General features: G+C 53.3%; 7 protein-coding genes across 21 annotated transcripts in view; 4 read left to right on the forward strand and 3 right to left on the reverse strand.

Moving 5' to 3' along the window:
* The first annotated feature begins 2,048 nt into the window (after positions 1-2,048).
* On the forward strand, positions 2,049-20,018 carry SP2 (Sp2 transcription factor). 3 transcript variants are annotated; one of them, XM_032791408.2, is made up of 8 exons: positions 2,054-2,140; positions 6,194-6,356; positions 11,130-11,206; positions 11,725-12,678; positions 13,307-13,607; positions 17,810-17,984; positions 18,108-18,301; positions 18,769-20,018. In XM_032791408.2, the coding sequence occupies exons 3-8, from the start codon at positions 11,144-11,146 to the stop codon at positions 18,867-18,869; spliced, it is 1,788 nt and encodes a 595-aa protein (XP_032647299.1). In that variant the 5' UTR covers positions 2,054-2,140; positions 6,194-6,356; positions 11,130-11,143; the 3' UTR covers positions 18,870-20,018. The 3 variants fall into 3 exon arrangements, with proteins under 3 accessions (XP_032647301.1, XP_032647299.1, XP_032647300.1); XM_032791409.2 differs by lacking the exon at positions 2,054-2,140 and adding an exon at positions 5,131-6,044; XM_032791410.2 differs by lacking the exon at positions 6,194-6,356 and having other exon boundaries at positions 2,049-2,140.
* CDK5RAP3 (CDK5 regulatory subunit associated protein 3) lies at positions 3,103-73,141 on the forward strand. Of its 3 annotated transcripts, none has more exons than XM_075059791.1 (14): positions 3,103-3,109; positions 62,942-62,987; positions 63,741-63,872; positions 64,385-64,485; positions 65,124-65,172; positions 65,764-65,942; positions 67,342-67,478; positions 68,341-68,485; positions 69,352-69,480; positions 69,883-69,967; positions 70,747-70,835; positions 71,763-71,968; positions 72,207-72,378; positions 72,913-73,141. In XM_075059791.1, the coding sequence occupies exons 1-14, from the start codon at positions 3,104-3,106 to the stop codon at positions 72,976-72,978; spliced, it is 1,542 nt and encodes a 513-aa protein (XP_074915892.1). In that variant the 5' UTR covers position 3,103; the 3' UTR covers positions 72,979-73,141. The 3 variants fall into 3 exon arrangements, with proteins under 3 accessions (XP_074915892.1, XP_074915893.1, XP_032647310.2); XM_075059792.1 differs by lacking the exon at positions 3,103-3,109 and adding an exon at positions 42,730-42,833; XM_032791419.2 differs by lacking the exon at positions 3,103-3,109 and adding an exon at positions 61,061-61,143.
* Positions 21,363-31,584, reverse strand: LOC116831425 (uncharacterized). Of its 6 annotated transcripts, none has more exons than XM_075059789.1 (7): positions 31,485-31,584; positions 29,619-29,902; positions 26,848-27,518; positions 26,103-26,173; positions 25,271-25,516; positions 23,838-24,068; positions 21,363-22,461 (listed from the first exon to the last, which is right to left on the reverse strand). In XM_075059789.1, exons 2-7 carry the CDS (start codon positions 29,831-29,833, stop codon positions 22,414-22,416), a joined length of 1,482 nt encoding a protein of 493 aa, XP_074915890.1. In that variant the 5' UTR covers positions 29,834-29,902; positions 31,485-31,584; the 3' UTR covers positions 21,363-22,413. The 6 variants fall into 6 exon arrangements, with proteins under 6 accessions (XP_074915890.1, XP_074915886.1, XP_074915887.1 ...); XM_075059785.1 differs by having other exon boundaries at positions 23,822-24,068; positions 31,485-31,565; XM_075059786.1 differs by having other exon boundaries at positions 23,822-24,068; positions 29,619-29,899; positions 31,485-31,539.
* On the forward strand, positions 33,759-38,440 carry PNPO (pyridoxamine 5'-phosphate oxidase). The gene is made up of 6 exons (XM_032791417.2): positions 33,759-33,913; positions 34,429-34,528; positions 35,176-35,229; positions 36,297-36,425; positions 36,652-36,722; positions 37,376-38,440. The coding sequence occupies exons 1-6, from the start codon at positions 33,840-33,842 to the stop codon at positions 37,539-37,541; spliced, it is 594 nt and encodes a 197-aa protein (XP_032647308.1). The 5' UTR covers positions 33,759-33,839; the 3' UTR covers positions 37,542-38,440.
* Positions 43,596-52,737, reverse strand: PRR15L (proline rich 15 like). Its single transcript, XM_032791418.2, has 2 exons — positions 51,340-52,737; positions 43,596-46,062 (listed from the first exon to the last, which is right to left on the reverse strand). The coding sequence occupies exon 2, from the start codon at positions 46,023-46,025 to the stop codon at positions 45,714-45,716; it is 312 nt and encodes a 103-aa protein (XP_032647309.1). The 5' UTR covers positions 46,026-46,062; positions 51,340-52,737; the 3' UTR covers positions 43,596-45,713.
* Positions 73,142-105,862: 32,721 nt separating the features above from the next.
* COPZ2 (COPI coat complex subunit zeta 2) lies at positions 105,863-121,969 on the reverse strand. 5 transcript variants are annotated; one of them, XR_004375191.2, is made up of 11 exons: positions 121,818-121,969; positions 118,429-118,503; positions 116,223-116,304; positions 115,435-115,526; positions 115,006-115,061; positions 114,192-114,269; positions 113,279-113,330; positions 113,168-113,193; positions 109,953-109,991; positions 108,793-108,881; positions 105,863-107,387 (listed from the first exon to the last, which is right to left on the reverse strand). XR_004375191.2 is itself a non-coding variant. In XM_032791422.2 (10 exons), exons 1-10 carry the CDS (start codon positions 121,935-121,937, stop codon positions 107,345-107,347), a joined length of 657 nt encoding a protein of 218 aa, XP_032647313.1. In that variant the 5' UTR covers positions 121,938-121,969; the 3' UTR covers positions 105,863-107,344. The 5 variants fall into 5 exon arrangements, 3 of the variants coding, with proteins under 3 accessions (XP_032647313.1, XP_032647312.1, XP_032647314.1); XR_004375192.2 differs by lacking the exon at positions 113,168-113,193 and having other exon boundaries at positions 121,818-121,968; XM_032791422.2 differs by lacking the exon at positions 108,793-108,881 and having other exon boundaries at positions 118,429-118,497.
* Positions 121,970-131,554: 9,585 nt separating this feature from the next.
* Positions 131,555-137,182, forward strand: part of NFE2L1 (NFE2 like bZIP transcription factor 1) — an 18,311-nt gene continuing 12,683 nt past the window's right edge. Inside the window, exons 1-3 of one of the 2 annotated variants that reach the window (XM_032791424.2) lie at positions 131,555-131,676; positions 133,899-134,112; positions 134,454-134,965. In XM_032791424.2, coding sequence (XP_032647315.1) covers positions 134,456-134,965 — 510 coding nt within the window. In that variant the 5' untranslated portion in view covers positions 131,555-131,676; positions 133,899-134,112; positions 134,454-134,455. The remainder of the gene's footprint in view (positions 131,677-133,898; positions 134,113-134,453; positions 134,966-137,182) is intronic. The other variant, XM_075059783.1, reaches the window with a different exon arrangement.

Raw genomic sequence — 137,182 nt, forward strand, 5'->3', positions numbered from 1 at the left:
ACTTTGTATTCTGTGCTGTAATTGAAATCAATATATTTGAAAATGTAGAAAACACCCAAAAATACTTAAATAAATGGTATTCTATTATTAACAGCATGATTAACCGTGATTAATTTTTTAAATCCTGTGATTATTTTTTTGATCACTTGACAGCCCTAATTATTAACCTATAATCATTATATTTGATTTGTGTGATATCCAAAGGCATGCAAGGTGCTTCAGACAGATTGTATTTTGAGGTCAGGCCATCCAATGGGCTAGATTGTACCTTTAGTGAATTGTATTGGCCCCTATGTTTTCTTTAAATTGTTGTAAGAATGCCCAGAGCAATCAAATGGGCCCTTATTATTATAAAGAGAAAGGAAGAAAGAGAGAACAAATGCATGGAATATGTTTTTCCTGTGTTTTCAAACTCTGGCCAAACCATTTGGTTGGCAAATATCACTCTGCCACATAGGACAGAGTGAGTACTGCAGGAGCCCTGAGAACTGATTTGCAAATTCAGAAGCATTTGATGCCCCCTGGAGTTTCAGAATGACCTTTTTAGCCAGCTTCAGCAGAAATCAGCTTTCAAGAGCCTTCCCCGTGTCTTGCTAGATTCCACACAAGGGATGATGGTAAATCAGGTCTAGCTGCATGTAAACAGTAGCCTCTGTCTGTACTCTGATTTCAAAGTGGTAGCTCTGTTAGTCTGTATCAGTAAAAAGAACAAGGAGTACTTATGCCCATGCCACACTGGGAGCTGCTGGATTCTTAGCATTTGTGAAAATCTGGCTCTTGTTTAGGTGCCTAAACAGGAGTTAAGTATCAGGGGGTAGCCATGTTAGTCTATATCCACAAAAACAACAAGGAGCCCGGTGGCATCTTAAAGATGCATGGGGCATCTGAAGAAATGAGGTTTTTTACCCACAAAAGCTTATGCCCAAATAAATCTGTTAGTCTTTAAAGTGCCACCGGACTCCTCCTTGCCTTTAAATAGGAGTTGAGCTCTTTTGAAAATCTGTTTCCAGTCTTGCGTGCTGAACATTTGGCCTCAAGAATAGAGCCAGGAACAAGGCAAAGGATTCTAAAAATCAGAGCTCTAGCATTTAAACTGCATGTTCCCTTAACCTCCTTTTCCTTGCCTGCTTGCTCTTCGATTGTGAATTCCTGGCAGCAAGGACAGCACATGAGTATTTGGATAGCCCCTAGCAGTGTAGTGTCTGATACAATTCATAATAATATGTAAAAGGAATTTATTAGGTATTAATATGTAACTTCCTTCATCACACACGATTCCACAGCACTTTCCATACAGGAAGGCAATGAAATGCAACTACCCCTAGAGTGGAACAGGACAGCTGATCAGATCAGTTTCCAAAAAAAGTGGCTGTTGATTGATATGTCTCTGATGTTGCAGAGGTGCTGAGCTCCCACAAGGACAGTTAGTCATTGGGAGCTCGGGAGCTCAGCACCACTGACTCTCCAGAGCTGGGCACCAAACAGCTGCTGCCAATTTGGAACAAGTTATGTCTACAGGGAGACCTAGAGGCCCAGCACTGAAGTGCAACCACCTCTGAAGTGGAACAGCTGTCACTGTTACTAACCTTCCAGAATTCACAGCCCAGCTGATTTAGAAGAACCAATAGGAGGGTGAGTTGGACCTATTATTTTTTTTGATTGGCTATTATACTTATCAATCATAGTCTGTAGCGACCAATCGCATAACTCTACCGAAACAAATCCCGCCTATTTTTAGTCTACTCCCCCTCCATTAACTTGTCAATCAATTACTAGTGGGCGATAGTTTGGTTTCCCATCTATAGGTAAGCCGCACCGTCAATCAGATATCGATCTTTCTATTGGTCGACCAGATCCGTCTGTCATTCTGGAATCAGCCTCCCATTGGTGCAGCCGGCTCTCCATCATTGGGTTCGATTGATCGGCGGAGACGCCAATCAGGCGTTAGTGGCTCTGGATTGGTTAGTGCAAGTGTATCACTGATCCCATTGGCCAGGAAACTTGCTGGTCGGGTGGAGATTGGCCGTAAGGCCATCGAGGGGGCGGGACCTTCAGGGCGGTGCCCGGGCGGCCGAGGAGGAGGAAGATGGCGCCGTGAGGGGGTCGGAGCTGCCGCCGCCGCCGCCTCCGCTCCAGCCGGGTCTGTGCACTTCGCTCACCCCTGCCCAGGTGCGTGCGGCATGTCCCGGGAGCCCCGACCCCGGGCCTGCGACATGGGGGCAGGTTAGCGCGCTGGAGGGGCTGGCCCGGCCCCGGCAGCGGGGTAGGGACGGCGCGCGTGACCTGGTGACGGGGTCGACCTCGAAGGGCGCTGGGCCTGCTCCGCCCTTCTCCGGGCGACGGCGGGCTGGGCGCTTTCCGGGCCCGGAGGAGGCGGACGGGCGGATAACCCGCTTCCCCGGGGCCCGGCAGCTCTTGGTGTCGCCGGAGTCTGGACTTGCATGGGCCCCGGTGATTGGGGCGGGCAGTGGGAGGGAGGGTTGCAGGGCCCCTGTGCATAGTGGCGCCAGGGATGGGCAGGGGGAGGGAGGTTTGCGTGGGCCCCCGGTGCATTGGAGGCGGCGGGGATGGGCAGGGGGGAGGGAGGTTTGCTAGTTCCCCGGTGCATTGGGGGGCGCCAGGGATGGGCAGGGGGGAGGGAGGTTTGCTAGTTCCCCGGTGCATTGGGGGGCGCCAGGGATGGGCAGGGGGGAGGGAGGTTTGCATGGTCCCCCGGTGCATTGGGGGGCGCCAGGGATGGGCAGGGGGGAGGGAGGTTTGCTAATTCCCTGGTGCATTGGAGGCGGCGGGGATGGGCAGAGGCGAGGGAGGTTTGCACGGTCTCCCAGTGTATTGGGGCAGGCATGGTGGGGACCAGGGGTGGCAGGGAGGAGGGAGGTTTGCATGGTCCCCCGGTGCATTGGGGCAGGCGTTGTGGGGACCAGGGGTGGGCAGGGAGGTTTGCATGGTCCCCCGATGCATTGGGCTGAACAGTGGAGGGGTACTAGGGATGGGCAGGGAGACTTTTGTGGGGTTCTCTGGTGCATTGGGGACACTGGGATACGGAGCTTTGTGTAATTCTTGGTGCATTGGGATAGGGTGAGGGACACTGGGGTTGAGGGGCATGGAGGTTTGCATGGTCCCAAGTGCATTGAGGTGGGTGTGGAGGGCACTTTGTGTGGTATCTTGGGGAAGGGGATGAGTAGGCTACCCGGGGATGGGAATGGTGCATGGAGGGGATTAACTGGGTATCTGCTTCCCTACAGCACATAGGGTATGGTGGAGTGAAACTGACAGGGTTAGCAGGGGTGTGTGGGGATGCAGAGATTCTTGGTCCCTGGGTGCTTGGAGCTGGAGAACCTCACCGGCATGGGATGCTTTGGGAGCCACAGGGTGCAGCAGGACTGTTGCTGGTGGAAGTCTCTGCAGGGCCTGATCAGCCTCTCATTCCCTGATGCTGCTGGAGCCCCAAGGGCTCCATGTAACGTGTTGTTTACTATCAAGCAGTTAAAATATCCACTCCCTCCATATGTCTCCTACTGTCTGTTATAGGAAGGCTGTGAAGTACGGGTTTAGAGACCAGAGTCTGGGACCAAGTGACTCAAAACAATATCTTGGGGTTAGGACTATGTTAAGTCTAAATTATAAGAGTGTGAGCGCCCTGGGAGCCAGTCATCTTTGTAACATGACATATATATATATAAGCACCAGTAGCCACCTGTAGTACTTTGTCCACGTTTGCACTCCCAGTGTTACAGTGGTATGAAGCTGAAATGGTGAGGGATTTCCCCAAAAAGTCTACTGAGGACAAAGCCATACAGCAGACTCTGGTGTAGCAAAGTAAATTGTAAGCTTTGTGCTGTCTCAGTGCAGCCTGATGTGCTGGTTGCAAATCTGGTTTTAGTGAAAAATTTCTTCTTTGAGGGAAAAGACAGCGTTAAAGAATCAGAATTGATGATGAAGAATTGATTGATGAAGAAACTCCAGAGCTAACACATTGAAGTTTTGGTGCTAGAGCGATCACTCAGGTTAAACATCATATCTTAAAAACAGTTTGCCTTAGTGATAAATACTTAAGAATATTAAAGGGGTGCTGTTAAGTTGAAATTGACACATTTAAATTTTTTTTGTTAGAGATCACCCTTTGAATTCCTGAAAATAAATTTTATATAAATACAATTTTCAGTTCCCTTGTGGATGTATATAAGGGTCTTATTACTTATTCTTCAGTGCCAATTATACTAATTTATATCTAGCAATAAGAAGGTGCACATTTTACAGGGAGGATAATTAACCACTTGAGCAGCTTATCTGTGGATGCAATTGAGTTTCTATCACTTCAGATTTTTAATAAATCAGGATTGGATTCTCTCTCTCAGATGTAGGCCAACCAGAAGTTATGGCTTGATGCAGAAACAATTTGGTGAAATTCTCTGGTCTGCGTTGTGCAGGGGATCGGACTAAATGATCACAGTGGTCTCTTATGGCCTTAAAATCATAACTCTTGTTTTTCCTTTGCCAGCTGCCTCTATATCAATGCTTCTCAACCTTTCCAGAGTATTGTACCCGTTTCTAGAGTCTGATTTGTCTTGAGTTATCCCCCCCCCCCCCCAAGTTTCATCTCACTTAAAAACTACTTATTTACAAAATCAGACATAAAAATGCAAAAGTGTCATAGCACACTAGTACTGAAAAATTGCTGACTTTCTAATTTTTGCCATATAATTATAAAATGAGTTTAAATATAAAATGATACTTACATTTCAGGGTGTAGTATATAGAGCAGTATAAACAAGTCATTGTATGACATTTTAGTTTGTACTGACTTCGCGAGTGCTTTCATGTAGCCTGTTGTAAAACTAGGCAAATATCTAGATAAGTTGATGTACCCCTTGGAAGATCTCTGCATACCTCCAGGAGTATGTGTACCCTGATTGAGAGCCACTGCTCCACAGGGTAACCGTGAAAGCAACTAAACACACAGTGCTTGCCAATCCACAGGGTAAACATACTGAAAAAATAAATTTTCTGTAACTTCTTTTAAGCTGTGCCTACACTGAAAATGCTACGACAGCACAACTGCAGTGGTGCTGCTGTAGCGCTTCAGTGTAAATGCTCGCTACAGCACTCGTGTTGCTGTAGATAATCCACCTGCTCAAAAGGCAGTAGCTTGATTGACAGAAGAATTCTTCTGTTGACCTAGTGCTGTCTACGCTGGGGGTTAAGTCGGCTTATTACGTCTCCCAGGGATGTATGTGTTTCATCACAAGCTAATAAGAATGATCATACTGGGTCAGACCATAGGTCTGTCTAATCATCTCAAACAATTTTACTAAGATCCATTTTTTCCTCCATTAGCCTTAAATTTTGGACCTAATCTATCTGGGAGTCCTATAAAATGTGGAACCAGAGCTCTGCTCACCTACCCAATGTGCATCCCCAAGCATCTTGTTGACACTAAACAAATAATAAATAACCATTGTGAAGAATGAGAATAAAAACAAAACTCTCTCAGCTGACTTTTATGGTTTTAGTAATTATTTTTAAGTTTCCTGAATCTGCTGTCTGACTGCAGTAAACATATATTTCTAATTCTCTGCTGTAGCCACATATACAAAGACTGCTTTTGGTTAGGTGGCTGTTCCTTTGTGTTCTTATTTCCAGTGTAGTTTCTTTCATACATGAGCTCCAGCCATGCAATGTGATCCATATGAGTGGGAAGGATGGTTCAGTGGTTAGGGTGCCAGCCTAGAAATTGAGAAATGTGGGATTAAGTCCCTGCTCCATTACAGACTAGCAACCTTGGGCAAATCACTTGGCCTCGCTGTGCCTCAGTTTCCCATATGTAAAATGAGGACAATGCGTTCCTACCTCACGGGAGTGTTATAAAACTAAATCCATTAAAGACTGTGAGGCCCTTGGATCCCACAGTAATGTAGATAGATAGACCTTTTACACGTATGCAGTCTTCATATCGGTGTAGGAGTCTGCCTGCGTAGACCAGACTGCAGGACTTGGAGACATGTTCTGCCGCTTGTGATACTGAGTATTGATAGGTGTCTTATGTCAGTATTTGCATAGGCTCTTTATACTGAGAAGGAAGTTGTAGATACAAAGGAAAAATTCCTGATGGCAGAGCCTCAATGAAAGGGGCTAATTATCATTAGGAAAAAAAAACAAACCCAAACCACTCTTCCCTTTCTATCTTTTGTAGAATGTTGAAGATAATGGCAGAGTTTCAAAAAATTAAGTCTTGTGACAAGTGAAGGAGTCGCCTCTCAGAAAACCTACCAATCGTGCTGGTGTGAATGTTCCAGCTGGCTTCTAACAGGCGTTACTACTGGCTGGAAATGGGTTCTCATTGGCTGGCGCGATTGGTAAGTTTTCTTGTTCTTGTTCTACAGCTTGATTGCTCAGATTGCAGTCCTGTGGAGTTTTTAAATGCATCCTGAACTAATGAAGAGAGCTGTTTAGCCTGCAGGCTTAAAGACTTGGTACCTAGACAGTTAGCCAGTACGCACATATCCCTGTTTGTGTATCCTAGGGCAGGAACAAGTCCTAATTGTATTTGCTCAAATAACCTGATAAAAGAAACAACCAGCAGTTTTCAGGGTATCTTTCTTTCATCATCCTCTCAGAAGGCAAGTGAGTAGGAGAACATCAGATGGTGTGATGTTCAGACTGGACTTACCTGGTGATATATTTTTTTTGCACACAAGCGCGCCTGTGGCAAGCAGAGAGCCGAAGTACAGTGGGAATCGGGTAGACAGAGCACTCTTTGACAGGTTCAAGGGGTGTTCTGTTCCCTTCGGCACTTGACTGTAGTTGTGGGTTTACAGAAGGGCAAAGTGACTCTGAATTGTTCAGTGACTTCTTGGTGAATGAGTGTGTAGTTCACAGCAAACTGCTGTTAGATGATAGGTGGTGATTGTTTGCCAAGGAGGAACTTCTCCTGCCTCTCATAAAGGTCTGTAGCCCAGAAGACGACAGGCTTGGATACATTTACTCTGGTAAATTCTGGTTCTGTCCCCAAATCTAAACTGGACGGAGAGGTGGGCTCCTGGAAGTTGTGTTTAAGTAGCCCATTGGTCTTACCATGCTGTAACTGGATTTGCACTCTGCTGCCTTTCAAAATGTCAAACTGTCACCAGGGGACGTTGGGAGGAAATGATTGGGTGACAGATTAACATGGGGTTCAGACAGCAAACACAGAGAGATGACTTCTCTCTCCACATTTATCCTCCTAACTGATTTATAAAGGTTAATGACACCCCCCCCCCCATCCTTAATGTGTTTCATTTTTTGGCCTGGCTTAATGTCATTCGTGTGCCATCCAAGAAGTTAATCCATAGCAGTTCCTGCTTCTGCTGAAAGGGAGGGTGCAGTCATTTAGGTTGGGCAGGAGTTCAAGCCCCTGGTTTTCTGGGAAGAATGTGTCCTTTTATCACAGGCCAGCTAGCTGGGCACAAACATCTGATGCTTCAGTGGTGGAGAGGTTACCACAGTGAATGAGCGAGAGTGGCTTGAAGGAATGGATGCCCTTCTATCAGAACTGGTGCAAATAATTTCCATCTGATGATGTCCCAGGCTCTGGGAATCTCTAAACTGACTCAGTGAGGATTTATGCGCTTGGCCATGGCGGGATGTGAAAGAGCCTTTGTGTAGCTTTGGGAGAAGTCTGGAGTCTCTCCTTTCTCCGCATTGAACTGTCTGCTTTTGGGAAGTGGACTCCTTGGTGACTTGGATTGGAGCCTGCTAGCTCAGTTTTCTTGCTACTCTCTGTTTGGGGAAAGATTCAGCATTGCTTACAGAGAAGTTTTCTGTCTCTGCTGACCAACAATAGTCAGTAACCTGCAGGGCAGTCAAAACAGTGAACAGGGGAATGAGAGCATAGGACATGGACGGTACTAAGTGTTCTGGGTTTAATTGCATCTGAAATAGATAAATAGCCTTTGTCCTCGCCCTGAGCTGCATTAAGCTCAGATGACTGGCTCCTGTGTTCAGTAAAGTGTAGAGAGACACTGATTCCTAGAGTTACTCCTTAAACTGATATAACATACTGTGCTGCTTGATTTGATTAATTCACTAGGTCTCTCTATCGACCTACCTGTAAGAAATATTGATGTAATTCAGGTATATTTACTGTTTATTATTTATATCATGGTAGCCTGTAGGAGCCGCAGTCACTGACCGTGGCCCTATGGTGCTAGGTACTGTACAGACACAGAACAAACAGGATCCTGCCCCAAACAGCTTGTGATCTAAAGATAAGACGTGAGACAACAGGTGGATACCGACACATGGAGGAGCATAAGGAAACAATAAGACAGTACTGGTTAGCACACCAGCTGCCTAACCGTTGTCAAGTTTTTTAGAGGCATCATGGCCCAGAAGAGTTTGAAAGAGGTCATGGGGGTGGCTTCGCAGATGGTTACAGAGATTCTGCTTCCATACGTGAGAGGCCGTGTGGAAGAAAGTGCTATTAAGCACTATTCAAGAGCCACCCACCTCGTCTGAATCACTGGAGATGTAGTCAAATCTTCTTGTACCTGGTGGTAAATAGCCCCAGGGTTCACACTCCTGGCACTTCAAGACTGTATTCCTTTCCTCCCATCTTTTCACAGGCTGATGCAGACTCAGCTGTTGTGTGCCATGTGTCTCCTACTGTATAGAGACTGTGCCTGCCATTCTGTTTCTCTCCCATTGTGGTATCTTCCCTCTCACTGTTGTTAGGGTGTTGGGTGCTGTTCTTGGGTGGTGTGGATACTTTGGCAGCTGAAGCTGGAGAGCTAAGCTGCAGTACAACCTGCCTACCCATTCTGAGATCATCCCAAGCTTTACTGTGAGGACCCGTCTAATTGTAAATGGGCTCCTTTTGCTCATAGCAGTAAAGCGAAGTAAACTAGAACTAAACACTTCCTCTCCCTATTAGCTAAGTCTTGGCTTCTCCATGTCATGAGTGGATCACTTTTCTTGGACTTCAGCATTTGCCTTCTGCTTATGGGGAGGCCAGGTCTTCACTAGGGGAAAAAAGGTGGTTTTGCATCATGTGTTAGTGTGCTAGCGTGGACTAGGCAATTGTTGTTTTTACAAGTGTTCGCTAGTCGAGGTAAACCCTAGACCCTCCCCACGTTCATCTTGACACTCGTGAAACTACAGACTGCCTTGTCCACACTGGGATCTTACCATGTGCAAAACCAACCTTTTTCCTAGTGTGGATGCAGCGTTTGGTTGGGGCGAGTGTACTGACAGTGTTTCTGACAGTGGGTGCCAGACCTTTAGGTCTAGGATTACCCCTCCCTTTATCTCTCTAAGATGTGACAGTGGCTGCGAACATCCATGTTCCTCAAATGTCCATAACTCCCCATTTCAAATTGGTACCCTGCCAGTGATTATAACGCAGAGAGTCCGGGCTTAGAAAAGCTCCCACTTTTAGGTAAATATTATCAAGCTATTGAGCCATACCAAGATAGTTAGGTGGGATGACCGGGTAATTTACCAAAGGAAATATCATGGATGCAATGTCTTTCTACTCCAGGACAAAAGACACCGCAAGTTCTAAGGATTTAGGAGGGTCTTTCCCTGGCTTCACTGTAATTAAGCCTGTAAAAAAACCAATCCTTTCTGCTGTGCTTATTGCAATCTTTCTTATTCCCTGCTGTCTCGCTGGAGTGCGCAGAGTGAGTGTTAGGGCTGAGAAGTTGAGAACTTGCCCACTCCTGTCAGAAGGATGTTCAGTGGAGAAGCACAAGTATTTCCATTAAGTGCTAACAGTATTAACCTTTTCACTGCTGACGGTTATACTGGAAACCTCCAGCAAGTGCTGTACCTGTAAGGTTCTGATGCTGTGTAACAGGAATATAGTATCTAATCAGAGTACGCCAATAATTGAGATGGTTGCTACTGCAGTCTCTGCTTCCATCTGCTAAGTGTATCAGGCAAGCTCTTTTCTTACTATGTCTCCACCTGGTGTAGCCTCATCCTTGACCTGAACGCTTCTCTCTTCCCATTAAGTTGCCTATTTCAAACTCCGTGTACTCCACTGTCTAGCTTTAGCTCTGATGAAATCATCCACCATGTTTTCTTGTCCTTTCGTTTTGAGTACTGCAGCTATATGTCCTCCCTGTCCATCTGCACATTCGCATTTTCCTTTGCACTGCCAGCAGGGGACCTCCAGCAGAGGGTTATCCCAAAATTGCATAATGATTTATCCACATTCTGCACCAATAACACACCAAAGTAATCACAGCACTGACTGTGTTTCCAACCCAAAACAGCATTAAAACTTTACCCTGATAGAAAACGTCAGGTATATCTACACTGCAAAAAAACACCACGGCAGTGAGTCTCAGAGCCGGGGTCTACAGCCTCAGGTTCACACTGTGGCACTGAAAATAGTTCTGTAGGCCATTTGGACTCCGAAGCCCAGGGAGTGGGGTGGGCTTCAGCACCTGAGCTCCAGCCCAAGGCAGAATGTCTACGTGGCTGTTTTTAGTTCCAGAGCACAAGCCTGAGTCTATAGACCCAGGCTCGGCGATGCCTTGCCACAGGGTTTTTTGGGCAGTGTAGACATTCCCTTGGAAGCAAACAGAAGGTAGCATGGACTTGCAGACAGAGTACTGGACTGGGAGTCAAACCAGAGGATCTACTCTTCTTTCTGCTGCGTGGCCTGGGGCAAGTCTCTGGGCCTCTGTTTCCCCTCCCACCCTTTATCTGGTCTGTGTAGATTGAAAGCTCTTCAGGGCAGGGACCGTCTGTCTCTTCCTCTGTGTTTGTACAGCACCCAGCACAGCAGGGCCTCGAGGTGCTGCTAAGACACAAATAACTAATCGAGGGATCCAGCCATTTCCCTCTGCTGTTTGCTGCCCGTGGTGACATAATGGTCCCTTCTACAGTTAGCAACAATCTATGCAAAGGTTGAAATAACAAATTGCGGAATGATAAAATCCCACTTCACATTAAGGCGCACGCTACCAGTAACTGAGCCATTTGTTAGGTCAGCGCTGATGATTTCGGAGGGCGAGATCAGTTCAGAGGACTGAAGTGCTGTGTGATTCCTCAGGGGGTGGAGTGATGCCGAAGGGAGAGAACTATGCTCCTTGTTGTCACCATTCGCCTTACTCCTCCCTCTGCCTCTTTCCTTCCTGCAGATCAAGAGGACAGCATGGCCGCCACTGCAGCAGTGAGTCCTAGTGAATACCTGCAGCCTGCTGCCTCCACAGCACAGGTGAGAGGGAGATTGCCTGGCTCTTTACTGTGGCATTGAGTGCTCCGGGACACACCCCACTCACAGCTGTGTCATGTGCTAGTGGCTGCCTTGCTGCACTCCCAAGGGATCCACATCTTCTGCAGAGCTTCCTCCCCTGTCTCTGTAGAGGCTGGTGCTGTTGATTCGAAAGGAAGGGTCGCCTTGTAAAACCCAGGACCGGAAGCCAGGTCTTCCTAGTTGTGCCGCCAAGTCACTTTGTGGCCTTGGAGAAGTCCCTTCCCTTCTGTGTGTCTCATTTTCCCCATTTGCTTAATGGGTCTAGTAACACCATCCTGTCTCCAAAGGGGGATGTGGGGGTACATGTACGAAAAGTGCTTTGAGATCAAAGGCGCTAGTGATGGGTAATGAAGATTCTGACAGCTGTACAGAAACCTTAGACGCTTGCTTTGTGTTTACATCACCTCTGAAACTGATCTCCTGCGTCAGCTGAACCCACTCGACTCGACCTCTTCTCTCATTCCTGTCTCCTCCTCTAGGACTCTCAGCCCTCTCCACTTGCCCTGCTTGCAGCGACATGTAGCAAAATCGGTCCTCCTGCCGTGGAAGCCGCCGTCACTCCTCCAGCCCCGCCTCAGCCCACACCTCGAAAACTTGTCCCCATCAAACCCGCACCAGTTCCTCTGGGTTCCAGTAAAAACAGCTTTGGGATCTTGTCGTCGAAAGGGAACCTCTTTCAGATCCAGGGGTCTCAGCTTGGGACATCCTATCCCGGGGGGCAGCTGGTCTTTGCCATTCAGAATCCAACCATGATCAACAAAGGGGCCCGCTCGTCTACGAACATCCAGTACCAGACTGTCCCACAGATTCAAGCATCAGGGGGGCAAACCATACAAGTTCAGCAGAACCTTGCCAACCAGATTCAGATTATTCCCGGCACTAACCAAGCGATCATTACCCCCTCCTCTTCCACACACAAGCCTGTGCCAATCAAGCCGGCTCCCGCGCACAAGGCCGGGACATCATCTGTGCAGAGTGCAAGCAATGTCGTCAAGCTGAGCAGCGGCAGCAATGTAACGCTCACCCTGCCGGTTAATAACCTGGTGAATGCTGCTGAGCCCGGCGCTCAGGCTCAGATCATAACCGAGAGCCCGTCAAAGCCCTGTAAAAAGACTAGAAAGAAAGCCATGTCACCAGCCCAGACGACAGCCATGGCGGTGGCTGAGCAAGTAGAAACGGTGTTGATAGAGACTACGGCAGATAACATCATCCAGGCAGGAAATAACCTGCTGATAGTGCAGAGTCCTGGCTCAGGCCAGCCAGCGGTGGTGCAGCAGGTCCAGGTGGTCCAACCCAAGCAAGAGCAGCAGGTGGTACAGATTCCCCAGCAGGCCCTGAGAGTGGTCCAGGCGGCCTCTGCTACGCTCCCTACCGTCCCCCAGAAGTCCTCTCAAAACTTTCAGATCCAGGCAGCTGAGCCAACTCCTACCCAGGTACCAGGTCCTTAACCCTTTCTGGTGGGTACATCTGTGTCTGGGAGATCCACCAGGGATCCCTGACTCAGTGCGTGGTGCATAAGGAAAGGCAGAGTGACCTGGGGGTACTGCATGAGACAGGAATCTCTTTGCAGGCAGGGTTTGTGTTTAGAAATGCCTGGGCAACTTCTCCTTTCAAGCTGCGTATTGCAAGCCCAGATTTCCATGTTATGCAAGCACAGTGGTTTGCTGTCTCGCGAGGGAGGTGGAAGGCTTATTTACGTCTGTTGTACAGAGAGGGGTTGATGTCACTGGTGTGTGGCAAGTAGCCACCTTCCTGTGTGACGGAAGCTTTTCTTGTGATGGATCCTTGCAGGACTTGCCTTATCTTTACTTGACTGATCATGACTAGGTGGAGAGATCCAGGGCCGTCCTGATGCTGGGAAGGCACAGAAAACTCCTCTAGCAGGCTGGTCGTAGTGTGTTAATTACATTTAATTCCTTGTGAATTGCGGGCTTACTATGGCCTTGGGTGTCCTGGACCTGAAGCCCATCATTCCGATCCTGTGGGTCACACCTGGCCGTATTTGTGCTCTTGCTAAGCGACAGCTGGTCTGATTCCTTTCCTGTTTCCTTCTTCCTTCAGGTCTACTTCAAAACACCTTCAGGGGAGCTGCAGACCGTGCTGCTTCAGGAAGCCCCGGCTGTGACGGTGGCCCCTTCTCCCACCTCGTGCAGCAGCCCCGTGTCCCGCAGCTCCCAAGCAGGCGGAAGCTGCAAAAAGCCAGCCGCACGCAAAGAGCGCACCCTGCCAAAGATCGCCCCTGCCGGAGGCATTATCAGCTTGAACGCGGCTCAGCTGGCAGCTGCAGCCCAGGCAATGCAGACCATCAACATTAACGGTGTCCAAGTCCAAGGAGTACCTGTCACCATCACCAACACCGGAGGTGGGATATGCATTGTTACACACTGGTTCTAGGGATCTGACACTGGGTAGGGGGAGAAGGAACTATCTGAGCTCCCAAAGCCTTAATGTTCTGGAGGCCAGGAACTTCCTAGCTGGCAGTGTAGATTTCAGTTGGATTCCCCCTCTTAAGCCAAGCCCTGGTGCCCATAATAGAGTATTGCAGGGTGTTAACTGCCCTACAATTCTGTAGCCCCTTTCATCCCAAAAGATCCCACATAGCATCTCTGCAGTCCTAGGGAGGCCTCTGCAGCCCTAGGGAGGCCTCTCCAGGCCCTTCCTGGGAAAGCATTGCCTGTTAGATCAGCTGTGCTGAGCTCCAGCTGGGGCTGCATCACTTGGAAGTAACAGAGGAGGAGAAGGACCTCAGAGTATTGGTTGATCACAGAATGACTCTGAGCCGCCAATGTGATATGGCTGTTTAAAAAAAGCTAACGCAGTCTTGGGATGCATCAGGCGAGGTATTTCCAGTAGAGATAAGGAGGTGTTAGCACCATTATACAAGGCACTGGTGAGACACCATCTGGAATACTGTGTGCAGTTCTGGTCTCCCATGTTTAAGAAGGATGAATTCAAACTGGAACAGGTACAGAGAAGGGCCACTTTTGGATGATCTGAGGAATGGAAAACCTATTTTATGAAAGGAGACTCAAAGAGCTTGGCTTGTTTAGCCTAACGAAAAGAAGGCTGAGGGGGGATATGATTGCTCTCTATAAATATATCAGAGGGATAAATACCAGCGAGAGAGAGGAATTATTTAAGCTCAGTACCAATGTGGACACAAGAACAAATAGATATAAACTGGCCATCAGGAAGTTTAGACTTGAAATTAGATGAAAGTTTCTAACCATCAGAGGAGTGAAGTTCTGGAACAGCCTTCCAAGGGGAGCAGTAGGGGCAAAAGCATATCTGGCGCCAAACTAAGCTTGAAAAATTTATGGAGGGACGTTATGATGGGATAGCCTAATTTGGCAATTAATTGATCTTTGACTATTAGAGGTAAATATGGCCCAATGGCCTGTGATGGGATTAGATGGGGTGGGATCTGATTACTATAGAGAATTCATTCCTGGATGTCTGGCTGTGAGTCTTGCCCACGTGCTCAGGGTTTAGCTGATCGCATATTTGGGGTCGGGAAGGAATTTTCTTCAGAGCAGATTGGCAGAGGCCTGGGGTTTTTGCCTTCCTCTGCAGCATGGGGCGCGGGTCACTTGCTGGAGGATTCTCTGCACCCTGAAGTCTTTAAACCACAATTTGAGGACTTCAATAGCTCAGGTTAGGGGTTTGTTACAGGAGTGGGTGGGTGAGATTCTGTGGCCTGCGTTGTGCAGGTCAGACTAGACGATCATAACGGTTCCTTCTGACCTTAAAGTCTACGATTCTAACGGGGTTCACAGCCTCTCTGAGCTACAACGTTAATTAATGAATACAGAGATTGATAGTCACGCCTGTCTGAGGGCTAAGACTTGCTCTATTTAGTCCTGAACCAATCTCCCAAAAGTCCTGGTAGATGTAGGGACCAGTGAGTTTTAAGGTCACCTACTTACCAGACCACCCCAAGACTAGAGGTAGATGGTTTGGAGAGCTGGAATTCCTGCTTCATCCTAGTCTATCCCTGTCAGGTGATACCATCCCTCCATCTGATTTCCTTCTTGATTCTTTTGCCTTTCAACTCTCTGTTATTTAAGCAGCAGCTATTTAAAACAAAACCATTAGTGCTGGAACCCAGTGACTGATACCACCCAAAAGTTTGGAATCCCAGCTTCCAAGCAGAGTAAAGCCTTTATCTCTTATCTCTGGCACAGGGGTTCTCTCTCAAACTTCTGACAACAAAATTACTACATGCCCCCGGGGGAAGTAGGGGGCTGGAGACCGAGACCCACCATCCTGGGTGGGGTTGGAATTCGGCCTTAAGCTTAAGTCCTGGGCCCCAGCAAGTCTAACGATGACCCCATTAAAATGGGGTTGCAACCTACTTTGGGGTCCTGACCCACAGTTTGAGAACTACTGCTCTAGCAGGTGGTGAGTTATTCCCTGCCACAGTCACATGGGGAAGGCTATTGTGAAGGTGCTTCCAGTAGTCAGACCACTACAGATGCTTTCAGGATCTCTAAAATTTTCCAAGCATTGGTCCCGGACTAGCGATTAGAAAGAAATCCAATGAATTCTGAGTGGCTGTGCGTCCTGAGCCATGGCAGTTCCTGCTGGAAAATATCTATTTTCATAATGCCCTTGCTGTTCAGTTCTGGACACAGCCATGTGTCCCCTTCTTAGGGTAAGTGGCTTTCCTACTATGCCAGAGAAAATATCAAAACCACAGCTGCATCCTGCATTTGTGCAAGCTGGAGGTAATGGTGAGTCTTAGGCCTGGTCTACGCTGCGGGAGGGGAAATTGATCTAAGTTGTGCAACTTCAGCTATGTGAATAACATTGCTGAAGTCGACGTACTTAGATCAACTTACCGCGGTGAGTCAACTGCTGCCGCTTCCCCGTCGACTCCGCCTGCGCCTCTTGCGGGGGTGGAGTACAGGAGTAGATGGGAGAGTGCTCGGGGATCGATTTATCGCATCTAGACTAGACATGATAAATTGATTCCCGCTGTATCGATCGCTATCTGGCAGGTAGTGTCGCCAAGTCCCCAGATCTCTTTGGCAATAGAGAGGTTGCAAATACTGCGCTGCATTCCACTCCTCCCGTTCCAAGGTGGCATGGCAGACATGGACGCTTCCTTTCATAGCTGACTTCAGAGAATCATTGCCTACATCTGCCCCCACCCAACATGGTAGATCAACCCATTGCTCTCAGTGGCAGGTTTTTGCATTCCAGAGATCAGATGGGAGGCTTTTGCTGCAGGAAACATCAGGAGAGGAAGTTCTGTGTGGAGAAAGGCAATCTGCTTTCGGATCCAGAAAGACATGCCAGAGGGCTTCTTTCTCAGCAGGAAGTGGGAAGATTCCCAGATGGATTTTTAAGTTGGAAGCTGTTCTTCCTCTCTTGGCTAAACCAAAGCAGTGTAAAATATGGAACAGTTGCTAAGTGAGTTGCCATGATTCATGGCTTGCACACAAATCTGTCCTGAAACGAGCAAATAAATGAATCAGTACTGGCAGATATTCACCCTGTCAGCATCATCCATCGTGGTGTAGTAGTTTCACAGTAAATTACCAGCCTCCAGCATAGTGTAGATGGCTGAAGAGGCTAGTCCTGAGATGATAATGGGACCTTCCACCTCAGGGGTTGCAAGTTCAGATCCAGCCCAGGCTCTGCAGGACCTGCTGGCTGTTCCATATGTGAGATGAGTTGATGGGTGTCTCGGCCCATTTTCCACAGAGACATCTCCACTCCCCAGTTGGCGCTTATTGGCCACTTGCTTGGAGGGCCCCCATGGTGAAGCCAAGTACTGTGGAAGCTGAGCTGCCCTCTCAGCTGCAGAGGAAGGATCCCTGCAGAGCAGTCTTGAGGCATGCTGGAGGGAAAGAGTGCCCTGTCAATGCTGTATCTGCTCAGTAACTACAGGGCTTTGGTCTGAAGAGGCGCTGAGCTGACCTTTCTCAGCAGCACTGAAGGATGTTGGATTTCCATCATCCAGGGGCCCTGGGAGGATCAATTCCACTCACTGACATTGACACCAGTTTTTTTCTTTCCAGCCCCCGGTGTGGCCCAGGCTCCCGCGTCCCTGAAGCCAGAGCTGGGAGCTGGCCCCTCAGGGTGCCAGGTAAGTCCCGTTTTTTTTGTAAATATATTGCACGTTTTTTCAAAGTTTCTTTTTTGTTTCCTGTTCCGATCATTCCCCACCCCGAAGAGTTAAACTGAAAACTTTGAAAAACCGCACAGTATATTCAGAAAAAAGGGACTTACCTTCCCTTTAAAGGGCCAGCACCATGGCGGGGGTGGGTCCAGGGCCTTTGAGACACTGCATGCTGGGGTGGCACAGAGGAGAAAGGAATTGCTGAGTAGGGACTGGTCACATTATTGGAGCTGGTTCCTTTCCCTTTGCCAGGCCTCCCTTGTAAGGAGTTGATCTGCTTAGGCAGCTGGACGGTTACCTGCATGAGGAGTATGGGAAAAGAGGGGTGTACAGCACCATCAGCGAGAGGGCTGCATCTCCCCTTGGAGTTGGGGGTCCCCAAGGGGGACGCTGAGCAGCAGCCTTAATACCCTTCTCCCTCTGCTTCTCATCCGCAGGCCAGCAGCAGCTGACGGTCCAAAACGTGTCTGGCAACAACCTGACCATCAGCGGCCTGAGCCCCACCCAGATCCAGCTGCAGATGGAGCAGGCGCTGTCCGGGGAGATCCAGCCTGGGGAGAAGAGGCGGCGTATGGCGTGCACCTGCCCCAACTGCAAGGACGGGGAGAAAAGGTGAGCGGGCAGATGGGGTGGGACAGGCGATGGGTCAGGTGGGGGAGACACACAGTGCCAGCCAACTTTGCCCACCTCCACGACAGCAAGAGTAACGGTTGCGATGGCTTCCTGTCCCTCCAGGTCAGGGGAACAGGGGAAGAAGAAGCACATCTGCCACATCCCTGAGTGCGGCAAGACTTTCCGCAAGACCTCGCTGCTGCGGGCCCACGTCCGCCTGCACACGGGCGAGCGCCCGTTTGTCTGCAACTGGGTCTTCTGCGGGAAGAGGTTCACACGCAGCGACGAGCTGCAGCGGCACGCCCGGACGCACACAGGTCTGTTGCCCGGCGCCCCTGCTCCCCATCTCCCATGTCCTGCCAGGATGTTTTGCATGTAGTCGGGAGGAGAGTCCTGCCACGTCTTGGAGCTGGTCTTGTGGGACTGTCTTCCCCTCTCCCCTGCTTCTGCTTTGCCAGTAACCCCAGAGCATGCTGCCGCCTTGCCCACCGAGGAGATGGGGAGGGGGGCTCCAGAACCTATGGGGTCTCTGCTGCCTTCGCGTCACCCCAACCGCAGCTTGGCACAGATCTGTCATCTCCCTGCAGGGGGAGGGACAGCGTTTTAGCTGTGCACATGGGGAGCTGGGCGGGAAGGGGACCATGCATCGGTGCTTTCCACCTTCCCGGCATGAGGGTTGCAACACACGCCCTTCCAAGCTGGAGCGATCGAGACTTGGGTGCTTGGCTGCAGCAGCGAGCGCCGGCCTCTGGCGCATTGAACGTTGCTCTTGTTTCCCTGGCAGGTGATAAGCGTTTTGAGTGTGCGCAGTGCCAAAAGCGCTTCATGAGAAGTGACCACCTGACGAAGCACTATAAAACCCACCTGGTCACCAAGAACTTGTAGGATTAGCGGCAGCCAGACGGGGGCCGCCAGCTGGCCCTCTAAGCACTGGCTAAGCCCCGCACTGTCATGGACAGTCCCCGGCAAGGGTACGGCGTAGGGGTTGGGCAGCCAGCCAGCCTGGGAATCCGCAGCCGTAGTCGCGCTCCTGGCTTTGATCCCCTCCCAGAGGTGTCCGCATGGGGAGAGGAGTCGTTGCTGAGCTTCCTTCGTTGGAAGTCATCCACCTTCCAGCACAATCCTTGGGAATCCAGCTCCTTCCTCTGCAGAGCACGTCAGAGTCGGACATTGATTGCATGGGCCGGGACGAAGGAGAAGCTCTTATTTCCAAAGGAAAATGCTGACATGGGTGCGAGTGGCAGCCCCTCCTCGCTGCGCCGCAGGCTGGGGGGACTGAACAAGCAGGGCCGTGTGTAAACGGCACAAGGATGCCAGCGAAACTTTCTCACGGTGGGCCCCCTCCTCCTCCCTGCGCTTGTGAAGCTTTGACACAGCAGGGGGCAGCACTCCACAGACAGCCCACCCGACGCTGTGCGGCACATTCCTACTTTATATTTAAAATCTATAAATATCTATAAATATCTCTATATAAACTCCTTTGGAAGGTCTTTTTTTCTATGGAAATTGTTGCCTTACGCTCCCAGCTCCCGAGTATGAACACTGTGTATTGTGAGTGCTTGTTTTTTTTATTTAATTGTGCCTGGTTAATAATCTCCCCTCCCAATCCTTTTCCCTCCAAAGTTCTTTTCCAATAACGAATTGAAGAGGTTTTTTTCTCTCCACTGATTTATTTTTCCTTTTCATTTCCCAGTGACATGGCGTTTCCTTTTGAATCTTGGATCTTTAAATCCTCTTTTGCCCATAATGCCCCCCCCCACCTCCCTGCAGCCCATCACTGTGTATATTGTATCATAGACTATATTGCTTCCGTGTTTACTACATGTTTCAAAAACATATGGCTTGTTATTTTTGAGCTTTTAAATTAAAAAAAAAAATCCACTTTATTTTTTAGGTGTAACTGCTTGAGGTATGTTTTATGAATTAAGTGACAGATCTGTTATTCTTTATTAACGATGTAACTGGCTGGCTGGTGCAGAGTCAGCCAAGAGTTTTTTCTTGCTAAATAAATTTAGTCGCCAGAGGCAAACCCAGCATGGGAAGCAAAGGATCCTTTGTCTCGTAAGCATGACGCCTGGTAAAAGAGACCAGCTTTTGAGGAGAGGTGAGAAGATTAGTTGGGGGGTGACCAGGTCAGTTGTTTAGACACAGCACTAAGAGACCCGCTGAGATTTCAACCCCGTCCACTGGAGCCACCTACGTTCTCTCTGCCCGAAGAAGCTGACAGTCTACCTAGACAAAGCAAAGGCTGGGAGGAGAAAGATCAACACACAGAGGGGAAGTGACCTGATCAGGGTCAGTGGCAGAGCTGAGAATGGAACCCAGGTGTCCTGAATCCCAGGCCAATGCCCCGCCCACCAGACCACACTGTTATTTGCATTAAGGCCCCATTGTGCTAGGAGCTGTATTGTTAGAATAAGAGACAGTCCTTGTTGCAAAGAGCTTTACAGTTGCTGCCCACTGGCTTTCATCTTTTGGAGTAGCTCTTTAATCCTTCCAAGCTTCACCCAAAAAAGGATCCTGTCGGTGCACTCAGGCCAGACCTCAGAACCGTCTGAGTCCTTCCCTGGATGGGGCGACACAAGCTTTACCCTCTAACCTGCCTGACCTTGGGAAATAAACTGCTGGTTCCCCCCAGACGAGTGTCCATGTCGAGATGAACCACCATTGCCATAATCCCCCTTGGGGGCATTCTCAACCAAAAGTCAGATGGAGGGGGCTGGTCCCTTTAAAACCCCTTCTCCAGGGCTGGGGCACTATTGGGGAAGCCCTTGTGCTGTCCCTGCTCTGGGTACCCAAAGGCCTTCAATCAAGCCCTGTTCACCAGCACTGGGCAGGAAAAAGTACAGCCAATGACTTTCAAAAGCTGCCCGGTTACCTGGAGGGCGGGAGAAATTGCTCAGGAACTGGAGTTGTTGGAAAATGTCCCCTTACCTCCATCCCTCCCCCTCCACACACACAGTTGCCCCTGCTGTGCTCTGTTAACATCTCCTGGAAGCGAGAGAAGGATCTTCTTAAAGGAGGCAGCATCATTGTCAGCTCATCCTCGGGAATGGGAAGGTGGGAATTGCTCCATTCTGAGCCTGCCAGATGAGGCCAGTAAGTGCACCAAACTGGCCACTTTGAATTCTTGTTCCGAGAGGCCTTCAGCCTGGATCATGGCTTGGGGGGTCGGTAAGAAACAGTTCAGCGTCTGGGACAGGAGGGAAGGAACTACGGTTAAAATTACCCAATCTGTTTTGGCTGTGTCTACTGTAGGCCGCTAAGCGTCCCAAGATGCTACTTTTAACCTCTATAACAACCCTAGAGACTCTAAATTCCACCATGCCCTGCCCCCCAGCATGGGGAAGCAGTAAGGAGAAACAACTGAGCCTGCACTGTTACATTCCAGCCTTTATTAGGGAAGTCGGGAGAAGGATTATTTTATTTACAAGAAAGAGTATTTATGGGAACTTTCTTTACAGGGGGGAAAAAATGTCCCGCCCCCAGTTAAATTCTTACACCTACAGCGAGCAGAGAAATTGTCAGTTGAGCCACGCCATGAGTCTTCGCATGAGAGCAGACCTTGCTAGATGGGAGGGAGACTGAATCCCCCCCGCCACCAACTCCAAAGACTTAAGGCTCTGGGTTTATCTACAGGCTCAGCTGGTAAACAGTCTGGTAAGAACTGTTTCAAAGCAGAAGTTCCCCTGCTCTAGCCAGAGGGTCAAGTGCCGTGACTGCAGCTTGGGCCCCGTTCCACTGCTGGCACTGTCCCTCTTCCAGTCTGATGCGCTGGGAGAAGCGGTTGCCCAGAGGCGAGGGAGAGGGCTGCAGCATTAATGTTCAGTGTCGCGGAGCTGGGATTCCAGAATGGAGCTGACAAGTTTTGAAAGAGGACAGATTTCCCATGGGTGAGTGCAGCATCCTCGGTGGGATCAGCCCTCCCTCCTCAGGGACTCGTTAGAACAGAACGTCAGAACTATGGTGGCAGTACGCACCTGCCAGCTCTCTTCTCCCCCAGGCACGGCAGATCCCAGACTCTTCATTCAAAGGCGTAAGTCACCCTTCCCCAGGAATGCACGCTCCGAGGTCTGCATGCTAGGACTGACTGCCCCAGGATGGCCACACAGCAGGTGCTTCAGGCCCCACAGGGCACGTACTAGGTGCATGAGAGCTCAAGCTGCACCACTGCTGCCCCTGTAAAGTCTGCCAGGAGGGGCGCGTTATCTCCACCATGCTAACCCTCAAAGCAGCTGTATGGGAGGGGACCTGGGCTGCCAGCACCCGAGTGTCTGTTGGAGTGGGGGCGACGACAGATCCTCTGAGGAGCGTTTTCGGAGCTGGTTCGCCGTTGGACATTTGGGAGGCCCCGGCCCAGGCGCCGTCTACTCCATCTTGATGATCATTTTCTTGACCGCCCTCCGGGAGGTGCCACACTTGCTGTTGATCACGGCGTTGAAGTTGCAGCTCTTGCCGCACACTTTGGTGACGTACTCTGGAGGAGGGTGGGGAGGACAGAAAAGTGGAGCACAAAAACAGAGTCGTCCTGGCTTTTTATGAATCCACTGAGATGAATCCTGCCAGATCCCATCATGCAAAACCCCTAAGACCCTGCAGCATATGGGACCAAGACAAGGACAGCAGGCTCACATCCCAGAGGGGCTACTAACTTGCTGTGCGGCCTGGGGCATCACCCATCTAATCTGATCTTGCATTTAGCACGGCGGTCTCTTCACCCTCTGTGTCTGAATCTTTTGCTGCCAAACTGGGTGGTAATCCCTACATCATAGGAACTGCGCAAGGGCAGCTGATTAACTAGATCAGAAATGCTAATGAGTTGAAGGCTTGTAAACCGCAGGGGGACGTGACTGGGGATCTGGGCTGCCTTGGCTTGTGAGTGCCCAATCTGAAACCCCTTGACGGGGTTTTTAGAAAGCACTTAGCACCGGCACTCTGAAAATCAGGACCCTTTAAGGTGCCACGCGTGGACCCTTTCTGGAAACCTTGGCCTGCATCTGCTGTTAGAATTGTTACAGCGTCTCCGCCTGTCCAACCCAGGTGCACAGCTTGGGGTATTAAAGCTAACCCTCTCTTTCTAACCACTAATGCTGGGTGGTTACGTTTTGGAATTCGCTGGGCCGGGCCCAATGGCTCTTTTGGCAGTAACAATGCTGCTGTGTTTGGGGGTCATGCACTATGGCAGAAGGGGGAGTTGTACCAGCACAGATGAGGGTACGGATAAAATATATTCCCAAATAGCAGATTGGACGGTTCGAGGGGCTGGGAATGGGCTCTGAGCTTTTCTTTAAGTCCCCAATTCAAATCAAGCCTGGCTTGCCAGGGACTGAAAATCACCATCTCCCTGGGGCGGTGCATGGTCAAAGTGAAAGGAGTGGGGCGGCTTGGTCCTCTTGCCAGTAGACAGCTAGTCCCGATCCCCAGCAGCCGTCACCACCCCGGCACTAACTGGCCAGCTCTGGCAGTCTCAGCAAGGGAGCTGAGAACTGAACCGGGCATGCAGACGGGAGAGGCTGCCCGAGGAAAATCCCAAGCAGGCCTCAGCCCCGTTGGCTTTGCTGTGGGATGGACGCTTGAAGTGCCCCTGCTGGTGCTATCCGCTGGCTCTGTGGATTCAGTCTCAGGCAGTCCGACTTTGCACCAAACAGAACCCCCCCTGCTGGGCATGGACAGTGGAGGAGGTGAGCAGAAGGAACCTGTCGGCCAGGATCAAACAGCGTCATCCTGTCCCTTCTGCGGGAGATCGACACAATGTGCGCTCTCCACCCTCTGCGTCATCGGGAGCCCCAGCCTCGCCCCATCTCTCTCCACAAAGCCCCCTGCCCACCCCCCCCTACCTTTGATAGCATTTACCACTGCGACCGGTAGGCGGATGGGTTTCTCCATGGTCGTGTTGTTATGGGCGATGCGCTGGCCGGTGGCCGAAGACCTGGCGAGCATCTCCCGGGAGAAGAAGTAATCCAGCAGGCGCCTGGTCATCAGCTTGGGCTTGTCGGTAGAAACCTGCGAGAGGTCGTCTAGCTGGTGGTGGGTGATGTAGACCCCTGAGTTGGGGATCAGCTCCAGCTTGGGCCTCCCATTCTCCTATGGCAAAGGGAGAGAAACCCCTTGTCTTTCTGCCCTTTGTGGGTGCCTGGAGTCTGGGGAGATTCAGGCAGACCCCACCATGCAGGCTAAACAAGCGACAGACAATGGGCTAACCCCCGCTGTCCTCTCTCAGGCCCAATCCCATTGATCTCAGCCCTCATTTTACAGATGGGGAAAGTGAGGCACTGAAAGGCTGTGTAACTTGCCTTGGCTCACACAGCACGTAACTGGCAGAGCTGGGAATATAACCCAGGAGTCCTGACTCATCTCCTGCTCCAACCACTAGACTACACTCCATCCTACAGCCAGGATTAGAACCCAGGATTCTTGCCCCCTGCTCTAGTCACTCGACTTCACTCCTGCCTTTCAGCAAGGGCCTACTTTAAAATAGGGCAGGAAGGTGTTTGTCTGAGAGCAGCGGCCACATGCAGCGCTACAAGTTGAGTCCTGCCTATCACTCCAGATACTATAGGGCAAACCTGCACCCTGTTGGTCTTGGGAGAGATGCCAGAGCTTGAATAACACCCCCGGAGCCAGCAATAGGAGTCTCCTCTCTCGCTCAGCCAGGAGAGGCTTAATGCTCCATTTCCGCAGTCCTCAGGAATCCAGGCACCTTTTAAGGCTGGAGCAGCTGCCTGTTTGGGCTTGGTTCTTCTGCCTAGCGCAGCTGGGGGGGGCAAGTGCAGGCCCAGGGAATCACAGAAGCCTGAGCTTGGCATGCGCTGGCTGATCAGTAAAAGGAAGAACCGAGGTGCGTCTGTTGCTGATTTAGGAACACCCTGTCACAGCCATTTCCCCAATCCGTTCAGAGTCTGCCTGGGCCCCTCTTAAGAGAGCTGGAAGTGGTATAGGTGGGGCAGGATATCTGACTATGGAGCCTTTGATCCAAACAAAGAGGGAGGGGATCTCAGACCAGGGCCCGGTCAGCTTCCCTAGGGACACTGGGAAGTAGCCGTGGTCCCTCCACGTTCAGCCTCTGCCCGGACAAGTGTGGGACCGAGGTGTCCACCTGTCCTGCTGGAAGGGTAGGGATGGTTCTGGCTCCAAGGAGAAAAGATAATGCTCAATCCTCCCACTCCCCCTGAGGAGTATGTGCCATCCCCTATTATGGCTACTGCCCTCCTGGGGTCCCATCAGGCAGCATCCCCAGGCATTCAATGAGCAACAGGCAACATAGGAGCCGATCACAGAATACCCACCTCCACGGGTGATGCCCACACCGGGGTGCCATCGGGCAGCGTATCTTGTATGTTCTCCTCCCATAAGCAGGTGGCGTCGCTGAGCGTAACGGGGCTTCCCGAGCCGTCCTCTGTGCTCAGCCAGGGTGGGAAGCCGCTTGGGACCCCAGCTCGCATCCTCCAGACCGGGGGGCTTTTTGAGACTTCAGCTAGGGTGCACCTCTGCTCCCCCACCGTGGGAGAGGTGAATGACTGGAGGCTATTGGCCTGCAATAGGAGCGAATGCGTGGGGATGCCACAGACAGGGATGTGTGGTGAAAAAACTGAGTGATAAATGAGCTTCCCTTTCCTGCCTCCACTCCTCCCTGCTTCCCAGGAGGGGATAGGCCCTCCGTAAGCTCTGGCCCAACCTGCTTTCAGTTCTCGGCTCCTCAACACCAGAAAGAAACTGGAGAGTGTTCAGAGAAGAGCAGGGTCCTGGCTGGAGAAACTGAGCTAAATCGGTGAGGCTTGGCTAAACAGGAGGACGTGATCAGAGGCTATGGAGGGAGGAAACACCAAGGGGGTGCTCAGGAGACTCGGCTTGCCCCTGCAATGATACAACAGGGTTTAACTGGGATATGGGGGCGGGGGGTGAAGAATGACAGCAGAGGGTGTGGGATCCCCCCACTGCCTGGAATAGTTAAAATTACACTGAGCCAACCCTTAGAAAATGTTCTCCAGGGCCATTAGGCTGGGCAGATGGGGTTTCTTCCTCTCCAGCCTCTCTGATTTGTATGCTCCCAGGGAAGCCTTTTGCCTCCAAGGTGCTGGTAGCTACCGCTCGGACAAAGGGAGGCACTGGGGCACCCACCTGCAATGCTGCGTTGCTCTCCAGCAGCCCCACCAGGCCTTTCAGGAACTGGATGTTGCTCTCGTTGATGTCTGGAGGGAGACAACATGCACAGAGACAGAGCTGAGCATCGCAGAGGAATTCCATCCCTGGCCAGGCCTCAGGCAGAGCTGGGGCACACGCGAGTCCCAGACATGTACAAAGAACGGGTCCTTCCCTAGCCACCGTGCTCCTCACCTTGTGCCCACTTGCCCATAGCTCATACAGGTGTGTGTCCCTTTGATCCCAGCCTAGGAGCCTCTCTACAGAGCTGGCGTCCGTGCAGCTGCCCAGATGGCTGGCCGTGCTCTCTCTAGACAGCGCTGCTAGAGTTCCAGCCACCACACTCGAGCTGGAGGCAGGACCCCATGGAACCCCCAGCCAGGCAAGGGGAGGCCAGAGTCTGCTGCCAAGCCCAGGTTGTCTCACATGGGTATTCCCAGCTCTAATCTAGGGACATGGGGTTTGCCCAGCCAGATCACACCATTGGTCCATCAGGCTGAGCTGCTGCCTCCAGCTGGGGCCCAGGCTTGACACTTCGGGAAAACATGATGCCCCCACTGCACATGCTCTGATGCCTCTAGCTAGCTGGGCACCGGATTAAGGGGGGAATGGAGAGACCGGCTGAGGCCTTGGAGCCCGAGAGCAGGTTAACGCCATCGGAGCTGGTATAGCTGCAAACTGCCTCCACGATACTAAGGCAGGAAAAGAAGGAGGATTCGGTTACCAACACCGCTGGTTCCGGACCCCAGCACGGTCCTGCCCACCGATGCCCCTGCCCCGTTCCTGCTGGAGAGGAGGTCGTTCTGCTCCTCTAGGTTCCGGAGCTGGCTCTTCAGCTGCTGATTCTCCAGCTCCAACTCCTTGATCCTCCTCTCCTGCCACATGGCGGCCTCTTCCCGAGAGGCGAGGAGATTCCGCAGCTCGGACATCTGCAGCTCCAGCTCCTTGACCAGCTCAGCATATAGACCCGTCACCTTGCTCACTCGGCTGCTAATGCTGCTGCCTCCTGAGAGAACTCGGCTACTCCATGGGCAGCCGTCCTCGAGTCCGTTATTCAGGGATGGAGACTCCAGCTGCTCTGTGCTGGGCCTGTAGAGCACTGACGCCCCAGAATGCGCGGCTCTGGGATTGTCCAAAGTCCTGGTGTGTGGCAGCCCGTCCTGAGGACGTCTCCTGTGGAGATCCAGGCTACTGCTCTGAAGGACATGTCCAAAGGGGGACAGGCCCTGGGGCTGTGGCCCGCTCAGCACACGGGGGAAGTGAGAGACAAGGCTGGGACTGGCCTGGGGTCCGTTGGAGAGCCTGGGTCTCTTCCGGTTCTTGATCTCCTCTTCCACGCACAGCAGAGAGTGGCTGAGCCTCCCAAGGCTGCTCAGGGCTCCGTGAGGTTGGGTGCTGGAAGCAGACAAAAGCCAAGAAGAAGCGAATATAATTAAATCACATATTTCCAGCCTTTACTGTCTCCAAATACCGTACAAACCGTGTGTATGCACATACAGCAATCAGATCACCCACCAGTGAAATGCAGCCACTTCTGGGGTGGTATGTGGCAGCTGTTTAACAGCAATTTATGGGAGGAAGTGAAGGAGAATGTTATATCCACTTGATACTCCAGGGGGAATTTCTGGAGGTAGATTGGAACTGTTGGAACTCCACCACTGGGCAGCCTACTGGGGCTAATTCTTGGGAAAAGTTCCAGAGGATCTTTAATGGCCACAAGCCTTCAGGATTGTGGCTTTCAGTGTAATTCAAAAGACAGTATATTCAAAGCCCCTCTGATTTCAGTGAGCATTGCAGGGGCTTCCCACTTCAGCAACTCAAACCCAAATTGCTGCTAAGCACCTCCTGGCATGCTGCCGAATCACCAGCACTGGGGTGGTCTGTGGAAGTCTCCTGGACAAAGACTAGGCTCTGCTTAGCTTGTGAGATCAGACAGGTCCTAGTGACAAAGAGAGCTCTTCCATTCCCCGCTCCCCCCCGCACCCCATAGCTAACGCTATTGTATTCACTCTATCTAGGGCAGGGGTCGGCAACCTTTCAGAAGTGGTGTGCCAAGTCTTCATTTATTCATTCTAATTTAAGGTTTCGTGTGCCAGTAATACACGTTAATGTTTTTAGAAGGTCTCTTTCTATAAGTCTATAATATAGAACTAAACTATTGTTGTATGTAAAGTAAATAAGGTTTTAAAATGTTTAAGAAGCTTAATTTAAAATTAAATTAAAATGCAGAGGCCCCGGGACTGGTGGGCAGGACCCAGGTAGTGAGTGTGCCACTGAAAATCAGCTTGTGTGCCACCTTCGGCACCCGTGCCATAAGTTGCCTACCCCTGATCTAGGGACTTAGATGGCCCTCCCCATTGCAGCATCAGAGCACCTCACCCTTATTAATGGACTCAGATTCCAAGGCCAGAAGGGATCATTGTGATCATCTAGTCTGACCTCCTGTACACCACAGGCCAGAGAACTCCCCCAAACAATTCCCAGGGCAGATCTTCTAGAACAACGCATCCTATCTTGTTTTAACATTGCCAGTGATGGAGACTCCACCATGACCGTTGGTAAATTATTCTAATGGTTAATGATCCTCACTATTAAAAATTTACACCTTAATTCCAGTCCGAATGGGTCTAGCTTCATGGGAGCGTGTTAGACCTTTCTCCGCTAGATTGAAGAGCTCGTTATTAAATATCTGTTCCCCATGTAGGTACTTACAGATCAAATCACCCCTTAACCCTCTCTTTGTTCAACTCAACAGATTGAGCTCTTTGAGTCTATCACTACAATACGTTTTCTAATCCTTTCCTCCTACTTGTGGCTCTTCTCTGACCCATCTCCAATTCACCTTCAGTTGTGGACACCAGAACTGGACTGTATCCTCAATGCACACCTGGGATATGGGGGAACTATTATCCCATATCGCACGTTACGGGCAGGGAATTAAGGCATGGGATGGAATAAACATCCTAGAGAGTCTGCAGCAGAGATGGGTGTAGAACCCAAGTCCAGCAGCCTATCTGCTATGTTCACACGCGGTTCTGAATTGTAGCTGCTGCTTCTGGGGCTCTGCAGAGTCATTCCCTAGGAATTGGGACCTAATAAGTGGGACCAGAGGGCTACAGGGAATGGGAGCTGGTGCCTTTTCCCTGTCAGGGACTGTTCAAATCCAGCCCAGTGACTGCCAGCTGTTACCATCAGTTGGCTGTTCAAGGGATTGTAAGAAACAAGTTTGAGGGTCACAATCCAATTCCTGTTGGGCTGGTGTCCCATAATAGCAGCAACCATTAAAGCGGGAGGTGTCAAGGAGGGGAAGTAGCTTGTCCAAGGTCACCCATCAAGCCAGGAATCAAACCCAGGTCTGCTGAATTCCAGTCCAGTGCTCTAACCTCTAAGCCACCTTCTGCAAAAAGTCACTTCAGGCCCCCACTGCTGTGCCTTCTCACCAGTTCTCAGTGGGTCCAGCTGGGTGAATCTGTTGTGGCATGCCCCCCCTCATACCTGGTACATTCTGGGGGGGCGTGTCCTCGGGACTCCTGGAGCTCCAGCTCCTGGGGCTGCTGGAAGTCAGGGCTGCAGAGAACAGCACCTTCCAGCCCAGGCTCAGGCAGTTTGTACAGTGGGTGATCGTCTGGCTGCTTGCCATCTCCCATCCCTTGCTCCATGGCCTGGAGGTGGCTCTGCAGAGCCTGCAGGTCAGTGACACCACCAGACATTGGCTCTCATAGTCACATCTTCCAGCCCCAATGAAACATAGTGGAGGAGAGGGAGGAAAACTCAACCTGCTGAAGAGAGAAAGGGGAGAGAGATGGGAAGAGACACCAGCAGGAAAAAAGAAATGGAAAAGGATTGTATACAAATACCAGTTTTGATCTGACACTGTCCTAACACCCTCACCACTGGTCCAGTTCATCCAATCCCCAACTTCTACCCCTCAGCACTCACACACACATTCTCTTGGTTTAGGATTAGTTTAGCTTTCTAGCCTTCTCTCTGATTAGCCCCATCACCCTCTCCTCTGATCTGGTTCCCTCATCTCCCTCCCATCTCTCTGATGCACATGTCTGGCTCCTTGTCCCACATGTGATTCCCCAAACCCTCTCTAAAAACAGCCCTTTGCCTATTTTGACACCTGTTTCTCCCTCATCCTGTTCCTGTCTGGCCCTGCACTGCTCTCTGTTCCCTTCTCCTCCTCCTCCCTTACTACCCCTGTTCTGATCACCCACTTTGGTCCCTCTTTGCCCTCTGTCTGGCCTCCTCCCTTTCTTGTAATCTCATAGAATCACAGGACTGGAAGGGACCTCGAGAGGTCATCCAGTCCAGTCCCCTGCACTCCAGGCAGGACTAAGTATTATCTAGATCATCCCTGACAGGTGTCTGTCCAACCTGCTCTTCAAAATCCCCAATGATGGAGATTCCACAACCTCCTCAGGCAATTTATTCCAGTGCTTAACCACCCTGACAGGAAGTTTTTCCTAATGTCCAACCTAAACCTCCCTTGCTGCAATTTAAGCCCATTGCTTCTTGTCCTGTCCCCAGAGGCCAAGAAGAACATTTTTTCTCCCTCCTCCTTGTAACAACCCTTCATGTACTTGAACCTGTCTAGTCCTAGTCTGTCTCTTTTCCGCTCTTTTCCCTCTTTCCTTTCCTTGTCCTCTGTTTGATTTCCCCCCACTTATGACATCTGTAGATCCCATTCCTCTTCTCCTGCCCTGACTGGACCACTTGTCTCCTGCCTGGAGCCTTGTCTGTCCCCCCCTTCCTCCTCCATTCTCTCTTTTCCCCACATTTCCCCTTCCTTTGCTCCTGTCTGTCCCCCCTTCCTCCTCCCTCTGTTTCCCCACATGTCCCTGCTGCCCCCTTCCCTCCTTGCTCCTGTTGTCCCCCCTTCCTCCTCCTGTTTCCCACATGTCCCTGTCTGCCCCCTTCCCTCTATTTCCCACATGTCCCTGTCTGCCCCTTCCCTCTGTCTATTTCCCCACATGTTCCCCTGTCTGCCCCCTTTCCCTCCTTGCTCCTGTCTGATCCCCTTCCTCTCCTGTTTCCCCACATGTCCCCTGTCGTGCCCCTTCCCTCTGTCTATTCCCCCATGTCACATAGATCTTGCCCCTTCCCGTCTGTTCTGTTCCCCCACATGTCCCCTGTCTGCCCCCTTCCCTCTGTCTTTCCCCCACATGTCCCTGTCTTGCCCCTTCCCTCTGTCTATTCCCCCACATGTCCCCTGTCTGCCCCCTTCCCTCCTTGCTCCTGTCTGTTTCCTCCCCACGTCCCTTCCCTCTGTTTCCTCCATGTGCCCCTGTTATGGACCCTCCTTTGTTCCCCCACCCCGTTATCCACCCCCCCTTTCGCTCCCGCGGGACGCTGTACCTTTAACAGCCCTCCATGTGCCCGTTACAGCCCTGACACCATTTCCTGGTCCCCAGTCCCGCCCCTGCCGCTTTCCCGACTGGCTGAAGTCTGGCCCTGTTTTCCCGTTCTGATTGGAGGCCAGGGATCGGTCCCTATTGGGTGCTGGGACAGGGCGGAGCTGAAATTGCACCCGCCCCGGACGTGTGGCGTCCTGCCCCGAAGGCGTCGGGGTCTTCTCGCGCGCGCGCGCGGTGGGGGCGGGCTATGATGGCGTTACGCGGCGCGGGAGGGGGGACTGTGCGTTTGGGGCTCGACTCGGCTCCCGTCCCTGCAGGTGCTGGCGCCGGCTTGCAGCCATGGACCTGGGCCCTGAGGGGAAAGCTACCGGGGGACGAGAGGTGAGAGGGTCGGGGGAGGGCTACTGGGAGGGGGAGGGGTCCAGGGGAGGGGCTACTGGGAGCGGTGCGGGGGGAGGGGTCCAGAGAGGAGACTGGAGGGGGGCGTCCTGGGGGAGGATCCAGGTGCGGGGCTTATGGGGGAGTCCTGGGGGGAGGGTCCAGGTGGCGGGGGGCTATGGGGAGGGTCCCTGGGGGGAGGAGTCCAGGTGGCGGGGCGCTACAGGGAGGGTCGGGGGGGGCTTGGTGGTGGAGGGGCACGTGGGAGCGTTCTAGAGGGAGAGGGGACTTGAGGAGGGGTGGTCCCGATGGGGGAAGGGCTCAAAGAGGGAGGAGAAGGGGCGAGCAGGAAAGAGAGATCAGAAATCTCTACCCCTCCTCCCCCCCAAAGGTAGGGTGGACATCACCCCTCCCCCACAGGTGCCCGACCTGGCAGGTGAGTCGGTCTTTACTCTGTGGCCCCTTGAGGCATGGTGCCCCCTCCCCTAGACACTCCCCCAGATCCTGCCCTGCTCTTATCCAAAGGCTGGGTGGGGGGGGTCATGGTGGGGATCACAGAAAAGCTCTGTTAGGACCCTGTTCATCTCTAGGGGGCCAGGGTGGGTTCCTTGCTCACAGCCAACCCGCGACACTCGTCCATCAGGGGACAGCGCAGAGACCAGCAGTACAGCGGAGCTCAAAGAATGACATGAGTTCCTGGAGCACAAGTCCATCAATGGCTATTAGCCAAGATGGTTAGGGACGCAGCCCCATGCTCTGATTGTCCCTGACCTCTGTTTGCCAGAAGCTGGGATTGTATGATGGGATGGATCACTTGAGAATTATCTGTTCTGTTCATTCCCTCTGGAGCACGTGGCATTGGCCAGTGTTGGAAGACAGGACACTGGCCTAGATGGACCATTGATATGACCCAGTCTGGCTGTTCATATGTTACCCACAAGGCTGTGCCTGGCTTTAATAGCCCACTCTTCAGTCTAAGGACTTGGCTGCATGAGAGAGTTATAGCAGTATAAGATAAAGTATGAATTTAGATTGTAGCTGTACTGGTATAACCCCGATGTGGACACTCTTATTCTGGTATGAGAGGGCCTTTTGACAAGTTAGCTTATGCCCATTGGGAAGGGTTGAAGTTAAACCAAAAAATCCCCCCATTTATTCCAGAATAAATAGGTCCACGTTTGAAGCTACACCAGTATAATTATATCAGTATCAGGGCTTCAGAGCAGAGCTGGACCACGGAGCAGCTCTCGAGCAGTGGAGCTGCAGGTTTTTTTCCTGGAGTTAGAGCGGAGCTGGAGCACAGCTCCAAAGCCCTGATCAGTTTACCGGGTAAAACTTTCCCATGTAGACAAACCCTAAGCCTCTGAGCATGTTAAAACAAGTGGATTAATCCTCATAACCACCTATTAGTATTTAGGTCCCTCATCTTAATTTACAGGGGAAACTGAGGAACAGAGAGGCAACAAGAGGGTAAGGTCATGCAGAGCTTGGACTAAAATCCAGGTCTCCTGACTCCCAGGCCCATGATTTAAGCTTCAAGACCAGCCTTTCCATTACTCAGCATGGGACAAGACAGCAGCTTTGCAGAGCTCAGCAGACCTAAAAAAAATCAACAAGCAGTGAATGAAATAAAAAACCAGGGAGTGTTCTCCAGTGGCTAGAACAGGGAGATGGGCAGGGTCAGGACTTTAGGTTCTGTTTTGACTGTCATTGGCTCATTGCATGACTTTAAGCAATCAGAGATAATCAGAGACCATTCAGCGGGCCAGGAGTTGTGACGCTAAAGTCACGTGGGCTGGTTCCTGCAGCTACAGGGTTAGCAGGATTTGAGATGATGTGTGGGGAAGCGAAGGATCCTGACAGTTGATGGGTGGGGGGTGTAACACTTCAATTCTTCTGCTCCTCTCCCCATTTCTGTCCTGTGCAGGCATTTGAGGAGAAACATCTCGCCTCCTTTGACCCAATTAAGCAGTTTGCCATGTGGTTTGAAGAGGCCATGCGGTGCCCCTCAATCGGCGAAGCCAATGCTATGTGCCTGGCCACCTGTACCAGGTGGGCATTGCAAGGGAGTTGCTGGCCCAGAATCTCTCCTGTCTGCGTCTTTGGGCGGCTTCCTTTGCTACTTTCCTGTGGTGAAGTCCCCTGCCAACTTCCATATTCTGAGCTGGGTAACCTGGCAAGTAGGGGACCAGACAGCGTCTGGCATGTTTGTATGGCTAGTAAGGAGCAGATCCAGAGGCACAGCTATGTGTTGGAACGGGACTGGACATTTGCCCTGTTACATCAGACAGGGGACCCAGCCAGCCCATTATGCTGGCTCCTGCGAGGTCCAGTCTCAAATGCTGTAGAGGAAGGCACAGAAACCTGTAATGTGCATCCTCCTATAATGAGGTATAGGGTGAGAGAGGGTGGTGAATCGTCCTTCCTGATCTCAGCAATGCTCAATTTATGACCAGAAAGAAGAGGGTCGATTCCCTTCACCTTTGTCTGGGCAGGAGGGCAGTCTCTGGAATGTAGGTATGTGGTTACACTTCTGTGTTGACTGGTGCATTTGTTCCCTGGCTCAGGGATGGGAGGCCCTCTGCCCGCATGGTGCTCCTGAAGGGGTTTAGCCAGGATGGCTTTCGATTCTTCACTAACCACGAGAGCCGGAAAGGAAAGGAGCTGGTGAGAGCTGCCTTGTGGGTTACAGACCACGTCGTTCATGGATTTGTGTGGGGCATGTCACTGAGGGATGGTTTTGGTCCCGCACTGGCTCCTCTGATAGGGGTGGGCATGACGCCTGGAGGGAGGATCTCGGGAGACATAGGATGTTGACCAGCAAGCAGGTAAACTACCCGCTGGCCTGTATTTTCCATGTCTGTATGGGCAACCGAACTTTGCTCAGATGAGGGGCGGTACGCTGACTTGGCAGGTGCTCAGGGTCTGCACCAGGCTTACATCAATTCAAGTGCACAGCAGCTGCCTCTCTCCTTTGGTATAGAAGAGCAGCCCACAGACACTTTGGTCCCTGAGGTGTATGTTGATCCCAGGTGTGGGGATCAGAGAGTGGGAGGGAGATGTCTCCTTGTGCCCCCTCCATTCCCCATCCTGATTTGATCGAGGTGATGCACAGGATGTTGGCACCTCCCCATGGGCTGTGTTGGCTTAGTCTGTCTTGTGCTCTTAAATTCCTCCAGGTCCCAAACCCCTGGGCAGAGTCTGAGCTAGGAGAGGTGGGTAATTTCTCTAGCTTTTAGGATGTGAAACATTATGCAGTTGATGAAAGTCCTTTGTTTTGTGCTTTTTATTCCCCCCGCCTCCCCACTCTGCAGGACTCCAATCCTTTTGCCTCAATCGTCTTTTACTGGGAGCCCCTTAATCGCCAGGTGAGTTATGCCTTCTGATCTCGATGAAGGGGAGGAAGCAGCAATGGGGATAGGCTCAGCACCCTGCATGCAGTATCATAGTTACATTCCTTCGCTAGGATGCCCTGGTGAGGCCTGTTTGGCAAAGTGCTAGAGGAGATGGCAGATGCAGTCTGCTTCAGAGCCACACCGGTCTCCCTCACTCTCAAAGTGCAGACCACAGCACTGAGCAGGGACCCTCTGTTTGCTCATCTTGGGCTGAGGAGGCTTCTTAAAAGATCAAAAACTGCTTCACACCAGATGGGACTGGTGACTGGAATCTGTAACTTACTCAGCTCCTTGGGGACTGTGACTTTGACAGCTTGAGGTATTCTTACCATGCCAGAACCATGCTGGACTAGCTTCTAGGTTATGAACTGCGCTTACAGAGAACGCGCTCACACCACTGAAAGCAATTGCCTCTGGGATGGAAGGTGGTAGCCGTTTAACAGCCCTCAGCAAAATTTCACAATAGTTCTTAGAAGGGGAATTGAAGAATAATGCCAAGAAGTGAGTCTATTGATTTGAAACTGCAGGGTGATTTAGGTCAGCAAAATATAATTACCAGAGTCAGAGACTTTCTCTGCAATGGGCCAGAGAAAAAAGGAAAGGAGCGGCAGGTTTCTTATGGGAGAAGGAAACCTGAGTCTTTAATAATGGACAACAGGGAGAGGCACTGAAACCAATTGAGTTCTAAATGGATCTCGGCGGGTTCTCTAGACCTTCTTCCCAATTGACTCTGCCTGAGGTGACTGTCTTTTGGGGAGCTAGCTCTGGAGAGGAGTTAGAGCTCTTTCTATCCTGCAGGATGTGGTGGTGATTCAAACGGCCTCATCGCCATCTCATGCCGGGGTTGGTGATCATCTGTTATAACAGCAGGGGACAGAGTGAGCACTTGACATTTGGTGAATCTGCCTAGGGAGGATAGCCTGATGCCCCACCCTGGATCCTAATCTTGTTGGCAAAATAAACTTGGTCTCCTTCTGGCCCCTAGTGGAAGTGTGCCCACCTTCCTGGGGCCAGGTCCCATCTCACTGTGGCTGTTGCAGGTGCGTATCGAGGGCTCTGTGGAGAGACTTCCAGAGGAGGAATCGGAGCACTACTTCCACTCCCGGCCCCGAAGCAGCCAGATCGGGGCCGTCGTGAGTCACCAGAGCACAGTGATTCCTGACAGGGAGGTGAGGCACAGTGGGACTTGAAGGTGGGGTGCATTGTGCTGGATTCCAGCCCATTGGGTGCCTCAGAGCTTTCCCCAGGGACTCTTGTTCCCTCGCTGTATATCCCAGTGCATCTTATCTCCTACTGGGGGCAGTGAGGGCCCCAGGCCATGCTTTGCCTGCTTTTTGCATGTGTGCTCCACGGCAGGAAGCCCAGGCCTTCAGACTGTCTCCCTTTCCCTGGCAGTATTTAAGGAAGAAGAACACAGAGCTGGAAGAGCTGTACCGGGAGGGCACCGTGCCAAAGCCTGCGTACTGGTGAGTGGTGCTCAGTGGGTAAAATCTGCTTTTGTATAAGTTAGGCATGGTCTTCCACTCTCTCCCTTGGTGTCCACTACACCTCCGAGTGCCTCAGCTGTGGCTATTAGAAACTGGGGAGATGTTGGTTTCCTTAAAACTGCCAGAAGATCTCGGATTCTCGGCTGGTAGAGATAGACAGACAGCACTTAGGTTTAATCTTTCCAAAGGGTGGTACCTGTCTGTAATGTTGCTGCTGCTTCTCCCTCTGCCAAGTGCTGCCCTGCAACATCAATGTTAGATTTAGATTGAAGGTCAGGGGCAGGGCTTGAATCTAAAGCTTTCATGCAGCTGAGTACCAGCTCCTGACAAAGTCTGAATTTACTTAAAGGAAGCTTTGGGAATCAGTTACGGTTGAGATTGGCCTGCTTCTGAGCCGTTCCCCGCAAGAAGATGTGGAGTGCATCCCAAAGCGGCGAGCATCATTGGGCTTGACGTGGTTGTGTGCAGACACTTCATGTCTTTTTTAGGTCCCCACAGGCCGTCGTGATATGTGCTGTGTAAAAGCTTAGCTCCATCTGCTTCATTGTAGGGAAGTTCCTGGTCCCGCTTGGCTTTGTATGAAGGCTGCTGCTCTGCATGGGTGCCTCTAACAGCATCTGTTTTTCCCTCAGGGGGGGATACATTCTGAAACCAGATGTTGTGGAGTTCTGGCAGGGCCAAACCAACCGCTTACATGACCGCATCGTCTTCCGGCACCTCCGGGACGCCACTGCCCCCACGGGACTCATGACACACAAGGGAGAGGGGAACTGGGTGTATGAGAGGCTTGCCCCTTGAAGGCCAAGAGCGAGATCATTTCACACAGGGACCTGGGATATTTTCAATACCTTTTTGCCCCTCACCCCCTTACCCAGAAGCGATGGAGGATGAGGTATGGCCCCCTTGCTCCTGCACTTCACAGGGCAACTATCTTAACTTTTACAAAACCAGGCAATATTTGAGGGTGCTCAGAGGTGCCAGATTGGCAGCCCTGGAGACTGAAGCCCTCCATCTATCCCAGTGGGAGCTTCCCCTGCCAAGGTGTGTCTGCCCTGACGTAAAGGGGCAACTCTGGGCCTGGCGTCAGTTCAGTCTCCATAGCTCATCTGATCCTTGGCACCTCTGCTGAGTCTGCCGATGAAGCATGTGTCTGTGGGGGCAGTTAGTGCCAACTGTGTCAGGTGGATGCTGCTTCACAGGGAATTGGGCTGAGACCTGCCAAACTCATTTCACAGAGAGGCCATTGGCTAGTGATTCTCCAGACCTCTTGTTGATTATCTGGGCCGTCTACCAGGGGGGTGGCTGAAAGAAAACCACAGGCAGGCTGGCTCTTCTGGACAGCCTCTCTGTCAGTGCTTCCTGCCTGAGGGCCCTCCATGTTTTAACCTGCCAGTCCTCAAGCCCCAACGTGACGTGGGGAGCAGACATGTTGTGTGCTCGTTAACTGTAATCGGGTGTTTAATTTTGTCCATTGCTGCTTTGAGTGCAATAACGTAACCGATTCTGGAGACGGATGGAGCAGTCATGTTGTTCGTAATGTCTATGTGATCTGTATAATCTGTGTATAAGGATGTTCTCCTGCCAGACTCCAGCCTGAGGGCTGTGCCTCTGGGCTTGGAGCTGCTTTTATCAGTGCTGGTGTATAAAGTCTCCCTAAATATATAAACTCACAAATAAAGTCCAAGCTGACAAGTGGAGCTGGAAGGGGATTTGGTTTACTATTAACTTGTATGTTGCAGTTTTTAAAGGGATAAAAAACATGCGTAAGCAGGGGAGGGACTGGTTTGTATTCGTCTGTCCCTCCAGAAGGGGGAGCTGCGTTTGTTTTTCAGTCGCTCCCACTGGCAAGCAGGCAGTGCCAGGGGCCTGTACCCCCCAGCAGGGGGAGCTGGTCTCCCGGCCTCCGAGCAGAAATTGGGCCGGAATGTGTTTTCTCCCTGGGTTTGCTCTCACTTTCTTGGGTTGTGTCCCAGTGAAACTGCAGCCTGATAACCTCTGCCCCCTCCCGGCTCCTTTCGCGAGTTTGTACCCTTAGTCATTTGCTTCCTCCCCAGCCAATCGGGGTCAGGGGCTGTCGGCTGTTTCACTTGTGATGGCAGGATTCCCATGCAGCAGGGGGAGTGACCTCCCTTAGCCCCAGGCCTGCCTGTCCCTGTCCCTGCTTTGCCACCTCATCACTGCGGAAGAGCAAAGGTAAAATCCAGAGACTGCAGTTGGGAAGCGCCCTCCTGTCTCCCAGTCCTGCTTTTATCCACTATAAACACTTGTGAGCAATGAGACCCTCCCCCTGTGGGCATTGTTTTAGGAAGGCTCAGAAGGGGGCAGTTCCTTTGTCTCCTGCATGGCAATGAGCTGCAAGTGAAGTACAGAACTTCCATTCCCCTGCGCGAGGTCTTTCAATTAATTGTCTGGGTTTCTTGCCTGGCTGCTGTCAGAAGCAGGTCTGCTCTGATATAGCAATTGCCCCCTTGTGCTGGGAGCAGCGGGGGGTAAGCAGCAGCATCCTGTGGCCCTTTTTCATGGTGTATGGAAGGGAGGGATAGTGGGCAGGGGGAAAAACAGGTGCAACAGCTGTCCTGCTGTGAGTGCCTCCATCAGTCTTCCTCTGGCTGCAGAGCTAATCAGGGTGTTGCTCTTTCAACTGCAGGCATGGCAGCCTGGCTGAGCCAATCCCCCATGAACTATAGGGGATGGGTACCTTTAACCGAAGAGATGGATTTATTACGTATTCTCTCACTGGAGCAGGTGCTTAGGGTCACCCATCTGCAGACATGGGGGAGAGCTGCAAAAGTTGTGTGGCTCTCATGGAAATACAGCTCCTCTTCAAAAGCTCTCTCCCTGTAAGCTAAAATAGCTACATCCAGACCAGTCACAGGGTAACTGTCCCTGCTGCTTCCCTTTCCCGCTTACATTCTGTGTGTGCAAATACCCCCGCTTCTAGTGCATGCTTCCTGCTCCACTGACAGATGGGCAGTATTTCCAATCCAGCATATGCTGCTGTCCTGAACTTGCTTGTCTTGCAGCGGGGGAGGCTCATCTGCCTAGGATTCCCTTAGGGGTGCAGTGGGTTGTAATGGAGTGGCAGGCCTGGCCCAGGGTTTTGCTGGGAGGCTCAGGGAACCAGATGTACTGCAAGCAGGTTTCACTCTCAGCAGATATTTGCATATGCTTAATGGTTCATATTCAAATGAAGGTTTGAAGCTGCAGCTGATCTTTGAATGCCTGAGGGGAGTAGTGCAGATGAGGGAAAGCTGAGGAGAAGGGGGACCCCTAAATGCTGATGCAGATGGGCGAGCAGGATTGTCAGCCTAAAGTACATTCTGAGGATGTCTCGCTGCAGCAATGGGAAGTGCTTGGGATGGGTCACAGGTTGGCTCTGAGCAGCAGAGAAATGTGACCCCAAACCGGATCTCTGCAGGAGGGGAGATCCCAGCTGTGTGTGAACGGGGGTGGAAAGTCATCCAGCAACAATAGCTTGGGAGTGAGTCACTCTCCACGCCCTCTGCTAATTAAACAGAGGAGCATTGCAGAGCCTGTGGGCTAGCTGTGTGCCCAGGGAGAAGGGCTTGCCACTGGGGACGGTAGGAAGCAGGTCTCACCACACTGGGCTGTGGGAGTCCCAAGGGCAGAGGTTGTATCCAACACAGCTCTGGTTTCCAGTACAGGCCAAATAGCTGTGAGCTGCCTCCATGCCTCCTAGACTGTTTCACAATGAAACTAGCAAATGATAGGGAGATAAAAAGTGTCTGTTGCTACGGGCTGTTGCAGTGGTTGCCATGGCAACTTTTGCCTGACATGGCTTGAGGTTGTAAGTACTTTGAACCTTCCATAGCCCCCTTTCCAAGGGGATCTCACAGCATTTCACGTATGGGTGAGCTCCATTTTGCCAAGAGGTGAAAAGACTTGCACATCTGTGGTAGAGCTGGGTATAGAACCATAGAATCTTGACCTCCACCCCCCACTGTAATCACCACTCTTGTGTCAGAGCCAGGATTAGAATCCAGAGCTCCTGACTCACAGTTCCCTGCTCTAACCACTGGACCACAGGCAGACATGGGTTGGAGATAGTCAGACTCCTTTGCTAAGGTGCAGGTTTGTTTTCCTCTGGCCCTTTGGAGTGGGGCCCAGAAGCTGCTAGAACAGGTGACTAGGAGGCAGGATCCTTGTGTGCTATTCACAGCTCTGCCACTGACTCACTCTGTGCCCTTGGAGTGGTCCCAGCTCTGCGGGTGGAAGTTCAGCCATCTATAAAATTCCAACAGCGCTTGCCTGCTTTGCAAGGGCTCGGGGAGAGGAGGGGTGAGAGAGTCAGAGAGTGTCTGTGAAGCTGCTTTGGAGAGGGAAAAGGTTAGGTCACTGATGTTTGGGTTTTAAATACTAAGCAAGACTCTGGCCAGCCTTTTCCATTGCCCGGTCGGAAATGGAATCTGCTTATGTCCGTTTCTGAAAGAGGAAGGATGACTGTAAGCAAGTGGACTCACCCCTGCGGCGCCTCCTGCTGGTTGTCCTTAGGAATTAGCTCACCAGCTCTCTGGAGCACCCTCTGCCAGCTGGTGATCTGCTACCACTGGGCCACTGTGTCCCTCCCAGGACCCCAGTGTCCCTTTAATTGGGTGCTGCCCCCTGACAGTACCCCCACAGTTCTGGGTCTCCCCCTCCCAGGGGAACCCCTACCCATTATCTCTACTTCGCCTCAGTCTTGGCTACTGACCAGTCTCCATCTAGCCCCTGTTCACTGGGGCAGACTGCAGTATAAGCCACTCATCACAGGCAAAGGGGTTTGGACCTGCTGCCTCTGGTTTGCACCTGCAACCCAGTATCTAACAGGCCTTACCAGGCCTGCAGCCTGGGACTTTCCTAGGCCGAAGCTCCCCGGCTCCCTTGGCCTTTCTCCAGTCCTGCTCCACTCCAGATACCTCCCTACAGCCAGGCCCTTCTCTCTCTGAATACAGAGAACATGCCTGGCTCCCAGCCTTTTAATACAGGCCAGCTGTGCCCTGATTGGGGTATGGCCCAACTGCGGCCACCTCCCCAATCAGCCCAGCTTTTAGAGCTGCAGCCCTCTCCAGGGCTGCTTTAAGCTCTTCAGAGCAGGAGCGGGGGAAGCACCCCGCTACAATGACCCAGTGGTTAGACCGCTATCCTGGGCAGTACGGCATTTGCATTCAGTTCCTTGCACTGCTACAGACTGCCTGGGTGACCTTGGGGAAAGTCACTTGGGCCCAGATCCTCAGTTATTTAGGCACCTAACTCCCACTGAAATCGCTGGGAATTAGCTGCTGACGCACCTCTGAGGATCTGGGTCTTAGGCCCTTGTGCCCTGATTCCCCAGCTGTAAAAGGAGAACAGCCCTGCCCTGCCTCCCCAGGGCTTGTGACGACAGGTACATTAAAGATGGCGGCCAGATGCCTACCCCTGAGCGGGTTATTTTAAAACGAGAACATTTCAAAGCAGTGTCTTTTAAAAGAGATGAAAATGTTTCCTACTCCAGTGCCAGGAGTCAGGCCACTGGGATGAGACATTGTCTGGTTGGCTGGGGAGATCAGAACTGTGGACAGAGACGCAGGAAAGAGCAGGAGGTTCTGCTCTGACAGATCAGAGTGTAGCACATCGATGAATGAACTCGAGCAAGGGAACTCCCCCAAAATACAGAACCTATCTTAAAGGAGCGGCAGCAGACAGCTGCTGCCTGTCTCTGCTTACAGCTTTGCTCTGCCGCTTCCCATATTCGCATGGCAGTGGTGCTTAGTAACCCCAGTCGTGGACTGGGGCTCTGTTGCGATAGGTTCTGTACAAACATGTTAAGCTGACAGCTCAGCTGCTTCCTGCTGAATTATTTCCTATCCCAGGCTTTACCGAGTGCTCTAACTAACATGAGCAATGTAATCCTGTTTAATAGAAGATTAAGTGATGAGAATATTTTTCCCCCTCCCTTGCAGCTTTTCCATTGTCGGTTTAGAGCCGCTGTACCTTGTATGCAGCTGAGTGTAAGCTGGTCTGTAAGGCTGAGGACAGCTAGGGTAGCTGCAGTGAATCTGACGATGGAGGAAATAGACCAGGATTTTCTACTCACAGTGACCAATTACAAAGGTGAGTAAATTCCCAGCATTCACAGCTACCGCTGATGGGCAGCAAGCTGCCACTTGCAGCTTGAATTTTTCTTTAAAATAGGGTTGCAAATGCCCAGATGCTGCAGTATGGGCTGCCGTGTAAACAGATCTCCAGCTGCCTACTGCCTTTCCTTCTCCATTCCCATAGGTCTTAGCCAATAGTTACATCCTTCTTCCTCTCCACCCACCTGTTCAAGGAGCTGTGGTTCTCACTGATCACTTGTCTGGGACAAAGAACACCTTGTGTGTCTGCAGAATTCTTCCCCTGTTTATTTTGGTAACAAACTATAAGGGTGGAGGCTGCTGGGGAACACAATATCTCTGGGTTATCTAGGGGTTGTGTGTTTGTGGAGTGGCTTATTATTGGAGGGGGGTGTCTGAATCAAAGCTGGTGGGATAATATGGCCTTTATAATAACTGGAAGGTCACTAGTTCCTTTCCTTTCAGCTTCAGGCTCAGCCACTCCCTGCTAATAAACAGAAAATCTTTTTGAGCGTCCCTATTTGTGTTGATAACAATGCTCAGGCAAGGAGGGGCCCAGCCTGATTCACCTCGCCCTCCTGTCTGCTGGGGCAGCAGGTTGGACTCCTAGCATCAGGAGATGTGGTGGGGGGAAGTCCATGCTGGGCACTGGTAACATGGGAGGGAGTGCTAGGGCTGGATGTGTGGCTTTCACTGGAATGGTGTGTCTGAATGCATCCCTCTGAAGCGGTACTGGAACCGGAGAGCTCTGCACGAATGCACCCTCCTTCTAGAGCACTTCCCCCCCAATACGTCTACATGCACGCTTCACCTCTACAGCCTCAAGAGCTAGAGTCTGAAAGTAGCGTTCCATAGCCTCAACAGGGGCACCAGTTAGGTCCTGAAGACTCATCACCCACAGCTAGGTGCAGGGAGACACCATCTCCCTTAATTTAGATCCAGTATCATCTGCCGCCTTGTCCAGTGGTGGAGGGTGAGAGTCCCTCGATCTTTCCGAGCAGAACAGTTTTCAATCTGATCCAAGCCCTGGGGTGTTTTCACAGATCAACCACTGAGCTCCCTTTGTTTTCAGGTTTGTTTATTAACAAAGAACATCTACAAACACTTACAAAAGATGGGTCTTCAAAAAACAAATCAATGTCCAGCTCTGGGTATGAGCCCTAACTATGAGCTACAAGTGTGTTTTGTCTCTTAAGGGTGCAAGGTGTTTACCCCCCTACCCCCAAGCCACTGCAGCTGGCCTTCACTTTGTGTGCAGTGGCCAAACCTCAGTCTCACCAGCATGGGGAACAGTTCACCTTTTAACTGCCCACCCCATGAATTAGTGACTCTGAACATGAAGAAGGCACCAGCCAGGAAGATCAAGGCCTCTAAAGTAGTAGCAGCACAATGGCTCTTGGAAATTAAAAAGACCAGCAAACTTTTTCTTTTGTAACTGGGGGTGGGGGGGAAGGGGGAGAGAGCTCTGCATCATTGCAACAGGCGCTTCCGCCAGAAACAACATGAATTCAGCAGCTGCTCCTGTGCACAAAGTTCAGCAAAACACGCGCATTTTATGAGTGCAAAATGGCTTGATGAGTGAGTTATTAGAATCTCTGCTGCTAAAGTCCATCTGGGCTGCCAGGTATGTGTGACTGGTAGTCACTCAAGAGGCAGATGAATGCAGTTAACAAATAACCTTGAATTTAAGTTACTGGGAGCATGTACGTGTCCTTTGCAGAAGGAAACTTAAAAGTGCCATTATGGTCAGAAAGCTGACTCAGAAGCTGGCTTTTCTTGCTCATAGCAGGAAACTGAGGCATAGTCCAGGCTTTCTCATTCCCAATGCTCCCGTGCTAATCACTAGTAGACCGTCTGTTCTCTCCTCTTAGAGCGTCTCTAGCAGACTCCAGCTGGTTTCTGCATCAACCAGTGCCCAGCAGTGAGTCAAAGAAAATAAGCTCTCCAGTCCGTAACCCCATTTCAAAGCCCCCAGGCCCCCCACCCGACTGGCAACAGTTTCTCTTATCAGTGGAATCTTTAGTTCTCTTACCCCAGCACCCTCCCGCTGGCTGGAAGATCAGATCTAGTCAAGTGTTGCTCTGTAATAACTGGAGGCCAAGAGAGGCTGTTGCTACAGCTAAGGGTGGTTCTCCTTTAGCTCAACTGGCTGAGTGCTGCTCTCCAGGACATGAAGATCACAGTTCCTGTAGCCTTTAGTGGTGCAGTTCAGCTGGTGACTGCCTGTGGCCAAGTAGTTCCCTTTCCCAAGCCAGGGAATAATCTCTGTGGTATTAAAAGGTGCAACCCTGTCTCTCAGCCAAGCTTATGTTTACCTTTCCTGTGTTGGTGGGTGCAGACAGAGCAGAGGCGAGTTGCTGGGCAATCCCCCAGGGCCGAGCCAGATGAAGTTCCTACCCCTTCTCAGGCATCTTCTAGATGCAGTGGTAGAACAACAGGGTGGATGAGAATGAACTGGCTCCTCCCATCCCATGACCCCTGCGTTGAGCGCTGCCTTTACCCATGGGCCCTTGGGCATTGCTGAGCCGAGGGTGTTTGCAAGAGGCCTCTGAGCTGCTCTGTGTTTGACTCCTCCCCACCTCCAAGGCTTAGACACCTCCAGCTTGTGATGATCCCCCCAGTGGCATTTATTTTAAATAGGATGATTTGTATTTAAATAAAAACTATCGAGTCCTTTCTCCTTCGTGAGTGCACGTCAGGACCGAAAGTCTTTGAAATCTACAGCGGGGTGGCCCCTGCCCCCTTGTTACTTCATTTGCGGAGAGAACAGAACTGACATCTAGGCTGGCTCTGCATCGGGACGGGTCCATGCGCGATGACTTCAGGGCGTCGGTCCCACCCTGCAGCGCTTTCCCTCCAATGCCCGCTGTCCCCTGCCTCACTTCTCCTCCCGCTCGCCATCGGCGAAGAGGTTGGGGTTTTCAGCCAGCGTGGCTCTCACTTTCTTCTTCTCCTTGAAGCGCCCGGAGTGGGAGACTTTGACGTGTTTGCCTTTTGTGTTCTTATCCACGATCTTCTCCAGCCGAGTGTTGAATTCACTCTCAGCGCCACCGTTGCTCCCTGCCTCTGTCCACGTGGCCTCCTGGTGGTTCTCGTTGGCATAGATGTCTGGGCTTTCATACAGGACCTTGGGGGTGGATTTCTTCTTCCGCAGGAAGGTGAGCTTCCACCAGCTGTTGGTCTCTGCCATGGTGGTTTCTCCTCGCTAGTGGCAGAGGAGCTTGTCTCTAGAGAGAAGGCAGATAGGTTAGCAGACCCTTTTCCTAAGGTTTGCTGTTTGCCTGGACAATCGGATCAGTTTTACACCACGCCCTCCCTTGGAACGGAGATGGGAACCCTGGATCTTCAGCTCCAAAACCACAACTGTGCTAAGGGAGAGCTCCTTCAGATGGCAGAGTAAGGACAGGTCCCTTTTCTACCCTGTGGGCTGATCATCAGAGGGCAGCATTGCTTGCCCACACAAGTCAATACATTCCATTATCCACCCCCATTCTGCCCCACCTGATTTGTCTCCACTTTTGCCCATCCCTTTTCATGGGCGTGGGTCAGCGTGACCATCCCCGTGCTGGTTGGGATTCCCTTCAGGGCCCCTTGCCCCCCAGGGAGAGGGCCATTCCTTTCCCTCCACCCCAATGACCAAGGCTGCCAACAACAGAGGAAGAGCAGGAACAGAACCTGGGTTTGGCATGTGGCATCTCCCGTGTGGTTGTTTCTGAAGAAGCTGCTGCAGTGGTTGCTGTGAGGGAAACTCACGGCTCAAAACTCAGTTAAGTCTAAGCAAGGCCCCTGATGAGCCCAAAGTCAAAGGAGCAGTGGCCCCCGCAGCTGTCGCTTTGTGGCGCTGTGTTTGCAGCCTTGACTCACTGCACCGTGACGACGCAGCCTGGCACAGCGAGCCTTTGGCGCCCGCAGCGGGAGCTATTCATGTGCAAGATGCTAGAGCGCTAGCTTTGGAGGCGGGAGGCCTGGGGAGGGTTCCTACTCCCAGCTGAGCCACTGATCTGTGGTGGGACATTGGGCCATGTCACTGCCTGAGCAGGGAGCTGGACTAGATGACCTCCTGAGGTTGCTTCCCAACCTGATATTCTATGATTCTACCCCTGTCTGTGCCTCTGGTTCCTCTCTATTGCTTGTCTGGTCTACTTAAATATCAGAGCAGGGACTCTCTTGCGATGTGTTTGCACAATGCCTGGCAAAATGGAGCCCTGATCTTGCTTGGGACCTGTAGCCACTAATGTGTCTTAAGAGCCACCTCAAACCCATTTATCTTTGCCCACGTCAGTCCATGTTCTCATTGCTATTTTCCTCCCCCTCTGCCCCCTGGGCGATTCTTTGCTACTCCCCGTTGTTGCATCCTGGCTTAATTTGACAGAAAATGCTGTGGGGCCACAGCCCAGCTCTTATCCTGTCTTACCCTGCCTAAGCGTGCTCCCGATGATCAGAAAATCCAGTTGAATAATTCTGTTGAACTGGAACAATGAGGAGTCTGGCAGCACCTTAAAGACTAGCAGATTTATTTGGGCATAAGCTTTTGTGGGTAAAAAACCCACTTCTTCAGATCTGGACTCCTCGTTGGTTTTGTGGATACAGACTAACACGGATACCCCTCTGATACTTGGCTCTATTGAATGGGGCCATCTGTGGGGCCCATAGGCATCTTGTCCATATGAAAGACCTAATCCTGAAGCAAAACTTGCCTGAGGCCTTTGGAAATTTGGCTGGAGTAAAGCTGAGCCATTTCCTGTTCATCCCCATTTTACAGGTGGGGAAATTGAGTCACAGCAAAGTGACTTGCCCCAAGGGTAGAACCAGAGATAGAATCCAGTGTTCCTGATGCCTCAATCAGGTCCATTCAGTATACGTGGTGATATACCTAGCTCACAGAGCTGGAAGAGACCTTGAAAGGGCATCAAGTCCAGTCCCCTGCCTTCACTAGCAGGGCCAAGTACTGGTTTTGCCTCAGATCCCTGAGTGGCCCCCTCAAGGGCTGAACTCACAACCCTGGGTTTAGCAAGCTAATGCACTACCACTGAGCTATCCCTCCCCCTGCTCCTGCTCTAAGCCACAAGGCCAGGGGTTCTCAAACTGGGGGTTGGGACCCCTCGGGGTCACGAGGTCATTACATAGAGGGTCGCGAGCTGTCAACCTCCACCCCAACCCTGCTTTGCCTCCAGCATTTATAATTGTGTTAAATATATAAAAAAAGTGTTTTTCATTCATAAGGGGGTGGGTCGCACTCAGAGGCTTGGTATGTGAAAGAGGTCACCCGTACAATAGTTTGAGAACCACCGCACTAGTCCCTACAGTTTCAAGTCCTTGGTTTCCACCCTGCCTCTTTCCTGGATGGCAACAGCCTCCGGCGTGATCCCATCTGGGTGTTTGCTGAAGGCGTATCTCACCCTTTGATCGCTCCCTCCAGCTGTTTGTACAGAAACATTCAATTGCTCTGTAGCCAGGGTGGCAGCCGGGAGGGGGAAGGGAGGTGGTGGTGGTGGTGGGGAGGTCAGTCCCTCATGGGATGTCCTGTACACAGGCGCATCAGCACTGCCTGACCTAGAGATACAGCAGAGCTCTTGAAGACATTCAGCAATATACTGGAGTGAGTCAAAAAAACCTCACATGGGCACAGCTGGGCGGCCTCCCCTGGGTCGGTCTGTCCATCTCTCAGCCAGGGAAGGGTAAGAAAAACAGGCCCACTCCATGGAGTACCAGTCTCCCCTGATCAGTCTGTAGCAGCCTGACTGCCAAGGAAGGGGTGCGGCACTGGGGTCGTTAGCTGTGGAAAAGGCCTGTTTGATCACTGAGTCCGTTCGCCACTGCCCTGCAGAACAGCACCCGCCGCTGGAGGCAGCTTGGTTTTAGGGGCTGTGGGTCAGAGTCACCCCACTGGAGGGCCACAGCCATTCTGTTGGCTTTGGCACAGCTCACCTGGATTTGTCTTTATGTAACCGATAGAAACTTGGGCCTAGTCCCCAAAGGGTTAATCCTACTGTTGGAAGTCGTGTGAATGATGGACAGGGTGTTAGACGGGGTGTTTTGCCCTTCAGGTGCCTGGCTCTGCGGGGGCACCTCTGATTCCGAAGTTAACGCCAGACAGCTGGTGGGGTTATGTCACTGTTTGGGAGCGGAGGGCTGGGAGAAGGGCGAGGTGGGGGCGGGGGGATACTGAGGATAAATGTCAGATTTGGGTCCCCTGCATCAGGATGAGGATGGAACCCCGGGATAAGTTCAAGGACACTCCCCCACCATAGCATGGTCCCTTTCCAGCACAGAGCCTGATCGCTTCCTCCTAGGCTCCTTTGCGGCTTGCACCCATTCACACCCTCAGCTGCAAGCGAGAGGGCAAGGGAGAGTGCTCTGTTGCCATCCCGCTCTAGGTGAGTTGCTGCCTCGAGAACATCCCGTTCAGAGCTGCTGTGCACCCTCTCACTGTGTGCTGAGCCCTTACCACCCACAGTGCATTTGTTTGTCTGTCTGAGCACCCATACAGCACATGTCCACACAGACGCTCTTGTGCGGACATATATGCACCTGTTGAGAATCCAGTGCATGCATCCATCGCATGGCTGTACATCCACCTGCAAACAGAGCCACACATACACCGAGATCCCTGGGTACGTGCAAACAGTGGCTGGCACAGTCACAGAAGGACACGTACACACACACACACACGCGCGCCTGCACGCACAAGCAGCATAAACGTGCAGGGAAAATTCCCATGTGAAAAATGAGCCCAGCAGCGAAAGCCCAGTCAAAGTCATCCTGGCCCTGAAATCCAGTGGGTCTCTCTGGGGAAATGGAACCCACAGTCACATGCAGTGACCTCCTGTACTGAGGGAGGGGAGAGGACACAGTGAGGCTGCCAGAGGATGTGGCCAGCCCAGTTGGCTAGGAATTCCCTGGGCTTCCCGGCTCAGCTGTCCTCTTGCCTCCTGAGCCCTGAGCACAGCATGCCTGAGACAGGCCTGAGCACCCCACAGGTGCTGTTAGCCTTAGGGGGTGCATTTCCCCTCTCCAGCCCCGTGACCGAGTGGTGGAGTTCCTGCAAGCTGGGAGGTCAGTGTTACATCAGCTGGGGCGGGGGGGATGGTTTCAGCACAGGCAGGCTTCTGGGGTGGGGGGTGGCGAGGGCACATCCCGTGAGAAGTAGCAGTAACCTTGGGCCAGGTTCATCAGATATTTCAGCAAGTTAAACATTTATAGCTCAGACAGAATAGCAGAGCCCAGGCAGGGGTATATGGGGAGTGGGAGGTGCCAGTCCCTCATGCCTGGTGGGGAAGGTTTCCAGTGTCTGAGATCTCTGCCCTCTGGATCCCCTCGATTACCCCTCCCGCCGTATTCACTATCTCAGTGCCCTGAGTGGCCCATTTCCTCTGCAGAGGGCACGAGAGCCCCTTCTCCGTGCAGCGCTTCCTGGAGCCCTGTGAGGTGACTCCTCTCCTGCTGTTACCTACCTGCTGAACAACCCTCCTAAATTCCTACTGGCCACCCAAAAACCTATACAGCCCTGCCCCATGCAGGAGATTCCTATGGAAGGAGTTGCCGCGGGACATCCTGCATGCAGTCACTTTCACATGTCAGTGACCCACTGGGGGTGGGGGAGCCCCTTGCCATCTGTAGCCAGCGTTTGCATGTGACAGGGGCAGCCTCGGCGAGGGGAGGGGGGCTGGTATAACCCTGCAGAGGCTGCAAATGGCCAGTATCTCTACACCCCTCTCCCAGCACCCCTTAACATTCGTTTGGCTACCAGCATGCCAAGGGTTAAGCTAAAAGCTGATTTGGCATGCAACAAACGCTATATCCCCCCTCCATTGGCGCTGCCGCCATTAGTTCTGTCCCAGAGAGGCCCCAGAGATGCTTCAGCAGTTCTAGTCAGGGCTGAATTGAGCTAGTGGGTTGTTAGGCACCAGCTGTCTGTTCCACCTGGGAAGGCTGAACCGTGACCAAAAAAGCATCCCATGAAAGGTGCAGGGTTGATGGCCCTTGATAGCCACCGATCTGGGCTAGCCAGGGGAAAGGCAAGGTACCCATCCCCCCAAAACACCCTCTCGGCATGTGCCTCCATCTCCAGGGCTCAGAGGACTTGAGTCTCCCTGGCCCATTGACTCCTGGGCCTCCCTGCTGAGATGGCACCATGAGATCCAAATGAATGACCCTTATACGCCCCCTGCCCCCCATTCCCATGGATCCCCAATCACACAGGAGCAGCTTTCGGTCACTGCCAGCCTGGGCTGGAGGTAACAGGCCCTGCTTGAGGGGAAAGGCTCCGGTTCCCATTCCTGACCCCACAAGCCGCCCAGATCGCCCCTGGATCACGGTCAAGCCTGGCTGGTTACAAAGAGCTGCCAAACTTCCCACCTCCTGAAGTTGGCTTCAGACCCGATCCTGCACCAGGTTGGCCTGTCCTTGGCAGTCCTGCTCGTGGAGGCGCGGAGGCACGACGTCTGGGCTCAGGTTTCCCTCTCCTGCCCCCCCCATCCCCCAAAACACCCAGGCCAACGTACCTGCTTTGATTCAGCCCCTTGCTGGGTGCGTTCTGCTCCCCAGGGGAGCGCTCAGTAGCAGGAGCAAGGGACTGAGGGCCGGGATAGCTCCAGGGCACTATTGCCAGCTGAGGGGCTGGCAGGCTGAGCTGCACCGGGAGAGGGTGGGAGCAGCGGCTGTCACATCTCAGGTGCATGCGGAGGCAGGTGCAGGGGTGCTGCTGTTATACCTGTTGCTCCCTTTCGCTCTGTGTCAAGGTTAATCCGAGATCCAGCCACTCCTGCTTAAGTAAACAGTAGCAGAGGCTGGGCCAGGGGAAGCTCTGAATATTCATAACAGGGGAAACCCGATCTGGGCAGCTGCTGCCACTGGCTTCCTACAGGCAGCTCAGGTTGCTCTCACCTGGGGCATGGGGAAAGGAAGGGGCAGGGGCTTCTCCAGAGTAGGGCTCCCACGGGGAGGGTCTCTAGGTGGCCTGACACCCTGATGCTTGGGCAGCAAAGGATTAAAGCGGCTGGTGCCATTTGCCTAGCAGGATATTATATTTTCACTATTCTTTCCTTCTGAAGGATTAGTCGAAACTAGACTCTGGCTAAACTGGTTGCCAGACCGGTTCCTCTTTCTGTGCATCTCGGCCTCGGTCCTTCCTCCATCTTCGCTTTCCTCTGCAGCCTACCCCCGTCTTGGCACCCGCCCACACCAGGCCCAAGGCTTGAGCCTCATCACTCTCCTGTTTCCCACCTTGCTCGTCTGCTGCGTGGGTCCATCTCAGCGGGGATGACATCAGAGTAATGGCCAGAGAGGAGGAGTGTGGAATTAAGGGAATCAACCCCCTAAAAATCCTACTGTCATGGCCCCAGAGGCAGCAGGGCCCCGTTGCAATCTGCTGCATTATGGGTTAGGAACAGGCTAACACAGGATGCTCCTGCAAGCAGAAATTGTATCTTTCTGAAGGGCCATATGCTGCCCTCAGCTGCCCCTGCTGCCCCATACTTCCCTTGTCTGCAGTGGGGTTGCCTGGCTTTAGCTGACGGCAGAACGTGGTCTTTAAACTCTGCTGAACCGACCTGTTCCTCTTCACCCAAAGCTCGGCTTCTGCTTTTTGTACAAACGATCCGTCCGGGCAGCTCCAGGGAAGGAGTGAAAGTGAGTCCAAAGCTGCCATGAATATCACCGCTTCCTCCCCTGCAGGTGGATGGAACCAGCTCTTGGATCAGCTCTGGCGGGCATGAGGCCTGGTTAGTTTGCTTCCAAGATAAGCGGCCCCACCTGGCAGGATTTCAGACCCCAGAGCTGAGCTCTCGTTCATTCTTAGCTGCTTGGCACTAGCTATAATTTTAACAATATTAATGTTTAGCAATATCCAGCCGTAGATCTCTAAGCACTCTCCAGAGGTGGGCCAAGATCCCGTATCCCCATTTTACAGATGGGAAAACTAAGACACGGAGAGAGAAGCGATTCGCCCAAGACCACACAGTGAGTCGGTGGTGGACCCAGGAAGGAATCCCAGACCTGACTCCCAAGCCAGCTGCCCCTTCTGTTCACAGACCCGGTGACATAGGAACTGCTGCTGCAGTTCTGATTAGTGGTCTATCCAGGCTGATCTTCTCTGCTGGCCAGTGCTCTGACGGTGCAGTCCCAGCTGTGCTACGCTATCCCAGAGAGAGAAGCATCTTCCTGACCCCCGTCTGGAAAACACCTGTAATTGAAGACTGGTGGATCTGCTTATTTTTATCCTAGCTGGTTTCCCTGCAGATATGATTCTTATCTGTCTGGACGTCCGATGCTCTTTTGAAGCATGCTCCACCGTTTGACTCATTAACATCCCGCCTATCTACCCAGCCATCTATCCTGCGGCAGCTGATTCAGTAGGTTAACTGTGTGTTGCATAAAAATAACGTTTCTGTTGAGCCATTTTATAGGTCAGCCGTTCTGTTTGCTCACTCTACAGCTCCTGGAGGCTACGGCTCAGGTTATGATGCATACAAGAGGCAAGGCAGGGCAGTGGTTAGAATGGCAAAGGGGGAGTCAGGACTCCGGGGTTCTCTGCCCCTGACTTCCTGAGGTGACTTGGCCAGTCATTTCACCTCTGTGGACTAAATCTGAGACCTGCGTGTAAATCCAAGGAGAATGGCCTTTCCCATAGTGCTTGGCACAGCCTTTAGCCCCTAATACTCTAGCTAGAAGGAGTTTGTGCCTAGCTGTGCATGCACTGAGAAGGCCCAGGGATGATAGTGCTTTGCCTGTCCCTAGTGCTACCCGTATGAGGAGCTTAAAGCCATGAATGAATTAGGCCTCGCTACTCCCCAGGAGACAGGAACTTACCATTCTCCCTGTTTTGCAGAAGGGGAAACTGAGGCATAGAGAGGGGACCTGGACTGCCTGAGATGACACAGCGAATCAGTGGCAGAACCGTAACGGGAATCCAGGAGTCCTGCTCTAGCTACTAGGTGGCGCTGTTTCCCAAGTTATGCACAGGATGGAAGGGCAGGCTCCCCTAAGGTTATACTGATTCTCTAATGACCTCTGAAGGCTTCTCTGAGTGCTGCCTTCTAACCCTTCCCCAACGGGGCAGGAGTGGACAAGGAAGACAGAGTCCTGCATCTGGGGCTCTGGAACAGATGAGGCTGGAACCAGAGCAAGCCAGGAAACGTTCACATCCAGGGAATAAACAAAGGAACCAAGATGGTGGAGCCAGTCCGACCAGGGTAGAGCGAGTGTGGCCTTTGGGTTGCTCAACCAGACCACACTCCTCTTCGGCACAGCTGAAGTCACGGAGGGTGGGTTTGCCAGGACTCCCTGGTTCATGGTGACGCTGATCTGTTCCAGGTAAATCTTTGCTGGGATCCTTTCTGTTTCCAGGAAGCAAGTGGAATTCAGCCAAGGAATCTGAGGCGATTCCTTAGCCAGAGGCAATGGATGCTGCTCCTGATGCCTGGGGGCGCAGAGGAGGGTGACACTGAGTGGGGGTGTGGGGGGGGGGGACTGAACAAGCAACGCAAACAGGAAGAAAGAGCAGAGTGTGTTTGGGAAGCTACAGAAAGCGCATTGACTCCATGCCAGTGGCTGGGCTGCCTGGGAGAACCCAGCTCCGGGCTGTGGTTTACTTTCACCCTGAGGGGAACTTTTCACTGCTCTGTTGCCAGCTTCCATGCGGCTCTGAGCTCCTTGCCAAGCTCCATGACTTGGTGGATGCAGGCAACTCTATGTGCCTCTTGTGCATTCCCCCACCCTCTCCAGAGCTGGGGTTGGAAGCCAGGCTTTGCTTGACAGAGGTGTTGGTGGGACTCTGGAACCTACTGTCATGGGGGGAGGGATAGCTCAGTGGTTTGAGCATTGGCCTGTCAAATCCAGCGTTGTAAGTTCAGCCCTTGAGGGGGCAATTTGGGGCAAAAATCTGACTGACAGATCCAGTCACAGCGGGGCATCAACGTCACTTTGGCATGATGTGTGGCAGTGACCAAGGGGTCAGCCTCAGCCCCAGGCTACAGACAGACTCGGTGGAAACAACTGCTTGATGGATGCAAGCGTTATCTAGGAGCCAGGGAGTTGTGTGCGTGCGTAGGTGAGGGAGGGTGTACCTGGCTTGCATAGTTCAGTTTGTGGGTGCTGTCCATGTGCAGGCATAGACCCAACGTGCAGGGAGACTTGTTTGCCTGTTCAGTTTCCCACATGCAATCTCCTGCAGCTGCCTTGTTTGACGGCTGAACCCTCATTCAAGGGCAGCAGGTTATATGGGCTCAAGGTGCTTAAGCACCAGGAATATTTAAGGCTGCGGGGGCTGTGCTCCACCAATATTTGGAGCTGGGTTTCTCCCCTGGCCTTGCCTGAAAGAAAACAGCTGGTGCCTCTCTCCCTTGCTTGTGCTCCTTCTGCCTAAGGCTATAGAGATCAGCTGCCGGCAGCCTCTTGGAGCACTGGAGGAGGGAAAGAGGGGTGGAGGAGGCACACACGTGCTTGGGAGCTCGCTCCCCTGGCACTCACGTGGAGGAGACGCCAAGGGGACTTCTAGCCAGGAAATGGACATCTGGAGTGGACCTCACTCACCTGAGCAGCTACTGGGGCTTTGGTGAGGTTTGATCCTGTGATCTGCCCCCAATGCTGGGCAAGGAGCAGCCCCATCACCAGTGAGACAAGAGTGAGGGGCAGCAGGCTGCAGCAGGGGAGGAAGGAAGCCACATGTGCTGGCAGTTCTCTCCTCCAATGCTCCCCAGCACCCACCCACCATAGGGGAGATGGAGGAGGGGAGCTTCCTAGACCTGAGCAGCTGGGGCTTGGGTTAATTTTGTGACACCCTACCCCCCACCCCAGCCACCACCCTGCATTCCCCACTCCTGCCCCATGCTGGGCAAGGGACAGTCCCATCCTCCATCCCCAGTGAGGCTATGGTGAGGGGCAGCAGCAGGGGAGGCCACACGTGATGGCAACCCGCCCCCCCCCGGGACCCACCATAGGGGAGGCGAGTGGGCTTTCTGGACCTGAGAGAATCCCTAGGAGCATGTGCAGTGACTGTGGTGCAGAGTGAGTGTGCTGCGGCGGGGGGGGAGAGAGGGGGAGAGGAGGGATCCTCCCCTGGAGCTGCTATGCCAGTAAGGGGGTGGGAGTCCCTCTGGCCCAGCCCTGGGGCAGCCTGTCTGCATCCCAATTCCTATCCCCAGCCTGCCCCACCCCAGAGCTGCACCCCCAGCACCCCAACCCTGAGCACCCTCCTGCACTGTGAACCCCTCATCCCCAGCCCCACCCAGAGCCCTCACTTCAGGGAAAAATGTGCAACTTAAATTTGGTGGTAAGTTTGGAGTATCATTGTGTTTAAGCACAAACTTGATTATTTACACATGTTAAAGTATTCAGGTGTTACAAAGTGGGAAGTTCTTAATGTTTTCTCTGAATACTGTGTGGGTGCCTCAGTTTCCCCTATGCTTTTCTCAAGGATCTAGATGGTGGGATAAGGTGTGTGATTTGTGTAGAGCCCAGAGTGCCAGTGTGATGCCCTCTGCACAGAGAATGGCCGAAACCCTGTCTCCGGGCAACTGAAGGCCGGGGCCGCTCTCCTGCAAGGTGCCAAATGAAGGTGTTGGAGAACAAAGAGATCAAGTGGCCTCCTAATGCCTGGAAAAGAGACAAAGGCCAGAGGAGAGAGTGTCAGTGCCCATGCAGACTTCTGGGAAGCGCATGGTGTGGAAGGGGATGCTGGCATGTGTTGGAACTGCTCCACACAAAGCCAGTCAGGACTCTGGGGGAACCTCCTCTCTCTGAGCATACTGTCTCCAGGGCAAGAAGCTGACACCTTCCTGGGTCTGACCTCGGAGCATTCAGCATGCCCTTCCACACTATGCGCTTTCTGCAGCGAGTGTGCCCGGGTGGGTCCTGGGGCAGTCAGAGGTCCCTGCACCCCAACTGTGAAGTCAGACGTGACTCTCAGCCAGCCGGTAAAACAGAAGGTTTATTAGACGACAGGATCACAATCTAAAACAGAGCTTGTAGGTACAGAAAACAGGACCCCTCAGTCAGGTCCATCTTGGAGGGTGGGGAGTCTAGACCCAAGTTCTGGGCCTCTCCCTATTTCCCCAGCTAGCTTCAAACTGACACTCCCTCCCCTAGCCTTTGTGTCTCTTCTGGACAAGGAGGCCACTTGATCTCTTTGTCCCCAACACCTTCAGTTGGCACCATGCAGGGGAAACTGAGGCACCCACACAGTATTCAGATAAAACATTAAGAACATTCCCACTTTGTCACAACTGGTGCAACAAAATATAGTACCGTATATTGAAGCAGGCAAGTGCTGCTTCTGACTTTCCACTTTTAATTGACCCTTCTAATCTTGTGGTGCCGAAGCATCGTAGCTTCATTTTATATCGGCTTACAGGAGGGAGCGGGGAGGGGGGGGGAGACCACCATTTTGGGCACCACCAAAAATTATACAAATCTGCCGCCTATGCCCTCATTATTGCTAAAATCAAATTCAACAGAACCACTCAGCCAGCAGCGACGTGGGCTGGAGCTGCACTGTGCCGTCAGGAAAGCTGCGGGGATGACACAGCCTCTGTCATTCAGACACCCCAATGCTACCCCCGGCTGACGTTTTGGGGAACCTTTCTGTGGTTCCAAGTCTAGCTCTGGGGATTCTGGGGCCTTGGCCCCATGTTTTGCTGTATTAAAGTCACTGGCTTAGTAAACTCTGGAATGGTTCTTCTGCTTCCAGGGCTGATGAGAGCGGGGGGAAGCTGGTACAAATTACCAGGACCTGGCAGTCTGGAAGGGGGCCTGGGGCCCGGCTTCATCAGCCCTGTTTAGCTGGTCCGCCCTTGCTGGGGGGCCTGAAAATTTTTTTCACCGGGGCCCGAACCCACTCTCAGCTGCCCTGTCTGCTTCGTTCCCAGCTGGACTGGTTGCCTCTGGTTTCCCGAGATCTTGTTTTCATGCAGATGAATGAATATTAATTCAATACTAAATAATGACTATTAACTATGATATATATTCCCTCCCCTCTGAGGATCTTACCGCGCTTCAAAACCGTTAGTGAATTCTGCCTCGGGATCTGGCCAGGCTCAGAGGTGCCTAAGGGTTGCGGTTTCCTTAGTCAGGTGACTATGTTAGAAGCGCAGCTTTCATTTTAAAAAGGAAATAGGTCTCAACCTCTCCTGACTGCAAGGGAAAGCTTGAAAATGTGAAGCAAATGGTGTCTGCCTGAGTCTGCAGAGAGCCTGGTGCAGCAGCTCTGAGAGTTGTGAATTGCCTCATTCATCTGGAAGGGGTGATAATGTCAAGATGTGTTGTTTTGGGGGAAATCTGCCCTGCCCACCCCACCCCATGAGGAATTTGCTTGTGGCAAGAGTAGAAGAGTTCAGTGGGCCCAGCCATGGATGGTGGGTATCATAGGCTGGCGGAGGCGGTGCCTCCCCAAACAGCCAGGTGTGGTCTCACCTACGCTCCATCCCCAAGCCACCCCGCCTTTGCTTCCCACTCAGTGCAGCTCCACTAGTCTCCATGACCCCCGCTTTGGTCTCGCCTGCGTCACCTGCCCTTCCAGTGCTCTGGGGCTGGGGCATCTGGGGGCACTCTTGGGCAGGGGTCAGCAGCTGCGCTGGGAGGACCTCTGGGCTCTGACCAGGGGGTTGTAGAAGGAGCGGGGCTGGGGCCTAGCCTCCCCCAGCCGGCGGTTCACGCGCCACCCATGTGCTCAGCACACCTATTCTTCATTCACACCATTGCCTCCTTGCTGAGACTGCCAGCATTAAGGGCCAATCGGTGTCACGTGTAATAGCTGCTGAGGGACCTCTGGGCGGAGGCCCATCAAACTCATTTCACATAGATCAGATAACTTTAGGCTGGCTTTGAATCACCAACATAAAGGTGAAAAGCTCTTTATCCTGTCACCAAACCCCGAGCTAGTCAGTTGCTCCCAATACAGACATTCCAAGGTTAGAACTTCTCTGTCAGATCCAAATCCTCTGAACCTTCACCCCACATTCTGCCTTGTTTCCGACATGCTTCGTACAGAGACATCGAACAGAGACATCTTTTCCCTCCACCTGCCACCATGAAGGTCGTTACTCAGTGGCCAGTAGAAGCTATTTAAGAAAACCAGCATCTATATAAATCCAATCCCTAGTGCCCTCGCTCGACACTGGGCACAAAACATGGCTTCACACTGCTTTCACGTTGGCCACAAACTCACACCCAGCGATTTCAGTACTCGGGATTCCTCCCAGAAAGCGGCCCGGGGTGTCTGGGATTTAAGGTGGCTTTAAAGGCAGCCTTAAAAAAATAAAATACACACAAGGAAACAGTCTTTCCCCGCGTTAACCCAGTGTATTTGCATGTATGGGACTGGAAGGAGGAAAAAGGTCAAAAGCAATATTTTTCAGGCCCTGCAACAGGACAACAAGCAACTGGCAACCTGCCCCGTGCCAGCTATTATATCATGTGTGCCAAGGTTACACCATGTGACCAGCTCATGGGGGAAGCTAGCAGAAGCAAAACAAAATCAAGGAGGTAGCGGGCTCCCTGTTTATTGAGGACACCCACAAAAGTGCTGCTCAGAAGATGGGATGAGGGTTATGCAGAACATTTTGATTTTGTGATCACTGGGACTACGAATTTACCCTAATCATGAGATCAATTGGAAAAAGTCCACGAACATTCATAAGATGTTACACTCGCCTATCATAGCAATTGTTGATGGAAAGTAGGTCAAGCTGTTTTTCAGTAATGAATGTCATGAACAGCTGCAAGAGGACCAGACAGACTACATTAGTGCAAATAAAATAAGGCTCCATTGATATGATTCAAGGACTATGTTGACATCATGCTTGGCAAAGCTAGAAGTGGAACCAGAAATTAATGAACCAAAATGGATGCGTCAGATATTGGGCCTAATTGGTGGACAAAATAAGGGGTGGGCTGGTCCACCAATCAGTCCCTTTTTTGGTCCTTAAAGAAAAAGACTTGGTGGAGGGGAGAGACAGAAGAACAGATGGAGGCTACTGGAGCAAGTTTCACCAGCATGGCTGCCACCCACACTGTTCCCTGGGCCCCTGGGTCTTCATCCCCCCAATCTTAAGAGATGTCCTGACCAGACTGGGTCAGAGAGAGGGACCTAGACAACATTACACCTCCACTTGCTCCAGCTAAATCCAAATGCCACCTGGGATGAAACGGGATCAGACTGTAACAACAACAGCAGCTCCAGCCCATGTTAAAGTCCTCTCTTTTCTCTGAGACTCGGTGGGGGAGGTCATATCTTTTATTGGACCAGTGTCTGACGGTGAGAAAGACAGATTTTCAAGTTCTTCAGGAAGCTTCTCTCTCTCACCAACAGAAGTTGCTCCGATAAAAGATATTCCTTCACCCACCTAGTCTCGCTAATATCGTGGGACTGACCCTGCGTACATCTTTGACACTGTCAGACAAGGAGGCTTTTCCTTCTAAAGCCTCTCTTCAACTCACGGGACTTGCTAGAACGAAAGCCTTACTCGGTCCTTTACGTTGCAGAGGCTTTCGCTGTTTTCCCGTCTTTTCTGCCTCTTTAATGAAAGGCTAGGAGGGTTTTCAGGGCTGTCTTTGCCCTGGTACTAGGCAGGTTCAGGTCTCTACCCCGGCCCTTGTTAACGCTGTTGGACAGTGAGTGGGTGAAGTTAACACCTCTGGCCCAGGTATTCCAGCTCACTTAACACAGCAGCCTCCAACCTGTTGCTGGGGGGCGCCCTGCCCTATGGTGACTAGGCAGCAAGTGTGAAAAATGGGGACCAGGGGTGAGAGCTAATAGGAGCCGATATAAGAAAAAGACCCAATCGGAACTGTCCCTACAAACTCAGGACATCTGGTCACCCCGCCCTGCCCCCACTGCAAGGAGCTGAGGGCCAAAGGTGCCCTGATGCTGCTGCCAGGCCAGCTGGGGGCTACAGCTCGGTTCGAGCACACACAGCACGTGGAGGGGTGGGGTGAGGTCACCTAACCCTGACTGCGCGTGCGTAGTAGAGCACAATTCCCGCCTCTGGTTCGTGCCTGAGACTACAGCTCGCTGGGGCCACCTGCCGGGCAGTTGTCTGCACTGTCCCCTTCCCAGCCACCTTCTAATTGGTCAAAGTGCCACCCTCGCTCCAGCCAACCGGAGCGCCGGCACGTTGCACTTTGCTTCCTTGTGATTGGGTGCGGTAACCCCGTGATTGCGTACGCCCTGATTGGCTGCGCCGGCCAGGGCTGCTGCCCGGTGATTGGCTGGGCGGAGGGGGCGGAGTTTCCAAATTTCGACTGGGACAGGTACGAGCGGAAGCGAGCGGCGGAGCGGGAGGCCTGAGAGAGCCGGGCGGAGGGGATTGCAGGTGGAGCGCGCCCCCCCGCGGGGCAGCCCCCCCCGAGTGTCCTCCCCGCCCCGGAGCGCGCCCCCCCCCGGCCGGGGCAGCCCCCCCGAGTTCCTCCCGCCCCGGAGCGCCCCCCCCCGCCGGGGCAGCCCCCCCCGAGTGCTCCCCCCCCCCGAGGTGTCCTCTGCTCCCTCCCCCCTGCCGCCAGAGCAGCCCCCCGAGAGTGTCCTTCCCGCCCCGGAGCGCTCCACACCCCCCCGGCCGGGCAGCCCCCCCCCCCACCAGGGTGCCCCTGGAGTGTCTCCCCCCACGGAGAGTTCCTCTGCTCCTCCCCCCTGCCGCCAGAGCAGCCCCCCCCGAGAGTGTTCCTTTGCTCCCTCTCCCCGGCCGGAGCAGCCCCCCCGAGAGTGTCGTCTCCCGCTATGTCAGGGCAGCCCGCCCCGGCCAGGGTGCCCCTTGGAGTGTCCTCCCCCCACCGAGAGTGTCCTCTGCTCCCTCCCCCCTGCCGCCAGAGCAGCCTCCCCCCCCTCGAGAGTGTCCTCCATCTGTGCCGGAGCAGCCCCCCTTCCCTGGCCAGGGTGCTCCCCGGAGAGTGTCCTCTCCCGCCCCTGCCCCGGAGAGTGTCCATCCCCCTGCCAGAGCAGCTCCTCCAGAGAGTGTCCTCTCTCCCCCCACCAGGGCAGCCCCCAATCCTGGAGAATGTCTTCCCCGCACTAGGCACCAGCACCCCCCACCCCCGTGGAGCGGGTCCTCCCTCCCCCCGACAAGAGCAGCTCCCCCCCGACCCCGGGCTGCTGGTTGTCTTGGATTTGCACCACATATGTTTCTCTGAGGCCTGGGTTCTCAACCTGGGGGTTGTGAACAGGTGTCAGGGAGCTGGTACCCTGCTTCCCTTCCCTTCCCATGATAAATTGGAGGGGAGTCTCAACTAAATGAGAGGGGCTTCCACTGTGGAACAAATCGATGAAGGAGTGAAGGGCCACACGGTGGGAAAGGTTGAGAACCGCTGCTCTGATCTGTATGCCTAGGGGCTCACAGGGCCCTCATCCCCCTAGTATCTGAGGCCCAGATCCCTAGTGATATTTAGGCACCGAAATCCTTCAAAGAAACAATTGAGAAATAACCTCTCTGGTTTCCTCCTGGAAGAGTCAAACCTAAACACACGAAATTCTCTTAATCAAGCAGATTACACTGACTCCGTGTGTGCACGGGTGTAGAGCTGTTGTAGGAGAGCTAAATATTTGGATTTAGTTCTAAACCCCATGACACCCCTAGTCCTTTGGATCTCTTGTGGCAGGGAGTTCACCAGTCTAGGCCTGACCGCTGTCCGAGTTCAATCTCCTGCTCTCGCTGTACTAGGTGGACTGTTTTCAGAGTTCCGGTGGAAATCTCTTTACTTATCCTCCCACTGACTTTTGGTCTCCAAACAAAAACAGTTGCAAACGTTCGGTGCGGTTGTGACAATGCTTTTGTCATACACTGGCTGAGCATAAACTCACCCATTGTCCCCGAATGTCCTCTGTCTGTCCAGGAAAGTAGAGCATCCAAGCTTGGATCAGCACCGCAAGAGTCTAGACCTTTGCTTTCTGTTAGGACATGGAACCCAAGGGCTGGGAAGCATTGTTTGCTAGGAGCTGGGGTAGCAGGGGAGTGTCAGAGATGGGCTGCATGGGCTTGGGAGAAGCCAGATGCTAGGGGTGTGGGTGTGTTGGATGGGGAGGATTACAGGCCACACACTGGCTTTGTTACCTGTATTATCAGGCTTTGTTCATCCCCAAGATTCTCTCTGTTTATAGCAATGTCTGTCTCTCTCCACCAGGACTATCAGAATTTGCCGATTGACATCCAGACAAGCAAGCTCCTAGGTAGGATGCTAGCTCCTGTCCCTATCTTCCAGCTGGAGAGGGAGGGCGTTTTGGTGCATGTTTTTATGCACTGGGAGAGGGGCACATGCTGGAGGGGGTGAGGGGTCAGGTGGGCCAGAGAATGGGCCATCAGCGTGTGCACGAGTTTCCTTCCACCGTGAAGCTTGCGTCCTTCCGATTTCAGCAGGACTCGGGAATGAGGAAAGTTTGTCGTCATTTCTCCTGTTGGGGTGAAACCCCGGAGGAAGCAGAGCAGAGTTGCCCCCGTCAGCACAGGCCTCGTATAGATTTGTGGGGTCAGCATATGGGTAGGGCGCTGACTTGCCTGTCCTGGTCATTGGAGTCCTCCCTTAATCCCCCAAACAGGTCGGGTGCGGATCCCCTAGTACACTGATGCGCCTCCTCCCTGCTCAGAGAAGTAAAAGAGAAGTTAGTTCATTCTTTGCCTCTCTCTGCTGAGACAGCCACCAAGGAGTGGGCGGGGGGAGCTTGTGGTGCAGCCCCCTCCCCCCACCCCCGAGACCCTCCAGCTCAGAGGGGTTACTGGGCAGCTGCCAGAGGGTGACGATGGCGTCTCGTCACTACCCATTTTGACAACGTTTGCAACAGCTGGGTAGAGGTGAGGAACTCCTGTCACTGAGCCAATGATTGGAAACCACCCCCAGCAGTGCCCTCCCTCTGCCGTCTCCCAGCTGCCTCTCACTCCCGGTAGCGGACACCGAAGTGTTTAACATCTGTGTGTCCCTGCTGCAGACTGGCTGGTGGACAGGAGACACTGCAACCTGAAATGGCAGAGCCACGTACTGACTATCCGCGAGAAGATCAACGCGGCCATTCAGGACATGCCGGAGAGCGAGGAGATCAAGCAGCTGCTCTCAGGATCCTGTGAGTGGGGCTAGGGAGGGGTGGTGGATCTCCCTGATGCAGGCTTGGGTGCCAGCGTCTCAAGCGGGGGTGACGGATCCCATTAATGCAGGGGATTTGCCATGAAGGCTGTTGACGTGCGTGGGGCCTGGTCAGTTGCTTGGCATCCTGTGGCCCTACTGGCAGTTCACTGCTGCGATCGAGGGTCGTGAGCGTGTCCATACCAGGGCTGAGGGGCTTGTGTGTCCCCCTCCTTGCCTCCAGTCATCTCTCACGTACACTAGGCCTATTGCAGATGCCAGAAGAATCCAGCCCCAAGGGCTTCGGGTATGTCAAACATCTCTGTTTAGAAAGGAGACAGAAGCCCAGTGACACGTGCCCCCTTGCCCTGCTTTTGCACCAGTGTACAGTGCGAAGGGCTGGAGCTGTGCACAGCAAACCTGGGAACCTCTCCCGTCCCTCCCCCTCAGCCCCGGGTGACTGGGTATTGCTTCCTGTCTGCTGCCATCCCAGCTCTCTCTGTCCCATTCCAGATATTCACTATTTTCACTGCCTGAGGATTGTGGACATTCTTAAAGGGACCGAGGCCTCCACTAAAAATATCTTTGGTCGCTACTCTTCCCAGCGGATGAAGGTGAGCCTGGGTGGTCAGACTTGTCCAAGAATTTGCCAAGCTGGTTCCACTTTCAAGCAAGTCAGGCTGGGCTGGGCTGTTAGTGGGATGAATGGAGCCAGCGTCTCTAGGGTACCGGTTCGAATCCAGCCTGAGTCTACAGCAATTAGAATCCATAGCTCTCTCGGGCCTGTAGAGTGGAATGAGGAGTAATAATCCCTAGCTCTTATCTAGTGCTTTCTATCAGTATCATCACCTCCACTGTACAGGTGGGGAAACTGAGGCACAGAACAGGGAAGTGATTAGCCCCAGGTCACTCAGCAGGCCTGTGGCAGAGCCAGGAATAGAATCCAAGGCTCTTGAGTCTCAGTCCAGTGCTCTTTCCACTAAGCCACCTGGCTGGGTGGATGCTGTCAATTCAGTGCCCCGTGTTAGAGGGTCACTGGCACACAGCCCACCACCTCAGCTGAGAGGCCATGGACTGACTGCCCCATTCCCAAGCACCAAACTCCCACTTCACTGCCAGGTGTGGCCACGTGCCCTGCCTCTGCTTGTTCTTTGGCTCTCACGCTGCACGGGCCGACGCTCAGGGGCTTTGTGCTTCTCCGACTGCGTTTGGCATCTTCTCAGCCTCTCCCTTTTTCTGCTCCCTGTTCCAGGACTGGCAGGAGATCCTGTCTCTGTATGAAAAGGAAAACACCTACCTAGGTAAGGCAGCCTCACCTCACCGCATTGGGGCGTGTAGACATTTGGCAAGGGGCAGCTGCCTGCTTTCTTCCTGCCAGAGCTCGGGTGTGACTTGCTGGGGATGGCGTCTGCATGGCATGAGCTCACCTGTACTCCCAGCTCTCCAATGCTGAGCTGTGTCCCGTCCCATCCCCACTTCCCTTAGCCTTTTGCAGCCCGTATAAAAGAGTCATTCACCCAGAGCCACGGTGGGACGGGGGGCACAGAAGCCGTGCTGCACCGGTGGCACTGACCGTCTCAGCAGGGTCAGAGCTAAGGCACATTGGCAGCGTGTGTGTGTCGGGGGAGACCTGGCAGTGGTGGTGTGAGCGCTGTGCCCATTCTGGCATAGAAACCTTGGCTCAGTACGAGAATTACACGTCCTTAATGTGAGTGGTGGGGCTGGGGCGAATCGGTCAGCACTCAGAGAGGGAATCCTGTGGCCTTGGCTCAGGGGTTGCTGGTCGGCCCCGTAGCCTGGATGCCTGCCAGCGCTTGGGCCGGCTTTCTGCTTAGGAAAGGGCCGTGCCCCAAGTGTCTCCTCTCCTGTCTGTCCCTTCTCCCACCCCGCAGTGGAACTCGCCAGCCTTCTCGTGCGCAACGTCAGCTATGAGATCCCGTCCCTGAAGAAGCAGATCAGCAAGTGCCAGCAGCTGCAGCAGGAGTACAGCCGCAGGGAGGAAGAGTGCCAGCTGGGGGCCACCGAGATGCGGGAGCGCTTCTACAGCTCCTGCAAGCAGTATGGCATCACCGTGAGTCCCTCACTGGGCCCAGGAGGGCCAGGCCTGCTCAGAGAATCAGAGATTATCAGAGTTGGAAGGCACCGCAGGAGGTTCTAGTCCAACTCCCTGCTCAAAGCAGGACCAATCCCCAACTAAATTACCGCAGCCAGGGCTTTGTCAAGCCTGACCTTAAAAACCTCTAAGGAAGGAGATTCCATCACCTCCCTAGGGAACCCATTCCAGTGCTTCACCACCCTCCTAGTGAAATAGTATTTCCTAATATCCAACCTAAACCTCCCCCACTGCAACTTGAGACCATTACTCCTTGTTCTGTCATCTACTACCACTGAGAACAGTCTAGATCCATCCTCTTTGGAACCCCCTTTCAGGTAGTTGAAAGCAGCTATCAAATCCCCCCTCACTCTTCTCTTCTGCAGACTAAATAATCCCAGTTACCTCAGCCTCTCCTCATAAGTTATGTGCTTCAGCCCCAGCTGTGTGCCCCCCTGTGCCCGGGAGGGGCCGGGCCTGCTCAGAGAGCATGGACGCTGCCATAGCCTCACATAGCACTCACCGCGTGCGTGCCTGCCTGTGCCCGGGAGGGGCTGGGCCTCTCCTTTCCAAGAGGCTCCTAGCTCCCGCCACCTCTCCCCATTGCTTGGATCCCTGGGCCTTCAGTGCCCTCTGCTGTGACCCACCTCTGCAGTATTGGAATACTTTCAGCACTGCACAGCCATTCCTACCTGTACCCTGAACAGCCCTGCCCCTGGCTCTACCTCACCTGCCCGTTACCAGTGGCTCGGTTCAGGAACCTCCCCGTTTCCATGGCTCAGTTTTCAAACCTCGGGGCCTCACCAGGACCCTGGGCATGCCTTCCCCACACCCCTGGGAGGCTGTCTGAGCAGACAAGGGCTGGCTGTGGCTAGGAGGACACCTGCATTGGAAAGTGCCTCTCTTTCCCCCAAATCCTGAGCTGGCTTCTTGTCCCCAGCTGCTAGTGCCGCTTTGTGCCCGTGGAACTGCCCGTGCTGCCACCGCTCACCCCTGCAGATCCACTGGGCTCCGGTTCCCCTGCTTCTCATCACGTGCTGACAGGACGATCAAATCCACTCACTCCTGCCTGTTCTGGGCTCCAGCAGCTGAGTGTCTGCCCCAGGGGCTGCCCCTGGCAAACCCTCCCAGCTACCTCTGGCTCCATTGGTGGTCTCCTGCCCATAAGCCAGCTTGTGCCCCAGCATTCTCTAGGGCTTCTTCCTCCACCCATTGCTCTCTAGGGCTCCTTCCTCCACCCACTAGTCTTTGCTGGAATCAAATGCTCCCTCCCCTCAGCCAGGCACCCCAAGCTATCCCCATGGTTTGGCTGAGGGGAGGCTGATGGCCTGAGTCCCGGGTCCCTGCTCTAACGCCCCTGCTTGTTCTCGCTGTGCAGGGTGATAACGTGCGTCGGGAGCTGCTGGCCTTGGTGAAGGACCTGCCGGCGCTGCTGACGGAGATCGGGGCTGGGGCCCGGGTGCTCTCGGAAGCCATCGATTTGTACCAGGCCTGTGTGCAGTTCGTGTGTGAGAGGTAGCAAGACACCTTCCTGGGGAATGCCCCACAGAGTGAGGGGGAGGCAGACTGGTCCCTCTCTCCCCCATTTCGAGCAGGACTTGATCCTCTGCTTCAGTAATTGAATCCGGGACAGCGTGGAGGTGTTAACAGTGCTGGGCTGGGTAGCCCCAGATCCAGGGATGTTAGGGGGCAGGCCGGCAAGATGTGCAGAACCCCTGAGAGGGAAGAGGATGCTGGGGCTTCCTTCTGCTCCAGGGTGTCTTTTTCCTCCCTCCCCCATCCTGCGGATAAGTGGTTTCTGGAGATCTAACACCCCCCACCTGCCGTCCTGGCTCTGGTTTCACACCCACCTTTGCTGCTCAGTTTCCCAGCTGAGATCTGCCCTTGGAATTCGCTGATTGTGGAAGCCCTGGGCTTTTCCTGGCTGTTTGGGCACATCTTTAAATACCCATGTTCCAGACAGAGCATTGCCGGGCTTAGTCCCTGACCATCTCAGCAGGAGCGCACTGCCTGGTTTGCTGCCTCCTTGGCAACTCTCCAAGGTCCCTCCTCCCTCCTTGGCTGGGGGGGGTCAGAGACCGCAATAAGCGTGTTCCCCGTCTCTGAGCCAGTCACGTCCAGCCGGTGGCATTGCTGGGAGAAGGGGTCGTTACCTCAGTGCCGGAGAGTCGAGCTGGGTCCTTGTTGCTGCTGCTCCTGGCGGCCGCTGTCAGGGAGATTCCCGGTCACAGCTGATGCAGACCCCCAGCCTGCTCCCCCATAAGCCCATGGCACTGTATGCATCAGTGCAGCTGGCAAGAGCAGAGCCGGGGGGAGGCAGAAGGGCTATCAGTGTCCGGCTGCCCTGACGCTGCCCCAGCCCTGTTGTGTGTTCCAGCGCCACGGAGCGGGTGGTGCCCATGCTGCGACACGTGCAGGAGCGCGGAAACACGACCGTCTACGAGTGGAGGAGGGGGGTGGCGCCCACCATGGTGGAGCGTCCACGGGTGGAGGAGCTGCCTGAGCAGCAGGATGAGGAGGCGGTAGGTGCCGGCAAGGCTGCCATCGAATGGAAGGAATATGGCCCAAGGGGGGTTGCTAAGCAGATGGGCCTGAGTCTAAATGCCCTGTGGGCCTTGCATGGGACAGAGGCAGTGGGGCAGGCACAATGAATTGACCCAAACTCAACCCAGTCTTCCCTGATTGGCTTATTCTCATTGGCTGGTGGGGCTGGCTTCATGCTGGGAGCATCACATCTGAAACACCCAGATTCCGAGGTTCAGTTCCCAGCAAGGCCGACTCAACCCTACATCTTCCCCAGGGAGAGAAGTTGAGTCCCAGGAGACACCTGAGAAACCCAGGTCCTCTCTGCTTTCCATGGGGCTCACAGGTCCTGGGGTTTGTTCTGGGGTTTGCTCCTGGGCCCTTGGGCAGAATGTTCCCTCCGCTCCGTGCTATGGACTGCGCTGGGCGCTGGTTCCGCCCCAGAGGTGGCTGCGTTTCTTTGCTGGGAGAAGGAATCCCTAGTGCTTGAGGTCCTTCAGTGCAGTGTAAACATACAGGACCACCCTCCTCCCTGTGTTTTCCAGCGCTGCCTGGTCATGCCGAGATGGATCCTCTGGGACTTCTGGCATGATTTGCAGCCTCCCGTAGAGCACCTGAAACAAGCTTCTGAGGGTCACCCCTGGCTTGTGCGAAGGGGACGCTGGTCTGCCAGGCAGTTGGGCAGCGTCTTCCAGAGCAAGCCGGGGAAGCGCCTGGGGGTCCAGAGCAGCGAGAGGAGAAGTGTCTCCATGAGCTATGGAGCTGCCATCTAGAGAGAGCACAAGGGTTGGCAGCTCCAGGCTCTCCCAGCCTGGTGCTGGTTAGAGCTCCTCTCTTGGGGGACATCTTTCTCTTCTCATTGCAGATCGACTGGGGGGACTTAGGGGTGGAATCTGCACCCACCCCCATGGGGGTTGATTACAGCATCTCCGGTGAAGACGGAGCCCAGGCCGAGGAGGTGGACTGGGGGATCTCACTGGAACCTGACCCACAGGTGGGTGTGTGCTGTACCCCTCTTCCCCCCTGCTGAGCATCCACCTGCCAGACAGTTACTCACCCCGTAGGGTCACAGCCATGCTGCGCAGTGCAGGCTGGATCAGGTCTGGCTGGGACCCTGGGGGAAGACATAGTCTGTGGAGGCAATGTTTCCTAGTGGCTAGAGGACTGGACTGGGACTCAGACCTGGGTTCAATTCCCAGCGCTGCCACTGGCGCTGCTGAGTTCCCACCCCATGCCTCCGTTTCCCCATCTGTAAAACGGGGATGAGCCTATGTAAAGTGCCAGCTCTTGGCTGCTTCTCTCTCAAGGCAAGGGCAGCTCAGGGCTCCCACCCTAGGGGCAGAACTATGGGGCAGAGTGCCCATTCTTACAGGAGGCTGCCTTTGACTTGCTGCAGGGAGCCGGCTCTGACAGGATAGACTGGGGAGATGGGAGTGGTGGTGACCCGGTGCAGATCACAGTGCTCGAGGCTGGCATCCAGGGTAAGGTCCTCCTCCTCTGCCTTTCCGCAGCCCCAGGGTGGCTGGCAGGGTTGGGACAGTCGAGCACCGTGGGCTGGGCGGCTGGTATGGAGACGGGGGTGGGAAATGTACTTGGGAACCGTGCAGCTGAGATCATAACCTCTACCCACCCTCCAGTGCCTGTCTGTGGCCTTCTCCTTCCCAGTATCTAACCTGAGCCAATAGTGGCCTCAGAGACGCTGTCACACTGGGGTGCGGGCTGACTCCCTGGTGGAGCTGGGGGGTGTTGTGGGGGGAATTTTGCTCTGAAGGGACAGGGTGGTGGCAGCTGAGGTTCCCAAATGAGTCAAGCCAGCAGAGCTCTTCCTGATGTGGGGGTAAGGGAGTCAGGCCCCTGGCACGGCCAGCTGGGCACACCTGGCACAGGAGTGGAGTTAGCGCCTGAATGAAAATCAGGTAGCCACTAGAGGGCGCCGGGGGATGACACTTCCTACCTCAGGCAGTGGGGTTGGCTTTGGCTTTGAGTGCGGAGGGATGCCAGGTCTGGAAAGAGACCGGCTACGCCCCTGGGGACTTCGCCAGGGCGGCCGGGCCCAGTGCTCTGCTCACTGGGCCGGTCTTGCTGGGGGGCTGCCCCAGGAAAGCATGTGGAGCTCTGTGGTGAGGAGCAGTGACTCGAGGCGATCTGATGCCCGGCAGGGAGCCCGCCCGGGAGCCCGCCCAGACCCTCCGTGGCTGCTCAGTGAGGTCTCCCCCTGCCCTGCTTCCCAGCACCCTCTACCCTGTGTGCTTCTGTTCAGTCCCAGATGGAGTTGCCCGAGGTCCTGATGCTCTGACCCTCCTGGAGAGCCCGGAGACTCGGAGCCAGTTCATCGACGAGCTGATGGAGGTATCCCGGGACAGGGCTTATCGCACGCTAAGGAATTAAGGGGGAGTGGGGCATGTTGCTTATCCCCCTTATACACCTGGGAAACTGAGTCCCGGAACCGCCTAAGACATGCTACCTCAATGGCAAAGCCTGGAATAGAACCCAGGAGTTCTGAGTTCCAGACCTCCTTGTTCTCATGGTTGGACCCCCAGAGCTGGGAACAGAACCTAGCAAGCCAAACTCCTGATCATTTGGTCCCCCCGCCTCCCTGACTCTAACCGCTAGCCCCCAATTCACAAACATAGCTAGCTGGGTACTTGAGTGAATATATGGAGCTTTGAGGGGCATTAGAGAGCTCACTGCAGCACTTGTCTTAGCCAGCCCTGTTCATAGCCCCAATGCGGACTGGAATCTGGGCAGCCAGCACTGCTGCTCTCTGGCACCTTGCGGTCTTCATGCCAGTGCAGCTGAAGCAGGAGAGCTGCCAGTCTGTGCATCCCCCAAGGTGGGGCAGGGCCCTACCCCCTTCCCTTTGAGCACGGGCACTGCTGCACATGGGTTCCCCTTGGCAGGCTGCCCAGCACAGCTGGGATGAGCTGCAGCACAAAAGCTTGATGTTGGGGTTCTGGGGGTTCGTGACAGTAGTGGAGCCGACACCCCAAAGCCTGGTCCCTGGCTGGGCACCACAGAAACCCTGCAGGCAGCAAAGGGTCCTGTTTCCTGGGAGCTCTGCATGGCACCTGCGTCCAAAGGATTTCTGCCTCTCTAGGGAGGGCTGAGCCTGCTCGCGGGAGGGAAGGGGCCCTGTGTCCTGGCCCTTTCACTCCCTTCAGGGCTGAAGGAGCTCTGCGTTCTCCAGGGGGCAGAAGGGGTTTTAAAGAGCCATGCTCCACGTACGGTGGGTGTCCATGCCTGCTCCCCACCCTGTGCCTACCCTTCCCTCCCCAGCTGGAGACCTTCCTGTTCCAGCGCATCGTGGAAATGAGCGAAGAGGCTGACGTGGTGTCTGTGAGCCAGTTCCAGCTGGCCCCACCCATCCTGCAGGGCCAGACCACACAGAAGGTGGGCGCCATGGTGTCGGCTGTCCAGGAGCTGATTGGCCGGCTGACCAACCTGCGGATGCAGCATCTGTTCCTGATCCTGGCCTCCCCAAGGTGCGTGGGGGCTCCCTTCTCTCTCCCAGCCTGCTTTATAAGGGGGGACCCCTTCCTTCCTATGGGGGTGGGGAAGTTTGTCCTCGAGGGAGGGGACCCTAGGATCGGGCTGACGAAGTGAATTGACGGAGCTAGCTCGTGGGTAATCTTTGCAGAGGCAGCCCCTGGGGTGGGGGCGGTGGTCTTGGTGGCGTTGAAGAGACGGGTGTTGATGTCGCACGTGGGTCTCGGGGGGCAGGTACGTGGACCGGGTGAGCGAGCTCCTGCGCCAGAAGCTGAAGCAGGCGGAGCTGCTGGTGCTGAAGAAGGAGCTCACAGCGCAGAAGAGGCAGGAGGCGCTGGAGGAGCAGGGGGCCCTAGAGCCCAAACTCGACCTGCTGGTGCAGAAAACCAAGGAGCTGCAGAAACTAGTAAGAAATGGGGAAGGGCCCATGGCGCCCCTGGCCTTGGGACACGGGGCCACCGGTCAGATCTCGCCCCTGTGATGTGGGGCCCCTAGTCAGATCTCACCCGCACGGCATCCTCCTCCCTGTGATGTGAGGCCCCCCGAATCAGAGGCTGACCGCATGGTGCCCCCATTTCTTTCCCATGTTGCTGCAGGCCCCAACTTTGATTTGATGCATGACAGCCCCCAGCCTGCGTAACTCAGGCTCCATTGTCTTGAGCACTTCTGCCCCCCCCCCCTCCCGGATCAGAGAATATCAGGGTTGGAAGGGACCTCAGGAGTCATCTAGTCCAACCCACTCCTCAAAGCAGGACCAACCCCCAGAGAGATTTTTACCCCAGTTCCCTAAATGGCCCCCTCAAAGATTGAGCTCCCAGCCCTGGGTTTAGTAGGCCACTGCTCAAACAACTGAGCTATTCCCCCTCAGTCATCCTTGGGGGGGGCTGCCCTCTGCCCCAGTACCCTCACCCCGGGCCTGAGCCTGTGCCCTGTCTTTCAGATTGAAGCGGACATTTCCAAACGGTACAGCGGGCGCCCTGTGAATCTGATGGGCACCTCCCTGTGACGCTTCCACGGCGATGCAGCCCCCTATGGAGCCAGGGTCCCACAGAGCTCTGCTAACCAGGACTTGCTCAAGTTGTGCAGAGCAGATGCCCTTTCCAGGGGCTCCAGGCAGCTGGGAGGGAATTGCTCAATAAAGTGGGGGAAGCTGCTCCATCCCCACCCTGCTCCTCATGTGAATTCACACCCCGATTCCCCTGGCCCAACCTGCAGTGTCTCTCAGTGGGGCGCTGGCCTCTCCCCTACTCTGTGTCTGACCAGGACACTGATTCCTCCCCCGCCCCACGGCAGACCCCCTGTGCAGCTCACAGGGACGCTGATCCCTGCCCCGCTTTGAGCAGGAAGATTGTCACTGGGTGGGGCCCTAGAGGCTTGTGTTCGTTCCCCAGAGCTGCCCTCTCACCACTGCCACCACAGGGATTGGCCCAGCGCCTGGGGATCTGAACCAGGGTCAGGCGAGCAGCAGGGCTGCCAGCAGGAGCCCTCCTTTTCCCCCGGCCCAACACCCTTCCATCAAGCCACTGCCACGTGCTTTACCTGGCTGCCTATTATCAAGACAGCTCCCAACCCCGGCCTGCAGCGCCCCGCTGGCCCGTGGCGAGTGCAGAGGCTGTGAAATGCCCCCCATCGGCCTGCTGGGAATTGCCTCTGCTCCCAAGGGGCCCCTCAACACCTTGCTCCAGGCTGGGCCGTGCCCCCATTCCAGCTCCCGGGCGGCTTTTGGGGTGCGGGTTTGTGGGGGGTGATTCAATTTTAATTTCATAGCAGAGCAGTTGATTCATGGCTCTTTGTCGCTGGCGTTGACTCCCGTAATGACTTTCCATCAAAATGAAAAGTGGAGTGACACCGCTCATTATTCCTGCTGCTTGTTATCTCAGTCGTGGGGAGGGCCACCCCCTCCCCACTGCCTTTCAGCTGGCCCGGACAGTGAGTGATGGCCCCTATTAATCACCGACCCCACGGACTCCGGCGGACACACGCTATCCGCGGGAGAAGGGGGAGAGAGATAAGGCACTGGCAACCGCTCCGATCAATTAACGTCAAGCGGCATCACCCCTCCCAGCCCCTCGGCCTCGCCCCCTTTGGGGGAGGCGGTGATAGGAGGTGGGCAAGGGACAGGAAAGGAGCGTTTGCGCCTCCTGGACTGATTGGATTCCCTCTGTCAGGGGAGCCCAACATGGGCTCCCCCTACCCCCAGTCCTTGGCAGCCCCCAAAGCCAGCTCCGTGCTGGGGTTGGAAGGCCTTGTAACCCCCTTGTGGCATGTCAGCCAGTGGAGGGCGCCTCGTGGAAGCTGTTTATTTTGCATGGGCTCTCCCTGCCACAGACCATTGATCCAATCCCTTCTGCTGTCCTGCCTCCTGTCCCTTCTCACCAGCCCATTGGTCCCATCTCATCCGCCATCCTTGACCTGGATGGTACCTGGCGTTTCAGAAGAAACCGCCTCCCATCCCCAATCCTCCCTCGGCACAGCAGGAGCTGAGCACTCCCCTGGGCAGGGAGGGGTCCACTTGACCTCTGGCAGTGAGGGGGATAGCGCCTGCTGCGTGCTCAGAGCTGTGCAGTTGGAGAGGAAGAGATCGCCCTGCCCCAAGGAGTTCCCCATGTGAACAGCCGGGGTGGGAGAAGGGCTGCAGCCCACCAGCAGAGAAATCCGGGCAGATGGGGATCTGGGCAGCGACTTGGCTCCAGGTTGGTTTGGGGGTGGGGAGAGGCAGGTGATGGTGTAGAAGGAGGCAAGGGAGGGGCATTGTGCCAGGCACAGCGTGAAAGTCCAGGTGTAGATGGCGATGCAGCTGGGCCGGTTAGTGCGGCACAGGGAGAAGCCCAGCTGGCAGGGGAGAGGCCTGGCATTGCCGTGAGGGGGAGCTGGAGGCTGAGGGTTCTGCATCCTCAGCTCTTGTGGGACTCCTTGGGGGAGGAGAGAGCATTGTGGGCATCCCGCTGCCACCACCCCTGCATAACAGGGAATCCACTGGGCCTGGCACAGCTGTGTCCTGGCAGGCCCCTGCCAGTCTTGCTGCTGGAGTGCGCCTGCCCTGAGCATCTAGACCCTGCAGCGCAGGCTTGGGGCCCCTCGTGGCTTTATAACATAGTGCTGGTGATATTGCCTACAGGCTGGGCCCACGGCAACAGGGCTGGCCCTTGGTGAGCTACTGTTGTGGCTCATCACCTCTGCCCTGGCACAGCCACATAGGCAGAGTCCCCTCTGCAGCTCAGTCTGCGGAGAGCTTGTCAGCTGTTCCCCTGAATGAATCTAGGGGCAGGGAGTTCCCCTGGTTAACAATACAGCTTTGCCCCACGCAGCAGCTTGGGCAGGGATGGTCCCATGTGTGACATGGTTTGACGGATGCAGATGCTGAGTGGAGCGGACGTTGAGCTGAGCTTTGCTGATTTCAGATGTGGGCTTTCAGTGAGTGCCCTTTGCTGGCATCCCTTGTTTTGCAGGGCCTCCCCCTCTCCCAGTGCTCAGTGACACGAGGCAGCTCTGATTTCATAGAATACCAGGGTTGGAAGGGACCTCAGGAGGTCATCTAGTCCAACCCCCTGCTCAAAGCAGGACAAATCCCCAGATTTTTACCCCAGTTTCCCAAATGGCCCCCTCAAGGGCTGAACTCACAACCCTGGCTTTAGTAGGTCACTGCCCAAACCACTGAGCTATCCCTCAGCAGTGTCTGGCTCTGTCAGCCCCACTCTCTTCAGTGACCCTGAACCCCAGCTGATGGGAGCGCCCCCTAAGAACCTCAGGGGGCCCCTCCAGTCTTCATGCTCGCTCAGTGTTTGCCTAGTCGTGTGCAAAGACCAGGCAGGCCCTGTCCCAGAAAGCGCGCAGTCTCGGTCACAGGGTCTCCAACTTTCCTCTCAAGGCCCTTCGTCCACCCCAGATGCACCTTGCTGGGACAAGAGGGACACTGAGGGGCCATCTCAGCCTGGCCAGGTGTTTTGGGCTCCTGCAGGGTGAAAGGGGAGCTCCTCTCCCAGTGCCCGTCCCCCCTGCTCTGGGGGTGGCCCCAGGTCTCGCTGATGTACGAGGCTCCCTCTGGAGCTTACATTCTACAGGGTGAAGCTAGAGCTGGTTGAAGGTGCTGGATTGAGGGCCCTGGATCCACCTGCAGGGCAACCCCCCTGCTGAGCCGTGGGCGGGGAGCAGGGCATTCTGTCACCCTGGCCCATCCAGCCCTGGGCTGCCTTCTGCAGGGGCTGCTATCTAGCCAGGAACTGGACCGAGAGCCTCCTCCACTTGGGTCTCTGCCTCCCCAGGCTGGGTTTGACCTGGCAGCCTGGGGGTGATAAGGCTGCAGCCTTGACACCGGAACCTCATCTCCCTCCCCACCCTGAGGCCCGCAGGCCTTCTCCTAATTCCCCCACACACACACCCCGCACCCCTTGGCTGTCTCAGTCCCCCTACCCCCTCCCCTGTCAGGTCCCTACCCCATCCTGCTCCCAGGCCTGGCATCGGGCAGCGATTACTGCACCTGGTCAAGCTCGAGGGGCAGTGGCAGTAGGGGGAACCCTCACCCTAAGGATGCCTTGTCCCCACATTCCCCCGTGGGAACCTGCAGGGGCTGCGGACTCTGCCTCAGAAGGCCCCGGCGAGATTGGGCCCATCCCTCACCCAGCCGTGAGGGGTCACGGCCGAGGAGGCTGCTCCTGGATGAAATGAGCCCGACCTCTGTCCTCACCAGCCCCTCTCGGCCCAGCTCAGCCAGTCTTGCAGACCTGATCTCCCTCCTCCTCAGCACCTGCCCCCCGTGGGCCTGCTCTGTGTCTGAGGCGCTCCCGAGGGTCCCCAGCCCTGCATTCCTGTGGATCCAAACGACCCCCTTCCTAGCGCTCCCAGCTGGGCGCTAGCAGGGTCAGCTGAAGCTGGCAGCTGGGACGGGGGGTGTCCCACAAGACCGTTCCCCCTGTGAGCGGGACTCCCCCACGCTGAGCTGATGGAGCACCTCTGGGTTGGAGCTATTCTCTGGCTGGAGGCCCGCTGCCCTCCTCCCCCCATCCCACTGCCCTGCCTTAGCATGGCAGAGATGCCCCCGGCCTGCCTGATGCCCTAGCAGAGCTGTGCAGGCTCACTATGGCCTGCCTGCTCTTCCTGCCCCATCTCTGCTCGGTCCCCATTTGAAATTAACATGGGTGAAATATTGAAACTTCTCCGGCATGTCTCATCCAAAGTTCTGGGCTATTTCCCACCTTGGCGATCCATTAACATCACCCCACTGCCCTGGCCCCCCGCGCCGCCTCCCCCCCAAAACCCCCCGCGCCGCGAGCCCATTTGTCAAACGCTGCCGCAGGCTGCGCTTGGCTGTGTCTGAAAGGACGAGGCGCCACTGCAGGGGAAGGTGAAGATGAATAAAGGGGCTATGCAAATTGCTGCTTAATCTGCAGAGAAACACCCAGGCTTGGGGGAGACTCTCATTACTCCTCGTAACTGTGATTAACGGACGAATTAAACGGTGCCCGTAACCCGTTCCTGGCCAGGGGAGCGAAGGCCCCAACTCCCCGCCCGGTGCCAGGAGAAGGAGATGGCAGCGAAGCCAGGTGGAGCCCCTTCCTGCATTGGGAGGGGGCTTCTGCTCTGGGGGGCAGTGGGTGCCAGAGAGGGGCAGATCAACACTTGTCTCCCAACCTGCTGTATGTGGGGCGGGGGCAGAAGCTACTTGTGAATTGGGGGCAGTGGGGAGGGACGGAGAAGGAGCCTGGGTCCTGGAGGTTCCTGGCTGCTCTCTGGCCTACTCCAGACCCCGTCCCTGCTCTGATCCTGGCCCCGCTCTCATTGCCAGCTCCTGCCTGGGCATGCATGAGTTTACCCAGGAGCAGAGCCTGGCACTAGTCCCCTCCCATCTCCCCCACCCCTGGTGGTTCGGGCTGCAGTAATGGGGCTGTTGTGTGTGTTCCAGTAGCGCCCGGTAGCCCCAGCTGAGATCTGTGCCCTGATGTGCAAGGTGCTGTACAGAGGCAGTCCCTGCCCTGAAGAGAGGAGCTAGGAGTATCGTTTGGCCCCTTTTGGCCAGCTGGGGAAATGAGGCCCCGAGGGAGAGGGGTGACCCGCCCAAGGTCACCTGGCAGAGTTGGGACTTGCCATACTCTTCCGCCAAGGTGAGGGCTCTCTGGGCGTGCCCCAGGGCATGGGGATGGGTAGCATTACGGGGAGATAGTTGGAGGGGCCAATTGCCAGAGGCTGCTTGCAGCCCTCCCCTGCTTTGCAGCCTGGCTCTGGGCTCTTCCAGGCATGTTTATAAGGGCCCCAGGAAGGTAAGTGAGGCGCACACAGCCTGAGCAGAATGCTGAACAGCCCTGCCCCCCCATTTTGCACTAAGGGGGGGCCATCCCTGGGTGGGCTGCCCTGGCAGACTCCCCGGTGCTGAGCAAGAAGGTGCTGTCCCCGGGGGCGGGGGGGTGGAATGTCTGGCCAGCGGCAGGGGGATCCTCGCCCCCTATGCCAAGGCCCTGGGTGCCCCGGGGAGCGAGGCGGGCAGGCGGCAGTTGCCAGGGAATGAGAGATGACAGGCGGTGCTAACAGCCAGTCCATCAAAGTGACGAGGAAGAGGCAGGATTAGGTCCCATCTTTTATGGTGTCACTTTGTCGATTGGGGGGAGCCTGTCACAGAAAGTAGGGCTCACAGCTCAGCCAGGCCACCGCCATCGCCCCAATCTACTCGCACAGACCCAGCTGTCGTGGCTATTAAATGCCTTCATCTGTCCCCCTTAAAACCCTCATCGACACCTTGTGCAAGTCCCTGCACTGCGGGGAAAGATGCAGCAAGCGCCTCCTTGGCCCTTCCTTCCCCAGTGCAGCCAGGGCTTGGCCCCACGCAGGAGGACGCAATGGGTCAGTCTAGTGCCCCCACTCCCCCTCCAGTATGGGGTCAGGACCCAGCCCAATTCCCCCCCACACACACACACATTCCCTGCTGCAGTATCGATGTGGGAGATGGTCCAATTCCCCCCCTTCCCCTCCAGTATGTGGGCAGGAGCTGGCCCAGTCCCGCCTGCCAGTATTAGAGGAGGCCCCTGCCTTGCTCCCCTCTCCCCATCATTAGGGGTGGAGGTGAGTCCAACAGCCCCCACCCCCACTATACGCTCTCTCTGTGTCTGTCCCACCTCCTGTTCTCAGCCATGCTGCCCTGGGTCCTGGCTCTGTTTTGTGTGGTCTCAGCTAGGGGCCCCGTGCTGGGCATATCCCTGTTCCAGCTGGCGGAACGGCCGCCCCACCCAACTCTCGCTCAGTCTGTGAACGGGGAGGCGAGGAGGGCATGCGTTTGCCAATCTCACTCGCTGCCTTTCGTTTCTCCTGCTGGGCCATGCGCTCACAGCTTCGTAGCAACTGAACTCAGCTCTGCTTGCTCGGAAAGCACAGGGGCCCTCTCTTACATGAGCAAAAGGAGAACCTCTACGGGCTGGTAGCAGTAGAGGGGCTATGAGTGGGCCTGAGCCAGCCAGCAGAGGGCAGCAGACAGGAGACACAGCAGCTCATTACTCTAGGTCGTGACCCACCTGCAATAGCATCCTCCACCCCTACAGGGACTTTTACCCTGAAGGACCCCAATCTGGCCTCAGTTTACCTGTTGCCAGGGTGGGATGCAGCAACCACCTCTGGGGAAGGGCACAGCAGCTGTTTAACAGAGCATAGCCGCATTGTATGGCAGCGTAAGGCATCAAAGGGATTGCAGGAAAGGCAGATTGCAAGCTCTTTGGGGCAGGGACTGTCTTTTTGTGCTGTGTTTGTTCAGCACCTAGCGCCACCCAGCCACGACTGGGCCTGCTCCAGGCTACCACAGTAGAAATGATCAATACTAAGCTGAAGCAAGCGGTAGAACAGACTGGCCCGGGGTGAAATACATCCAGGACAGCAGGATTAGCCCCTTGAGTCCTGCAAAGAGCCACAGACTCTCTGGCAGATCACAGGGCACCTCGATGCTCCATGCCCCATGTACACCCCGATGATGCATGACCACAGAGCTCGCTCCCCCACCCTCAGCAGGCTCCGAAAACCCTCTCGCCAAACAACACGAGATGCTCACGCTGGCGTGAGAGCACCCGGGTCTCTATCCATGGGGCCTCGGACCACAGGTAAGCGGCTGGTTTCACTTGGGATCCCTAGTGCCGTTGTCCAGTGCTCCACCGGGGCACCTCCCAGCCCCCCTTGAAAGGACCCCCCCCTTGAGTGTGCGTGTGGGAGCTAGAGCACATGGGTAACCTCCCCGTGATGTGCTCCACTCGGAGTGTTCCTCCCAGCTGAGATCTCGGGGCCCTTCAGCCTTGCCAGCCCCACAGGGGTCCAGATTTGCCAGAGTGACGTGTGACATTGGCTGCCCATCTGGAAATTCCTTAAAGGGGCCTGAGCACTTGCCCTCTGAGAACCAGGGCCCTATAAGGTGACCCAGGGTAGGCCCCCAAAACCACAACTTGGGTTGGCAAATCCAGGCCAGGAACACCGAGGCTGAGAGAAACAAGCCACTGAGGTCCCTTCCAACCCTGATATTCTGTGATTCTATGAACTGGCCCAAGACAGAGGCAGAGCTGAGGTTAGAGTGTAGATTTCCCAGTGCTCTGCTCAGGCCCTGAGATCAACCCCAGATCACTGGACAAATCCAGGCGCAGGATTCGTGAGTGAATCAAACCTGGATCAAAGATTTGTTGCATCCTTGATCTAAACTCAAGAGGCGGACGCTGCAGGTGGCCCTGGTGGCTGGCTTTCAAAGGAGACTCATCCCAGGCCTGCCCTACACTCCTTGTCATGCCAGCTGCTACCCCCGAGTGAGGGGGGTCTGCGTGTCTGGCTGGGGGTTGCTAATGGGACCACTCAAGCTGTACCCAGGATGCCACCTGCCCAAAGATCTGGGCGGTTTCTTGTGCCATCTTCAAAAGCAGCTGGCTCTGGCCGGTTGGAGACAGGATCCTGGGCAGGCTGGATGTGATCTGGTCAGGCAATTCCCCAGGGAGCAGCGGGCCTGATCCTGCCTGGTGCTGAGAACCTAGAATCCCCACTGGCTTGGAGGAGCGTGAGCGATGCTCAGCGCCTCGCGGGAGCCGGGGAACCAGGGGATGGGTCCAGAAGAGGACGGGGATGGCTTCAGGCCTGGAACTGCTGATCTGTTGGTTCTCCCAGGGGAGAATGTTGGGGGGGGCTATTGTTCGAGTCCCCGTCTCCCCCGCCCATGCGTGAATCAGGAAAGCTGTCCAGTCTCCATGGCGATGGAGAGAGGAAAGAATCCGGGACAGTGTATTTTTCTCCTATCCATAATAGCCCCTTTCTCCGCAGACACAGAAGTCGCCTGTGGAACTAATTTCCCCCCGCTGCTCGGCTCACAAAAGGCCAGGGGGGAGTTTCACACAGCCCCACTCCCGACCCCCCTTGACCCTGCGCCACTTTCTGGGGGCCATTCCTAGCCCCCGGGCGCTGCAGCTGTTCCTCCTCTCACATGGCGAGGTCAGCGGAGAGGTCAAGCCATGGCCTCCCGGGGTAGGGTGGGGAGGCAGAGGGCAAAGGTCAGTACTCTCTTTCTCCCTCGGGGGTCATGCCTGCGATTGGCAGGGAGAAGGGGTGAGATCAGGAGGGTCGGGGCTGGGGGGAGTCCTTTTAATGTGAAATTAAAAGACTCTTTGCAGAGCAGCAATCAGCTGGCGGTGCTGCCAGATTTTGCTGTTGTGTGGGAAGCAGTGGGGGGGGGGGGTCTGCCATGTTCCCCCTTCCCCTGCCTCCTACTCTGGTTGCCCACTGGTATAATTTAATAGGTCCCACTTGGCATCACCCCGCCCCTCTCCCCCAAAAAACCCTCTTGCTAGAAAAAGTGTTTTATTAGAATGCCGTTCGGTTCTGTTATTAATATAACTGTCTGGGCGCCGTCCCCAAGATCTGATCGCGCATGAAATATTGGCCTCTAATGCCGATCGCTGTTCCCATTATCTCCAACATTCCCGGGCGATAATGACAGAAAAATAAAATAAACCTCTTCCCCAGCTTGCTGTAATTAGCATTCTGGGCTGGCGGGGGGAGAGAAAAAGGCAGGTCCGCTGTTGTGCTGAGGACTCAGGCAAGCTGTAAACAGAAGGGATGGAGGGGGAAGCTGGAGACAGCTGGGATCTATCTATCTTCACCATACACCCCCCAATATCTATCTATCTATCTATCTATCTATCTATCTTCACCATACACACCCCAACATCTATCTGTCTATCTATCTTCACCATACACACCCCAATATCTATCTATCTTCACCATACACACCCCAATATCTATCTATCTATCTATCTATCTATCTATCTATCACCATGGTATCTCTGCCCCCACTGGATTACTGTATCTCGTATCTTCAAGCTGTACAGAGCCAGAATCCCAGCTCAGGGCATTGTACCCCCAAACCTGCCAGGTGGGGATGAGGTTTCATGTGGCCAGGATGTCACCACTGGCCCGTCATCGGAAGGGGCAGATTTGGGTAGCTTTGTTTTGCGGAGTGTCTGTCAAGCAACCGGGTACCACCTGCTGCAGGAGAGAAGGAGGAGAACTGTGCATTGTGTGGGCGTCTTTCCAATGAGGCGTTTCACATCTGAGGCCTTCTCCACTGGGTGTGGCCCCCTCTGTCAGGGGAGGGCGTTCGCCCCAGGTTCTCCTCCTCACCCGGCTTCGTGCCACACCCTGCTGGCTGTGTGGACACTGCCCTGCCCTTCACGCTAGGGGTAGCCAGCTTCGGTGGCAGCCCAAGCGGCTTCTGAGGATAGCACCAGGTCCTTGGCTGGTGTCCATTGGCACGACACTGACTGACAATGGCTGCAGGGATCTGGCCCGTTAGCTTCAATGGGGGATGCGCTGATTGACAGCTGCGAAGCTGGCCGCTGGAGTGTGTTCTGCCTGGGCCGGAGCCTGGGGGGACCCCCACAGGAGAGACACCATGCTCTAGATTATCCTGATGATCTTGGAGACCCCCAGCTCCCAGTAAACACCTCCCCTCTTTCCCCCGACCCGCGTCTGTCTCAGTACCCTAGCAGACAGAGACAGGCAGCGTGGCCTGGTGGTCCCAGAGCCAGGGACTCCGGAGGCCTGATCCGAGCTTGCTCTGCATTCTTGGGCAAGTGGCGTGATCCCTCAGAGCCTCAGTTTCCCCATCGGCAAGGAGGGGATGAATAAGTTTGTGTCCGAAAAGCGTGCACTGGAGGGAGTGAGGGGGGGAAGGTCCTCATTGTTAACAGCTCTCTGGCCTGGGATTTTTTGCCCAGTTGAAGGAGGATCTGAGGTTCTGTTGGGGGTTAATCCCTTAATTTCCCTTTTCATCCCCCCACTAGCTACACCGCCATTGCCCAGGCTGCAGAGCTGTGCTGAGCTGGCTCCTCGGCTCAGGCCTGCCTGCCTCGTGCGCCTGATTTGCATTCCACTGCGCGCTTGCCACTCCATCCTCATTCTCCGCTCCCTGCTGGCAGGCCCCCTGCCTCCCCCACCCCCTCCCCTTGCCCAAATGAGCTGCACAGCCGCGCGTCAGCAATGCATTATCCTCGCAAGATTGAGGAGCTAATGGAGACCATCCGCGCTGCTCGCTGCCCAGAAAGCCAGACCCTCCCCGTGCCAGGAGCGGGCAGCTTTTCGAAGAGCCTGAGCTGCTGTTCACCCCCTCGGGAGAATAGTGCAGCATGGGCCTTGTCAGAGAAAAGGGGGTCCCCCCGGCTCCTGCATGGGCATCTGGGTCCTATAGTCTTAGGGTCCCTGGGGCACAGTGCCAAGAGGAATCCAGCCTGCAGAAGGGGCTCTAACAGAGCTGAGTGCTCTGGCACCCCCTGGCCCCAGTGCCAGAGGGCCCCATCTTGCGCCCGGAGCAGGGGGCAGCCTTCAGCTTAACTTTACGGTGGGCTAGGCACCTGATCCGAATTGCATTGATGTCAGCAGAGAGATGCTGCCCCCATCCTGTGGATCAAGCCCCAGTTGAACCAAGGCCAAATGAAGCCTAAGGAGCATCCCTGTCCACAGGACCCTGATCCCTCTCCCCTAAGAGTCTGGCTGTTGGAGCTGGACAGTGTCCCAGCTGGACCGGGGCTGCCGGGCCAGGTGCTGAAGTCTCACTGAGGAGCAGAGCTATTCCTGTTAGCAGCAGAGCAATCTCCCTACCCCCTAGAAATCTCTCATGCCCCAGGAATATCGGGGGCCCAGTCGATGTGGGTAAACCCCTTGCCTCTGCCTCCCACTCCTGAACAGCACAATAGCTTCCTCCGCTGCCATACAAGCCACCCCCTCAGGTACAATCATCTCCACCTGCTCCTGTAATTTTATCTGCACAGGATTATCCCTTACTCTCCACTTGTGTATGCCAATGATTCTGGGGTAACTCCCTCTGCTTCTATCTATCTATCTATCTATCTATCTATCCCCATACACACCCCATCTATCTATCTATCTATCTCTTAAGGAAGTAGCCAAACTAACAACCTCTGCTGTGTCCAGTGTGGCTGTCTTGCTGCTGGGTCCTCTCTCTAAGCGCAGGGTCCGGCCCCCCCAGGAACCTGCTTTTGCAGCCACGCACTGTGTGTGTAGCCCAAATGCACAGCGACGATATTTTAAAAGTTCAGCGGCTCTCTCTGAACCTCAGCAAAGGCTGGGGGTGTCCCCGAGCAGGTGACCCTTTGCTGACAGTCCCAGGTGCGTCTGTCAGAGCTGATGGGCCATGTGATGAGAAAGGGACCCCCTCCTCCACTCCGAACTCCCTCTGGGAAGACTTGCAGATCTCCTCTGCCAGACCTACAGCCTCTGTCAGCTGGATGACCTCTGACCCCACCTGCCATTAACGGCCACGGCGTGCTGGACCTTTCCCTCCTGCCCAGCGACTGTCGCCCCGAGCCGGCCGGTCAGAGATTGATCGGGCTGCCAAGAAAGGGGAGATCTGGGCTGGGTTTTTATCAGGCAGCCACAGCGCTGGAGCAGTGATAAGAGGCTCTTGTTTAGCACAATCCATTTCAGGCAGACAAAGGCGAGGGAAGGGAGAGGGTCGCTTTCAGGAGCAATAAGCCACACAATCCACCTCACTTCTTGCGACCAGAGCTGCAGGGGCGGAAGTGGCTGGAGCAGTGAGCCGCGCTGGGGCCTGGGATGCGACCTGTTCCCTCCTTGAGCCCTGGATCTGCTGGGGTAGGTCCAGAAGAGGCTGCTGGTCTGGCATGGACCCACGACCATCCATTGGGAAAGGCTGTTAGAGTCAGGCTGAGGCAGTGCCCAACCAAAGCTAGAGCAGCCATGGCCAGGCTGAGCTACAGCCACTGCACGGGGCCGGGGGGAGCAGTCTCCAGGGGGCAGGGGGTTGGGCTGTGAGTCTGTATGCTGGGGTTCCATGCCTGGCTTTCCATGGGACAAGCCACTTCCCCACTCTGTGCCTCAGTTTCCCCCTCTGTAAGAACAGTGATCTTCCATTGTAAAGTGCTTTGAGGTCTATCTGTGAATGAAGAGTTAAGGATGATTGTTATCTGGGTCCCGCTGGGACCCTGACCTACAGATCTCACTCTGTTTTGGTCACCTCCTTTTCCAGATCCCGTTAGTGACTCCTGCTGGCTGAAGGGAATGGTTAGCTGGCCTGATGCTGCCCTCAGCCTGGGTCCTGGAATCCTGCATCCTTATTTAGCCAGCCTAGCACAGCCTCAGCGATCCTCAGTGGCAGGCACCTGCATCCCTTGACCCTTTGCCTCATGTGAGAGACAGGATGGTCAGTGGTAAGGGCACTAGTCTAGGACTTGGGAGACCTGAGGTCAAGTACTTGCTTGCTACAGTGCTTCCTATGTGCCCTGGGGCAGCTTGCTTAGCTGCTCTGTGCCTCAGTTTCCCCCATCTGCAGAGGCGGATAGCTGCCCTTCCTCCCCTGAGGGTTGTGAGGATAAATCCATTAAAGAGCGTGGGGTGCTTAGCGGCTGCTTGAGATAGCTAGATGAACACAGAGCACCAGCAGGGGAGGAAAGAGCTTGTACCTCTCCCAGGGCCTCCTCCTAGTTGTAGGGAGGCTGTTCCTGGCTGCTGCCCTTTCCCAGCAGAAGGGGGAGTGGGAACAGGTGGCTAGGACGGGGAGGAAGGAGGAGATGCCCTGGGTCACCCTAATTTGACAGGCCTGCAGATGCTTTTCTCTAGAGTAGACTCAGCCAAGCCCTGTCTCCACTGGAGCTGCAGCAGGGGGGACTGAGAATTTGTCACCCAGTCTGTTATATTGCAGCTGCCTGACACCCCTTTGCCTTCAGGCAGCTCCATGCCTTTCCTCCACAGGGATCAGCTGGGATAGCGCTGCAGGGTTTGTGATCAGAAGGGAAGCCGGGGACTCTGCAAGGCTGTGGAGGGGGTGGGCAGGGCAGTCACAACATACAGAATAAAACGGCATGTCCCAGAGGAAAGGGATGGCTGGCTGGATCTCCATGCAGGTAGAAAGTGGTGTGGAGGCAGGACCCAGAGTGGAACTGTGACATCGCTAGGTGCAAAGGTCAGGTACAGGGCAACCCAGAATCAGGCCCCTCGTGCCATCATGTACACCAGTGCAAAGCGATGCCCCCTGAACATGGCAGCAGATGGCAGCCCTTGACCGCCCACGGTGCACATGACCTCACAAGACAGAGAGCAATGGAGGATAAGCCCAAAGGGAGAGAAAGGCCCAAGTCCCCTCTCACTTCTATCAGCCTCATGCCCCTTGCTCCAGTGTGGTTAGTCCTTCTGGATTTAACCCAGCAGAAGGGGGATCATAATCTGGCCCTGTTTTTGGAAAGCTCTCTGTGGTCTTGAAGAAGGTTTCTGCTGCAGAGATTAATCCTACTAATTATTGATTATGATGATCAGCAGAGTCCTGGCGCTGATGTGATGCACAGAGGAACTGACCGTTGTCAATTGCACCCAGGGTGACGCAAATGTGAAACCCCAGTTGCCGTGGTTAGAGAAGCATGAGTAAAAGCATCAGTAAGAGCGGGGTGGTAGGAAGAGATCACCCCAAAAACCTTCACTGGATCCAGTGATGGGCACCCTTGTTGATCTAAGATACTTATATAGTTCCCCATCAACACCGTGTCTGTGTGCCTCACAGTTCAAAGGTGTGAAATCAATGGAAGTTGGTCTCCTAAATACCTCTGAGGATCTGGGTCTAAGTGATTTGCCCAAGGTTACACAGAACATCTGTAGCAGAGTAGGGAATTTACCCTGGGCCTTCCAAGTTAAGCCAGCAGTAGGCAATCCTGCCCCACAGGTGGAGCTGAACCTGTGATTGTAAAACATTCCCATGGACTGCAGCTGCGGGTGCTCAGTGCCTCTACAAAGCAGGCCCCAGGTGTCTCAGATTGGGCACTCAAAATTAGTGAGCACTTGTAGGCCTCGCAATCTGGGCAAGTCCCAGAGCTGGCTTCTTTCAGCTCAGTGATGCTTGATCCCTAATCCCACAGGGATTTTCCCCCAGTGGCTTGGATTTCTTCACTGCTCTTTACAGACCTGGCTACAACATACAGGCGTGGTAAAAATCACTGGCGTGGGAGACCCTTGATCCCTGGGGCTTGGACCCATTAGCCCCTTCCTAGCAGAAATCCTCTTCACAAGTGCATCTGGCTAACATGGGTGGGGCTGAAGCCAGGACCAAACCTCATGGCCTGGAAGGAAGAGCCTGTTCTTGGGACAGAGCCAGAGCAGGAAGGAGACTGAAGGGCCACCCCTGGCTGCCTGGGCTCTGCAGGAGGGTCAGGAAACTTTGTGATTTAAAGGACACACAGGCCTTGTCTGAAACCCTCTTTGAGCCTGGTAATGAGCTGCTGCCCCTAGGGCCCACAGCCCTGACATAACCAGTGCACAGCTTCTGCTCGTGCGGGGACAAATGACTCCTCGTTCTCACTATGCGTTTAGGGTTAAAACACAGCTGTGATGGCCCCTGGTCTGCTTTGACTGTGCCCAGCACAGGCCCCTGGAGTCTGCAGCCAGTCAGGGATGGCTGCAGTTCCCAGAGGGCTGTTACAACTCTGGGGAGCAGCTGTCCAGAATAGCCACAAAGCAGTAAACTCTGGCCACAACTTTTCCTTTTCCCAGCACGCCTCCTGCTGCCTTCCTTAGAAAAACCCCTTATATCCCCTTCTGCTACCAGGGAAACCCCTATACACTAGCGGCATTCCCCAGAGGGCAAATCCACTGGCTTTGCAGATGCTGGCCCGGGGGGTCCAAGGAACCATGGGCTAGGACCCAAATGTATACAAGCGAGAGGCAGGTAGGCATTACCGGGGTTAAGGAGCCATGCTACAGACTGCTGAAATCTGTGCTAGAAAACCTGGCAGCTTCTGGCAACGTGGGTCAAAGGTGGCGCCCTGCTGCCCTTGGTGTCGAACACCTTTGCTGGTGTTGAAAACGGTGGCCCAGCTGCATGGAGGGGGCCAGCAGCGTTCAAGCCCCATCAAGGCAAACCCCTAGCCCCACCAGGGTGCCACTGAGCTCAGCTGATGGCCAGAGAAATACTCGATTTGGGCATCAGTTGAGGGGATAGCGGGGTAGGTGCAGCTGGGGCGGACGCAGCCCAGGAGGGTGATGTCTCTAGCGGCGTCTGGGCTAGCAGAGTTGCTACAAGCCGCCTGGCTCCCACACCAGCCAGGAAAACACATCCACATTGGAAAATGGCTGCCATGCTTGGGTGTAGCTAGCAGCCCAATGCCGCAGGCAGAGCCGTGGGGAGCGGACGGGCCGGTGAGATGGGGTGGTGTTGACAGAGCCCTTTGCTGAGCACACGCAGATCCCTTAACCACGTCCCCTGTATTTTTCACAACTGTGGATCTGACAGCACCCCGTGGCCCACTCCTCCACTCTGCAACACCCCCTGAGAGAAGCCCAGGCCTCTTGTGGCCTTGTGGGGCTCAGGTTGCAGCTCCCGCCTCACCTGCCAGGCAGGAATTTAATTACCAATTAAAGGGCCTTCCATCTGTCTGAGGCCTGCCTGAAAGCTCGCGCTCCCCTTTAATTACATTGCTGACAACAGTTTCACTCAATTAGCTGCTAAACACGGCAGAATGCAGGCAACCCGGGGCGCCCTCTCGGCTGGCCCATCTGGGTGTCCGGCTCCACCCCCTACCTCGGTCCATCCGTCTGTCCCTGGGCCTCACAAAGTGTCCATCCATCTCCATCCCTGCACGACCTCCTCTGTATCCCCCTCTCTGCATCTGACCAGCCTACCTGCACGGTTTATTTCCCCCCTTGGGCCTAACATGCTGTCTTGTCTTCTCCTTTCCTCCCTCGCTGTCTGTCCCAGTTCCACCCTGTCCATCTCCTTCCACCCCCCATCATTCTGTCCACCCAATCCCCCTCACCCCCCAGACCCCATTCTGTCACCAGTGTTCCAGGCCTCAGAGCAATATTTTTATTAGGAGAAAAAAGAATTGATGAAGCAAAGCAGCCAACTCCTATGCCTCCTCCAATGCTTTTCAGTTAGGATGGCTCACTCTCCTCCCCTCCCCACCATGCTTCTCCTTTTGCCATACTTCAGACCCCGCCCCCCCTTTTTGTCCTGCCACTTCAGAGCCCCCTTGGTAACATTTATTCCGCTTTTGATTTCTTATGTGTAGACAATACAGCTGCTTAAAGAGCTCTAAATCTTCCCGTTAAAACAATACTTAACTGGGTGACAGATGCCCCAGTGCACCTTGGGACGAATGTATTATAGACCCAGCTCTGCAAACAGTGCAAGGCAACTTTCCTTTGTTGAATGTCTGTCCTACCAAATCGACCCACCCATCCACCTCCAAATGTTTAGTCAATACAAAACTGCCAAGGGAGAATGATAAATACTGGGCTGAAACCTGGCTCTGCTCCTTCTGAGGATCTCAAAGCATTTGACCAGCACAAAGAGGGAAGATGACTATCCCAGATCATGCAGCAGGTTAGTGTTAAAGCCAACATTAGATCCTGCATCACATGATTGCCAGGCCTGTGTTCTAATCACTAGACCGGTGGTTTTCAATCTCTTTTTATTTGCAGACCCCTAAAAAAATTTCAAATGGAGGTGCGGACCCCCTTTGGAAATCTTAGACATAGTCTGCAGAACCCAGGTTGAAAACCACCGCACTAGACAATGCTGCCTCTCCTCACAACAGCCCAGGGAGGAAGGTAAGTAACATGGAGAGATCACTTCATCTGCCTCTGAAATGCAGGCACGTCTGGGGTGGAATCTGGCAGCTGTTTCACAGCCACACTATAGTTTAGGGTAAGAGGTGGGGAAGGATACTGGGCCAGATTCCATGCTGCATCTCTCAGGAATGTGGTCTGGTTTTAAAACAGGGGTCTGAAAGCCAGGACTCCTGCTTCTGATACTGTTTGACCTTGGGCAAGTAAGCTGACCTATCTGTGTCTCATGAAAGGCATATAACCTATTTAGGTGCAAGCTAATCCACCTATCAGAATAGGAAAAGCCGAGTCAGGGACCCAGGCTCTAACTAAAGTAACAGAAAGCACACATTGATTCATAGATTCCAAAGCCAGAAGGGGCCATTGTGATCCTCTCATCTGACCTCTTGTATAGCACAGGCCAGAGAACGTCTCCAAAATAATTCCTGGAGCAGATCATTTAGAAAACCATCCAATGTTCATTTAAAAAATTGTCCATCATGGAAGATCCACCACAACCCTTGGGAAATGGTTCCAAGGGTTAATTAACTTGTCAAAAATATACACCTTCTTTCCAGGCTGAATTTGTCTAGCTTCAACTTCCACGCATTGGATTGTGTTAGATCTTTCTCCGCCCAAGTGAGATCTCGGGCTGGGTTCTTCAAGAGCCTAGCTCCCATCTAAGCAGCAAAATAAGAGTTAGACAGTCAAAAGATGGGTGTCACAACAGCTGCCACCGGGTCTGCTGAAAATCTCAGCATTACCAGCCCATGCACTATTTGGGGTTTTCCTTAAAGCCCCAGCTCCCAGAGTCATGTGAACAACGAAGAATTTCAGCTTTGCTTTAAAAGAAAAAAATAAACATCTGGCGGTTACAGAGAACAGCTTGAGAATGTGAGCCAAGGCTGAAAAACCAAAGGGTTAATACAAAGAACCCAAAGATCTACTTTCGTAGGTACGCAGGTGCCTAACTCCCATTGATTTCAAATGCCTAAATACCTCTGAGGATCGGGGCCAAAATTTATTATTATTTTTGTTTATAAATCTGGCTCTTTATATGCCAGTTTCATGAGGGGGTTTGGGGGGCAGCGGAGTAATGGTCTGACAGGATTTTGGAACCCTAGTGGCTGACAATGCCAAAATCTTGTCCTTATTTAGGTGAGAACGGTCGGAGCTCTATTGACAATCCAGACTCATTTGGGGATGCTGAGCCCTTAAAATTCAAACACCTCAGGAATGTGGTGGAGGTGTCGTACTTTCCAAAGCAAATATTCAAAGCACCATATCAGACTGAGACAGAACCCCTGATTAGTGTACTCTACACCTGCCTTTAACTATTAAAGACAGAGGTCCTGCCCGTGCCCCCAGGGCCACCCAGAGGATTCAGGGGGCCTGGGGCAAAGCAATTTTGGGGGCCCCTTCCATAAAAAAAAGTTGCAATACTATAGAATACTATATTTTTGTGGGGGCCCCTGCAGGACCCAGGGCCTGGGGCAAATTGCCCACTTGCCCCACCCCCCACCCCGGGGCGGACCTGCCTGCCCCAGTTGAAGTCAATGGCAAAACTCCTGGGGAAGCAGGTTCCATTCCTGAAATTGAACCAAAAAGCCCTGCCAGCTGTTGTATGTGGAGCCTCAGACACAAGGAAAAAATCAGGGAGAAAATAATCTCTTTGGTTTATAACAGTAGTGGTGACCTCTAGGTCCTGGAATTTCCTGCTGTTAATGACCAAGGAGCCTAAGGCCCTTAACCCAGGTGGCTGTTAACGGGCAGGAAATGCCCAACCTGGAGGTCTGTTGTTGCTTAATCCAGCACTCACTGCACAGCCTGGGCTATAGCCTTAGCATGGGCTGGCCTGCAGAGCCCAGTCTTCCCTTTACTGCTCTAGAAACATCCACCTCTCTCCCAAAAGCAAGGGCAAAAAATACACAAAGCATTGTGGGAAAAGTCACGGTGCATGCATTGTCTGAACCACAGCAGAATTCACTGTCCTCCCAAAGGGACTTTGCCTAGCAGCTGGGTAGCAAAAACCTTGTCCTAGAAAACAGGAGGCAAAGCAGGAGCTGAAAGCTAAGACAGCCTACAAAAATCCAGCAAAGCCAGGTCAAGCCTTTGCCTCGTCATTTAAATATTGTTGGGAGGGGAGTCTCCCAAGATCCTCAACTCTAGAGCCACCAACTGACATCGTGTCATAATATAAAGCTCCCTCACTGTGTTAAGGGTTCCAGATAGGGACATTTCTTGCCAGCCAGCACTAGAGTACGATAAAGTCGCTGCATCTATCCTGACTCAGAACATTCCTTTCTAACTAACATTCCCTCCTAGCCATATTAGAAAAACCCTCCGATCCCTGCTGCTTAATGCCAAGGTGCTCCTAACATTCTCCTTTTAAGGAAAGTCGCTCTGAAGAGCAACCTTATTTTCCCAGATTTCCATCTCTAAATACCTGGCTTTAAATCCTAAGGAGGGTGTCAGCCAGCACTTTTGTTTACCTCCCCAAAACTCTATTGTTGTTTTTTTCCCTGCATGATTATCAAGTTCTGCCTAAGAGAAGCTCAGGGCTAGAATAGCAGGGGAGCTGTGAGTGGAGACCAAAAGGCGTATCGGAAGAGCTGTGTAGGGATCCTAGGGCTGGAACAGCCGGTGGTAAATCAGAGTTAAATTGTACTGGCAAAGATATACATGTCTCCCTAAACTTGATTAGCTGAAAGTGATGTGGGTAGGTGTGTGGACGATGCTGAGTGTGGCCTAGTACTGGATCGGCAGCAAATGTGATAGGTGAGGACTGAGGAGATTTGGCAAAGCTGTGTAGGGAGAGCAGGATTTGAATACTGCGGGGTGCTGCATGACATGACTGAGGTGCATTCACAGCACTGCGGAGGGTCGCAGGTCCTGAGACACATTAGCAGCACTATATGAGGCCTAGTTCCCCCATATAGAGATTTGATCCAGACAGCGAGCATAAGAAAATAGATGACAAGACATGGAACTGCTTCCAGAGAGTCAATGGGAGATTTGCCATTGACTTCAATGGGACCAGAAGCAGCCCCTCTCTGTGAGTTGGATAGGGAGGCTATACCTAGCAGTGAATAGGATTAGTGTGTAGAGGCCACATTTTATGGTCCATCTGTCAGTCGTAGCATGAGAGACAGTGTGAAGGACATGCAGTCTCTTGTGCTGTGCACATTGCCCTCAGGCTGGGGGTGCGGGCATCCCGTGTATTTGGATTATCTTGGAGGTGCAACACGTCTGTCCATGTCCAGAAGCTATTAGTTGCTGGCAGACATTGCTGGTGCCCCCAGCCTCACCAGTCTCTTCTTGTGTTCCTGCCCTTGTGCAAAGAGTGACCAGATGTCCTGATTTTATAGGGACAGTCCCGATTTTTGGGTCTTTTTCTTGTATAGGCTCCTATTACCCCTCACCCCCGTCCTGATTTTTCACACTTGCTCTTTGGTCACCCTACTTGTGCACCCTACTGATGACCCCTGGACATGGTGCTCAGACATGTTGTGTAGGGAGCAGTCGAGGCAGAGTCTGGCAGAGCAGAGTGGTGCTTGAGCAGACTGTCAACTTTGACTCCTGGCTGGCAGAGCTCTGGTTCTCACTTTGCACAGAGGGGCATCACAGATATAAGTAGAGGCAGGAAGACTCATGATAAAATCCTACTAAGGAGGCCTCTCTGAATCCAGTCTCCTATCTCAGCAGCATCCTCCTCTCAGGGGGAACAGTGCATGGGCTGTGGGGTCACAGCTGAACAGAGAAGAAATGGGATAGAGAGAGAGAGAGAGAGAAAGAAGGCTGAAAAAGAGGAGGAGGAGGAGACAGGAGGTATAGAAAGCAAGAATGAAAAAGAAGACTATAGCGAGGGAGAGAAAGGGATAGAGATAGAGAGAGAAGGAGAAGGAAGGGGGGTAAGGAAGAGAGAGAAGCAGGACACTGATGCTCTGGGTGGGTGCTTTAGTAGAACATGAGTGTTTGCCAGTCTTGGATCTTGCATCTAAGATCACCAAGCTAAGGACTCAGTAAATACTCTGGCCCTGAGTGGCATTTCTTCTCAAACCAGCCCTGCTCCTCCCTGCTGGCTTCCCAGGACCCAAGCTGCCCCGTGTGACTAGGTGTGCCATCCAATTTGGTGGGCAGTGTCTCTCGAGATCTAAAGCCATCTCCTGCCCCTGCTACCCCTCTTCTGGGAATCATGCTCCCCCCCTGCACCCAGGTAGGCGGCAGGTAGAGAGGACGCTGCACAATCATGGCTCTTTAATTGTTTCTGCCCTGCTCCCCCCCAGCAGCCCTCCACTAGAATCGCATCTTTCTCTCCCTTCCTCAAGTGCGTGGGGCTCTCAGAAGATGCTCCGGATAAGCAGCCGGTCCCCGCGCCGGCCAATCGTTGTCTGAACTATCAATCAAGGGTGACAGCCTCGGGAAACATGAAAAAGCGCCCAGCTCCCGTTAACAGCCCCAGCGCTTTGCAGATCCACCACCCCACTCCGCCCGCTTCCCACCCGACCCCCCTTCTATCCCAGAGACAAAAACAGACTGACAAGATGGGGGCTGGCACATCAATCAAAGCAGCTGGCGGAACAACCTCTCCCTGGCACTAATAAATACCTTCCCCTCCCCTCATTGGACACTCGGCCTAATTTGTCCCCCCGCCTTCCTTTCTTTTTTAACGGCGAAATGCCGCCTGTTCCCCCCTCCCCTCCCCAATTCCCAGCAGCCCTTGGGAAAGCAGATGTTAGGCTGCGGAAATGGAGCTAGGCCGAGGCTCAAGTGGCCCAGTAGGCCTCGGTTGCCATGACGACTGCCTAGACCTCCTGCTGTCGATGCTCTGCCTTGTCTCGCTGGCTCAGTGATTATCTCCATCTCCGCAGCCCTTGCCATACGGCCCGGGCTAGAATCAAATCCCCTTGCCCCCCCACGATTCCCCCTTCCCGGGAATCCCCCAGGATAGCCCCCATACACACGCACACACAGAGCGGGCGTTCATATGGAGGCAGCTTTTATTGCCCCTGCGAGCCCTGGCTCTGTCACTGGGTGGGAGATGAAACAGTGAGGTTGGAAAATAGGCTTGAGAGAAAAATGAAGGGCCACGGGGACTGGTGGGGATTGGAGAGTACGAATATTTGGGCTGCGGTGGCATCTCGGCTCCCTCTTCCCTGTCCCTGCCTGCCCATGTGTATTTTTCACCAGGCACCAATTAACTCAGGGACACGGGCAATGAGGTCTGGCCAGGAACTGTGAGGTTTGAGAGCCCCATCAGTGCATGCAGCTGCTGGGATCGTGTAGTAATTTACCACCCCCATTCCCTGTCTCCCCATTTCTTTGGTTCCGGTTCACCAGTACAGAGACAGAGAAAGCAGGCAGCGTGCCTTCCTGATCTCTAGGTTGCCCTAACTTATGCCAAACTACACACCACTCCCATGGGCTCTTGTGGCAGCTGGGAATAGCCAGGCCATAGGAAGACCCTGGGCATGGCCCCATACTGCCCCTATATTGGGGAATCCTGTGAGGAATGGCATAGGGTCAGCCTGCTATGAGGTTCCCTCCCTTGCGGGTATTCCCTTGGGGGATGGATGGTGCTGGGCAGGGATGGATCCCCCATTCTCTCTGACTCTATTTCAGATACACTCATCACTATTGTGTTTAGATCTGAAGCTCATGAGGGCAGGGACTCTTTTCCTATAAAGTTTGTACCACGGCTAGCACAACAGGGCCCTGATCCCCTGGGACCGCTGGGGGCTATTGGTATATAATCCTAACAACTGTAATATCCAAATGGCTTCTCTTGAGACAAAAGGGAAAGAAGATTCAGGAGGCGGAAGATAAGAATCCAGCTGGGTATTGAGGGTTGCTAGCTAAGAAGGATTGTTTGTGCCAGGGAAGGGGATGTGCTTATCTGGGCTATGGTCTATAGTGTATGTGGGTAAACAATGCCTGATTGGGTCCACACTGTTGGCTCTAGGTCCCATTATATATTTATTTGCATTTCTGTAGTGCCTACAGGTCCTAATTACAGACCAGGACTCCTTGGTGCTAGATGCTGTACAAATACAGAACAAAATGTCCCAAAGAGCTTACCGTCTAAGACAAGAGTCACCAGATGGATACAGGCAAATCGACGGGAAAGGAAACAATCAGACAGTATTCGTCAGCATGTAAGGTAGTGGTATCTCTGCACCAGCAGCCTTTTTCCCCCTCAAAATCCAATATTGGCCTGCCCCAAATGTTCAAAAATCAAACGTTGGACACCCCCTGACCCGTGAAGTCATGAGATTTAAAACAAAACAAAACAAAAATTCTCTTCTGGTTTCTGAGCCCTTTGGATTACGCTCCAGGCAAGTAGTCAAGCTGTTCTCTGCAATCACAAGTGCTAGAAACTTGCTTGTTTGTTTTCAAGGAAAGCTGAGATTCTCTCAGAATCACTTGGCTCTGGGAGCTGCAGCTTTATGTAAAATATCAAATATTGCATGACTCAGCTCCGATTCCACAGAAATCCCGCGACTGTGAGGCACAGGAAAGAGCATTATTCAAGTGCTAATAGCAAGACCAGGCTTGCTACAAATCATCTGACTTTGTGCAAAACAGGGGAGAGTAGCAGGAAAATAGAGAACATGGGGAAGGAAATGGGTAGAAGGTGCCCGGTGGAAGGTACCAGGTTCACAGTCCTGAGACCAAACATTCCTCTTTATCTCCAGAACAGGTGCAGCACAGACAGCTTGAGGGAGCTCTCCCCTTCGCACCCTATCCTACCCATGTGCCCCAACCTGGAGGGACCATCCCCAGAGGTAAGAGTGGAGGTGGCCCATTTGATCCTTAGCCGGCCACTGGGACCATCACTTCATTCTTGAGCTGCCCAGCAGAGGCTGTTCCTTTGATATATAGACCAGCTGCCATAATTTGGCTAGGAGGGGAGCTCTGTTCTGTGTCTTCATGGCCTCTGCTCTCTCATTTCCCCTCCCCAGCCCCTCAGTGCACACCTTGCACGCAGCTAGCTGAAATCCAGAGCCGCCTGTGCTTTCCCAAGGAGCTGAGCCAGAATCCTGGCCACATGGGTGCCTCTCCAAGATCCCTCTCCCCAGTGTCATCGTAATGTCCCATCATCTATGATGCACTCAGTGGCAGCCCCCCTTGGAAGCGGTATCTTTTGTCAGGCTCCTCTGAGTCGATTGTCTGTAGCTCTGTCTTTGTCAGTGTGTCTGTCAGAGGTGAGCCACTGATTGGGAGGTCAGGGTAGGGAGTAAAGTGAGTCACTGAGGAGGGGGCAGGGAGGATATGCTACAGGCAGTGAAAGGAGTGAGCGATGCAGCCATTGTTCCTGTCTTCCCCCTCCACCGCTCCTCTGCTTCCCTCCAAACCCTCTTTGTTCGTGACAGGAGAGTTTAAGCAGGGGCTGCATTGACAATGCTGGAGAATGAAGCAGCCCGAGAGGAGGCAGCTAGTGACAGGGCAAGCTTCATCCACTCTGCCGAACCTAGGTGCAGTTATTTCCTTGTCATCTTCACTAGTGGAGCCTTTATCCTGGAACATGGATACAGAGCTCCCTGGATTCAGTGTCCCTTCTTTTGCTGCAGCCAGCTCTCAGATCCATTCCCCAGCTCCTACCCTGTTTGGGAGCCACTGTAGGTATCACACAAGCGCCTCAGGGACAGGAGTCAACCCCAAGGCTAGTCCTCTTCAGACACCAGTCCTGCTGCTTCCAGACTCCCCCTCTCTCTACTACTGCGACCCAGTGCTGTTAGTTGGAAATGCTCTTTGAAGCCACTGGTACCCATTTTGCGGCTGCCTAGTATACTGGATGTGGGGGACACACCGCACTTCAGAATAATCAGGGCATAGGCACAACCCAGCCATGCCCCTAGCCTGCCCCCCATGCCATCTGATGCCTGTTGTGCTGGGCCTCCACACCAGGCAGAGGGGCTCCCTGCCTTGGGTGTATTTCAGGTGGAAGCAGAAGGGGAGAGGGCTTATGGCTGCCGTGGGCCCTTTTGCATGAACTTAGCCAGGGTCACAGGGCAACAAAAACTCTGGCTGCATAAGCCTATGAGGTCCGCTGGAGTAAGCCCATGGGGCTGGGGAAGAAGGATGGTCCAGGGGTTATACCACTAGGCAACTAGGGTTTGGTTCCCTGCTGTGCAAGATTTCCTGTGCGATATGGGCAAGTCACTCAGTACTCGAGCTGTACCACGGGGATAACACCCCTGCCCTACCTCACCGAGGGGATAAATACATTATAGACTGTGAGGTGCTCAGACACTCTGGTGAGGAGGGCTGCAGACGTACATAGACATGGTGTAAAACAAGGAGGGGGACTTAGAACCGACTCCTGCAGCGAATGTTGTGCTGGGGCAAAATGGAGTTGTGTTTCTCTAGCCAGGACAGCTAGATTCCCGTGTGGTCCCACCCTGTCCCCTCAGGGGACGCCCTGACAGGGTTCTGTTCTTGGCCTTTGGTTGCAGGCATTTCAGGGGGCAGAGCAGGCAGCAGCAGCAGCTGGGAGGTGTTTTCCTTAACTTCCCTCTGGGTCTTTGCTTTCTTGTACGGTCCTTTTCCCTGGCAGGCTTCTTCTTCTTGTTGAGACGGGGAGGTCACGGGAGATGCACGTCCTTCCAACAGCTGCAGTTGTGGTACCCACAGGGTGCCCCAGCCTCCCACCTGGGTCTCACACGGGGCCCGCCTCTGCTTGTGTAAGAAAAGCCCTGAGTCGTGAAACGCAGAGGCAGCAAAGCCCGGGGCTTGCACTGGAAGGACCAGTCCTGTGGCAACCAAGGGCTTTCCCCTCGAGCTCCTGGGAGTTGACGGCCAGGAGTGCTGAAATGCTGCCGAGTCTCTTCTCCTCCCTTGCACTGGTTTTCTACTGATGCAGACTGGACTAGGAGCAGTTCTCAAGTATGGCTTAATGCATTCAGCATGGTGAGACTAAAGTGACCATATCTCCCAATTTTATAGGGACAGTCCCGATTTTCGGGTCTTTTTCTTATATAGGCTCCTATTTACCCCACCCACACCCCCCCACCCCACCCCCTGTCTCGATTTTTCACATTTGCTGTCTGGTCTCCCTAGGTGAGACTGAGTGTTGGCTGTAAGGCCCAGGGCTGCTGGGGAGGTGGTTCTGTGCAAATGGATTCCACTGCGTACTGTTCATATGACTTGCCTTCACTCTGAAGCCTACAGCCAGCATGCTGTGTGCCCTCCATATCTGTGTGTGGTGCTCTCTGGGGCTCTGCGGGTCCTGCAGAGCCTCTGATTGATCCTGCATTGCCATCTGCTGGGGACACATGGATCTTTCCTCTGCCCCACGGCTCTGGTTTCTGTTGTGAAAGGGGAGGTAGGAGTTTCTCCAGCGGATGTCTTTGTGCTACCTCCTCCCATCCCACATACTCTGCCCCTGTTGATGGTTTCAAGGGGGCTAAGTTGGGGGTGGCAGCATGAAGTAATCCAATAAGATCAGCCCCATCACAAAGTGGAGCAGAGGGGAGGGGAGGAAAGTTGGGAGACAGCTCCTCTCAGTGTGGGCCAGAGGGGGCTCTGGAGGGGTAGGTACACAGACAGCCCCGCCTGGTGTGGGGTGAAGAGGGCTTAGAGATGCATGGGGGGGGGAGAGTGCAGAGACAGCCCCTCCAGATGTGGGGCAGAGATAAGGACAATGTGGCTCTTTTTGGTTGGTACTGGGAAGGCTAATGGGCTCAGGGAAAGTCACCCCATCCCCAGCAGCCAGAGCCCAGCCAGGGAGACGGGGTGACGGCAGGAAGGGGGCTGAATGCAGCCTGATTAGACCACTGGGCTTCCTTTAGCTTGGGACTAAGGTGTCCTCCGAAGGGGCGGGGTCTCGGCAGCCAGTGATGCCACCTAGGTCCCAGCCAGTCACGGGCAAAAGCCGTTCATCAACGTCTGGCCAGGGGCCAATCAGGCGAGGGCTGCCTGGCTGCCACACAGCCAATGACAAGAAGGCCTGATTTCATGGCAAGTGGCTATAAAAGTAGGGCACGTGGGGGAAGTTGGGAGTCAGGACTGGTCCTTCTGGTCTGGAGACTGGGCTGGGCCAGGCCAGGCAGGAAGGAAGGGGTAGGTGGATGTAAGGCTGGCCTGGCCTGGCATGTGTGCCCCATGGGCAAGGCAAGAGAGTGAACTGTCCAGACTGGGGTGCCACACACATTTTGACAGTAACTTGAGGCACAGACACATGCACACATACTGATCTCCCCCACCCCACAGTGCCAGGACCAGAGCTCCCAGGTGCTGCAGGGAAACCGGCTCAGTGGATTACCAGTCCCCCAGTGCCAGCCTGTGCACCCCTCTGAAACCCAGCACCTCCTTATGGAACCCCAAAACTTGCATCCACCTACACCTCCAACTCCATCAGGATGGTACTGGGGCTCAAGGGTGCAAAATGCAGCACCGGGGTTCAGGAGAGCTGTGCTGTAAAAGAGTTTGTGGGGCATAGTGCAGCCCTGGAGTTCAGGTGTGTGTGTGCAAGGTGGCATTGATATTTGGGGGGAGGCAGGGTGGTAGCAGAGTTTGAGGGGCTAGAATAGCACTGGGATTCAGGGAGGGATTGCAGGAGTTAGGATTCAGGGAGGAGCGGCAGGGCCATCCCGGGCTACTCTGCCTCTTTCTTGAACCTCAAGGCCCCACCCAAGCCCCAGTGCTGCCCCACACTCACTGAACCCAGCACTGCCCCACCCTTGGACCCCAAACCCTGGTGCTGTACTGTGTCCCCTGAACACTCTTACAGAGCAACTGCTCTGAACCCTGTTACCACGCTTTGCACCCCTGCACCACCTTGCGTCGCGCACCGGACATGTGCACTTTCCCCCAGGGCCTCCCAGCTTCCTTTAAACTAGGGGAGCAGCAGTGTTGGGGTCTAGTGTAAGCCCAGCAGGGGAGGCTTTGGAGGGGAGTGAGAAATAGGGGGGATCCTCCACCATCCCAAGGAAATGAGCACGAGACAATGAGATGGGTGAGGGTGGGAGGCAGAAGAATGGATTCTTGGCCCACCGACCCTCCCCTGCTGAGGCTGTTCTGATGAGCAGCAGCTGCTAGGCATAGCTTGTACGTGGGTGGGTGAGAAGCAATTTGTGCCTTTGGTACCCATGCACTGCCCCTTGCGCTCTGTCTCCAAGTTGGGACAAGCCAGCCACATGCCAACAGCTAATGAAGCTGTCTGGGGAGACTGGTGCTAGCAGGAACAGGGCTTGGCTGGCAGCCAGGCCGAGTGACTGGAACTCGCCAATCCGGCTCCATGGAGAACATCAGTGAGGCAATGGGAACAAGAGCTCGAGGCCCTTCAGTCACAACCTGGAGGCAAAAGCAGGGACACTCCCATTCCTCTTCCAATCACCCCATTGGTCTTTCCAGCCCACCTCACCTCACTTCTCCCCTCAGGTACTGCAAGAGGCGTCTCCTCTGCAGCTCCTGCTGTCAGAAGCAGCCCTCCCTGTGTCTCCACCCCATTTCTATCCCCAGCTCTTTTCTCCCTCGCCCTGTGCCCCTTCTCTCAAACTTGTCTTGCCTCGGATTTAACAGAACCACGTACATTTCAAGGCGTCTTCCATCCCGAATGCCTTCAGAGCTATGAACAGCCAGTTCTGGGGTGGGGCTATGTGACAATCAGGATCCAGACACCCCAAGGGAAGAACACAGGTTCTGGAAACTAACTTCAGGTACCCATCCATTGTCCAGTCAGGGAAAGACAATGGTAGACCATTAGAGATACTGGGAAAACATGGAAACAACTTGAAACTGAAAAGAAAACCCTGGTCTTGGAAAACTAAGGGCTGGTCTACACCAGAAAATTAGGTCAGTATAACTACCTCACTCGGGAGTGTGGAAAATTCACACCTCCAAGTGGCAAAGTTAAGCCAACCCAAGTCCCTGTGAAGACATCGCTAGGTCAATGGAAGAATTCTTCTAGTTACTGCCTCTTGGGGAGGTGGATTATCTATCCTAATGGGAGTATTTCAAATGTAGACAAGCCCACACTGCTGGAGAGGCAGGACTTTCCCCTACCATGAATCACCATTGACTGAGTGAAAGGAAAAGAGTGGCAAAGTGTTAAAAGAGAGGGGGTTTGCTGAAACCGAGAGCCAGCCTCTGGGCAGGGCGCTGTTTGTGAAACGCTGGTGCCCTCTATGGTGGGTACACTGGGAAACTGTCCAGAGGCAATAAATGTCTCATATTTGAAAAGGGAATTTAACTAGTAGAAAAGTGGAAAGCCTAAAGTTGCGTCTGTATGTGTATTTTCTGCGTGGCGTGTCTGTGTTAGCTCTCCCTCACTCCCTCAGCTTTGAGTCTGCCGTTGTTCTATTTGTTATACCTCCTGTTTATTTTTACCTCCAGGTCTCTGCTGTGCGAACGGTGCGGCTTGTGTACGATAAACTGAGCTGATGAACCAGAGGGGGAACGTCTGTGTGTCTGGTAGCTGAGAACTCGGAGAGATGATTCAGGGAGACTTGCGACTGGAAGGGTCACCCTGAAAGGAGTAACTAGGTTAGTGGAAGCCAAGGTGAGACCTTTATGCTTGTGGGCTGGCTACTGGTGTCAGGGCCCTGAGCCAAAGCAGCGTCACATGAAGACACCCAAAATTACAGGGCAGGCGATGACAGAACCCTTAATGCTCTCAGTGATCCTTAAAACATCCAGCATGCAGCCCCACTGCCACTGGGGCAGACCCTTCCCTCCTCTTCTGTAAAGCGCCCTGCACCTTTAATGATGGTGCAAAGCAATGTCCTTAGAAGGGTCCTGCTGGATTTTGAATGTGTGATTCCAGACCCTGCACTCCCTAACCCTGACTCCAGCCCCTTAAGCCACTGGGCATGGAGTTTATAGCAGCTGTCTTCTGCCTCGTACAGGGTACGGCTTGCATGGCAGATGCTTTGAGGAGCAGAGCCATCTTGTCAGGGGCGGTCGCTGGCATCTTTGGCACTGCAGAGGCAGCTGGAAGGGGGATCCGAGGAAAGGGAGAAGGAAGGGAAGGACAAGAGGTGAAAGAAAGGATGGCTGGCTGCAGAAGAGGCAGGAGGGAAGGAAGATTCTTTCCTTGCTCCCCGGCAGGATCAGGGACCAGAGGGAATCTCCCAAGATGGTCACAGCCCCAGGAGGACAATGCTGCGGGGAACCACAATTACTGGTAAAGAGAGAAATGGAGAGGATAGTCCCCCACCCCTCCACCCCTCACCCAGCAGAGGCCCCGAGGAGCAGCATCTGTACCCCAAGCCCCCTAGCCCTTCCTTGGAGGGGGCTCCCAAAGCATGGGGTCCCAGTGAGGGCTGACCCTGCTGATGAGAATGCTGGTCTGAGCTAGGAAAAGGGTCTGCTCCAGCCACTGTGGGGACCAGCTGGTTAGAGATCCCCCAGTCCACAGCAGGGTCCAGCCAGACACACTTTTACAGGAGGTTCATCAAAGTATTTTTCAACTATCCCTCTACACCCCCATCCCACAGGCATGGGGAGGGGTGTGCTGGTTTGTTATAGCAGGGCTACTCGCAGGTACTGGTTTGTTATTGTAGGGTTGCTGATGAGTGCTGAGTGTACCTGGGTCTCCCCCAAGTCTGGGCCTTGTGCACTGGTTTGTTATTGTAGGGTCTCCCCCAAGTCTGGGCTGTGTGCACTGGTTTGTTATTGTAGGGTTGCTGATGAGTGCTGAGCGTACTGGGTCTCCCCCCAAGTCTGGGCCTTGTGCACTGGTTTGTTATTGTAGGGTCTCCCCCAAGTCTGGGCTGTGTGCACTGGTTTGTTATTGTAGGGTTGCTGATGAGTGCTGAGCGTACTGGGTCTCCCCCCAAGTCTGGGCCTTGTGCACTGGTTTGTTATTGTAGGGTTTCCCCCAAGTCTGGGCTGTATGCACTGGTTTGTTAGTGTAGGGTTGCTTGTGAAAGTTGGGCCACTGACATTTTCTGGGGAACTTAAAGACACTCTCCCCCCAGCCCAGTCTGCAGGATGCACAGGCCAGCAGTTGGGGGGGTGCGGTGGGGGGCATCTGTGTGAGGCGCCAAGACCTCAGGTCTCCTTTTCACACCGGGGAAAGTGGAGTGAATGGCTGGTGCTGGGGGAAGGGGGAGGGTGAAAGGATGAAGTGGGGCTGGGGAAGAGAAACTTGGGCCTGAGGAGCAGGAGCTTAAGCCTTCTGGACTGGGGGGGCTAGAGACAAGGGGGTGCGGGACTTTGGGGCAGGAGTAGAGAGCCTGGCAAGTTGGGAGTGGGCAAAGAGACTGGCTAAAGGGACCTGTGAGGCTGAAGGGGGTATGGGGCAAAGGGTGAAATTGGGGGGCTGGGGGGGGGGGGACTATGGGGAAATGGGTGAAGTTGGGGGGCGAGGGGCAGGGATGGAGACTGGATGCGCTCGAGGCTTTAAAGATCGGTGTCCGCCATCCCAGTGTCCGCCAGCAGGTGGCGCTGCAGGATCACGAATGGAGAGCCTCAGGGGGCGGGACTAATCGGGGCTGTGGGCGGAGTCTCGATTGCCTAGGGGCGGGGTTATGAAAATACTCTGTCTCACGCAGGGGAGCGAGGAACAAGAGACAGTCCCAAGCCGAGGCGTTAGGGACCGTCACCAAAGGAGGAGAAATCAAGCAGTGATTAGCGAGAACCCTGGCTTTACCTGGAGATCTTTGGAGGCATCCAGGCCAGGCCACGTGCATGAGGTTCCCAAGAGATGAGGCGCCAGGAAGCCACCCCAAACAGAGTGACTTTCTTGGCGCTAGGGTGAGTTGACATCCAAATATTAGTGGCTTTGTCTTATATAGGACTCTATTACCCCTCCTTCCTGTCCCAATTTTTCACTCCTGCTGTCTGGGTCACCTTGTTTGGAACCCTGCCCTGGCCATGTGGCCGTACTGCATTAACCCATTCTGTCATGCTGGGGAGGGGCAGCTCTAGATATTTTGCCGCCCCAAGCACAGCAGCCAGGCTGCCTTCGGCAGCTTGTCTGCGGGAGGTCCCTGGTCCCGCAGATTTGGCGGCACACCTGCAGGAGGTCCGCTGAAGTCACGGGACCAGCAGACCCTCTGGAGGCATGCCGCCGAAGGCAACCTGCCTGCCGCCCTCGTGGCAACCAGCAGAGCACCCCCCATGGCTTGCCGCCCCAAGCACGTGCTTGGCGTGCTGGTGCCTGGAGCCGTCCCTGATCCTGGGTCCACTCCAGACATGTTTCCTGCCCCTACTAAAGAGCAAGATGTGCAAAAGCAATCCCTCATACACTTTAGGTTGACCAGATGTCTCGTTCTATAGGGACAGTCCCGTTTTTTGGGACTTTTTCTTATATAGGCGCCTATTACCTCCCCACCCCCATCCTGGTTTTTCACAGTTGCTGTCTGGTCACCCTAGCACACTTACACATTTGATCTGCACCGCTTCTAGCGGCTCCTAATGAAAAATCACCAGCCGTTCCCTTTTCTCAAAGACTCCTGGCCCTACAGTGCTGTGAGGACACACGCAGCAGCCATGCAGGCTGAAGGCAGACCCGGACCATTTCTCATGTACACTAGGCCATGAAATAAATCTGCTGTCCCAAAGTAAAATAAATATTTCAGCCCCCTCAAAGCCACGGTACGAAGCCGCAGGGTGCAGAAGTTCACTGCAAAGATAACAAATGCACGCTCCCCGGGAGTGCTGCTGCCACCGAAGGAAAAACGTTTAACAAAAATAGACATGTCCCAGGCTGATGCTGTGCTTGTGTCCGGAGTGATTTTAATGGATGAGTTATAAACCCCTCAAAAAGATCAAGCCCTGTAATGGAAAAAGTGACAGTCTTAATTCTGCATGGTACAGTAATAGGAACACGCCGGCACCCACATGCATTACAGACAGGAGAGACCAATAGGGAAAAATGACCTATGTGCTATAAAACTTTATTTGTTGAGCATAAAAGACCCAGTTTACAGAAATGGATTGAAATGTACCAAGCCCTCGATGAAGTATCACACAGCTAGCCAATTCCCTTTCATTTGGTTTTCATTTATTTTTTCTTATTATTGATAATCTGAGGTGTTAAAGGGAAGGAAATGATCGTTCTGAAAATAGGATTTTTACCATAGCTGAGTCATTTAGTGATGTTTGAGCCAACAGCTATTTGCAGCAGGATTGTTTTTACAAAATTAACGACAGCCAAAGCTACATGAGGGAGGCAGTGCTGCCTAGTGGCTGGAGTGCTGGATTGGGACTTAGGAGACCTGGATTCTACTCCCAGCTCTGCCAATGGCCTACTAGATGACCTTAGACAAGTCACTGCCCCGCTCTGTGCCTCAGTTTCCCCATCTGTATAATGACCTGACCTCTTTTGTAAAGTGCTTTGAGAGCTACTGATGAAAAGCACCCTGTAAGAGCTTGGGGGGGTTATTAGTGGTCATCACTGGGATGTTTTGAATCTTGCTCTGACAGGGTGACAATGATTCCTGTGCACTCATCCCCACCCTGCATGTGGGAAGATGTGACAGTGGCACTTACTTCACGCCAACCCGCTGCACAGGCATGCCCATCCCCAAAAGGGATCAAAGTGCTGGTTCCCTTGAGAGACAGCGGAAGAAATTTTGGAAGTGGCTGAGATATTCCAAAGAACTTAGCGCCACCTGGATGACCAAGCCCCATTTGTCTGAATGAGAAAAGGGGATGCAAATCCCTTCCTATGGTTTTGAAAGCCTCAGGCTGTGTCTGTAGGGCCCGACCCTCACTGAGGAGCAAGCAAGCATCGGCTGGCTGCTTTGATCAACAAGTGTGCAGGCACTAGTGACAGCCCTGCAAAAGAAGGAGCCAGCTCTTTACTGGTGAAACTGAAGATTCAACTATTGTTATGTTCTGGCTCTGCTAGTACCAAACAAATTCTAATTGACTCTCATGCAGTGCTTGAGGTGGTGCAACTACAAATGATCAATCCGCCTATTCATTCCTTAAATAACTGTAATAACGCTGAGGAATTCTGGAGTTTTTCATGGATCTTGGGCCAGGTTCTGCTCTCAGTTACACCATTGTCAATCTGAAATAACCCCATCGACATCACTCCTCATTTACACTGGTTTAAGGAGCAGAATTTGGTCTGTTAACCAGTTAATTCTCCCAACCCCCACCCTCCCCTTTAGCATGCAGAGAATTTCATAGTACCGAGACTGGGTTTAAACCCGTGTCCGTGGAAGGCTGGCGTTCCCCCAGGAGGCGCGGCCTATGTCAGCCATCTTGCATCCTACCCAAAAGCTTTTATCAGACTTTTCATGCCAATTTGCAAACGGCTAATCGAATAAGGTGAGGAATCATTTGCCGTCGCAGTTCAGACCCATCCAATCGGGAGGATCCAGGCGCTCTCCTCTGGGATGTTCACTTTAATAAGGACCATTTAATTTGCTCTTTGGCAGATTGCAGAACCTATTAAGGAAGTGGGGGGAGGGAAAGGAGAAGAAAAACAGAGAGACATTAAGCCCCACAGCCTCAGGGATTCTGCAAACGGATTATGACTCCATATGAACTCAGCAGGACTCCTTCACAGGCACCAAGAGACCCATTTAGTGCCAACATAAACCTGCCCCATTCAAGAGAGGGAGATTTCTGATGTCTCTCCATGAGGCAACCAGGGTGGTTTGCATCCTGATTTCCCAAAAACAGCCACTAGGTGGCAGATGTGCCTCTTCGAGGAGTGGCCCCTGTGTAGCAAGGGGGTGAATTCGCTCCTTTTGCCTGTTTATCTCTACAGTTCCCCCCATCCCTGGAAGGAGGCAGGGACTCAACTCCCAGAGACCCGACAGCCATAGAGTCCCCTTGTTCTCAAAAGCCCTCCAGGCTCAGATGCCCAGGAAGATGCAGCAGTTTTGCAATGTCCTGGGGGAAGGCACTTCTCTCATCTCGCCAGGTCTCAGTGACCCTTCCTCCAGCTGAAGAGGGCTCTACTTGAGCCAGCAAACGCCATTCCATGTATTAGTCCGGGATCTCCATTTTAGCCTCAGTCGGCATCCTGGACACTAAGCACCAATCAGCAGGTGCTACTCCGCCACCAGAGTTTGCTGGGGCTAGAGTTCGATACTAAAAAGAACCCCCGGTTTGAACATCCTCGGATCCAGGAGGCCTTCACATTGGGCTCTGCATATTGCAGCTCAAGCGAAATGCTGGCTGGAACTGATGTTTAAAACCCGGCCTCGCACCTGTTCACCAAATACAGTTCCTGATCCAACGTAGAGGGTAGATTTTTCCAAGGAGCAAAGCCATCAGTGCTGATGGGAACTGGCTTTAGACCCGTCCACCTGACCGGGCACTCCAAGCTGTGATCACCCTGGATACACATTCCAATTACATACCACAGAGTGCATTTAGCAGCCAGCAAAGAGAATCCGGTGGTCAGGACCATTACAACAGGTGACCACGTACTGTCGAAGAACCTCTCTAGTTACGGCTTAATGTCATTTTTAGTCACCCTGCCCTCAATCTCAAATGGGCTTTTCCGTCCAGCCGTCCTGACCACCCGGTGATTTGCACAGCTGGGCATGTCTATGGGTGGAAACACACTAAGCTCCCTGGGGTGAGGGGAATAAGTACTGAAGAGATGCAATTCCCTACGAGTGGTATGATGCCAGCCATGCACAGAGGTGAGCGGGCACAGCAGGTGGCCGCGGGCACTGGCTGCACTGTGTATACAGAGCAGACACCAGGGCAAGGAGGTGTTTTCCAGTTGGGTCTTTGGAGGTGAGTGAAGGAAGGGGTTAAGGGAAGTGACTTGGGTGCTGCAGCCACAGGAACAGAGGCATGTGCAGAGATGGGCCCAGCTGTGGGAGTCACTTACTCTGCCGGGTGTGAGAAGCTGGTTAGTGCTGGGTTAGACACGGAGAGCCACAGGGGTCATGCTGACAGGATTAGTCTAGACAGAAAGACCTGCAAGGAGAGAGCGTGTGAGGGGTATTGCAAGGTTCCTGCTGATACTCCCTGGCAGACTCTGCCTTTCCAGCAGCCTGAAGACCCTCCCCAATCCCCCCAAGCATGTGATGTAAGGAGCCTGCCCAGAGAGGGACGCCCTGTTTCCAAGCCACCCACTCACCCTTGCACCATCCTGAGTGGCTATTTGAGGAACCAGGTGGAGCTGGGGGCTTGGTCTGATGACTCACAAACCTGCTGGTTGCGCTCAAGCATGTTGTTACAAGGCTGGACCCAGCAGAGCAAAGCCTGCTAGCGGCATGTGAGTTCCAGGCATAGCGCATATCTAGTCCAATGTTTTCCCGATCTCCCGTCCCGCAAAATGTTGCCTACTGGTGGGAGCGGGGGAATTGGGAGTCAGGACGCCTGGGTTCTGTTCTTGGCTCAGGAAGGGGAGTGTGGTCTGGTGATTGGGAGTCAGGACTCGGGGGTTCTAGAGGGAGGTAGGTGTCGGCTGGGGGGTTAGAGCAGAAGATTTTAAATCAAAACTGGTGAGTTCCCCCTCCTGCATTTGAAACACTGTGTGAACTTGGCCAATTCACTTCACCACTCTGTGCCACAAGGTCTTTAAATGGGGATAAAGTTACACATCACAGGGGCTCGGAAGCTTCCTTGGCCACGGAAAGGGATATTGACACATTGCTCTGAGTGGGAGCTGGTGATTTAAAGGCTGACAGCTCCCAGTGTTGCGAGGTGCTGTACTGATGCTACAGGTGCAAGGAGAGGGGGGATTCCAACAAACCCCTCCGTGCAGACAGCCCCAAGGAGTAGAAGAACCCCTCCAAGGGTCTGGGTGCCCCCAGAGACTGGGACTATAGAATACCCACTACACTTCCTTGTGTGACACAGCCTTGCCTGGGTGCTCCTGGCTAGCACAGTGTGCCCAGGAGCTGATCCCTGCAGCGCATGGTGTCTGTCTCCTCCATGCTGGTGCCCCAGGGGCAGGTCACTTCACCAGGCCTCCTTCACTGCCCAGGCGTTGCCCTCCCACGCCAGCGCACAGAGGGGAAAGGGGAGTCCTGGGACTCTTACCTGGGCAACGCTTTGCTCGGACAGAGGGCTGTCGTCCACCTAAAGGAAAGAAAAGGACAGGGAGGCTTAAGGAGGGAGATACCTGGGGGGGAAGGGGATGGGAGCGAGGTGATGGATCAGACAGGGTACATGGGGGGCGCAGATCAGAGGGGCTTGGATAATTTATAGTGTGTTCATAGTGCAGGTGATGACGGCCAGGAGACAGAAACCAACCTGCGGCTTCCCAGGCTGTGCCTTTCTGAGCTGCAGCCTCTTGGCTTGGCAGGCAGTGCAGGCTGGCAGCGAGGGCTGAAGCGTGGCTGGCCGTTCTGTGTAGGTGCAGCTTGGGGCTGGGCTGTGTGCGTGGGGTGGTGGGGGAGATCACACAGGCTGGAGGGCAAGCTCCCCTCCACTAGACATGATGGGGAAGCTCACCAGGGCAAGGCCCTGCTTGGCACCTGCTTTCAGCCTCTGCTAGAGTGCTGTATGCCTGCACCACTCCCCAAGGGCGCTAGCTGGTCTGCATGCGCCTTCACCTACAGCCAGGCCACCTGCTTTGGGATCCCATCACTACAAGGACGCTAGGTAGATGCAGGCCTGGCTCAGCACTTGGATGGGGGACCCTACATGAAACACCTGGCGAGATTTTTCAAAAGCAGTTATAGGGACTTGGTTGTCTCATTCCTTAGCAAGCTCCTAAAGCCAATGCCTGAGTGTGACAGGGTGCTAAGCAGAAAGCTGCTTAGCCAACCCTCTGTCACTCCAGCTCCAATTAAGGGAGGTGAATTGGAGCTGGGTAGATCACCTGGCCCTGATTGGGGAACCTGGAACAGCTGCTCCCTCATCAGACTGGGGCTGGATGGAAGCCAGGGAGCTGGGAAGAGGGGAAGCTGCACTAAGAGGAGTAGCAGCTTGTCCCCACTCTCCTGCTGATAGACAAGCAGAAAGGGATTGTGTGTATTGTGGTGAAAAGGTGGTGGAACACTACTTGTAAAATAAAGCACCAGGTGAGCACTGCAACAAAGGACTCTGACTCTGAGAGACTTTCTCAGCCCACCCGGGGCAGGAGCCAGGTGGGCCCAGCAAGGACCCTGCTACACTGAGGCTAGAGTGAGCTATTCTCTGGAGGGTCAGATGTGGGGCAACACACAAACCTGAGGTCCTTATGACTGTTTACCAGCATTAAAGACATGTAGGCACTTCGGGCATTAACTCCAATGTCCTGGCCTTGTTCCCAGTCAGGTGATTGTGTCCTGCCCATCTAAATTCCCTCTGTAGGTTCATCTGAATAAAACAGGCTGCACTTCCTGTTGTGCTATGTGGCTGTTAAAACAGCTGCCACGTTCCACCCCAGAGGAGGCTGCATTTCAGCCATGAGTGGAGTGAACCCGGCAGAGCCCTCCCCTGCCTTATGAGGGTTTTATGAGATGAAGCACTTTGGGATACTCAGACAGAGCCATGCACGACATTACGACGGTTATTCTCATTGGCCCACACACATGCACACTGTAAGAGGAGCCATGATGAATGTTCGCTCAGCTGACCACGCTGCCCTGCAGTCTACTGCTCAGCCCCCTGGAGCCCCTTGGAGTGACATCACGGCGGTGGAATGCTATTGTCCTTCCCAGCTGCCTGTGGCCATGCCGCTATCAGCCCAGGGCCTGTGTTACGCAAACACCGAGTGCACCAGAGGTAGCAGCGCCTCCCGTCACAGCTGTTTCCAACAATCTTATGGGGAGCTGGATTAGGAAACGCCGATGCGGCTGGGCGTGTCCACTGTATTTGTTTACTCTGTTCTCAAACAGAACAACTGCCTCCACTCTGGCTAATGACATGTCTGGGCAGCACTGGGCTCACATGCTCCCATTGCATCAGTACAGATCAGTTGCTGTGCAAGACTTGGCAAGTCTTGCTTGGGACAGTCCTGCTTCTCCCCCTTGCTTCCAATTTAGGCCCTGGTACAAGCACGGCAAAGGTAGCTCTGGACGTGCTCAGTGGACAGCGCACAGCTAATGTGACTCAGTGTGTTCACGTAGCACCATTTTCCCTGTGTGCCCTGTGTCAACCATGCTGGATTTTCCACCCCCACCATACAACAGTGCATGCTGGGAAACTCTGCTGGCTATCCCACAATGCTTTACATGTTAGTGCACAGGATGACCCGTGCAGCATGCTCTGGGATATCCTCCCGGCCAGAAGCCTGGGAGGCAGGATGACTGGTTAATTTGATTACATCTACTCAGTTAGACCATCCAACCTCCACAGCAGGACAACCATGTCAGAAGCTGGTAATGACCAGATAACCGCGTCATGGGCAGAGTTGTTACACTGTAACCCCACAAGGTTCGAGACCCAGCTATGTCTTGACATGAACTTTGTACGGGGACAACCTGAGTACAAATGGGTATTGCCGAAACCTCTTTAGCAGGCAGTGAAATTCTCACTCTGTTAGCGTTGGATCTCTCCTTGAGCCCAGAGTTCAAATGGGACAACCCCAGAAGCAAGCACACATGGCTACTCCAGGCTTGGAACGATCCAATTAGCCTCAATCCATTTTGAAGGCGATTGATGTTTATATAGGAGAACTTTGGATTTTTTGTTTATTTTTTATAATATTTTTATCAACAAACTCTGTCTTGGCAGGAAATAAATGTGATTACTTCTTGTTAGTTAGTCAAAAGCTAGCAACAGTTGAGATGTGCAATAGGTTTGTTGATAAAAATCATGTGCCGTCGTTAATATTCCATAAGCATACCTGTCGGATACTGGTGAAGGCAGCAGGAGACTCTAGTTCTCTGTGAGAGTACAGTATCCTACTGGGAACATTTTAAAAAGTGCTCAAAGCCCAGCAGCGCTGTTTAGGTGCCTAAATGGGAGCTGTTGGGTGCTGGATCCATGTGAAAATCTGTCCCTTCCTGCTTCCTCTGTGTCAGTTTTGTTAAAGATTTGGGGAAGGAGGCAGAAACTGACAATGAATAATAATTACTAATGAAAACAGAATCTCTCCAAGCCTGACTGCCACTCCAAAGTCACCCGTGGCATGCAGAAGAGGGTGTGACCTACCCAGCTAGCCCGCCAGAGCGCCTCATGGCCACGGAGCGGGACCACGTGTGACATGCTTAGAAGGAAGTGACCTCACACCTGCTTCCCAGTTGGCGGCTGCCTATTTGCCACCCCTGGCAGGCACGGATTCACTTTGCTCTGAGTTACTGGCGATGTAATCAAAGAGAACAAACCCGTACGCCGCCGGCTCCGAGACTGTCTGGGGTGGAGAGAGTTAGAGAGGGAGATTAAAGCAGAGGGCTCGAAGGGCAGAGAAATGAAGGGGAGCAACGGGAAGCACTCACCCTGAAGTTCACCTTCTGGATCACTTGTTGAGGATCGCTCTCCAGAATCACCCTAGGACCAGGGGGAGCAATGGGATTTTCCAATCAGATCACAGCTCTCTTAAGGGTGCTTTCATGGTGCATTTGCTCCCCGTTGCTACAAAATGGGACACGAGTTCTGAGCTGGGGCAAGAGGCCAGATGGACAGCCGTGGAAACTGATCCCCTCTCCTTGCCCTAGGAATGTGTACAGCATAGGCCCTAGCAGGGCAAACTTTTCCCTCCTCCCCACCAGCAAGCCTCAGCTCTGATAGGGCACTGGACTGGGACTCAGGAGTTGTGGGTTCAATTCCTAGCTCTGCCACTGGCCTGCTGACTGGCCATAAGCAGGTCACTTTCAACTCTCTGTGCCTCAGTTTCCCCATCTGTAAAATGGGAGTGGTGATACTGCCCTCTCTTGCAAAGCACTTTGAGAGCTCTGGATAGCAAGGTGTGTGATGTAATGGGTCGGGGTGCTAGCGGTGGGTGTGAAGTTCTGCTGTCTTGGCCTGTTCGTTACTCAGCTGACAAAGGGGTCGGCGTGCGCTGACGGTGGCTGTGGTTGGTTCACTGGGGGTTGGACTGAGACTTGCCTAACTCAGTTCACGTTGGCCATCAGCAGCCACCAGATGGTAAAGGCTCTGGGTTACTACCGACATGGGCTAGATTTGAACTGGAGACCCAGAGATGGAATGTTCCCGCCCCAAGCCAGCAGCCAGGCTGCACCCAACACTGTACTGGGAACCCTGGCTCTGACGCCTCCCTCATCCTCCTGGGACCTTCAGACTTTTGGCCTCTCTCCCCTCAGTGCTTGACTAGCCCATCTGCCCTCTCCCTCTCTTCCCTGCTCCAGCTCCAAGCGAAGCCCCAGAGACCAACTGCACACGGCGCCTCACCCCCCATCGACGATCTCATCCACCACGAGGAACGCCCCGTCCAGGTTGTCCAGCAGGGAGCGCTTCTCTACATTCTTCCTGAGGGCAAGACAGCATGAGCTAGTAAGAGTTTGAGACGCTCTGTACCACCAGCATTCAGACCCAGCACTGCTCCAGAGCACTGAGTCCCAGAGCAGCTGCAGAGACCTCTCCCCACTCCCAGCCCCCTTCTTCCTCCCAGCAGAATAAGACCAGCTGCTCAGGAGACCAGAGGCCCTCATGTGTGGGGGAAAAGGTGACACCTGCTGTCTCATTCCAAGACCCTGCAGCGGGAACTGGTCTCCAGCTCTATGGCATGCCTAGCATACGGGGGTCTCGTGCTGAGACCAATCAGCTGGAAGCCAGGTCTCCTGGGTTCGCTTCCAGCAACAAGAGCAGATGCGATCTAGATCTAGTGGTTACAGCATGGAATAGGAGTCAAGACTCGTGGGTGTCGCCACTGAGTCTCCAGGTGACTTTGCGTGAGTCACTTTCCTGCTCTGTGCCTCAGTTTTCCCATATGTAAAATGGAGAGCATAGCAGCCACCCCACAGAGGGCTGCTACTGAAGTATTCTGCTAGTGCCCCTGGTATGCCAGGCACTGCCTGTACCCCTGGCTTTCAGGTTATGAGGCTTGATTCCTTCATGTGAGTAAAGGACTTTGAGACCCTTGGTGGAAGGGTCTGGAGCAAGGCAAAGCGCTGATGTTATCAGAGCCAGTTTGGGACCCTGGAGCCTGTCCCTGGTTAGTCTCGCTAGATGGGATTGGGAGTTCTGGCCGTGGCCACGTACTCACCGTAACATGTGATTGAGGGAGTCAAAGAGACAGGTGAGAACTGCCATTAGCATCAGCTAAAGGAGGAGAAGGAGACATATGTCAACACGGCACAGAGCTGCCCACAGGGACCTCCCCTCCACACTCACTCTCCCAGCAGCCCCTGGGTCTTGGGGTGCCTGACAGACAGCAATCCTATTACTGGCAGCTGGACAGAAAGCCATGGCTGCAGCGTCCGCGAGTCTCCTAGGAACAGGCTCATGCATCGGGACCCATTGCACGTCAGGGAAGAGGAGATGTGAAGGGCCATCCATGTGCAGGGCCCGGTGAGTGGGAACAGAACGCCTCTCTCCCACAGTGGGGAGAGTGGGGAAAGAGAAGAAACTCCCAGCATGGAGCTGGCCCTCCCGCTCTGTTATCTTCTGGGAGAAGCAGGCCCCAAGGAGTTACCTCATTTTCCTGGGAACTCCCCACCACGTAGAAAAAGAGGTCGATGCTGCTTTTATAGACAATGGTCAGCCCCTCCAGAAAGGCGATCTCACCTGACACAACGGGAGGGAAGGGCAGGGGGAAGCGTTAGGCTGTCACTGAGCACAGATCTCTGTAACCTAAGAACAGGCCGTCTAGACGGGGAGATGGGACAGGAAACCTGGCTCACCCCTACAGCTGGGTAGTGGGCAGACCATCCACACCATGGGAGCATCAAATGTTTAAAGTTCCTGGTCGTCTCCTTTTGCCACCAACAGTCCAGTGTGCCCAGCATGGCAACGCTGGTTCTGATTTGCCAGCATGTGACTGTGATGGCCTCAGTGCATTCTGGGACTCCTGAAGCCTCTCCATGTCTTTCAGGTTTCTACCCACCCATGGACACAGTATCATAAACGGTGCGGGGCTGAGCTAAAGCCCTCATCTCAGATGTTGCAAACTCCACTTGTCAACCTCCTGGGCCAGCAGTTGTGTGACATGAGACGTTGTACAGGCCTTGCTAGCGTCCACGTGCTATTTCTTTGGAGTGATCTGAGATGATCACCTCCAGGGTGTTATCGTCAATAGCGTGACCCCTCCCTGGACTGCAATGCCCGTGGGAGAAAGACGTTATCACACAACCCACAGGATGCACAGCTGCTGGCAAACTTCATGTAGCACCTAGTGATATAAACAGCCAGTGGCCAGCAGGAACATACAGGAAAACCCTCCTCTCCATCTTCTGGTCCCCTACTCAATTCTCAGCTACTTACTGTCAGTTTTGTGGGTTTTATTGAAAACGCTCCTCTCAAAGGTCTTCTGTTCTTTCGTGGATGGAAAGGTGTCGTCGTAGTACTGAAGGGGATGGGAACAAAGGAGTTAGTACAGCAGCCATGGGACCAATCAATGGGATAGGCAGAAAAAGGAAGGAGAACTTGGCTAGATGGAACCAATCATGGAGAGAGAATCAATACAGAGACCCCAGAATTCTACCAATACAGACAGGCATGTTAAACAACAGTTTGGAGTGGCTGGGAAATCGTCCCATAAATAGGTTTGGGATCATTGTTTATCTCAGCAAGTCAAGGCTGCTTCATTGTCCCTCTTCAAATTCTTTCCTTAAAACTTGCCTGGGCAGTGGTGCCCCCACTCATCATGCCCACCCGTACTGTGTTATTTCCATGTGCTCCCCACCTGGATTGGTCTGTCTCTCGTAGACTTGGATTGGAAACTCTTTGGGGCAGGGATTTTCTTTTTGTTCTCTGCTTGTCCAGCAGCTATCCCCACCCCCAGGCTCCTCATCCATGAATGGGGTTTTTAGATGCTACTGCGATACCAATAATAATCTAGAAGTCGCAATCAATGTCCATTACCCTGGGAGCTTCCATAACAATTACAGATGCAAGAAATTATAAAGATCAACTAGCCCAACACGCAGCCAGTGTATATAATGCAGTCCCGGCCCACTCAGCGGAAGTCTCAGAAAATACCATTCTGTCCGGGGTGAACATTTAAAACTGCAAACACTGTTAACATGAGCAACTTGCCAGGTGTCTTACAGACAGCTATGAAGACAAGGCTCCTAATTTGAACAGACAAAGTCTGGGAGGAATGGAGACAGCAAAGCAAGTGACTGATGGGTTTTGTTTGCTTCCTGTCATGTTAGTTCCATGATTTGTGTGTGTGTGTTAACCCTTAACTGTATATGTGTTGCCTGATCTATTGATTGTGTATTAATCTGTTAGTCTCTAAGGTGCCGCAAGTCCTCCTGTTCTTTTTGCGCATACAGACAGATTTATTTGAGCATAAGCTTTCGTGGGCTACAGCCCACTTCATCGGATGCATGCAGTGGAAAATACAGTAGGAAGATATGGATTGGCCTTAGGGTGTCAGCAGTCCGGCCTGTGAGCCTTGGGAGAGGACAGGTGGACGACCACTGGTGATGATGATAATAATACTGCGCATGATCTTGGGATAAGAACCTACCAGACCTCAGAGTGTAATCAATGTAATTAATACACAATCAATAGATCAGGCAACACCTACATACAGTTAAGGGTTAACACACACACACAAATCATGGAATTAACATGACAGGAAGCAAACAAAACCCATCAGTCACTTGCTTTGCTGTCTCCATTCCTGCTACTGTTGGGGTACCCTTCTCCCATAGGTCACTATCGGATTAACTCAAGCTATTAGCATATACGTCAATTAGTTACAATGGCATTCTTGTGGTCAGACATCTGCTGATGTTCCTAATGTAAAATATCCCAAACTGCTACAGACTAGCATCTTGTGGTTACCTGTCAGCAGTTCAGTCACTGCAGTAGCATTCTCTCTTGTGGTAATTTACGAGCTAGGGTTAGCTGCTAAGCTATTGTCTCACAGGCCTTGTAGGCTCATGAGGTTGCTGCCTTATCTAGCAAGTACCTACAGGGCACACAGGCCTCATGGAGGAACTGTGTTTTAAGGAGGTCTACTGGCCCAGGTCAGCGGCAGTCTTCCAGGTGCTGGGAGATGAGCATGGGGACATTACAATCACAGGACCCAATCCTGCAACTGGATCTGTGCTTAGCATGCATCCCAGCTAGAGTTAGCAAAAAGCTTCTGAGAGCAGGGTGAGTGTCATCACCCCCATTTTATAGATGGGAGAAACTGAGGCACAGAGAGGTGAAATGACTTGCCCAAGGCCACACAGTGCCAAGAATAGAACCCAGGAGTCTTGGCGGATGCCCTCTATGCTGACCCATATGGCCAAGGACGTAACTTTTGCCCAGGTAGCTTTATACATCTACTAAACGCACGCCAGGCTGCGGCAGAAGAGAAATTAACTTTGTCTAGAAGGGCAGACGCCGCCATAAAGCCATGATGCCCCTGGCTTTGCTGTTCACCCCACAGGAGCGTCTTCCCCAGCTTGCTGGGACGCCAGAGACCTGGGATTAGGATTTTCTTCTAGGGCAGGTGGGTGGCATTTACCTTGGCTAAGAGTCGCTGTCCATCATTGTCCAAGATGAATATGGCCTTGACTGTGTAGAGGGAAGGCTCCTGAAACTGACACAAGGACAGCGTGAAGCCAGAGGCTGCATCTAGCAGCTCCCAAGGTATGTCCAGAACCCACGGTGCCTCCCGTGCCCCAAGACTGGATCTGCAACCCCGCTCCCCCATCCCAGAGTGACCCCTTTAAGCAGGGCTGCCCAGAGGCGGGAGGGCAAGTGGGACAGTTTCCCCCAGAGGGCCCCTCACGAGAACATAGTATTCTATCTTATTGCAACTTTTTTTTTACGGAAGGGGCCCCCAAAATTGCTTTGCCCCAGGCCCCCTGAATCCTCTGGGCGGGCCTGCCCTTGAGCCTGAAATCGGGCCACAGCACCATTTCCTCCCAGTGAAAGTGCACAGAAAGCCTGGCACTCTCTGCGCCTGGCCTTGTTCTGATTCACTTCCATCTCTGTGAAGCCAAAGGCCCCGCTCCATGCCGGAGCCCGAGTCCCAGGGCCAGAGGGGATTTGAGGGCTAAGGGTGATCTGCGAAACGGTCCATCCAAACCCAAGTTCTGTCATGCACTGACTGCTTCAGAGTCCAAGTCCAAGTGTACCACAGAACCTGGGCCGAGAGGACTGAGATGGGCCTGGCACCAGAACCTGGATTGGGACGGTTCACAGGGACCCAGCACCAGAACCAGAGCTGAGAGAGGAGCCTGGCATCGGAACCTGGACTTGGACGGTTCACAAGGACCGGGCACCAGAACCTGGACTGGGACGGTTCACAAGGACCTGGCACCAGAACTAGAGCTGAGAGAGGGACCTGGCCCCGGAACCTGGACTGGGATGGTTCACAAGGACCTGGCACCAGAACCAGAGCTGAGAGAGTGGTCTGGCACCAGAACCTGGACTGGGGCAGTTCCATTGGAACCATACGTGCCAGGTTCTGAGAGTGCCAGGCCCTCTCTCAAGCTCTGCGCTTCTGGGCCAGGTCCCTGAACCAACAACAGTCATCTGGTGCCAGACACTCCTCTTCAGTCTGGTTCTGGAGCCAGGTCCCTGTGAACCATACCAGTCCAGGTTCCGGCCAGTCCCTCTCTCAGCTCTGGTCTGGTGCCAGGTCCTGTGAACCATACCATTCACGGTTCCGGGCCAGGTCCTCTCTCAGCATCTGGTTCTGGATGCCAAGTCCCTGTGAACCATACCAGTCCAGGTTCTGGTGCAGTCCCCTCTCTCAGCTCTGGTTCTGGAGCCAGGTACCTGCTGGAACCATAACCAGTCCAGGTTCGTGCCGAAGGCCCTCTCTCAGCTCTGGTTCTGGAGCCAGGTCCCTGTGAACCATACCAGTCCAGGTTCGGTGCCAGCTCCCTCTCTCAGCTCTGGTTCTGGATGCCAAGTCCCTTGAACATACAGTCAGGTCTTGCGTGCCCAGTCCCTCTCTCAGCTCTGGTTCTGAGGCCAGGTCTTGTGAACCGTCCAGTCCAGGTTCTAGGTGCAGGCCCACTCTCCCAGCTTCGGATCATCATGGTGTCAGGACCTTGTGAACTGTCCGTCTCAGTTCTAGATGGCAAGGGCCTCCCATCTCAGCCTCTGTTCTGGTGCCAAGGCTCCTGTGAACTGACCCAGTCCAGGTTTGTGCCAGGCCTCTCTGCTCCGGTATCTGGTGGCCGTCCTTGTTGAACCATCCCAGTCTAGGTTCCCGGGGCCAGGTCCTTCTCCAGCTCTGGCTTGCTGGTGCTCCAGCTGTGTGAACCACCCAGTACCAGGTTCTGGTGCCAGGCCCCTCTCCCAGCATCTCGTTCTGGCTCAGGCCTGTGAACGCATCCCAGTCCAGAGGTTCTGGTGCCAGGCCCCTCTCCAGCTATGGTTCTGGTGCCAGAGTCCTTGTGAACTGTCCCAGTCCGGTTCTGCTGGCAGGCCCTACTCAGCTCTCGGTCTGGTGCCAGGTCCTTGTGACACCCATCCAGGTTCCGGTTGCCACGGCCCCTTCTCGCTCGGTGCAGTCCTTTGAACCATCCCAGTCCAGGTCGGGCAGGTCCCTCTCTCAGCTCTGGTTCTGGTGCCAGTCACCATACTGAACCAGTCCAGGTTCGGTGCCAGCCCTCTCTCAGCGTTACTGTGCCAGGTCCTTGTCTGTGAAACCCATCCAGTCGTTTCGGTGCCGGCCCCCTCCTCTCGTCAGGATTCGTGTCGAACAGGTCCAGTTGGTGCACCCATCTCGCTTAGTCTCAGGTCTTGTACTGTCATTGGCAGGTCCCTCTCTTCAGCTCTGCGTTTGGTGCCAGCGTCCTTTGTGATCCACCCAATCCATGTTCAGGTGCCAGGACCTTCTCGTCTCGGTGCCAAGGTCTTGTGAACCATTCCCCAAGTCCAGGTTCCGGGGCCGAGTCCCTCTTCAGCTCTGGTTACTGTGCACACGCGTCCCTGTGAACGTGCCCCAGTCCAGGTTCTTGATGCCAGGTCTTCTCTCAGCTCTGGTTCTGTGCAGAGTCCTTGTGAACCCGCCCCATCCAGGTTCCGGTGCAGGCCCCTCTCTCGGGCTCTAGTCTTATCGGCCGGTATTTGAACATCCCAGTCCAGGTTCTTGAGGCCAAGGTCTCTCTAGCTCTGGTCTCGGATGCACGGTCCTTGTGAACCACCCCAATCCAGGATTCCGGTGCAGGACCCTCTCTCGGCTCCGGTCACAAGGACCTGGCTCCAGAACCAGAGCTGAGAGAGGGGACTGGCACCAGAACCTGGACTGGTATGGTTCACAGGGACCTGGCACCAGAACCAGAGCTGAGAGAGGGACCTGGTCCCGGAACCTGGACTGGTATGGTTCACAGGGACCTGGCTCCAGAACCAGAGCTGAGAGAGTGGTCTGGCACCAGAACCTGGACTGGGACGGTTCACAAGGACCTGGCTCCAGAACCAGAGCTGAGAGAGGGGACTGGCACCAGAACCTGGACTGGTATGGTTCACAGGGACCTGGCACCAGAACCAGAGCTGAGAGAGGGGACTGGCACCAGAACCTGGCCTGGGACGGTTCACAGGGACCTGGCACCGGGACCTGGACTGGGACGGTTCACAGGGACCTGGCTCCAGGCCCCCTGAGAACAGCTGCTGCAGTAGGCTCCCCTCCAGCCCCCTGGCACTGCCCTTTTCCCCAGCGCTTCCCCCCATCTCTTCGGCCCCAGGGGCTCTGCCTCCTGGGACTCCCCGCACCGGGGTCTCCCCCTGCAACCTCCCGGAACCCCCCTGGCTCTTCCCCGGGGGTCCCCCCCCCACCCACTCTGCCCCCGGAGCTCCCAGCGCAGAAAGTTTCGCCCGGCGGCCGGGAAGTTGGCGGAGCCCCAGGTCCCGGGGCAGGGGAGCCGCCCGCGCTCCCGTCCCCGCAGCCCCCGGTACCTGCAGCCTCGTGGGGTCCATGGCTCCCGCGGCCGCTGCAGCTGCCCGCTCCCCGCCGCTTCCGCCCCCCGGGGCAGCCCCCTCGGGGTGCTGACGTGGCCGGGCCTCGGCCCGCTGCATCCCGCTGCACGGAGAGCACGGCCGGGCCGCTCCGCCCCATGCACCGCGGGGGGGTTGGGGGGCAGCCGCGCCGCGCCCCCTGGGCGCTGTACGAAGGGCGTAGCGGGGGTGGGGGTCTGCAGTCCTGGGGGGCTGGGCTGCCCTCTCTACTGGATCATCTAAGGAGAGCTGCCCCAGGGCAACCTGCACTAACGGGGGAGGGGGGGATCGGGGTGCCCACCCAACTGGGATCCCTCCACCCGCAATAGGAGACAGCCTGCCCCCACCCCAACAGCCTTGCAATAATGAAGGGGGGCTTGTAGCTAAAAGCAGGCGCCTCCCCCGCACCCACCACACTGAAAAATAATGGAGGGACCTAGGGTAAACCCCCCCCCCCCATACATTAACCTGTCTTAGCTACAGTCAGCGATGGGTGGGGGGAGAAAAGTGGAGGAGGGCTATTTCTTCAATGGGCTCCACCCTGCAATAATAGGAAAGATCTGGGGGGACCCCAGGGCAGCCTGCAGCAGTGTGGGTGATCTGGAGAGCTGTGTCCCCACCCCCCTACCAAAAAATATCAGGGAAGATGCGAGGATCTGGTGGTTCAGGTGAGTCCATGTGGTTATGTATGTGTCGCCTGGGGTTGTGGGCAGGCGGAAGGTGAAGGCCTGGCAGATGGCCACAGGTGTGTCTACATGGGGGCTCTTTGCAAGAGCCGTGGGAAAACAAGGATTATAGCGCCACTGTGGAAGAGCTCCCAGCTAACCTGATCCCTGGGACTGGCGGCGCAAACTCAGGGGGCCTCTGTGTCCCCTGTGGATGGGAGCCATGGAAGCATCACAAGAATCCAGAGCAGAGAGAATGGGTGGGTGTGTCTGTGTAGACTCACAGCCAGACCCAGGGACAGGCTGGGATTGGCACAGGAGAGAAATAGGCTTGTAAGTGAATGAGTGAGAAACAGGGAGCTAATAGCTGAGGAGCAGGAACCAGGCTGGCTGGAGAGGCCTGAGGGCTGCATCAAGGTTTTATGGGGTTCTGCGTGGTCAATTGTGTGACGTCTCAGGCAGGCATCTACTCTGAGCTGGGGCTTCAGGTTATGAGAACTTAAGTGGGGGTGATCAGAAGGTTTAGTGACTGGTGAATGTGATCTCTCTAATCACCCCATATCTGAGTGCTGCCTTTTGGGTGGAGGGCACTTGTCATCAGGAGTCAGATGGGACAGGAGAGATCACAGCTTGTCTGGAATAGCTCCGCGGGGAAGCCTCTGTTTCTCTCCCTCCTTCCTGCATCCTGAGGGACTGGAGAGCGCTGTCTCTATGGGATGGCATGCGTTGCACGTGGCTCTGGAAGTGGCTCTGATTCCTGTGGAGCAGGTTGGTGGGCTGGACCGAGTAGGTGGGTGTACAGCTGAAAGGGGAATTAGAAGATCAGGTGCAGTAGCCTCAAGGGCAATCATTTTCAGTATGGTCTGTTCTGCGTTCACAGCATTTGCCTTTGGCACTGATGCAGAAGCAGCAGCAGACACACTAACGTTAATCCTTTCTTTGCTGGTCCTTGACGGCACCTGTTGTCCTGCCATCGACCATCAAATATTACAAAGGACACATTCCTGTACTCCCACCAATTCTCTCTCAGCTTCCTTCTCTGGGCCTCCCCTCTAAGACACACATCTCTGTGCTCTTAGGCTGTACCTGGCTATTCAGCCGCACACCAAACACACCCCTGCACACCACACTCTCTCTTTTGCCATTAGGTAATTCAAGTTTCATTACCTATCCCGACGCTGCTGAAATGGTGTAACCAGGTTGCTTGCTAGATTTCTCAATGACTCATAGAAATGCCACCTGTTTTACTTCCTTGTTTGCTGTCACCTTTGGGATTGCAGGCAAGTGATGAGATGGAAGGAGACAGACTCCTGCACTGGTGACTGGGGGACAGATCCTCTAAAGTTCCCAGCATGTTGGGTGCTGAGGGTCAGAGTAGGGGGCCGCTGAAAAGCTGGCCCTGAGGACTCTTTTGTTCTTTTTGCAAATTTTTGCTCTTTTGCAAATTTGTGGCCCATATTTTGGCCTTTCAGCATTGAACTTTTGAAGCTGTTATAGTGAATTTCCAATAATGCCTGTGCCCCCATGAGAGACGAATCCTGCAGACTTTTGCTGAGGCTTCACTCCCACTGCTGTCTCTGGGAGTTCTGCCCGAGCGAGGACTGTAGGATTCACTCCCATCTTTAGAAAATGCCCAGCCACAAGTCTTCTCTGTGGAGGAAAAGCTCTTTCCTCCCCTCCAGTAAGTTTCCCTTTTATATCTCACAGTAATTGGGACCATTCTCTTGTACCAAGAATCATAGAAACGTTGGGCTGGAAGAAATCTGAAGAAGATATCTAACCCATCCCTCCACAGGCAGGCTTCAATAACCCTAGGCCATCCCTGACAGGGGTTTGTCCAACCTGTTCTTAAAACCCACCAGTGATGGGGATTCTACAACCTCCCTTGGAAGCTGAGTCTAGAGCTTCACTAACCTGGGAGCTGGTTTCTTAATATTTAACCTAAATCTCCCTTGCTGCAGATCAAGCTGATCCCTTGTCGTATCCTCACTGGGCATGGAGAACAACTGATCACTGTCCTTGTCACATCGCGATAGGACAGCCTGCACTGTGCCTCCAAGTCTTTATTTGTGTATGAGTCACCCGCTGCAATGAGTTCCCATCCACCACATGGGTCATCACTGGGGATTGAATGGAAGAATCTCTGGAATAAATGCACAGACTTCTACCACTTGAGCTAAAGGAGTAAAGCCATTAACTGGCAGCAATAGTAGGCTCTTATCCTCATATGTAGGCCACTGAACTGGTAGGTTATATTAGCCCCTTTCATAGTCAGATTCAGAAAACAGTATGTAAAATAGCTTCACAGCGCCCCTGTGAATTAGGTAGGTACCATTGTCCCCCAGAAGAGTCAGTGACAGAGGCAGAATTAGAGGTTTAGGCTCTCAGTTCCCATCATGTTACACCCTTTAAGCTCTGTAACACAGTTGGAATTTATTGGGCCAAGTTCAGTTTAGGTAAATGAGTGCAAGCTCCATGGAAGTCAATGGAGCTTGCTTATGGGCTTGCTTATGCATGATCTGAATCTGGCGCCATATCTTTGGAGCTGTTTTAGTCAAACCCAGGGCAGCTCCTCCATTGTCGTGAGGCCTAATGAACTTGCTAAAGATACTGATGTTAGACGCAGAGGGTCCAGTTGTCTGGATCTGTTTGGAAACTGATGAGAAAGGTTGGGGCCCCTGGGAAATATTGCAGTGTGGGAGACTCCAGGCTTGAAGGGTTAAAAAGGACAATGAAAAGGTTTTAACCTGTGTGTGTCCGTCTGTATGTATGTGCGTGCTGGGGATGGGTTGAGTCACTTTAAAAAATACCACTGCTTTCGGTGTGGAGTTTGAATAAAGGGGACAAGCCACTGGCAATAAACGATATCACTTCACCCCTCCGGCGGAACTACGCTTTTGATCTGTTCTATTTTGTCCTGTGCTATAGAGGTTCTTCTACTGCTCATCACTGTAGTATCCGAGCGCCTTCCTGTTACTTCATTTAGCATCGTGACCACATGTGCATCGTAGCCTTTCCTCTCCCTGCCTTTTCCCAGGGGCAGAAGCGTGTGCAGCGGAGTGTCATATCGTGGCTGGGTTTTGTTTTGAAAATAGACACATTGCTCTGGGTTCATGCTAGAGAAGGTGGGTCAAAGAAATGCGCCTTGTCCCTGGAACAGCAAGTGGGGAGCAGGGCCGGCTCCAGGCACCAGCCCAGCAAGCAGGTGCTTGGGGCGGCCAAGGGGAAGGAGCGGCACGTCCAGCTCTTCAGCGGCAATTTGGCGGCGGGACCCTCACTCCCTCTTGGACCGCTGAAGACTGAAGTGGTGGCAGTAGAGCTGCCGCAGATTGTGATCGTGGCTTTTTTTCTGTTTTTGTTTTTTGCTGCTTCGGGCGGCAAAAACCGTGGAGCCAGGCCTGATGGGGAGGTGTGAGATGGTCTTGGACCAGCTCCTGGGAAAGTTCTACCTCCCGCCAAGATGAGCTGAGGGTTGCATAGGCAGGCCTCCCTCGGTCTCCCATCCCTCCTACTGCCAGAGACTGCAAAGGGAGCATGCTGAGCACAGCAAGGGAAGTGGAGGAGCGTTCTGTGCTCTGGCAGAGGGGCAGATACTGTGAATTAGAGCAGCCCCAGTGCTGTTCTTACTTACGCCAGGAGCTGCACTGACCCATCAGGCTACCCAAAATCTTGCAGGAGAAAAGGTGGCTTAAAGCCACCCATCTCCTGAGCTGCCTCCTCTCTGCTGCACCTCCACAGCACAGACTTGGGCCCAGAAATGCTGTAGAAGTGTCTAAGTATGGTGGTTATTATTAAGGGCTTCGCACTCAAGCTGTGCTGTCCCTCCACACAGCCAGCTGGTGGGTATTTCAGTTTCCTGCAGCATGCTGCGACCTTTTCACTCTCGGCTGCCACATGCTGCTTCTGAAGAAGGCTGGCTGTCTCTTTTCAGCCCCCGACAGAGCTCCGAGCAAAATGCGAGGGATGCATCAATTAGCAAGGTCTTGCTTCAGCCCTCTTGAAGTCCAGGGGAGTTTTGCTCTTGATGTCAGTGGGAAAAGGCCTAGGCCTTAAACCAGGTATGCCCCTCAGTGCAGGAGATGAAGGTGTTTGTGCATGAAAAGAGGATGGAGAGCAGAAGCCTTAAAAAAAAAAAATCCTGTTGAATGTAAATGTTGGTGAAAGGTGATGGATAAATAGCTACAGGGGCTGGAGGTAAGAAAAGGACAATTCATGTCCATTCTGAGACAGTCTTGTGATGGAGGGACGCTTATTCATTGGAAATTGACTAAGAGTTGAGACCCACCAAACTCATTTGACTGAACAGCTGTCAGCAGGGAATAATGACTTTTAGCCTCAACTGAATTTGAACAGATGGCATCCCATCACTAAATTCACTAGGCCAGTCCCACATTTAGAGGTGTCATTAGGCCATTTAGACCAGTCCAGCCAAGCCCTATCTATATAATATGGTAAATGATACTGGAGCAAGGCAATAGGGAAAAGCCTAAATTACATGATTTGCAGCCAAACCGCAACTGTCTGATTGGCATGGGGCAACTGAATTAATCTGGACAGAGGGGGTGTGTGCAAGGAGTTGAGAGACTATTCAGTGCAATTGGTGAGTATTGTGGACCATGATCATACTTTGGATAAACCAGGTCTCTGATACTTGAGGTCAAATAAACCCGGCCGGGCAGTATCACAGATGCTTAGATTGTCAGCTCTTGGGGGCAGGGACCATCTTTACATTGTGACGTTCTGTGTTCATACAGTGCTTCGCACAGTGAGGTCCTGATCCAGGCCTAGCCGCTACGGTGTTACAAATAGGAATAATTGTAGAGCTCGGTCTCTACACAGGCCCCGATCCTGCCAGCTGATTCATGTGGGCAGGTCCCTGGCCATTGATTTCATGGGGCCTGCACGTGGGTGCTAGGATTCCGACTGCCTGGCTTGGATTCCAGGATCAGGGGCATAGAATTCCTTTCTTGGCTGCTTCTTAGCGTCCCCAAATCAGTTTAACTCTGAAGAGTGCAGACCAATGCGGGGAGCAGTCACAGCGGTTAATCAACCATCACATGACTTGGACATTAGCAACTCCCTTCAAATAGCTCAGAAACGAAACTAAAAATAAATTCACGCAGGAACAACTAGATCGGATTGCATCAAACACCTCCCTCTTCTGCATTTCCTTTCTACGTAGGGCTCTCTACGCTGCGGGGAGAATTGAATGCCAGGCAGTTACAGTTGCTTTGCTGCTCAGGGGACTGGCTTGCTGGAGAGAAGTTTTGTTTCCTTTCCTCTTTGTAAATGTGGTTAACCCCAGTGGGGTTGACACCCTAATTATCCTGACACTGAGGCTGCATGTGAAATCAGAGACCTGACTGCCAGTCTAGAGGAAATCCACCTTCCACTCGGAACAGTCTAGGAGGAGTTTACATCTAGGGTGACCAGATATCCCAATTTTATAGGGACAGTCCTGCTTTTTGGGTCTTTCTTATATAGGCTCCTGTTACCCTCCAGCCTGTCCCAGTTTTTCACATTTGCTGTCTGATCACCCTATTTACAGCTGACCTTCCGGAATTAGCCGGTGATGAGCTATAAAATGTAGGCTTGCGTATGTGCTCAATGGCCCACCTGTATCAGCTTTGTCCTCATTGCTCGGGCTTGTATACCATGCACCCAAAGTCCTGTTCACCTGCAGACAGCAGAGACAAACAGAAAGCAGGCTCCTTGTTCAGAAATCACCAAGTCTGCCTCTCCAGGGAGCCCTGCACCCAAAAAACCTCCTTCTCCCTCTCAGGGTCACACTCACAAATGTTTCTCCAGGTTTTCAGCCTCTAACTCACAGAAAAGGCAGCTTCAAAACCAATTTCTTAGTCCCTGCATCTACAATCAGGGAAACCCCTCAGCCCACACCCACCTGCCATGTGCCTTAGGCAGTCCCTCCATTGATAATTGCTGTTGTTTCCTATATAAGGGCTGCTTGATTGCACCTTCTGTTGAATCTGAACAAGTGTGTTTGGCTCATCCATTGACTTTACCTAGGTTTTCAATTGCCTTTTAAATCAAGGACTCATCAGCCATTCTCATGTTTCAACATAACCCATCCTCATCAGGCTTCAGAGTTATACAGCACTGCCTCCGCATCCTCCTGTGCTTGCACTGTTGCCTCAAACATCCTATTTGTCTGCCAGGCTGTAAGCTCCCTGGGGCAGGGGCTGAGGGTGTCTGTTTTAAGCAGCTGTTTTCTGTGCAGCTTTGGTGTTGTATAAATAGCAATCAGCTGGGTGGTGCTGCTAAATGCCTTAGCTTCCTGATGGATCCACCCTCAGTTAGCCACCCAGCTTCAGACAATTGCTGGGAAAGTTCCATCTTAAAGGGCGGGTGGAACTTGGAGCTAAACAGATTGGATGCTTTTCTAAAAGAGATGCTCTTGATCTGCTACAGCAGGAGTGAATTCAGGGAAGTTCTCTGGCCTGTGTAATTCAGGGGGGCAGACTGGATGGCCATAGTGATCCTTTACAGCCTAAAAATGTATGAATCTCTGTGATCCTTCCCATTCCGGTTGAGGGCCATTTTCCACAGCCCTACTACTGAGGGAGGCAAGCTTAATACTCACAGAAGTGTAGGGCTGGAAGGGACCTCAAGAGGTCCTAGCCCCTGCCATGAGGCAGGATCAAGTACCCCTAATCCAATGATGGGGATTCCACAATCTCCCCTGCGAGCCGATCATCCTACTTCACACTTGGCTTGGGGGAGCAGAATGAAGACCCTTTCCCTCCCAAGTTCAAGCCGAGGCTGGCAGAGCCCCGCTGTGACCTACATGTAGTAAGTTGCTGGGCTGATCCAAGCTCCCAAATGTCCACCTCAGATATAATGGCATTTCACCTATAACGCAGTAAGGATTTTTGGCTCCTCACGACCGCGTTATATTGGGGTAGAGGTGTATGTCCCGTGGCAGCGATGGTTTGGGCCGTTGGCATTTTGATGTGGCACTGGGTGCTTAGGTGCCCTGCAGCTGCATTTGACAAGGACACGTTTTGACACAAAGTTATCAGCATGGGTGAAGTTCTGGTGGATTCTGGCTGCTTTATAAATAGCATTTTGGAAAGGGCCAGATTAAGACAAATTGGCCCCTAGACAGGCCCCATGCCATGGCCTTGGGGATAGCAGTAGATTTCAGAGTGAATCTGAAAGGGTCAGTTCACACCTCTGAGCTGTTGTTTAAAGCTTTTTTTTGCACTCCTGAGGGCTAGAAACTTTTTTAAATGAAAGCTGAGATTCTGGTGTATTCATGTGAGTCCAGGAGCTGAGCCCTACACATTTCCCTATAGCACCTAATGCCAGAGAGGGATTAAGGTTTTCTGGGGCCCTGTGTGGCGCTAATGCCCTAATCTGACCCTCCCTGGGTGTGGGAGAGAATGGATTGAGGATTCTCGGTGGTGCCGGGCAGGGGCATTTCCAGCCCTTGTACTGGGGGTTGGGGAGATCTTATGCCTGCTTCATAATAAAGGGGATCATCACCATAACTTATTGCTGCAAAACCGCAGCCAAGATCTGGTGTGATCACTTACCTCGAATAGTTCCTTTGGAGTACAGGATGTTGACAGAGGGCACTGCACCAGGCAGCTTTAAAATATTTGCCTAGTCTCTCCACATTCACATTTGGGGTCATTCCTCCACTTCCACTTGGTCATATAGTTGCTAGCCTTTGCCATCCCATCTCTCGCTCAGTTTAGAGCATGTCAGTGTTTTTGTTCGAGGGTCGTTCTTGGAAAGGGGAGTTGTGCCGGAGCTGGGGTCTCCAAGATCATCAGCATTTCCTTGCCAGTTGGTTACTCTGTAGTCTTCCACAGAAGGATTTTGGGGTAAGGGATTTTTGGAGGCAAAGTTTTTGCTGGAATTTAGCCTCTTGAGTGGTGCAATGTGTCCATGCGAGATTCAACATGCCCGTTGCACCTGTTTTGTCTTTTGCCTGCCAGAAAAACAGTGTGGAGGTGTATTGGTACCAAAGGGCAGTTCCAGAGAGAGGTGGGTAGCCCAGGTGGCTCCAGGAGGCTGAGGGACCCCATTACTGTGTGTGTTTGACATGAGCTTTTCACTGCTTGGGGATAAACTGGTTTATGACGCAAAAGTCCAGGGAGAGATGGTTTTGAGGCCCCCTACGATGACAACGGGCAGTTTAAAGGCACTTCTGAGGCCCCCAGGTGGGCAGCGGGCAGTTTCGAGGCCCACGCGATGGCAGTGGATGGTTTTGAGGCCCCTGCGATTGCAGCGGGCAGTTTTGAGGCCCTCAGGTTGGCAGCGGGTGGTTTTGAGGCCCATGCAATGGCAGTGCATGGTTTCTAGGCCCCCAGTGAGTACAGTGTGGGGTTTCAAGGCTCCCCGGGATTACAATGTGTGGTTTCGAGGCCCCCACCCAGGATGGCAGCCAGCAGTTTTGAGGTGGTTTCCAGGCCCCTCAGTGGCATTGAGGAATAGTGTCATGTGAGGGTTACAACATGGCGTCCCGTGAGGGGTGACAGTAGGATCTGCAAGGCCTCGTGAGAGCTTGGGAGCGAGGTAATGCTTTCACATGGCCAGGTCGAGCCTAGATTCTCCACAGGCCTCGCCTAGAGGCCGGGGCACTCAGTCCCCATGGCAACAGCATGGGGCAAAGAGGGTGGTAGTGGATTCGCACGAGGTGATTGGTCAGTGATGCTGTTAGTCAAGCTGTTTGGTGGGCGGGCGTATCTGCATGGTTTAGGATTGGTGAGGAATGCTGTCTTTCGGCATAGGTTGGCCAATACGGTTGGTCTGCATTTTGTCTCTCAATCTGACGTGAGGATAGGCGGGCTCAGTTGTTCTTTGGCTCATTGGCCCCGCGCTCCGTCACTGAAGCGGTTTTGGGAGAGGGCGGGGCGAGAAAAAAAACATCCATTTGCCGATCTCCTATTGGGTATTTTAGCTGCCACTCCGTAGGGTGTGAGGGCGGGTGTAACTGCTCGCCCGGGGATTTGACAACCGCCTTGTCAGTCACCCTCCCTTCTGTGGCGGATTGGAGGGGAAGCCGCGCGTGGGCGGGCTCAGACCCGCGGTGGCAGGGAAGCGGCTGCTGGTGCGGCTTGGAGTGGGCCCGGCCGGCCGGCGGTGGCTGCCTGTGGGGCCGGGAGGGTCGCGGCTGAGGAGCGCGGGTATCGGAGCGCGGCCTGGGGAGTGGAAATGGGAGGGGGCGGAGTGTAGGGGGCAAAGGGGGAAGGCGGGCTAAGTTTAGGGTGCGGGGGGAGGCGGGGTATGTTTAGAGTGAGGCTGAAGGGGGAGTAGTGGGGTAGCTCGGGGTAATATGGAGAGGGGTAGGCGGTGTATCTGCGGGAGTGTGTAAATATGGGGCCGTCGGGGGATAAGGAGAGACCAGAATGGGGGGGGGGGCTATAGGGAACTCCCCCCCCCTTCGCTGAACGTCTCCTCTGAAATATGGGGTAAAAGGTTTGGGGCGGGCGTTAGGCGGCACATAAGTAGTGTTATGGGGCAGTTCTAATGGGAAGCATGAGGGGAGTGTGTTCCCCCTGGTGGGTTGGGGGAAAGGGGTTGTCTTTTCCGTGGGATCAGAAATGGGAGTCAGTGAATGAGAGAATTGTAGGAGATAAAGGGGTGTAGGAAGACAGCGTAAAATAGCTGGAGGGGAATGTAAGGGGTGAGGGTTTTTTTGAGTGGCCGGGGACTAAAGAGATTTAGGTAACATGTGGCTTTGAGTAACCTGCACCCCATGATGCTATTTAAATAAGAGATGGGAAACCCCATACTATAGTGTTCAGCACTAGTGGAGTTCCTGATGCTCTCACATGTGCTGTGGGGGGTGTCTTTGGGAAGATTTAGGCGGATGAGATTGTTATTAGAGGGACTGAAAAGCTCAGAAAGCATGGTGACCTAGATGCTGGGATTAAAGGGTTGCAAGAGAACTGAAACCTGGTGAGGAGGGGCTCCCTGTTCCTTTCAGTTTCTGAGTGACTGAAATAAAGTTTTCCAGTACAAAAGGCAGTGTTTTGGTTACTGGATTAATTAACTGAGATCTGACATGTGAGTGAGTTGATCAATCAGAAAAATTGGGCTGTAATTATATGTAGGCTTGGAAGAATTAGGGTTTTGTCAGTGAATGCAGTATATATTGATTTCACTGTATACACGCAAACTGACAAGAAAATATTTCGATCGATGATAATCAACACTTAGATAATGCTTGAGAATTTGTGAGAGTTAGATTATTTACTTTGTATATTTTGACGTGATGTTGACAGTTTGGATTTTAATGGTTATTGAGATTTGAGATTCAAAAAGTGAATACTTTATATCTGCTATCACTAAATAATTGTCTGGTCCTCATAATTTCCCACAACTGTGAAAATTTAAATTGATAAAAATTGAAAAAAATGCTAAAAGAAATAAAATTGATATTATCTGTTGAAATTGTAAAAGAAGAATTCTACCAAACCTAATTATATGTTTACTTGTAACAATTGAGGTAGAAGTGGGGAATTGAAATTGTGCTTGTTTTGCCCTGATGGGTTACTTGGTTGCAGAAGGGACAGCTGAGATTTTGGGATTAGAGGTAAATTTAAACACTCCTCCCACTCCTGCCCATGTTGGGCGTTGAGAAAAGATATCCATCAACTAACAATCCTCAGGTGATGATGAGTCCACACCTGGCTATCTTTGAAATCTATAAAAACCCAGCAACCTGGAGATGCTGGGTGGAGGAGAAAAATAGGGGTGTACCCTTTGACATCCTCAAAATACATTGAACTAGGACAGCTGTTTGAAGGGACAGATGGTGGGGGTACATTTTGCTATGAAATTGGGGGCTGCACTCTCCTCAGTTGGGACACTTGCTGTATGGTGAATTGCCCAGGAAGGTCACATTGTGGAATAAAGGCATCATAAGCATGTTTTTTGTTTTTAAAGTTCCCTTGTGAGTGATGGGCAGGCAGAGGGGAAAGGACTGCATAGGAAGGTAGCAAGCCCTAGTGTGTTGCAATGTTGTTCTCATTGGCTGTGCAGTGGTCATGGTTGATTATTAACCAGGGAAAGCCCCTGTTGGATTATTATCTCACTGAAAACGAGTGAAAGGGAGTCAGAACTGAATTCCTGCTCCATAGAGTGGAAGCTGACGCACCAGCCTAAGAATAGAGTAGGGAGGGGGAATTCAGACAATATTGATTCAAAAGATAACCTTTGTTTTATGTGCGTTTGTGTCTTTTTAGTCAGCAAACCATCCTTTTGAGGGAAATAGATTTTATTTTGTACATGGCTTGTATACAGTGGTGAAACTGATACTTCCTAGTATAGTAACTGCATATGTAATGCATAGGGTGATGTCTCATCAGCGTCTTACCATGTTTGTTCTCTGGTTATATTTCAGCTTCTGATGAAACCACAGCTAGGACTGGAGGAGCTGTTAAACCCTTCCTTGGTCGAAACCTTTTGACTCTTCAAGCTTCCTTCAGGAAGCTTCTCAAAGCAGGAGGAGGGGGAGAAGAAGCCGCCAGCTGTCACAGAGAATACACCCTGCTGTGGAAGCAGGGTGGGGAATCAGGAAGGCTAGAGGAAGTGACTGCATGTGGACTTTTGAGACAGTAAGTCACATGGGTTTATATGTAGCCTCATGGACTGTTATCAAATAGCTATAGTTCTGAAGAGGAGGGGAGAGTGGAGGTTGTTTACTAGGGTATAATTTCTTTCCTCTGGAGATTTAGATCATTAATTTGGCTCGTCTGAGTAATCTGATGACCTTTTTTTAATTCCTGATTGTTCAAGAGAACCTAAAACTGAAGTTTTGAATTTTCCTTAGACTCTTAATCTTGGTGAATTATGATACTTTGAGCTCTTAATTTATTGGCTGTTTTTTTGGTTTGTTGTTTTTTGTTTTTGTTTTTTTTTAACACTCCACCTATGTTTGCTTTTTTTCCTCCTCCAGAAATGCTTTCTCTGAAGAAATATTTCACAGAAGGACTCATCCAATTCACCATTCTACTCAGCTTGATAGGCGTTCGTGTGGACGTGGATACCTACCTGAACTCGCAGCTTCCCCCTCTGAGGGAAATCATTCTAGGCCAGAGCTCTGCTTACACCCAGACCCAGTTCCACAACCTTCGGAACACCTTGGATGGATATGGCATCCATCCGAAAAGTGTAGACCTGGACTATTATTTCACAGCCCGCAGGCTTCTCAACCAGGTGAGGGCCCTGGACAGGTTTAATGTGCCCACCACTGAAGTAAATGCCTGGCTGGTGCACAGAGACCCTGAAGGTTCTGTGTCCAGTGCCCAGCCCAGCCCAGCCATCACCCTAGAGAATAGCAGTGGCCTGCAAGATGGGACCAATCCTGACAACAGCGTGAGGGAGAGTGAACCTGAACAAGGATTTGGTGAAGAATTGGAAGACCTAGGAGCAGTGGCTCCTCCAGGGAATGGAGACTTGACCAAAGAGGTAGGCAGCACCTTCTTTTATAAAAGATACATGCCAAAGAAAGGGAACTGTTTGTGGACTTCTATGGGATAGGAGTAGTTTAGAGCATAACACTGAGTGGTGCGTAGGTTCCACATGTGTACTCAGCACCTCTGAATATCAGGTCCATTAGTCTGTGAGCCACATGGCGCTGAACTTAATATTAAGGTTGGGTGGTTCCAGGCACTTTCTCTTGATGTGTGCTGTGTCCTGGTCTGAAATTGGCTAGTCAGTAATTCAGTTTGAGTGCAGATTTGCATTTATGGGAATGATACAATAGCACCTTCTCTTTCCCAGTATTGGGTAACAGGTTCATCGCGTGAGTCACCTGGTGGTGGATTACTTGACTCTGGAGTTTGTCCAAATAATGTTTACAGCTTGGTTGCCAACAGAGTGGGGAGGATGGTGAATTAGAAAGTGACTTTTTTTCCATCTGAGTGTATTCTCCCAGTTGCTATGACAGAATCACGTGTTTGACTCCCCCAGCAGCTGCTACTCTTTCTTTGCATTAGGTTTCTTTGGCAAGGCATGTTCAGACTTTGCTTCCCTGTGGCTATATTGTACTGCTTTTAGTGATGGATTCCAGTGGAGAATGTTTGCATGGATGCTGTGCAGCTCAGACAAGCCATTATGTGTGGTGGGGAGGAGGCATGGGGATTTCCCAACTGTCCTGATCCCTAATCTCCTGTGATGAAGCTTAGAGGCAGCTCTTTGGAGTCAGAAGCAGGGGAATTTTGCAGGCAGCTGTTAAGGCTGTCTGGAACTTCTGTCATGTGACTTCAGTATAGCTACGGGCAGGAAATAGCATAAATGTCTTTCTGATGTGAAAGTGTTCATCCAGGAGAGGAAACTTTCTTCAGATCTGATAATGTACTGAATGGCATAATCTTGCCACCGGAAGCCTGCATGGAGCGTAGCTTGCCTGAATATAAGGCACTTCCCCTATCCGCTAGAAAGGGCACCTGCTAGGGGAAAGAACAAAGGCTGAGAGAGCTAAGTCTGGCACTGTTACTTAGTGTTTAGAGTAGGGGACTGAAAGTAAGAGGTACTTTCTATTTTCATTTCTAATTACTTACTTTCTGTGTGACTTTGGACAAGCTGATAATTTATGGTACTTTCCATCTGAGGATCTCAAAACACTTTACACAAGTGGTCACAAATCTGGCTTCTTACCAGTCCAGTGAGAGACGTGTATACTTATTCCCATTTTGCAAATCGGAAACTGGGGCACAGATTGAAGTGACTTGCCCAAGGTCAACAGTCTGTGGTAGAGTGGGGAAAGGAATTCGGGTCTCTCACTCCCATCCTATGGCTTCACGACAAGACCAGCCTTCTCTGTGCCTTGGGTTTTCCTTCTTTAGAATGGGAATAATGTACCTGGAGATCTTTTGTTGACAAACACTATATAAATACAAAGTGGGGGTGGTATTTAGGAAGCCGGAGTGAGAGGAGGCAGAGTGTGTGGATTGTAGGAAAAATCCTACTGCAGATTTGTTTGGTCTGTAGGTTGGTGGTATCACTGGTTTCCTAATGCCTGCCCAGCTGTATTTTTTTTTTTTTTAACTAAAATTGTGCATTAAATACCATTCCAGCTGTAAGCTCTCCATATGCAGGATGCAGTGACCCTGCTGCAAACCTGGCCAGCTCAAACTGGATTTGCTGCAAATGAGTCTCCTGGATGATCCAGATTCAAGCCTTCTGGAAAGTGTACTTGTCTGGACTACTATAATTGCTGCTTTTTTGGGGGCCGGGGGAGGGGGGATCGCTAACCCTTTCTTTCTGTATTCTACGTATTCTAGTGCGTGTTTTCTCCTCTCATCTTTTCTATTTTTCACTAAGAAGTGTGGCTCACACCTTGTAGAGTGTTTTTTTTTTCTTTTCTTTAAACCTGCATCCAGAAGATGTGCTGTGACTTCCTTTGGGACATGGCACTTTCCTGATAATTCTCCCTCCCGCCCCCCATCCATTTATGTTCAGCACTGATGGCATGCAGTGCTGGGAAATCCTGCATCCCAATCCCTCCTCTCCTGATGAACATGCACTTCATGCCTTGGTCCTGCTAGTGAAGGCAGGGGGCTGGACTCGATGACCTTTCAGGGTCCCTGCCAGTTCTATGAGATAGGTATATCTCCATATATTATATTACCTCCCTATGTTCCCCAAGGGGTGGACAAGACTGTATTTGTGGCTGATGTGAAG

This window comes from Chelonoidis abingdonii, chromosome 21, assembly GCF_003597395.2.
Source record: "Chelonoidis abingdonii isolate Lonesome George chromosome 21, CheloAbing_2.0, whole genome shotgun sequence".
In the NCBI taxonomy this organism is placed as follows: Eukaryota; Metazoa; Chordata; order Testudines; family Testudinidae; genus Chelonoidis; species Chelonoidis abingdonii.

What these genes read in the sequence shown, in the direction of transcription:
- CDK5RAP3 (XM_075059791.1), top strand. An exon ending in GCAGCTGCTCTCAGGATCCT is followed by an intron (nt 63,873 to 64,384) that starts GTGAGTGGGGCT and finishes GTCCCATTCCAG; the next exon opens with ATATTCACTATTTTCACTGC. An exon ending in GCAAGCAGTATGGCATCACC is followed by an intron (nt 65,943 to 67,341) that starts GTGAGTCCCTCA and finishes CTCGCTGTGCAG; the next exon opens with GGTGATAACGTGCGTCGGGA.
- SP2 (XM_032791410.2), top strand. Translation starts at nt 11,144, where the DNA reads ATGGCCGCCACTGCAGCAGTGAGTCCTAGTGAATACCTGCAGCCTGCT. An exon ending in CTGCTGCCTCCACAGCACAG is followed by an intron (nt 11,207 to 11,724) that starts GTGAGAGGGAGA and finishes CTCCTCCTCTAG; the next exon opens with GACTCTCAGCCCTCTCCACT. An exon ending in TGCAAGGACGGGGAGAAAAG is followed by an intron (nt 17,985 to 18,107) that starts GTGAGCGGGCAG and finishes CTGTCCCTCCAG; the next exon opens with GTCAGGGGAACAGGGGAAGA.
- LOC116831425 (XM_075059785.1), bottom strand. Translation starts at nt 29,833, where the DNA reads ATGTCTGGTGGTGTCACTGACCTGCAGGCTCTGCAGAGCCACCTCCAG. An exon ending in GTCCGGAACCAGCGGTGTTG is followed by an intron (nt 26,174 to 26,847) that starts GTAACCGAATCC and finishes GTCTCCCTCCAG; the next exon opens with ACATCAACGAGAGCAACATC. An exon ending in TGTGGGCATCACCCGTGGAG is followed by an intron (nt 24,069 to 25,270) that starts GTGGGTATTCTG and finishes CCTTTGCCATAG; the next exon opens with GAGAATGGGAGGCCCAAGCT.
- PNPO (XM_032791417.2), top strand. Translation starts at nt 33,840, where the DNA reads ATGTGGTTTGAAGAGGCCATGCGGTGCCCCTCAATCGGCGAAGCCAAT. An exon ending in TGCCTGGCCACCTGTACCAG is followed by an intron (nt 33,914 to 34,428) that starts GTGGGCATTGCA and finishes TCCCTGGCTCAG; the next exon opens with GGATGGGAGGCCCTCTGCCC. An exon ending in CAGTGATTCCTGACAGGGAG is followed by an intron (nt 36,426 to 36,651) that starts GTGAGGCACAGT and finishes TTTCCCTGGCAG; the next exon opens with TATTTAAGGAAGAAGAACAC.
- PRR15L (XM_032791418.2), bottom strand. Translation starts at nt 46,025, where the DNA reads ATGGCAGAGACCAACAGCTGGTGGAAGCTCACCTTCCTGCGGAAGAAG.
- COPZ2 (XM_032791421.2), bottom strand. Translation starts at nt 121,937, where the DNA reads ATGCAGCGGGCCGAGGCCCGGCCACGTCAGCACCCCGAGGGGGCTGCC. An exon ending in GATGAGATCGTCGATGGGGG is followed by an intron (nt 113,331 to 114,191) that starts GTGAGGCGCCGT and finishes CCCTGGTCCTAG; the next exon opens with GGTGATTCTGGAGAGCGATC. An exon ending in TCCAGAAGGTGAACTTCAGG is followed by an intron (nt 113,194 to 113,278) that starts GTGAGTGCTTCC and finishes TCTCCACCCCAG; the next exon opens with ACAGTCTCGGAGCCGGCGGC.